Raw genomic sequence first — 121,896 nt, 5'->3', positions numbered from 1 at the left:
TATTCTGATACGTTCACACAAGTTTAGTGACTAGTTTAAGCTGTTTGAGAAAATTAAACTTATCTCTTGTCTAAATCCAGTGCGATTTTGTATTTAAGGATGATGGCTTTTATCTCAGAAGCAGGCTCCATGGGGCTATGTCTGAGCTAGGTTGGATTCCTGCTGAAAAGTTTACGAGACTGTAAGCATGTGTTCAAATTAAGAGTTCCCAACCGGGGCTTCTCGGACAGAGAAATTCAAGGAATTTGGGGAGGTTCCCATACTCTCGGAAACTGTTTATGTAACTTTAAATGTATACACTTGGTTCTATTTTCCTAGGAAGAGGTTCATAGCTTTTATCAGATTTTCAAAGGGCTTATAACCACAGAAAGTTAGGAGCCAGAGCTGTATATACTTAAATCGAGAATCCTCCACTCTAGTCCCCTTCAACACAGTGTGCTATTGAGAACAGGGTACAGAAAAGGAAAACTAATAATATTCCGCCTTGGTGTTCAGCCCTACTCTCCTCTGGGCCAGGATTATAGATGTTCCTGTGATGTATGGACAGCCATCATGTTTTAGCTCACGTTGATTTGCTATAAATGAACATCAGAGGGATCAGCAGTCGGGGGGAATCTGGCTTTTGGCTCTTTTGCTGCAGCTTCCACGCCATTCGAGGAAGAGTGGGCAGTTGTGACCAGCCAGGAACAATTGATAGTGGCCAAGGGATAGTTGGTGCAGTTTTCTGATTGTAGAGCAGAAAGTAAGTTTGATATTTTCCCAGCTGTTCCCACACCTAATTAGATGGTGTCAACTTGAGGTGGTCATTGTCAAAGGCTGCAAATGCAGTAAAGGTGGAGCTACCTTTAATTACACTCAACATGGGAAATTGTGGCTTTTCTCAAGTGGTATAAAGGGTAATGACTTGATAAAAAAATTACTTTAAATAGAAAGTTTCTCAAAATTTATTCAACTTACGAATATTAATTCTAATTCCTTTTTGGGAATAAAGTTTTATTCTAGGTGAGTGACATTTTGCCTCATTACTGGGAGGAATGTGATTTTTATTAAAACAGTATTTTCAAGTAAAATTTAGATAATATTATATAGTATTACCTTTTCAAAACATTAGTGTAGGACAGATAGGTAAATTTTCCCCTGGTGTGGGAAATGCAGTGTGTGAAGTTAACTTTTCATTATTATGGCTAATTCCAAAATATATGATCAGTACACAGTAGTTTTCATGGGGATTTAAGGAGTGTCAAATACTTTTGTACATATTTAGATATAAGGCTGGAGTATCTTTTTTTTTTGTAAACTTAAAGTAATTATAATAGTCTTTCAAGAAAGTTAGTTTGCATTTGTCTAAACAAGAAGTAAAAGGAACCTTATTTAAAATCGAGAAAATTGTTTTCTTTAATTTGAACTATTGGACTAAATGCAAGTTAATCCTTTTCATGTTATAAATATGGTAATACCTACAAGTGCTGCCATTTTTAACTTGGAGTGACCACCAACCATCTAAAATTTAGTGTATTTGCTTTTGGTTTTCTAATCATTTGTTTGACCCAAGCCCTTTTCGAAGAGAGATGGCAATGTCTATCCCTTCTTTAAAGAAGATTCCAGTGATTAAACTTAAAAATAACAATAGGTTGAGCTACTGGTGGCTTAGGCTCTTGAATAACAATAAAGGCAGCTAAAGATTCCTTCTCTCTAATGCATGAGAAATTAATTAAATGCAAACATTGCTAAATGCTAATGATTTCTCAAAATGTTTCAACTTTTAAAATGCCAATAACATTCTCCATTTTAGATATATGACTGTAATGGCAAAAATAAAAACAAATCAATTCAAGTGATTTATTTGCAAATTATAAATGAACATGACTGACTGCAGGACTCATAAAAATTGGATATGAATTCTTCTTGAGAAATTCTTGAGGATTTTATTGTAGGTGATATATTTATCCCCATGTGGAAGAGTGTGGGTTTTAAAAAATTATCACAATAGGGTTTTAAAAAGTTATCACAATAGCATTTTAAGCCACATTAAATTTTTTTAGCATTTTCATACCATTACCACTTCAAGATCTTTGATAGTGAGATGTTCAAATAAAGTTCCCACTGGGGTGTTGGATTACAGCTAGTAGAGCATAAGCTCTCTTAGCTTATAAAGCTCAGGAAGAAATTCTGACCCTTGAATATTTTTAAAAGAAATCCGTATTTTTTATTTAATCCCAATCCATGTTTTTTATCTAATGAAAATTGTTATCATGCTTTCCCCCCAGTCCTAGCTGATGTTCTTTTGGGGAATGCTACCTGCCCATTCTTTGAAACAACATATATAATGTAGCAAGTCACATGTCAACCAGGCCTTAGGTTGGAGCCAGCCCTGGAAAATATTTTTCAAGCCACCCTGTCTCCATCCTTTCATTCTGAGGTAGAACTATTGTGAGTGTGATGAGAAAACAGCAACAAGTGGGACGTTGGGTCCTATAAGGGTCTAACTGCTCTCAGATTCTGTGAATGGAATGGGTGGGGAGAATTAGTACAACCTTCAGGTATTAGCTATAGGTGCTAAAGCCTCTGACAACCTCCTTCAATGAGCTTCCTACTGTTAGAGTCTAGCCCCTGCCAACTTCTGGTAGTTGGAACCTGGCCTTGCTAGTGATAGCCACAAAGGGCTGTGAGGCTCAGCTGATCATCACTGGGTGAGGAAGTGTCAGGATCGCTGTAGATCTGAGTCAGGGCTAAACTCAGGATTTCTTTCTTCTCTTTGTAAAACCGTAGTTCTTGTCCTGCTTTCCTGGCTTCCTCCAGCTCCCTCAGAGCTATTCGTAGCTCTTGAGAGAGAATTCCTGGTGACTCCCGCTCCTTCATGATCCAGTCCAGGGCCATGTGGCTGCGCATCTTTTCATCCAGCGAATACTGGGAATAGTAGGAGATGACTTCCTGGGGGCCAAGAAACAAAGTCCAGAGTGTCAGTAAAGAGCAACAAAGGCACATGTGTTCATAGCCCTCCAATGCCTCTTTCCCTCTGCCTCCACCCCTACCCACATCCATGAGGGTTTTACCAACAAGGAAATCTCTTTGATGTTCACAAACTGAAGCTAAATCCCATGACTTACTTCTTAGAGAAAATGAAGGACTAAGCTGGTAGAGCAAAGTAAAGTTGCTCCAAGTTGAATCAAAACACTAACAGGGGAAGACTCGATAATGTTCACAAAATAGAGGTCTGACCTCACTAGAAAATGTGTTGTTCACTTAAGGAAGATGACAACCCAAATCACTCACAGAAACAACAGAAATGACTTTTAAAACATATTATGGAATGTAGGCATTACCATTATTGATATCATAATGGTACCTTCATGTACATGGTCTCTTACTTCTGTAAACAATGAAAAATTTGTCACTACCTGTCAATTTTCATGTGAAAAATTTGCTCATACATTGTAACGACATGTGTAGGTTTGATGGAGACACTTTAAGAAGATCTTGTGAAGTGGATGCATTGCTTATTTTTATTTTCAGGAACATATGGTATTTATTTATGACCTTAACAAATTAAAAACAATCATGGAAAAGTGTTTATAACGAACCCTGGATATTTCAAAGGCCTTTTATAAAATCAAAGGAAAAGAAAAAATAACCAAAGCCATTGTCAGCTACTCATTTCTTTTCCATCCTTGACATTTTGAAAGCCAGACTTTCTACGCAAGAACAACTAAAAGCTCCTGGGGCTGCAGTGCATGGAAACGCTTACATCCACCTCATCTTGCTGACGAGTAGAGGCTTTGTTCCTCGTACAAGTTCCTGTTAGCAAACTCTCAAAAATAAACTACCATCTTTCAAAGTCTAACATTGGGTAAAGGAAAGATAAATCTTGGAGGATAGTGGGTGAAAACCATTAAATACATAGGAAGGGGGTTGCCTTTGCGTTAACAAAAGGAGGAAGAGTGCTTCTCAAAGGTAGCAAAGAAATAGTGAGACTCTATCTCTGAAAAATAAAGAAGAAACTTCCAAACCAAAAAATTGGGGTGATTGAATGCTAGCTGCCCAGTTCAATAATCATTTATGTTGACCACTGGGGACTTTTGGGGGTGGTAAGAAAAAAATCCTTCTGCTATAGTCAACTTACCTCTTCTCACGGAGGGGGTTCCCAGGCAGTGCACTCTCACATTTCCTTCAGCACAGGAGAGTGGAGGGGGGCACACATTCTAAGCAGGCAGGGCAGGTACAGAGTGTATTCTGAATTTGCCTTAGAAATCAAGCCTGTCTTAATTATCCCTTTGTTTGGGCACTCAGTACAAGTATGTAAATCAGTCTTATGCCCAGCTAATGTTCTTAGTATGCATATTTGGTCAGCACCTGACTCAACTGGATTGTTATATGTATAATTTATATTTGTTCATGTGTCCTCTTACTCAATAAATAAAGTAGCAAATTTCAACAAGGAAAAGATCCAAATAAAGGAAATCTCCTAGGAAGATCACTGGTCATCTGCCCTGTCCATACAACACAAACCCATTCTGGATGGTAAAATCTCACCTGTCGGGAGCACTTTGTTTCACGAAGGGCTTTTAGGCTTCCATTCCAGTGTAATAGTTGGAAAATGGTCATCAGCTCCTACAAAAATCCCAAACACCTGTCATTAGTCTCCAAGCAGAAATGTGACAAAAAGTGCCTCAGCGAGAGCTGAACAAGGTGTAATTCTGACCCCCAACTATGTCAGGGAAATAGAATATCGTCAGAACACTTTGAGACTTTTCAAACTCTAGAGTCCCAGGCTTCTGGAGTATTCTTCCCTCTCTCCCCTGCTATATCCATATTTGCACAATAAAATGACTAAGTAATTGATAAATATCTTTTAATGTTAACAATTATCTAAATAGGCCAGTGCATCTAAGAATAATGCATAGGCATTATATCATTTTTGAAAGTGCCTGAGACTGGAAATACTTTCCTTTTTTTTAAAAAAAGTTATCTTTATTGTTGAAAGTATTACAGATGTCCCCCTATTTCTCCCATTGATCCCCTCCACCCCGCATCAACCTCACCCCCAGGACTTCCCTGTACCAATGTCCATGGGTTATGCATATAAACATATAAGTTCTTCGATTAATCTCTCCCCACCCACTCCCCCACCCCCGCCTTCCCTCTGAGATCCCTCAGTCTGTTCTATTCTCCGGTGTCTCTGGATCTCTTTTGTTCATCAGTTTATTTTGTTCATTAAATGAGACTGGACATATTTTAAATGTTCATTTTTAAAGGAATGGTTAAATGAAGTGTGATATTGAAGGGATAATCAATATACTTTGGTATATTGATTATTTTGAGCTGGAGGCACTTGAAAAACAGCAAATGCAGACAGAGGCTTTCTCTGAACTCCTCTTATCTGTCTACAGACACATCCTCCAAAAGGCACTGTACTGTCATAAATCCACTCCTGGGGAGTTTCATCAACCAGGGAAGACTGACTTGTCACAGAAGAGGAAATTGGAAGCCTACACCACACCCGGATAAATTTTGTCACAAACGATCATCCCTCCCATTTCTTCTAAGGGCCCATTTATCTTTCTTAAAAATCATTTACTTTCCCCTAAGAGGCCTATATCCCCTTTTGGCTTTCCCCTTTCCCTATTACGATGGTATTTAATCCTGAATTCTACACCCCCTCAGCAGGTACTCATTTTCCCTAGTATCTTATGGATACATGAGGTATAAGTATCAATAAACATGTTTTTCTCTTGCTAATCTGTCTTTTATTGAAAGAGTCTTAGCCGAGAACTCAGATGTGTAGAGGGAAAATGATTTTTCCTCCCCTACAATACATTCGTACTAACGACTAAAGTCATGAAGAAAGGGTGAGAGGCTCTCTAGCTTCCAACATAAAGAGTCTCTGTGATGTGTTGTTAAAGTGAAATAGAAGTGTACAACCTGTATGCTGTGCGCTACTAGTTAATACAAACAATAGGAGATCTCTGCAAATATTTGTTTGTAAATGCCTAGAAGAGTTCTGAGAAGATACACAAGATTGGGTAACATTAGCTGCCCCTAGGGAGAGAAAAGGAATGCCTGGGGGGCAGGAGCCGGAGGGAGAACTTCCTCCCACATCCTTTTGCACCTTTGGAGTTTTGAATCATGTGATAATATTACATATTAAAGAAAATTTTAAATTTAAAAAGTTAGTCCAAAAACAAATATTAAACATATAATGGGCAAACTATAAAGACTGTAAAACACTCCTAAATTTATAAATTCAGTCAAGAAAATTCCTTAAAATACACCCGGTTTCCAATGGCCAGTGCTGAGCCCAGCACTAAGCCTTCCTGTAGGCATCACCCTTTCCCTGTAGGGTACCAAGGACAAGCTAAAGGGAATAAACATACTGAAGATTTTCTTTCTCTAATGTGATTCAGACTAGCAGTCTTCCACTGAAGTTATCTGCATTTCTTTTTTTTTCTTTTTGTTCAGAGGCACATTTATTGTGGATGAATACCACAAGCCACAGCCATATAATTATCAGAAAGTAACAATACAATTAAGGAACTTTCTGGACATGAAACTAGTTATGAAAACCTTACATTTAGACAGATGTCCTACTGCTTATTCAAAAAAGCTGACTTTCACCGTCTTTACCTCATAATGAAAAAGTTTTCATTATGAAAACCAGGAGACACAAAATCATTCTGAGATTTCAGACATCTTAGAATTATTAGGTAAATTTCAAAGCTATGAGGTCATCAGAAGAGCCAATAGCACTATTTTCATGCTGAAAATTGCCATTAGAATGTAATGTGTTTCTTCTTTTCAGTTTGGGGTCCAGTGTGGGATTTTGTCCATGTTCTACTACACAGTAAGCATCCCCAAGAGCCCACAGAGACCTCAGTAAAAGCAAAACCATCTGTTTCTGTTAATTAATATACGACCTGGAAACCAGCTGAAGGACTCCCGCCCCAAACACAGAGCCCACCGTCTGCCCAGGGTCCTGGGTCCGGTGCCCAGAGAAGCTGCCCCTCGTGCCTGCTCTCCTCCGCTTCCCCCCGCCCCATCCAGGTTTCATTCTGTCACATCACTAACTAATTTGGAAAAACGAGAGTGGTTTGTCCTATAACCAAGTCTTGCCTAACCTGGCTCTCACCACTGTGCTCCTCATCAAAGAAACCCAAGTGACGGAGGAAGGTCAATCGTGCTGCCCGTCTCACTTTCAGATCTATTCACTGAATTCTTCGCAGTCATACAAACGGATAGGAACACTCTTTACGTCCTGATATGGAACAGCCTCTGTGGTGTTACAGGACGGCCAATATTTACAAATAAGACATTTCATTTCATGTTTTATCTTAACTCTCTACTTGAACGTTGTATTCTATTGTATATGTTTATTTTTTTATTAATTTGAGAGACAGAGAGAGAGGAAGGGACAGAGAGAGAAACATCGATTTGCTGTCCACTTATTTATGCATCCATTGGTTGATTCTTGTGTGTGCCCTGACTGGGGATGGAGCCCACAACCTTGACGTATCGGGACGGTGATCTAACCAGCTGAGCTACCCGGCCAGGTATATGTTTATTTTTTAAAAAAAGAAAAGAAATGCCACCTCCACTCCTCCACCTGTGCCCCTCACCCCCAGTCATGTAAAGCTGACAGCCCAGAAGATACGGTGAGATTATGCTGTGGCTCCCAGCGGCCCTGCCGGCGTTGTCCTTACCCCTCGTGGCGCCGTTTGAGAAACAGCCTATGGCGAACAGGGGTCTCACTCCGTGTTCTGCCAACTGTCGCCTCAACAGCGTATTCTTCCTCCATGGTCTACCAGGCTCTTGCTCTTGTCTGTACACAAACCCCCTTTCCGGGGAACCCCTGTCATTCCCTACAGCAGTCCCCCTAAGACTTCAGAACCCACAATTCCGCTGCGAACAGAACCAGAACCCTTTCTCATGGCCCCTGGCAATCTGCATCTCTCAAAAACTTCCCTACAGAGCCTCGAACAGGTTTTGCCTGTGGGAGGAAGATCCTCCTCCTCGCCCGCTCTGGTTTGCCTTAAATTTCTATTTCATCACCAAGCATTTATTTCCTCTGCAAGTAACACAAGCGCCTCTTCCTCAGTTCTTGCTCCTGAAACCCTCCAGGGAAGAGGAGCCTCTCTCTGCCTTCTTCCGTTATGTTCCCACCTAATTCTTGCCCTTCTCCGTGGAGAGTATTCTGAAATAGTTCCCCGTTCTCCCTGTCTTGCTCCTTTATTTCCCCTCGTGAGACCACACTCACTGTCCTCAGATCTTCCTGAAGCTGTAGAGCCCTAAGCTCAACCCCAGGGAATCTTCGTGCGCCCCCATCGATTCACTCCATTGGAATCCCGGGGACTGGCGAGGCGAGGGCTGCTGTGGGCGTCTGCAGGACTTGGCCCTAGTTTCACCAGGATTCCTCGCTGCCTGGTCTTCTGGTCTTGCTTTCTACCTGTCAAAGTCCTGTCATTTTCAGGAAGTCTGTTCAACGAGCTGTCTGTCCTGCTTCTCATGGAAGTTTTCGCGCCGTGTTGTTTGTTCTGTGGGCTGATCTAGAAACCCAAGGAGTCTGGGGACCCTGACAGTTAAACAAGAAGCTGGCCTGCTTGTTGGGTTGGGACTAGGGTGAGATGAGTGAAGCAAGATTTGTGGTGAGTTACGCAAGTTCAGGGTCTTTTATTTAAAATTCTATCATTATTTAAAATTTTGATATTTTGTTTGTCATGAATTTTTGCATGTTAATCCTGACTTTTTACAATATTGCATTATACTATTATTAGTCTTGATTACTAAATTTTTTGACGCTCCTTTAAATTTCATGCTTGCCCGGCCGGGCGTGGCTCAGCGGTTGAGCATCGACCTAGGATCCAGGCCATCGGGGTTCGATTCCCAGTCAGGGCACATGCCTGGTTGCGGGCTTGATCAATGACTCTCTCATCATTGATGTTTCTATCTCTCTCTCTCCCTCTCCTTTCCTCTCTCTGAAATCAATAAAGATATATTTAAAAAAATAAAATAAATAAAATAAATTTCATGCTTGAGGTGAATGTCTAACTTTTCTTACCCTAGTCTGGGCCCTTCTCTTGGGTCTGTCTCGGTCAAGGCCGGTCACCCAGGACCTCAAGCTTGGCTTAATGCTCCACTGTCTTGAAATTCTTAGTAGTTTTTGAACAAAGGCCCCATATTTTCATTTTGCAGTGGACCCCACAAATTATGTAACTAGCCCTGATCAGCAAAGTAAATTTAAAATCAAATGGAGAATCAAGCCTTGTGTTTTCCTTCTCTCCAGGGAAAATTGCAGTTGTAGCTTTCGGCCTGCAGCTTTCTTGGTTCATTCTGTCATTCATTCCATTTAAACCAACTACAACCAGGCTCTGTGCTCACAGTGCTTCCTGGCGTTGCCTTCCAGCTGGAACACTGGCCTTTGGGCTGCTTTGTGGGGAGAGAAAGCTCACTGCTTCTCTCTGGAACTACGGCTGGGAGACTGGCTTGGTTCTGTGATTCATCAGAAATAAGAAAAACAAACACTGTAAATGGAGAACTTGAAAAACAGGTGGGCACCATCTCCCCACCCAAGAGATTGGATTTAAAAGGAAATTTGTTTATGGGATGAGGTTTTAAAAGGCAACCTGGAGAATTTAGCAAAGATGTAAATAAACAACTCGTCCTTGGATTGCATTAGGCTGCAGAATAAATATATTAACCAGGTTCAGTCAAAGTCTGCCTCGAATCTGACCTTGACAAGACCCAGTGGCCAGTGCTGTCACCATCCCTCCCCCAAACACCAGGCAGTGTTCTCTAAGGCTAGGCTACCTCAAAACAGGCATCCCTGCTTCCCTCCCACGAAGTGAAGGTAAGCAGAGGCCTATCGGGTTTCCTCCGAGGCTGCCTCCTTGACAGCACCCCTGGAAAGCCTGCGGGCAGTCAGGAGACACCAGCCTTGTTTTTATATGGTACAGTCATCTATGGATACAAACACACATCTATTACCCACCAGGGGTACTGAACTGCTGTGTCGGCTGCAAACAGCCCAGGTCTGTGGTCAATTCCCATTATGGGCAGAAACAAGCTGATGCATTTAACCCAGGCCACCAAGGAATGTGCAGGACCCCGCAGGCAACCTAGAGCTGGTGGAAAGAAAAGGGATGTGCTCAGAGCCCTCCTCCTGGGTTGTCAGCATCCCTGCTGGGGGAAGGGATTTTGGATTTTTCCCATCCTCACATCTTCCTCTTCCTTTGTCTGTAACCCATCCTGCCCCCATCCTCCTCTATGAGAATTTATGAGGTATTTCCAGCATGATTGAAATTATTATTTCACATATTTAAATACCTTACGACATAGACCACACAAGAAACACAGCCTATACCAAGGCAATTAAAGTATTACTGAAAGGTGGTTAAGTATAGCCTTTCATAGTACTTGGATGAAATTTTAAGAATAAAAAAAAACCAAAAAAAAAAACAACAACTCTTGCCTTCCCCATCTTTGGCAGACTAACTCAATTGCATTTAAAAATCATTCTTGGCACTGAGGGCCTCCCACCAGCCTCCTTACCTTCTCTAGCTCCTGTGCTCCTCACCTCTCCCAGCCCACACCACGATGAAGGCCTTGTCCTCTCTACCTGGTCCTTCCTGACTGTGACTTTCCCCTCGATGCTCCACACATCGAGATTGACTCAGACACAGACATTTTCAGTGACTCAGAGTTGCAGACCGAATGAAAGTCAACCACTAACCCGGGGTCAACCATGGCCCTAGACCTCGCTGGTGGTGTAGAGCTGACAACTGATGTTTACTTGGAGGATGCACAGGCTTTGCAATTGCCTACTGATGTGGAATCTCACACCGCAGCTTTGTGGAAGAAGCCACTGAGGAGGCCACAGTGAGTGTCGCTGGTGATTATTTGGAAGAGCCCATGACTAGAGCACCAGATGAGCCTAGTACCTCCACGGAAAGTGACAAGTTCATCTCAGCACTTGCTTAAAATGAGGCAGATTCTCTATTGGATGTGAACTTTATTCTGCTAACCACAACTTTCTAAGGAGATTCTGAGCTTCTGAACAAGCCAATTCCATTATAAGAGTTTGAATAATTGTAAAAGACGAGTGAGCCATAGGATGCACCCAGCTGAGGGTAAACACAGTGGAGAGAATTGTCCACAGACAGAGGGAGTGCATTACTTAATCATTTCTCATTTACTATGGAGTTAATAAATATTCGTTTAAAATGAAAAAAAAATTCTTGATTTTTCTGAAAAGAGATTCTAAATCATATATGAGCTAGTAAGTACTGGGGCAGGCAACATTCATTCTATAATAAATTCTTTTGTGAGGGTTGAGAGGGGAGGAATTTTTAAAAATGAGGTTCTTCACTCAGCCAGCATGGCTCAGCGGTTAAGCATTGACCTATGATCCCGGAGATCACAGTTTGATTCCCGGTGAGGGCACATGACTGGGTTGGGGGCTAGATCCCCAGTAGGGGGTGTGCAGGAAGCAGCCGATCAGTGACTCGTCATTGATGTTTCTCTCTCTCTCTCCCTTCCGCTCTCTGAAATCAATAAAGACATATTTAAATAAATAAATAAAAATAAAATAAAATAAAAAATGAGGTCCTTCTTTGAGGAAATCATTATGCTAGATGCAGTGGATGAAAAAGGGTTACAGCTTACTAAATTTTTTTATTTAGTTAATGATTGGAGATGGCAATTTTTTTTTTTAATAGAAATGCTGGAACTGAGGGGGGCATAGTTAAATATACATTGCAGGCTCCTTCATCAATGACTTCTGAAAATTAAGAACCAAATGTTCACAACCAACACTTCAAACTGTTTGATTTGGTTTAAGGGGAACTTTGTACTGAAAAGCTGGTGAAGTGTTAGAGTCATAAGTTGGTGGTGTTCCCTAGCTATTTCTTGGCCTTAAGTCTTTTACTTCCCTTTAAGAAAGTAAACAATGTGCCTTGTTTGCAAGTTTATTTTAGCCTACTGAGGTGTGGCCAAGATGGAGCTACCATGCTGGATTTTAAGAGGGTTAAATTAAAATGACCAAAACAAATGAAAAAGTAGATCTGGGGAATAAGAGATGTTAGTGATAAGAGCTGCGCTCTCCCAGGCTTTTAGATTGTGTAGCAAAATAAACAAGTGGCAGGAAGTCAGGCACCTGAAATTCCAGCATGGTCTTCCCCATATTTGACTCCAACATGTAGTGATAGGCTCCAATGCTGGTGCTGGGGTCATCTGCATCATCCAAAGTGCCCTTGGGAAGGAAGCAGAAAAGGGAAACATTATGGACTTTCCCTCCTCTTCTTTGGGTGATCACAAATTAATGCTGTGGCCCCAGTGATCCTTCTATTGTCCTAACCCTTCAGGTGTGCATTCTCCAGTCGACTTGGGATAAAATCCTTAATCTCACCATGACTCGGAGGAAAGAGCATGTTGTAATCAATTTGAATCTGGCATTTGATTAGAATGTTAACTGATTATATACTCATTAAAAGAATAATTATCCCAAAGCAGAAATTCCTGTGTCCTTGCACAGAGTACTGTCGATGGTGGCATTAATGTTTGAGTGGTTGCCCACTGAGGCTGCCTTCATGTGTTATTGAGATCTTGAAATTATGACCTTGCTCTGATTCTAATGATAACCAGGCAAGATTATATAACTGACAGGGAAAGAATGCTCCTGTTGTATGGACCATTCATATTTTACTGCCATGATTCTTAATGGGAGCTTTTCATAATATGCTGGTGTTCGGTCTGGAGACATGGATCTTGGTTTACATTTTTTCACTTCCGGATCACTTAATCTTTAGCAAACAAGGTGGGTGGGTGATGGGTTGAAATGAAATTCGCCTTCAATTTGGTTAGGGGGAGTGGCAATATAAAAGCTAACATAAGCTCTGAGGCCTGCCCTTCAAAGTCTCCTGGTCTTGGGTTCCTGAGAAGGTGGGCAATGGCTCTGTGAGACTGAACATGCGACTGCCAGCATCAGATAGCAGCAAAATTTATAGCCTTTGAATGCAATAACATTAACACACTGCTGCTGAAATATTTATGTTGGCTTTTTAAATATCCCAGAGGAAATCCATCCAGAAGCCCTGCAAATCTTATATATTTTCTTTCCTTAGAAATTTCCATGAAAAATATGATAAATTACATTTACACTGAAGGCCCCTCCCTGCTCCTGAGTAAGTTCCACACATAGAAATCAGGCATCATTCTCCTGACTTCTCTTCCTCAAAGGCATTTGACATTTGCAGGGAGCAAAACAAAGCTTCCATTCATCCTCAGCAGATACGGAGCAGAGCCCCTCACGTCTCCAAGCCAGGTCAACCACTCTCTGCGCTTCCTTATCTCTCCTCTGGGTGACAAGAGCGTTTACGAAGGGAAAGCAAAGGAGAAAAAAGGTCACTGCTAATGTGATAATGTGCCCTTCGTTATCAACAGCTTCTCCAGAACCACCGAACCTTTACAATCTGATTAAGGGAATCAGAGAATGAAAATCTCAGATGGGGTTTACCCCTGCTGAAGACAAGCCAGGGGCCGACTAGTCCCCTTTGGTAATGCCAAGTTCTTGCCCTTAGAGGACATAAAGGAGACACCTGCCATAGTGGGGATCCAAGGCTTCCTCCATGGCTTATAGTTTGATGGTAAAGGGGATCAGGAACTCCAAATAATTCATGGGCAAATCATCTCCTGGACTGCAGAGAAAGCATCGTCTCTAAGACAAAGTTTTTTGCTCTTAAAGCACTTTGCTTTAGTTATATCCATTACAAAAATTTTCAAAGCCCTCTGAGAGAAGTAATTGATTAAGCATGACAATTCAATAGTTAACAAATATTGGGCATACAGCTTTTCCCATATCTGAGCAGTTAGCATTTCTGTAAAAACACAGATTGCAGCACCCCATGGGGGTTTGGGGAATAGGCACTTTTAATAAGCACTTTAGATAATTTGTAAGATTAGTTAAGTTTAGGGGGAAATGAGCTAGTTTATCTCTAGATTAAAGCAGTATTCAATTGCATGTGGTCTCAGGCCCTAAAAAAAAATGGTCCTCAAACAGCAAACATTCAAATAAACAAATCAAGGTGGATCAAATTGTCTACCTTGACTTAAAGCTTGATTAATTGTGACCCAGGGAGATTGATGAATATTACTGAGATGAAGAATAGGGAATCAGCTCCAATTTTGTAATTTCCAATCCAAGTGTTCTTTTTGCTAAAAATTGATGATTTAATGAGTAAAAATTAAATCTGCACAATTCTTAAAGAATGTGCTCACAGTAGCATCTCTCAAGATTCAAATGCCTCAGTACTTTAACAGCGGCCAGCTCTTCCCTTCCCTCGTGGGTACTCACGCTGGTGGAGGCAACTGCTTCCTGCACACTCTCCATAATGAATTCCTTGGTGATCCTTCGAGAGGGCAGCTCATTGAACAGGGAGTTGATTAGGGCCACTTTAGCTGCATCCCGTCTGGCCTCAGCTCTACTTAAGCAGCACTTGAGAAGGAAAAGAGAAGGGGAGTCATTAAAGGATTTAGCATTTCACCATTTTGTCCCTACCTCAATGAGTCTCTAAACATTTCTATTCATACATTTACTGTCTGTACCTCTTTCACACCCATTGCTAATTCCCTGAAGATAATACAGATTCTCTTTCAGCCCTAGATTCCATGCAAATGTCTTGGTTGGTCTTCAAATGCTTTTTGTCTTATTTCATAGTCAGTGAATAGCTACTATGCACCAGAGGCTTTGCATACTCTGCTAATAAATAATCACAAAAGTCATAACGGCTACTTCTGTGTGCCAGGTGATTACATTCATTATCAGAGCCTTCCTCAAATCTTTATTTCAGAGAAAAAAATGTAAGGAAAAAAGGAAACTGGAAAATCATCTGGGATCAGGCTGCTTGGCTTCAGATCCCAGCTCTTACTTGTTGTAAAAGCTTGGGCAAATTAGCCTGTCTGTGACTCAAGTCCCCCCTCTGTCACTGGGAATAATAGCAGTCCCTGTGGAATAGTGAGGTTTGAGGATGGCCTCAACTAGTTGTTCTAGACAAAGCAGTGAGACTACCTTACACATGGTAACATGATGAGAACATTCCAGTCTTATTCTTTTTACCTCCAGGTTAGGACAAGGGCGTTGCTGCCAAAATCTATTGTTTTTGCTTTTCCAGGATTTATCTCCCACCCTCCTCATAACAGTTCCCTGATTTTCTCCAGGACCACCCTTTCCACCGTGGTTTCAGTCCACACGGCTTGGGTGGGACACGCTCCATTTGGCCTTCCTGAAGTTAGGGGCCATATGCAGCCTATGATTAGTATCTCATTAAAAAAATTCATTTCTCCCAAATGGAATACTGCTCTCCTTCCCAGCCTGGCTTTCCCAGGGCTCACTCGAATCTGCTCACCTGATTCTTTTCTGTTCTCTCCGTCTTTTGCCTTGTCAACGACAACTCTTATTCCAGTTCTGGCTTGGCATGGGCCATGAAAGCCCAGAGGAGAGAGATGAAGCCCTATGAGAACTGCACTGTCCCAGAGCCCACTCCTGCTGAGGACCCCAGAGTGTGATGGCCTCTCTCCCTCGGCTCCTGTGAACTGTCCAGGGTCCTAGACCCTACTCCAAGACTCCTAGAGGGAAACAAGTCAGGAAGGGGAGCCTAGGCCCAGGTCCTGGTCAACAGGGTGGCCACGCACCCCTGGCTCTGCTACTCAGTGACTGTGAGACCTGGGATACCTGAACTTTGGGGCTTATTTCCTCACTGGATAAATGGGGAGGGTAGCCTCTCTGATTTTGAAGGCTCCTGATACCTAAAATGCATGATTCTCAGGATCGGTAGTGCTTGGTGACTGATGGGAAAGAACAGGGAAAATACCAGAGGTCCCACTTCATGTTGCAGTTTTGCAGCCTCAGTGGCTTGGTAACACCCCTGGGAAAAAGCCAAACCCCTACAGTTTGCTTTCAGTACATGGCTGTCTCTTCCTCATCTGCCCAACACTGACCATCCCTGCGCTGACCGAGGAACACCAAACTCACACTATTGTGTCATCCAGAAGCCTCTCCTCTCCTCTCCTCTCCTCTCCTCTCCTCTCCTCTCCTCTCCTCTCCTCTCCTCTCCTCTCCTCTCCTCTCCTCTCCTCTCCTCTCCTCTCCTCTCCTCTCCTCTCCTCTCCTCTCCTCTCCACAAATGCAGTGTGAGTCTCTTAAGGTCAGGCCCTGGCTCCCTCTGATTACCCCCTAAGACCTCCCTCCTAGAACAGTTGTGACTATTGTCATGATCCTGTACTTGAGCACATTACTTCTTCCTGCCCCTCCCCCGATCTCCAGGCCTGGGAAGGGCCCTTATATTCTTCTTGAGCACCTTCCAGAGCGCCTGCTCCCAGGGCCGTGCTGTCGAGCGCTCACACATGGTTAGCATGCAGATGGAGTAATGACAAGACTTATGAAATGGTAGGAATGTGACACCGAGGATGATGGGGAAAGAATGTGTCAGGACACTAACAGACAGAACAATTAAAAACAGCTACTTTAACTTACAACAAAGAGATTTCCAACATCCCCTTTAAAAAAAGAATTAAGCTAAAGGTCTAAAATGTATGTGAAAAGCAGTTTGGGGTTTTTCTCTTTCATGTTGAATGACAAGCAAGAAAGCTTTGGGGTAGCTTTAGGCAGCAAGCAAAATCACTCAAGGTTTAGATCTCTTCCAAGGGTAGGCACCTATATTACACTGTGAGGCATGGAGGTGGTGTCTGGGCGGAGAGGCTGGCTTTGCACTATGGACTTGGCTGGGAATTTATGGGACATTGAGTTCTGAGTCAGCAGTATTTCACTGGAGCTTGGGTACCACCTCTTTTAGGAAACCTTCCCTGATCACTCCCAAGGCTGGCTGGGAGGATCGCTGTCCATGAGTGGCACTCACCACACTGTCTCCTAATTGCCTGCAAGTGCTCTGGCCCCAGACCCCAGGCTGTGAGCAACCTAAGGCAGAGTCTGTGGCTTAGTCATCTTTGAGTCTCTGTACCTGCAATATAGTTTATTGAATGAACAACTAAACACAGCCAGGAAGTTCAAACACAAGTCACTAATGCACCAGATAAAATGCTCAAGAAACCCTCTTAAAGAGGAGGATTAAAGCTATATATTTACTATTTTTAAAAGGTCTCTTTTAAATATACCCTGTTAGTATGCATCATCCAGTAATACAGAAATACATTAATATGTGAATTTCAGAGGGATAATTGGACATTAAGTTCAAACACTGAGATTACCATTTTTGTCTGAGTATAGGATATGTATATTATTCTTTGGGAAATCAGTTCCTCATTAAAAAGCAAAGTTTTTGCAAATAGTACCTGACATCTATAGGAGCAGCTCATTTTAAAAGAATTTGCTTTACAAAACCTATAATAGAGCTATTGGGGTTTTAGAACTTAAAGAATTAGATTCGGACCTGAGCTCGCTTAAGAAACTTTATATAACTTTCTAAATGATAGCAATTTAAATCATCCTTCATTAAGAAAGTCCCAATAAACACTATTTAGATAAAAGAAGCTATCTATTTTACATAAGCCCAGCTAAGTACTAGATCAAAGGCACCACATACACTTACAAACAAATGGCACTGCCTCTGAGATCAAAGTGCTGCTGGGCTGAGGGGACTGAAAGAGCCTTTAGCCAGAGAGCATGGGAAAGGACTGGGAGACCTAACCCATATCAAGATTTTAAAGTGGACACATGTCTTTGGTTATTTTACTGTTGCAATGTACAGAATCTTTGGTTAAAATGGGGGAGAAAGTGTACCAATTAATAAGTACATAAAATAAATTCTGAGCCATCAAAGGGCTTTTCTTACTATTGTTCTTTGCATTTCTGGAAGAAAAGTGCTTCAAAATGTTTATAATGTTAACCAGCCGCTTGTTTCTAAATTTTGGAGCTACAAATTCAAGTCAGTAAAGGCTGAATATTTTTCTTTAGGGATCTTTTAATGGGACCTCTCAAACCTTAAGGGCCTGTGCTTGGGCAAGAAATTTAGCCAAAAGCAATCTACTTGGCAAATCGAAATCAGAATGTGGATTCCGCTGTAAGAACAGGCGCTGTTAGAGTTACCATCAAACAGTGGGAAACGCTGCAAGAAAATAAAATATAGTAAGTGACAGCACGTTTTATTGATGTGTCCAAACCGGTCGTCAAAGACATCAGTTGGAGAGCGAGTGAAGCGTGGGCTTATTTCAAAGCAACTTCCTGCTAGAATTTGACTTCCCAGATTGTAAGGTTTATTCTTGCTGTTTTTCAGCCAGACCCCAATCATAAATACAGATTTGTAAACCGTGCCTTATCTGCTAACCATTCTTACTTGTTAATAGAGAGAGACAACTTCTGTCCTTTGCACTTTGCGAAAGTGCAGAGCTGGAATATTTAATAGTCAAGATTTTACTGAAGTCAGCTGTGGATTTCTCAGGCATGCGGAACCACATGCTTTTCAAGTGGCTAGCAGACCCCACTCAGACATTTATCTGGACGCTCAGATGCCTTTCATTTGCTGGTAGATTATAAACCACTATAATCATTTCAAAGCCTCCTGGCTCTAATCTAAAATTAAAGCAAAAAGAAAAGAAAAAAAGAGTAAGAGCATCTGTGGCATTGCTCAGGAAAACTATACACAGGCAGTGGTAGCCAGCCTGAGAGGGCCCCCGGGATCCCTGCGTCCTGGTCCTCGCACCCTCCTGCGGCCCCTCTTGCGCTGTACCGGGGGATCTGCATAACAGTAGATCCCCCCGGACAGTGTGTGAGGGGACCGCAAGACGGAGAAGATATGATACGTCACTTGTGATATTAAGTTCTAAAAGCCATGGTGGCTTCTGTCTTGATCACATTGCGCTCTCTCGGAGCACTTGCTGTGGGAAGGTCAGCTTTCGTGCTGTGAGCAGTCCTACAGCAGGCACACGTGGTGAGGAACCAGTGCCTCTCCAGTAGCCATCGGAGGGAGACTGGAAGCTGGTCCTCCAGGCTCCATCAAGCCTCAGACGACTATAGCTCCCTGCCCACCTGACTGCAGACTCTAGGAGACCCTGAGCCAGAACCGCCCAACTGAGGGGCTTCAGGATTCCTGATCCTCAGAAACATTGTGAGACAATTATTTTGAGGCAATTGGCTACTCAGCCATTGATAACTAATACAAAGCTTTGCTCACGTCAGGTAAGTAGGAATTCTCTAGCCCACCCTCGAGGAAGAGCCCAGTAACAATAATCCTCTTTGCTGAGCTAAGCGCTTAATGTTTACTGCCATATTCAGTTATTACCACAATCCTATGAGGTTGGTTTTGCTGTCACCTTATCTTGCAGATGAGGAACAGAGGCTACGTATCCCAAGGTCACACCAAAACAAGATTCTACTCCAGGTCTGTCTGACTTGAGAGTCCACAGATTTTTAACCATGACACTACTTTGTTTGTCACAGAATTGGTCACTCCCCTTGCAATAGAGAGGAAGTCTCACAGCTTTCCCAAATCAGTACAGTATCTTACGCAAGGTTCCAACTTTGATATTCCATGGGTCATTTTGACATAAGACTCCAAGAGTATCTCTTCCCACACACCATGGTGAACTCAACTTCACTTAGAAGAAACCGTGCTCAATGAGGAGGTAAATCTGCTGACAGTTATGGTAATATCCTTTCTTCCTAATGTCCATTTGATGCTTTTCTCTGCCTGGACTTAGAAGAAAAATGCAGGGAGAAAGGCCAGCTATGACTAGACCAGAAGGTCAAATATCTTCTACAGGAAGTTTTTCATGCCATCTGGAAGTGACCCATTGATTGAATATGAGGTCAGGAGAATTTGGAATTTTACCACATAAGGTTGTTCTTTTTTAAAAAAAGTGTTTGCTAACTCTTCAAAAGCTATTTAAATTAAGCTTCTCAAGTTTCACTGGATAAAAAATTCTCAGCTCATTCTGGTCTTGTATCTTATTTTGGATGTCAGATCACCAACAAGCTACTGAGAACCCACAAGGTACATTATGAAGATCATTGGTAAGCCTAGGCCAGGATTCTGAAACAATAATTCAAACACTTTAGTGTTCATAGTAAGATCACCTAGGGAAGTTGCTAAACATGCACATTCTTGGGCCCCAATCTGACCTTAATCAGAGTCTCTGCAGATGGATCATGGGGCGGGGGGGGGGGGGGGGGTGTCTGCATTTTAACAAGCTTTCCAGGTGATTTTGAGGCAGGTGGACTAAGGACTATTCTTAGAGGAACATTGCTCTAGCTTCTTTCCCTTCTGTTCTCACTTCTACTCTGGCAGGGACAGAACCAAGTTTTGTGGGATCTGAAGTTTACACAATTTGAGGGACCTTGTTTTAAAAAAATAATATAGAATTACAAATAAAAAAATTGGCATTGTTATTTCAAAGGAGCCTGTGAAGGAAACTCTCCTCTACTCTACTCCAACACTACATTTCAATACCATGGTCGCTAAATGTTTTGGGGAAAACCTACTTCTTCTCTGACAACAGCTGGATGTCCTGCAATTTAATTCAATTCTGAAACTATCTACCTGGAGGTAGCATCAGATCCCACTGATTAATGTCTCTGTCCTATAAGACTGCCCCCATTTCAGACACCAAATGCAAGTCTAGGTTGTCACTTGTGTTTTTGATCAGCCACCTATAAATGAGAAGTTCTCATGAACCCCTCCATCATTTGCTAGAATGGCTCACAGAACTCAGGAAAACAATTTACTTACAACATTATGGATTTATTATAAAAGGTACAGCCAGAAGAAGAGATTCACAAGGTATGTGGGAAGAGGCTCAGAGCTTCCATGCCCTCTCTAGGCGCAATCCTCCCAGATATTTACCAACCTAGAAACTCTGCGAATCCATCATTTAGGATTTTTATGGAGGCTTCATAATGTAGGCACGATTGATTAAATCTTTGGCCATTGGTGATTAAGTCAATCCTCAGCCCCTCTCCCCTCCTAGGAAGTCAGAGGATAGAACTTAAAGTTCCAACTCTCTAATCCAGGGGTAGGGAATCTTTTTTCTGCAAAGGGCCATTTGGATATTTATAACATCATTCTCGGGCCATACAAAATTATCAACTTAAAAATTAGCTGTGAAAAAAGCCCCTAGATTTATTGAATTTCGAGTCCTGCCTGCAGTAGCCTTGGCAGGGCCAGACCAAATGATTCTGAGGGCTGTATATGGCCCGAGGGCCGGACATTCCCCACCCTTGCTTTAATCACAAGGTTGGTTACCTGGCCAACAGTCCCCATCTTTAAGGGCTTTCCAAAAGTCACCTTATGGACATAAACTCAAGAGTGGTAGAAAGGGGTTTTGTTACGAATAACAAAGGATTTTAGGAGCTCTGTGCCAGGAACCAGGATAAAGAACAAACAGATATTTCTTATTACAAGTCACAATATCACAATGGTAAATCCACTTCTGCTAACACAAAAAATTCTAATTTCTCGTGAGGAAATTTCTCAAGGAAAGCAGAAGTGGAGCTGGAAAAAAAAGTCTTTTATGGCAGTTCTAAAATTAGGCCCTTAGGAAGTATATAAACACTGCTGACTTAACTAAATGAAGTCTCAATGTTCTTTATCTGCTCAGCAGTTTTTATTTCTTTCATGATAATTTTCCAAAGTGTCACATTTTTCAATGAAAAACTGATCAGCCAAGATGAATTGGGCCAGTAGGCTGTCCCCAAATAGAATAGTGGCTAGTCAATGTTTTAGAATGTACTGAAGTTATCTGAAATAAAATTTTGGTAATCATGTACATGTCATAAAAATAAAAATGGCTAATAAGAAACTAGTTTTATTGTCAATTATTTCTTAAATACTCTAAAAGTATTGATAAGTGTGTTACTGTTCACAGGAAAACCTTATAGCCAGGCTAACACAATTTATACTCTGAACAATTACTTTCTTGGTGGTGCTTATTTGGGTAATATTTTTTTTCCATGCTTTGTATTAGAAAACATGTAGGATACATGTGTGGAGAAGCCATTTCTGGACCCCAAGATTTTACTGTACATACATCCCAACTATAGAACTTTCTTTAGGAAAGCACGTGAAAAGACATTGATATAAGTAACATCTCTCCATCTTAAACATTCAATAGGCTTCTGAGAGTTATTCATATTTGTATTTTAAAGATATCAAGAAAAAATAGGTCTGCAGATCCAAAACATATAAACACAAGTTAGGAATACGTTACTCAATTCTTACCAAGGGTAGCCAAGGAGTTGAGAAATGGTCACTACGAAGTGAGGTTTTTGAATAAAAACAGTAATGTAATAGCAAATGTGACAGATTGTATCTACATGGGAACTTAAAGCTGAAGATGCCCTCCCTGGGCTCAAGGGCAGGTCAGTGTTATCTGGGCAACATTCACTCCACTCAATAGCACATGGTACCCAAGGGGATCTTCTGAGTTGGGGCTTTTCAGGTGGCAAAACCAAATAAACTGACTCTGTGAGAGGTGAGAATTCTTGCTCAAATCCTTTAGGCTGTTGAGTCTGTCATTCAGGTGACTGGGAACATTTTGTTTTTGTGACTTGGAGTCCACATCTCAGCAAGTGACTTGACTTGCAGAGTTGGTGTGTATGGCCTGCTCGCTCTGGTCAGTGTCACCAACACCTCGGTTTCATCCTGACAGCAAGCCATCAGCGCAAAGAATGCCACAAACCAGGCCCCGCTGCTAATTGTCCCCCTTTCAGTTCTTTAAGACCTTGACTGCCCTGGTCTAAGCGTGAGCATTTGCATGTGTTCCAATTTATCTAATTGTGGATATATTAACATTTCCCCCCTTCCAGATGGTGATCTGAAAAGGGGCAACCCTTGAAACTCAGTCACTCAAGTTAATATCGTGTCTCTTTCTCCGTAGGTCAGGCTGGCTGCAAATAGGTTGGGAACAATTTGGAGCTCTGTGTAGGCTGGGAATGGGGGTCTTTGCTAGGTCTGGGGGAGGGGAATGGTCTGGGAGTCCAATTTTCAGAGAAAACTCACCAGTTCCTGTCAACTGAAAGAAACGTTTCATGCACATGGTGGGTCAGAATGTTATTTTTATAATATAAACCACCTGGCCTCCTCCTCATTTACCTCTGCCCCAAATGCTATTCTACACACATACCTAGACCGAGGGCCCTGGTAACTATTACAAAACCATGTTGTGTTTTGCTCCTTGAGGTTTTTTTCTTTTCCCTTTTTTCTTTTCTTTCTTTTCTTTTTTCAAGTTAAGGTGAAGACAAGATGAATTGATCAGGGCTCAAAGTTTTGGTTTATTTTTATAGTTGCTTTGATGTAAAGTGACTTGGCTGTGATCGCACTGAGCGGGCGGGGGCGGGGGCGGGGGCGGGAAAGATGGGCTCGGCTTTCCTTCCTCGCTCAGCAGCTCCCGGGACGGAGCATCTTCCTAAAACTCACCAGCCGGGGCGGGGAGGCTCCTGCGAGAGTCTGAGTCTCTGTTTACCAGGGAGCCCTTCCCCAAGCGTTCCCTTCACTCCCCTCTGCTCTTCTCTGAGGAGGCCAAGCCCCTTTATTTATTCATTTTGCTTGATCAGAAAAAACACAGATAAAAGGGCTGGGGAATCAATATAAGGCTTCGTTAAAACAATATGCACTCCCAGCTTCGTGGGCAAGTCATTGCAGTCTGATCATTAGCTGACATTGACTTTCAAATAGGAAGGGCTTATAACTCAGATTCCCATCTTTGGGTGTCACTGGGCACAAAAAAATAGAACGCTTTCCTGGGGAGAATCTACCAAGAAACGCCTCCTTGGGAAATTAAGTACATTGTGTAGCATGTCGTGCGTCTGAGTCACGGAGGCAACTCTAGAGACAGAGACAAAAGAGGTCATGGCTGATTTCAAAGAGAAGTACAGCCTCAGTGACGGGCGACAGCCTCAATCTGATGGCAGAAACGAACTCCCTATGCGGGGCGCGGAACGTTAAGGCTAGGCCTCAGTTAACAATCGGTAAAAGGAGAGCATTACAATTCCGCTAAGGCAAGTCTATGAATTAATCAAATCTTAGTCTTTCTCTCCTGGGAAAACTTAATTTTATAAACTTAGCTTATTGTGATTTAAATATACTTTTATTTCCCTGGACTTTGAGAAGAATCATTCAGTGCATGAAAGTAAAACCATGTGTTTTATGCTGATAATATAGGTGAAGTGTGCTTACTGTGTTAAGAAACGAAAACAAAATTAAACACCCCCAGTCTTCTTTTAGCCAATATACACCCTTGAAAAGTAGTTTTTCTAGATATCTTCCTAGGCAAAGACTTTGGTTTGGAAACTAAGTGGCATAAAAACTAAAGGCCCTTTAGAAACAGAGCTTTGCAAGGAACTCATCTGCTGTGAGTGTTCCTCCTCATGTCTTCCAGCTGTGCAGTCCTACTATCAACACCAAATAGTGGGTGAAAACAAACAAACAAACAAACAATCAACCAACAGCTTGCCTGTGGAAATTTTACTCAGGCATTGTACAAACAGCCTGAGAACCTGATCCCAGTGTTTAACACCTGTATGTATTATTGTGAAGCAATTTTAACAACAACAAAATGTTTGTGAAAAAGATATGATACCCCAATGAATTAGTGTCCTTCAAAAAAATTGAGCTATCACATCCATGTTTTAGCCAGGGGGATACATTTTTTATTCAACCATAACTCATATACATAAATAATCGCATGGTCTACTTCTATACCCAAGGGATTTTCTGCTTTTTATTCCAAATTAGAATAAAATTCATTAATCTAAATCACTCTAGCAGACTATATGGAAGACCATGTCACTGGCTTGAAAGTAAAACTTGAATCACAAACCTTTTAATCAAAATGTAAAATGAGATAAAACACTCAATTACGTTCCCCATTTGGATTTGGAAACAAAAACAGCTGCTGAAACAATGAGCAGCTTTCCTTCTGAGTTTATCAAGAGGGGAGCCAGAGGTTGATCTGATGACCCTTGTGTGGCTCTTATTGTAAAAAATGGAAATTACTGCCAGTTTTCATGGTAATGATATGTGGCTAGGGAAGGATTAACTGCCTAGACAAAAATGGCATAAAGAAAATACATCCAAAATGCACAAATTCCTACTTAATGCCTGTAATATTAGAAGATGGTCTCTTTTATAAAAGACACAATTAGCATTAATGTGTTTCAATAAACCTTTCTAAAAGAAAAATAATTTAGTATAAATAGATGATTTTGTTCATTGTTTAGAAGTTCAAAAACGAGTCTATTTTTACTTCTCTTTTCCTATACTACAGTAGTTTATAAAGGAATGAGTTAAAAACAGGATCATGGCTGCTTTCTTTCCAAACTCTAGTTCTCTGTTTTGGGGGGCTGTGGTGTTAAGACTAACTGAAAATTCTTTCATTAGTCTTCTTGGACACAGCTTCCCATTTACTTCAGTAGGAGGTTTCTTTGCATAAAACCAGTGGTTTGTGCCCATCAGAGCCTTTTGACTGCTTTCCTTTGATTAACCAGAAAACTAAAGTGCAGTCTGAATACTACTTTTCTAAAGAATGAATGAGCATAATCTCTTACAGCTTTCATGAAACTAGAGGGATTAATCCTGCAATCCAGTCCCATACTACACTTCAAGTATTTTCAATTACTTGGCACCATTGGAGGTGACGTCCACGGCTCAGTAAGAAGGCTACTGCTGGCATAATGGCTTCTCCATGTCTCCGCACATGGTCTTGGCATTAATAATCCATCGTGAAATGATTTGCAATGCACAAGGGTGACATTTGATTACGTGAAAGGCATTGCAGGAATGAGCATCTAGGCTCTCACAGGACAACTGCTGGCAAAAGCATGATGAAATGTTATATGTGAGAACAGCATTTAAGATGGTTTCTGAACTGACAAAGAAAAGTGCAAGGACATTGCTTTAGGGGAAATTTTCTTTCTTTTTTTCCTTCCTGGTTTTCCTTTCTCAAATCATATTTTGAAGGGCCAAATGGGTTAAGGGGCCAGATTTGGCAGTCAATCACCCAAACACATTTTCAAAACATATTTGATTCAGGAAATACTGTATCTTTTAAAGCAAGGATGTTAACAATCCTCCTGAGAACCTTAAAATATGATGATTTAAACATAAGGAAAAGGAGGCCCTAAAATGATCAGAGATTTCACCAGGACTCCTCCCTGCTGAGAAGTCCAGTTTTTTCATTTTGTTTTCTATTTTTTAAAGGCCACAAAAAGGATGTTGAATGCACTTCCTAAGGGAAGTCCTATCATTTTGGGTAGAAATTTATGAGACAATTGAAAATTCATAATTCTCAAGGTAGCAAAAACAAAAATAAGAGCATTAGAATTTCTTAGACTTATATCCTCTAGATGGATTCACAAATCTGTCAAATGCATTATGTTCTAGATAGATTATAATAAGTGTACTTATTACATCTGAACAAATATAATGCATACTTGGGTGTGAGTATGGCCTAATCTTGGTTATTCATGGTCATGGGTATAGAGTGAAAGGAAAGTTACTAATGCATAAATTAAATGCAGAGAGAATTAGAAGGTTTTTGTTTTTTTAATCTTTACCTGAGGATATATTTTTATTGATTTTTAGAGAAAGGAAGGGAAAGAGAGAAAAAGAAACATTGATCCATTGCTTTTGTACACTCCCCTTCTATGGAACAAACCTGCAGCTTAGGTATGTGCCATGACTGGGAATCTAACCTGCAATGTTTTTGGTGTACAGGACAGTGCTCCAACCAACTGAGCCACCTGGCCAAGGCTAGAATGTTCTTTAAATCAGTACTTCCAAATTAATCCATTTCCGAAACTTTAACCACAGATATGAGCTGATTTTAATGTTACTGACTTTTCCTTCCCAGCCCACTGTCTTGCAGAATTAGGTGAAATATCTTAGTTCATACATTATACTGTATATAATAGTATATGCTATGTCATATATCAATCAATGGTGATTATATACAAAAATGGAAAAATATAAACTCCATTGATTCTTGGGATTTGTCTTCATTCATTTAGCTGTTCATTCAACAAAATTTATTAAGTACTTACTATATACAGAGCACAGTGCTTAGAGTCATAGGGATATAAGAATACAGACTCTGTCCCCGAAGCACTTACATTTTATTATAGAGACAAAACACACATAAGCAGCTGTATCATAAAGTAAAAAAAACAACAAAAAAAACCCCAACATAATATAGTAGAAGGGAAACTGAGATAACTGCTTTGGGAAATCAGAAGTAGAGAAACCTAGCAGGGGAGTTCAGGGAAAATTTATGAAGAATGTGACATTCGAGTGGAGTCCTGGTGGGCGGGCAGGGTTCAGACATGAGGAGAGGGTGGCAACAGCAGTCATGAGTCGGCCACGGTGTGGGTGTGTGAGCGGCTAGGAGAGGCCAAGGCAGGAATGAGGAACAGGCAGGCGGAGTCTCTGCGTGTCAGAGAGGAATCAGGGAGATAAGGCTGGAAGGAAACGCTGGGGCCAACTGCAGTCTTTACTGACAAAATAAGACATTTAGACTATAAGAAGATACTAGGGAGCCATTAAAATAACTATAATAAGAAGTTAATAGGGAGCCATTTGTTAAACAAAAATCTTTTTATTTTGAAATAAATTTCAAATTATGGAAGAGTTTCAAAGATAATACAGAGAGTTCCCAGCAAGTAGTCAATATCATCTAAGTTTTCATGTTTTAAAAAACATAATAGTTTATGTAGTATTCTTATATTACGTTCCTATAATTACATCCCCTTTCTCATGCTTAGTGTAGTATATGTGTTGGTTTTTTCTGACTCAAAGATGCCAAAGATTTGTCTTCCTTATTTATCTTTTCAAATAAATAGTTTTTTGTTTTGTTAACCTGGTTTGCCAGTTTTTGCCCTATTTCATCAACTCCACCAAAGCTACCCTACATATATAGTCAATCTATGTTAAAAAAGCCAAACCAAACAAAACAGTGAGATCAATGTGCAAATGCTGTATGATACTCCTGTTATCATAGATATTTTAGGGATAAATATCCTCCAACAATTGAGGATACTCATTGTAATACTCTCTTATGTACTTCGCTACTTGAATTATTTCTGTTCTTTTGTTTGCTTGCCTTGAATTTTTCTCTTTTGCTTTCAGCCTTCCTCAAATGTTTGGTGAGCTTGAGTTCACTGACATTCATGGACAAAGAAAGAGATTTGTTTAGGTGGCTGTCAAGACCTTGCTCTGCGGCTGAGTAGGTCTGTTTTCCAAAGAGGTCTCCCCTGAAACGGGAAGTCTGACGGGGGCTCTGTCCGAGGGGGCGGCTTCACCTTAGACTGTTTGACGATGGCACTGTAGGCGCATCTGGGTTAGGGAATCCCTTCCTCATGACTGCCTTTCTTCCTCTTCCCTGCCCGTCATTCTTTTCTTTTAATATATCTTTATTGATTTCAGAGAGAAGGGAGTGGAAGAGAGAGAGATAGAAACATCCATGATGAGAGAGTCATTGATCGGCTGCCTCCTGCACCCCCCGACTGGGGACTGAGCCCGCAACCCGGGCATGTGCCCTGCGCGGGAATCGAACTGTGACCTCCTGGATCCTAGGTCAATGCTCGGCCGGGCCTGCACGTCATTCTTGTCTAAGTGTCTGGGGTTACATCAAGCTCTGTTCTGAGGCTTCTAAACTCACTTTCAAATCATCCTCATCAGGCAATTCACTCTCATCGGTAAGTGGTCGAAATCCACCGGTGACCATTGCTCTAGGTACTGACTGGCTGGGTCAGTAGTTTTGAATGCAGTTTTAAAATTAGCCTTAGAATTAGTGCTCCTGCCAGATTAATCTTTCTGAAACATTTGAGTATATCACTCTCCTGCTCAGAATCTTTCACGGGTGCTGATTTTATATAGAATAGAACCTGCTGTCCTTTGTAAAGCATGAAGATCACTTATGGTTTGATGAGAATGCCTGCCACAGACACAGGTAGGCTCCTGAAATTCTGAAAGTGCTTGTGGTTTTCTCTCACCCCATGCCTTTTCACACATTGTTCTCTGTGCTGAGAATGCCATCTCTCCTTTACGGACTGGCAAAGACACCCTGAACTGACGTCTCAGCTTGTGATTGCATTCCCCCTGAGCTCTTCTCTGTCTTCCCCTAGGCAGACAGGCCTGTGGGTCTATTTATTAAACTATATCCTCTCCTCACTCCACAAAATATGTGAAATAACATAAAACAGATACATGATAATAGGATAAAATAAATAAGTGAGGCATCCTAAGTTCAAAGGGAGACTAAAGGTAGAAATATAAATAATATTAGTATTACATGACATTAGTTCTGTAGACTTACACCACAAAGAGATACACTGAAAATTTGACTCTGGGCTTCCTAGTTGTCAAAGGTAAGAGGAAAACTTGAATACTTATGAGTTTCACATTGTCCACAAATTGTAAATAAGGCATTTTTGCCAGTTATTGCAAATTGAGAAGTGGTTTACTAAAAAGGCACTTATAAAGGTGACTAGTAAACTGAGAAGTTTCTTCCTTTATGCTTTCATTGAACCTCGAGTATAATTCTATGTAATTACTAGAGTATTTCTGTACATTGATTTCCTCAAGGTATGAACCATATCATATCCTCATTACTTGGCCCAATGCTTGAAACTTCCTAGTCACTCAGTGACTATTTGATACACACACTGAATAATCAGATGTTGATGGTTAATGTAGGCCAATGTTTTTGTGTGAGTAGGAGTATGACTAGAAATGAATCATCATTTACACTCATCATAAGCATAATCAATATTTAACCAACTGCAAGTCTTTATAATAATTATCAAAACAATTGTTGGAATAACTTCTATGTACCAAATAAACACACTGCATGTATAGCTCATGGCTCCTGACCAACTCCATAGGTATTATTCCTCATTTCAAAGTCAAGGAGATCAAGGAGTTAAATTAATTTCCCAAGGGTTAACAGTTATTTAGAGGCAGAACTTAGGCTTAGCACAAGTGCCTGAGCCCAGCCCTGTAAATCTTAACCTCTGCTGTTGGTTCATGCTTTGGTGTGTAGTGGATTGATTAGTGCTTGATGACAAAACTCATGAAAGTGGAGAATTTCTACTGGTGGAAGGGTCATGATGGAAGAACTCTGGCAAAGTTCCTTTGTTCTTTAAGGCATATTCCAAAATATTTTGAGGGGAAAAGGCAGCAACTATCAGGCAAATAAAATGCTATAGAATTCATTTTCCATAAAGAATTATCAGGGGATATCCTAATATAAAATACTTCTATTTTTAAAAATGGAAACACCTGACCAATTTTCCTATATATATTATGGAATGTGATACAACTTTTCTCACTGCAACCAAGAAAACTTATAATGTTACCATTATAAGGACTTACTCTATTTTAACCCAGTTAATATTCACTGACCAATTCATGGTTGCTTCTTACCTGAAAGTTGCCAAAACAGCTTCCCCCTGGAAGGGTCACATAACTCACAAAGGGGGGTCCAGGAGATGGCAGTGACTCGTACACCACCACACCTTCACTGGGGAACGCAGCCCTCTGCTGCTGCTTGCTTTCCCAAAATTCCTGTAACATTGACACAACATTCACTGAAAAAGACAAGAAACATAATCAGTTATTCAGAATGGACATACCCTAGAAAACAAAATTTTATTTGCAGGGTGCTTTCAGTTGTGAAAGGAGCAAGCGCTGTTTAACACAAATGTGTTTATTTCTTCATGACTATGGGTCAAGTGGTTCTGTACCCTAATTCTAACAATGTTGCGGTACCTGAAGTTTACTTTATAGATTAAGTTTTAATATCAAATTGAAAAATCTCACTTTTTCTTCTTTGAAATTTGCCTTAATCAACTTTGCCCCAACCTATAATTATTCATGGCCCCTGCTCCCATTTCTCATAGATTCTTAAACCTGCAAAGTGAAAGCCAAATTTGAAGATAAAGATGTAAGCAATGTAATTTTAATTGGGACTCACCTATTATAAGGTTTAAGAGGAAAAAGGCAGAAAGAAGAAAACTCTTTCATGCTTCTCTCCACCTCATTCTTAAGAATGAAAGGCAATTGTGTAATAAGCAGGAGGCTGGAAAAAGCCATAAGTGAAACTAATAACATGGAGACCTTGTTAAGGACCACGTCTGTTAGATGACTTCAGAAAACATAGTAATGGCTGTAGCCATGTGTTTTAGATTAAATGACCTGTGATAGCCTGCAGAATTTCCAGATCAAATTAGGTTGGTTTGTTTATCCTGTACTGCAAATTGAATTGTGGAAATTAACAAGGGTAATAGAATTGTAGAACTTACAGGTCACGCAGACAAAGCTCTGCCTAATGCAGGAATTCCCTGCTCAACACTACTGACAGCTGCCCATCTGGCCTGGGCACGTGGAAGGGCCTGACTTGGCAGACCTCGAGGCAGCCTGTTTCAACCGCTAATGGTTCTGACTGTGAAAAGGTCCTTTTGGGAGTGAGCTGAAGTCTGCTTTCCTGTAAGGTTCACTCATTTCTGGGGCCTCGTAGAAGCTTATCCCCGTATGCGCCAGAGAGCCTACCACATCACTTGAAGGCAGTGCAGGGCATCTGTTGTTTTTACCTGCCAGCCATTTGATTCCTTCTCCTTTTTGTGGAAATAGCACAAAGATTTTCCTTAAAGAACTACCTTTCCTTCTACCACATCTTCTTCAGGGCTGAGGTGGGAATCTGACCAAAGTCAAGTCATCTAGAGCCAATAAGTCCAGGAATTTTGTTGGAAATGTTGAAGACTAGATTCTTCTTTTTTCAACAGGGTTGCTGGGCAGATAGGAGCTAAGTGTGGTGCTGCCCAAGCAAAGGGGAAACATGTGGACAAGAAAGCCAACACAGAGAAGGGTAGAACCAAGAGATGGAGAAAGAAAGACTAAGTTCTGAAGGCAGAGACTGAGCTCCTCCTGTATCAACACATCCGCTTTTTCCTCAAACCATTTTGAACTGGTGCCTCGCACTTACGTATGAAAATATACTAATACAAACAACTTTCAGATTTCCTCAAGTTCTAGATTAGATAATTTTTGTTCTTTCAAGTATTCTTTGGGTAACATAGTGTCTATGGCTTTGACATTCTCTGGAATTTCCTGAATGTGCTTCAAAATGCTGGGTGTTGATATTTTTCAGGGAGTCAGGTGAGGCACAGAAAAATGTTTTGACTTGGAGGCAAAAACATTGCACAACCCCCTTTTTAAGTGTTTACTAGAGCACATGGCTCCTTTACCTCATCCCTAGGTCACCGATCAGCTTCACAGTGTGTAGTTCAGACAAATTTTCAAGACTCTTAAGGAACTGAAATCTTGTGTATATTTAAAAAAGGCAGTGTTTAGTTTTTTTCCTTGCCTTTTTTCTTTCCAGCTTTATTGAGCTATAATGTGGTGTTTAGCTTTACAGAAGTGGTTTGTAAAGAAACTGGAAAAATGTAAGACTATCAGAAGGTATAACTGAATTAACCAATAAAATACATATTGAAGTGATCAAAGTGAAATTGGTCATTACAGAGCTTTTTCATTCATTTAAAAATATTTGAAATAATATTTACTACCAGTTAATGTAACTCAAAATAGAATTAGAACTTTTATTTTCTAAACTGTATTTCTGTTCCTCACTCTCCCTTCCCTCCTATCTCGAAGAAAACAAGACTTTTGAGCTGGTTGATTTGTGTTTCTATTTGCATTTGACCTTGAGAATTCAGCGGAGATGTCTTGAAGATTGAAGTCTAAAACCAAAGGCAGTGAGTGGCCTTTTGCCCTGATAGTCAACAAAGCATATTAGCCACTATTTTAAGTAGGTTCATTATTGAATGATGTTCAGCTGAGAACTAGAGTAAGAAGTTGAAGACTCATGATTATTTAGGTGAAATGAACACAAGAATTTTGGCACGTAAAGCTATGTGGATTAAAGAGTTTGAAGGTATGTACTCAGTAAAATTTCTGCATGAATAAAAGTAGTAGATTTCGTATTTTTCATTCTGCAACCTTGGAAGATTTCTTTGATGGTCCTATGTATGTCATCACCTCTAAAGAGTGCAACATATGTCCATGCACACACACAATCCATCTTTCTATTTCTATCTCCTCTGGATGACTGCAAAACCAGATGAATGGAGTGCAGAAGGAAGAAGTCCAGCTTGCTATTTGGAATTCCAAAGATCAGTATATCAGAGGATACTATAATCTATTTATGAAAAACATGCTCCTCTATTTTTTTGAAGTAGCAACAACAAGGCTCATGGACAATATCAAAGAAAATGTGAGCAGAGGGTCAAGTACTGTTAAAGAAAACCACCCAAGTTTGAGGAGAGGCCTCCCCACACAGTGTAATCTCTAGCTGCAGTTGCAACTTCGATGCTCAGCAACAATCCTGCCTCATGTTCCAGAACAAACTTGGCTACCAAGTATGCGATATGCAGCCCTACACGTGCAGTGACTCATCTGCACAAGTACCCAGTTCTACCTTAATTCCTCCAGTCTCACATGAATTTGTGTTGCTTCTCCTGGGCATTGTTATAGTAGTCATTCTCTTGACCTATTTTTTAGATGTTTTGTCTTTATGCACTCCTTCTCCGCCACCATAAGTATGCTCAAGATGATGAATGAATGAATCAGTCAGTCAATCAATCAATCAATCAATCAATCAAAACATTCAATATTGGGGCTATTTCTGGCTACTATTTATTAAAATTTTCCCATTAGAACCAAGAACCAAGCTGCTAGAAAGAATATTCTACATTACAATCTCTGCTTCCTTATCTTCCATTTATTTTTAACCTACTACAATCTCAATTTCCTCCACATTATCTCACTGAAACTACTCTGGCAAATATCACCAACTTCTAATTTTCAGTCCTTATTTACTTAACTTCTAATTGCACTTGACACAACTGATCAATTTCTTCTAGAAACTCTCATATCCGTAGGCACTTCTAACAGTAGTCTTCTGATATGCTTCTCTGTATGTAATCATTTCTTCTGTCTCTCTGTGGGTTTTTCTCCTGACCCTTCATGAGATTTGCATGAGAATTCCTTCCTTGTTTTTTCTTGCTTCTCTCTGCTATATTCCTTCATTGACAGAACCTATCTCCATAACTTCATCTACTATAATATACATTGACAGTTCCAAACTCTCTCTTGTAACTCCAACTTTGTTAATAGATACTTTCATTTGGATGTCGCACAAATTCAACATATTACCAAGCTCAGCTCCTTTTCTTTTCCATAAACTTCTCTGTCTCCCTAATTAACTAGAAAGTGATTCATCTAAATCAGAAACCTGGCAGAAACCTTAAACTTAATTTCCTTTCTCTATATCTAATAAATGCCCAAGATTTGTCAATTCCATATCCTGATGTCTTCCATAGTCACCACTTCTTCTCAGTTTATACTGCCTCTGCTGCATTGGCTCATATCTCCCCAAGTATACCACAATACCCTTCTCACTCCAATCATCCTCCCATCCAACCCATCCTCTAATTGTTTGCAGGATAATCTTTCTGAATCTTGTAGTCGATCAAATCACTCACAGCTTCTTAAATTCTCCTATGAGTCCCTCATTACCTACAGGATAAATAACTCCTTGGCAAGGCATGGAAAACCCTATGTCTTGATACTCTTTCTCATTCCAAACTTCTCTCTTCAAGTCACCTTTCAGGCCCCTCACATTCCCATACTTCTTATATTACTGGCAAGACCCATATTTCCATTCTCTTCTCAGAAGGCCCTTCTTTCCACTGCCTGTTGTCTTCCCTGATGGCACCTAATCATTTTTTAAGATTCACCTCCAGCATCAGCTCCTTATAAATAAAACCAAAACCAAAAAAGTTTCTAACTCCTTGTTACAGAAATGGCAGTTTTCTGAGAAACAGTGTGTATATCACTTGGGGACTTGTTAGAAATGTAGGATCTCTGGCCACACCTAGGCTCACTGAACCAGAAGCTGCCTTCTTAAGATTTTTAGGCAACCTGATGCACATTGAAGTTTAAGAAGCCCTGCTGTAGGAAGACGTTGCTATTCTCATCTCCCCTATCATGTACCCATTATATGACAGGCACTATGCATTTTCTCACTTAATCCTTACAATGTCCCCTAGAAATGTGTGGGTTTTTTTTGTTTGTTTGTTTTTATCATCCACAACTTATAAATAAGAAATAAGACATGTTCAGGATACAATCACACAGCAACTCAAATTAGACCTGGGATTTTAAACCTAGTTCTATCTGAGTGTATAGTCTATGCTCTGTGTTTATTCTGAGACACTCCCTAATTATGATGGAATTTAAGTTGTTTTCATGTGTGTCTACCTCTACTAGAGACAGTGCTCTTCAGAGGAACAATTATATCATTTTTCCACAATGTCTTGAACATAGTAGGAGCATAAGAAATGTTAGTTGAGGCCCAGCTGGCGTGGCTTAGTGGTTGAGCATTGACCCATGATCCAGGAGATCACGGTTTGATTCCCAGTCAGGGCATATGACAGGGTTGCAGGCTCCATCCCCCAGTAGGGGGCGTGCAGGAGGCAGCCAATCAATGACTCTCATCATTGATGTTTCTGTCTCTCTCTCCCCCTCCTTTCCTCTCCTCTGAAATCAATAAAAATAAATTTTTTTTTAATAAAAGAAATGTAGTTGAATATTTGAATGTCATTGGAGGTATGGAAAATATGCTGCATTTGTGGGCTGTTGGTAGGGCAAGCATAGGAGGCTCTTCATAAGAATTATTTCACTTAGTTTTTCCCAAGTACTATTTTTATGACATTTTTTTCTTCACAAAGTCAAAGAAAGCAAAGGTTAATATTTTTTCATACAAGTGATATGACATGTTTCCAGTTTGGAGCTGTCACACTGAATGAGCATTCTGTGTGCATGTGAACAGGTATCCTGATGATCATTCTTCAGCCAACACTTTGCTCTGGTCTAAAATAATGTTATAAATATACCCACTGATTGGGTGCCTCCGAGAGGGCTGTAAGGCATCCCGCTATAATCCCTTCTTTTCAGGAAAGATGTCTAAAGGAGAGACCACAAGAGAAACAAGAGGAAATGACAAAAGACTGAGGAGAGGCTTGATACAGGCTTTCTGGGCAGAAGGACATGAGCAAAAGTCAAGGTCAAGTCTGCCTGATGGTGCCCTCCACCTCAGAGTTAGAAAGCTATAGTCTGGAATACATCTTTTTTGGGCCATGTATTATATCTCTCAAAGTTTAGTAAAGTTTATTTTGAAAAGTTTCTACTTTGTCTCAATGAACAATAAATGAGAAGGTCTTTATCCTAGGAATAACAGCATAAAATCCAGTCCCTTTTTGTGACTTCTTTTAGGGCCCTTCTAAGAACTGAACAAGACACCAGAACTTCCTCTCTCAGCTGTGTGAGGACACAGCAAGATGGTTGTGCAAGCCAGGAAGAGGGTTCTCACTAAGAATCAAATATTTTGGAAACTTGAAGTTCCTAGCCTTAAGAACTGTGAGAAATAAATTTCTGTTGTTTAAGCCACCCACACTGTGGCATTTTGTTACATCAGCCCAAGCTGACTAAATCTCTTCAGCAGTTTTAAATATTTTGTGCACCAACACCAAGACAATTTCCTATGTAATTTATAGACATTAGTGTGGCTATTTTATTTTTCACTGTGTCTTGAAATTTGTCTATGACAGAGTTTTCAGAATGGTAATTAGATCCCTAAGCAAGTCTCTTACAAGTAATGCTTTCACTTTCCCCTTCCTCAAGCTTTCTTTTTGATTATAAAGTTCAGCGTTGAGGTATTCACAGGAGACAGTTGACCAATGAAGACATCCAGCAACATGTAATACCTTGACCATTCACCCTTTGACTCACTCTAGCATGTATCCTCAATCAGCTTCAGCAAAAGCTAAATTTATCAAGTCAGACTTGGTTGGACTTCCTTCTGGCCAGAGGAATGAAACACCTTGTGATAATTCATCTTACAAAGTACAGTTTTCTGTTATTTAACTCATAGCAGACTGAGACTCTAGAGGGCAAGGACTCTGTTTCATTCTTCTCTGTAGCCTCCTTGCTAGCACAGGGTTATTCATCCAGAAGCAATTTGTTAAATTCATTTGGAATCTAAGAAAACCCTACATATCTGAGCAGTTTCAGTGCAACTCAATGAACATATAGAAGGTAAATGAAGTCACTGTGATTCATGGAGAGGTCGATACTTCCTTCTGGAATCAGGTTTCATGTATAAACCACTGTGGTGCCCACACAACATGGATGTGTTGGTGCAGCCATTCCCCAGCTGGAGATGGTGGAGTATGTGCAGAAAGATGAAGCCTCGTCAGAGTAGACAAGGGACAGCTAGTCTCTTGATAGCTGGGGCTTTACCTTCATAATAAGTAGGGCTTAGGAAAGCCCTGAATGGGGGATGATGAGTGCTTTTGTCTTGGAGTGCCATTTATGTTGACTGCCTGGAGCACTCTGTTGGAAAGGATTTGAAAGTACCCCGTGGTACCAGTGGGACAGAACACCATAATTAACCAACAATGTGGCACTGGCATCATCTATCTGGCAACACTGACCTTGAGAGTATGGAGTAAAAAATAAGTAAAAAACAGTCCTCTGTCCATAAAGATTTACAATTTGATTGCAAAAATAATATATTCATAATATAATTAGTGAACAGAACATTGCGAGTGCTACAATGTAGAACAGAGATGATTTTAAAGTAATAGTTAAAACTTAAAAATTGATGTGACAATACTTAGATCAATAGAACGAGACAAGTAGATGAGTGTGGGCTGGAAATGCCAGGAAAAATCTGTATAAAAGGAGAGCCTACTCCCAGCCACCTCAGAGATGTGAGATGTAGACCAGGATTGGAGAAGGGAGAGAAATTGTGCTCCCAAAGGAGGGAGGGTGGCATTTGACAAAAAGAGTAAGAAAATAATATGCCTCAACTGAGGAACTGTATAAGGGAGTGATAGGAAAGGGTGCCATTGGGAAGGGGGTATGATTTGACAGGGGACAGGGTAAGGGAACTTAGCTCTGTTTAATAATTGAAAATCATCCCCATTGTCCTGGTGTCCCAGCTTCACCCAGGAGGGAGAAAAGCAGGAGCCCATAACAACCCTCCCCCCCCCCCCCCATTTTTCTGTCCTTGTCAAAGTGTCATGCTGCCTGTGGTGGTTCCATCCATGAAGAGGAGGGGCCAGACTCTTGGAGAGAGTGTGGGGTTGCTCTTTTGCATCTGGGTTATCCCAAGGAGAATGTTGCTTGGGGAGGAGCTTGGGCACAAAAATCTTTAAGTTAGTAGGAGATGAAATAAGCAAGAGGAGAATGCTCCTTCAGCAGCCTGGAAAGAGCATCAGAGCATCGTCCTTTCAGAGAAGGAAATCAGTAACTGGACACTCAGAGGCTTTTATCTCAAAAGTAAAGCGATGGTCATTTTCAGAGATTGGACACAATGGAGATGCCTGTAGGGACACATGATCTATGCTTCCATGTGGGAATTCTGAGACAGAGAGGATACAAATGTCCCATGGATTATGGAGTATGTCACAGAAGAGCCCTCAAATAAAGGCACTGGTTCAAACACAGGAAAACTCACACTGCATCTTGTCTCTCCACCTTTTATCAACAGGCAGGCAGTTCATTTAGTAGTTAAAATTATGGACTCTGGAGCCAGCATGCTTGGGTTTGATTTCTGTTTCTACCACTGTCAGATAACGACCCAGCTGTTCCAGGTCTGTCTGTAGAATGCAGTACTTACATCGCAGGGTTGCTGTAAGGCTCAAAACGGAAAATGCTCAGAAGAGAGAGCTTCAACATAGTAAGCTCTAGAGTGTTAGCTATTATTTGTAGTGAGAGAAGGTGATGAAGAAATGAAAAGGTCTGGTTATATGCTTGCATATTGCATCTTTGAAGCTGACTGCTCTTGGATTGGAAATCACATCATTAAACATTCTAAAAATAGTAAGTCTGAAAAGTCTCTAATTGTATACATTGTGCTATTTAACTTATTTCCAAAATATGTGAAGAGTTCAGAGATAGAAAAGCATAAGCTCTTTTGATATCATTCACCGGTAAAGTCAAACCTTCATAACAGCCAGAAAATAAATGGATGAAATGGGACATGTCTCAAAATGTGGAAACATGGAAGTGTATCCCAATTTTTCACTTTCTAATGAATGTTAAAGGCAATAAACCTGCTCTTAGCAAAAACTGCAGAAAGTATCTAACTTATTTTAAGTTAATGTTTAATGACTGCTTATGTTGCAGGAAAGTAGAAATATTATAGTTCATTGCCCAGTTCAATTACCTAATGTAAGTCTAGTATGGGAGACAACCATTTGCCTGCAAAAAGGAATCATAAAAGTATGTTATAAATCTATCAGAAGAAAAGGACCGCTTTCTTTATGCCTTACGTGAGAAAAAATTCTAGCTGGGTAAAATATACTCTGCCCAAAACAATTAAAGACAATTTGAAAAGGCTACCATTTAAGGATAAATCATTGAGAGGATTTCTCGATGACTTACATATTTCCAAATTGATTCTTTGCCTCCAAACAGATGGATTTATGTTCTGTAATATTTTAATATAACCTTTAATTAAATTAGCCTTAGCAGATGATATTTTAAAGTTAATTAGTGCTTTCTATGCATGCAATTTAATCATGTAAAACCTGTTCCTGTCAATGTGATTTTCTAGTTTTGTTGAGAAAAAATAAGAAAAGGACCCCCAAATCATTTGGGGGTAAGCTCAAGGTGTGATGCAATTTGCCATTCATGCAAAATGGGTTGCAAAATGGGGTACCTTTGTTGTGTGTGCTGGGCTTGGTGAACTCCAGGACACTGACCACCAGAGCCAGCTGTCTAATCATTTATAACCATCCTTGGGCTCTGCCAAAGTTTGACCATGCTAATGGAATCTTGCTGACACAGCTCACATGCCGGGTACAACATGTCGGAAACTTCGGTCCCTTTTTCTTTTGTGTAGATGCTCTTTCTAAAGGCAGCCACAGCCACACAGCAGGACTGAGACAGCCTGGAGTCTTGCTTTGTTCCCAGCAGAGGCACTTTCTTTCAGGCTCCAGTCAGTGCCTAACTCCTCCAGCAGCTAGTTGTGTTGTGTCTCTTCTCCTGTTGGCTTTTTCTTTTCTTCTGGTCTGGTCCCCATCCTCTACCCTGCACACTGTCTCAAAGGAATTAAGAGCCTTTTGGTGTTTTACAAAGTTAGCCTCTCGGGAGGTTCTCCAAAATATGCAAGAAGCGTATCATTCTTTTTGGTTTAATTTTTATCTTTAGAATTTAAAGTTGCTGAACTTTTAGGGAGAGAAATTTAAATAACACTTATTTTTCCTATATTTGGAAGTACAGGGTGATTTTTTTTAAATGCAGAGGAGAGAAGAGGGCGTCACAAAGACAAATTAAGATAAAAAGTCACTAAGTACACGAATTCAGCAGCAGCAGCGGAGCCATGCTTGAGTTCCCGTGCGTGGTTTATATGTGCACCACAGGATGATGCACAGTGGATGATGTCCTACAATCCCAAAAGCTACATAAAACAAAAACCCGATGTAATCTATGTAGCCCATCAGGAAGACTGCAGCTTCTCATGTTCTATCAGGCACTGACAATGCACTATATTTAAGAGACTTTGTAGGGCTGTTGATTTTCGATAAACAACCAAGGATCAAACAAACAAACAAGTGAAAAAACCACATTGCTTTGCTGACCAGTTCTGTTTAGTTAAAACAGTCAAATCTTTGCAAATGTGGCTTTAGGTGTATAACATATCTTCCCTGGGGACAATCATTATAAAAAAGCTCTTCAAAATTCTGCCACAGCTATTGAACGAGGTTTATGCAGAAGGCACAGAGTTTGGCCCAAGAGTATGGTGCATGGCCTTTGGCGACTCACGGTTGAGGGGGGTAGATCCTGAGGGTGAATATGAGGATTGGCGACCTGAGTCACTGCACCAACGTGGTATATGAGGTGATTCAAGCGGTTCTACCAAGGCCAACCTGAGTGAGTGATCCGAGGAAGTGACCTGAGGTGGCTGTGTTTATTTCAGAGCCCCTTCTTACTCCATGCTCCCTCCTGTCTCATCTGTCAAATTAACCTCGCATGCAATTAGGCTGCGATTAAGGGGTCAGTGGATGATGACTTAGAAGGTCTCAGTACCGTTTATTTCATCATAAAGAACCGCACCTGACAATAGGAAAAATCTCCCCTCCCTTTGTGAGAGAGGAAACCAACCAATCAGCCATGAGAACAGGTCTGTTGTGCACCTGCCAGGTGCCTGGCCACATGGGGGGCACCTTGAGGGTTACATAGAAGTGCGAGCTGTGGCTTTGCCCTCCTGGCATTTCCAACCTAGGTGTGGACAAAAACATGCCAGTGAGGCTATAACTCACAATGCAGAGCCACGTGAGAGAAATAGAAACTGCACAGCGCAGGCCATAAGTGCCAAAGGAGTGGTGACTAAATGATGGGTTCCCACAGCTGCCTAACAGGATGAGATCAAAACAGGGATCAACTGATTATCATCGCAGGAGGGAAAAACCCAACCATAATTCAAACAGCATTCCACGGACACCAGAGAGGCAGTAGGGCGAACCATAGGGAGTGGAGCACTTGCCCATTTTGTCAATATTAAACTTTCAATAGGATGCTTTCTTATTTCTTTTTCTTTCTAAATAAGATCGTTTTAACTACCTTGACAGACTAAACTTACATGAGCATTGGAATGTGGAGGAAAAGAAATGAGTCTTTGGGGTTAAAACTTCAATGTGAAGTGTATTAAATAAAGAAGATTCTTTTATGAAAGGCTTCTAAAGTTGTCTTACATTTCTTAAATCAATCTGTAGCACATAATCAGTAAAACCGTATCATTTAAACAGAAAATTCATAACTTAGAAACGCACCCTTGGGCAGCTGTATCCTATTATGGGCTGTAACTTAACACATGAGTTTCAGAAGTTGTTAAAGTTGAGTTCAGGCTAACAAATCTTAACTGTTAAAAAAAAAAGAAGCCTACGGTGAGAAGAGACAGCAGACCATGAGGAGGCACCTGATTTACTCACGGGATGAGTGGCAATCACATTTTATTTTGATTTGCTAATCTTATTTATATATTAAGAAATAAATGTACTAAGACAGATGTGGCCATTAAGCGTTCAAGAAGCCACTTATTTTTTTCCATTTAAAAGCATTTTCCTCTGGGGCTGAGACTTTCAGTATTTAAACTCTGCCAAATATATATTTACTGAAAAGAGAAGAAGGGTGTCCATCCCAGTGATATCTAAACTGAAATCTGTATTTTTCTCTTTGTATAAATTCATATAAAAATAGTTGGTATTATCTCTTAGCATAAATTTTTAAAGTAAAATTGGCATTTAAATACACTTCAGTAGACCAGACGTCCACAGTTCAATTTACTGTGATTAGGATGTAATCTTTTTTCCAAAATGAGCTAGTGAGCAGCAGTTGCATTAACCATACTCTTCCGGGCATACTTTACGTGGTGGAATGCAGTGCAATGCGCGGAGAGGTTTTACTACACAATTACCTTCATCCCTTACATTCTACTTCATTCTTCTTTGTGAAATGCAAAAAGACATAAATGTACCATCAAATTTATAGATTTCAGATAACTACACTAAAAAGCATGAGATGGAGAAATACTTGACTCTCAAGGATCTCTGCTCTTTCACACTGCGCGCAGCCAGGTTCATGACTACCAAGATGGCTTTAATAGCTCTATAGCCTGTTCTAATTTCTCCAAAGGATAAAAATGTACTTTTTTGAGGTCTTCACCTATCTGATATAAATAAATCCTTTCATGCAGCAAAATGTTCCCCCAAATGGAAGAGTTAGTGCACCTCAAATATGTGAGAAATTTCCTTCTAATTGTACAATGTTTAGTAAAGGGTCCATCTTATTTTTTTCATTATACAATTTGGGGAAACATATTGGTGAAATCTAACATGTCACTTCATAAGTCCATGCCAGGAACCAACACATTCTCAAGGCTTCAATGACAACTCAGAGAGCTTTTTAACAATCTGGTTGAGAAAGTTTGTCTTGATTTAGGACTTCAGGTAGTGAATGTGGTTTCCCCCTATAGGCATGTTTACATTCACAAGTCTTGCATCTTGCCTGAATGGGTAAACTAATTCTTGCTGTGAAAAAGCTGTAATTGTCTCCCAACTTAGTATCAGGAAGTGTACCTCCAACAGATGTCAATATAATCTTTTCCCAAACGCAACATAAGGCCATAAACTCCCTGAACTAATCTAGGATCACTGTTAACTCCAATGGCTCCCTACTGCCCACACTTCAGGGTGACTCCACCTGCCTTCTCAGCCTTGTCTCCCCCCCACCCCCCCCCAAGCATTGCTCTTGTATTGCCTGATCTGTCTTCAGACAAGCTGTTCTCTCTCTTCAGAAATGCCCTTCCCCCTCACTCTCTCTCATACTCCTGTTCAGATGTGTCTATTAAGTGGGTTCCCTCCAGAAGAGTTCATTTCAATCCCCCCTCTGTGTTCCTAACAGATATTGCTGTGCCATGGTCCTTTAACACCTCTGAGAGGCAATGTCTTGCAGTGGCTAAAGGTGAGGATTTGGAAGATAGAATTTGAATCCTGGCTGTATCACTTACTAGCTGTGTGACCTAGGGCAACTCACCTTAACCTCCATGAACCTCAGCTCCCTCGCTTATAAATAGCAATAGTACCTACATTACTGTCCCTCGCTGTGAAGAGTCAATGTTCCCAGTACAGAGTTCTTGACATCCTAGCATTACCATGAATGAAAGAAGGGCCCAAAGATGGCAGATAAGCATATTATGCTCTTGTAATTTGAAGAGTTAACACTCAGTTAGGATCTGACAGTGCAGCCACCTTGAAACCATGTGGTGATTTCCTTTGAGAAAGCATGTGACAAAGTGTCAAACAGTGGCAAACAAAGAGTAAGCTCACACACAAACTCTTAAAAGACCTGGCAGGGGCAGCCTTTAGGATAGCCCATCTCTGGTTGTGACACGTGACACAGAAAAAGAAATTGGAAGTTGCACAGAGCCAAGAGAGGAAGGCAACAGGGAAATAGGCCCTAATTTCTCTGCAAGGAGATGCTGTCTGGTGGCCTGGCAATTCCCAGTGCTTCTTGGTACACAATAAGGACACCCAGGTTGTGGAGAACAGCCAAGGACAGCTTAAATGAGCAAACTTCAAATTGAGAGCCCACCTTTAAAAAATGTCTTTCCATTGTTTTTCATTTGAGATGTACAATAGGAAAAAAGAGGAAAAAAAATGTTGTTTTATTCTATGTTAATGAATGAACTACAGAAAGGGAAGAAAAGGAAAAGCAAATTACAGCAACTGCCAGATAAACACCTTGCCTAAAGCAAGTGAGGGATTTCATGAATTGCAAAATGCCACTTGGAAGGCCTCCTTGGCTGAGAAATACATTCAAATTTCATTTCTTTAAACGAATGTGACTGTCCCCATGGGCATTGTTCTCAGATCAGAAACTCTGGGTGTTTTCCTCACCAACTTGAGAAGAAAATTCAGCTTACTATTGCTTGTTTTTTATAAAATCAAAAGCCAACTGAGGGAAACAAATTAATAAAATGATCCCATATCTCCTGTATTACGTGTTTCTAAAGAATAAAGAGAAAAAAACTGCCTTTGCATTTATAGAAATTTAGAAAAACACTTCTACAGTGTTCCTTATGCTCCTTTGTTTAACTGTGCTGGGGTTTTAAAAATTCTTGGATTGGCCTTTCATCTTTCAGGAAAGTAAGGTAACAATTTTTCTGAAGCAATTGGCAGTGATGCGCTTAAGCGCTTAGCCCGCTTCTTCTGGAAGGAAGAGGTGGTGCCGGGGCGGGGAAGGGAAGCCAGGAGGGCGGGAGGAGAGGGCTGCCCAGGCCTGCCGCCCAAGGCCAGGCAGCTCTCTAGACCGGCTAGGACAGGCGTGGGTGGTGGCAGCTCAGAGGTGTGCCGGGAAAATGAGTCGCGTGCTCACCTCTGGCATGCGCTGGGTACACGGCATGGCGGGGGCCCCGCTGACTCTGATGTCCTGCCCCAGAGAGTAGTAAGGCTGTTCCCATTTATGCCACGAGCATGGTGAGTGGCTGGATGTTTCCATGTTACAAAAACTCCTGGTGCAGAAATCTGCCATTTGGCTCACTTTGATTTGGTCATTTTTCAGATTAGAAACACCTGAAGGAGAGGACCGCCGTGTACTATTCACACCTCTTAAGCAAGGCCAGCACTGCGGGAGCAGCCGTTCTGGGGTAGGCAGGCAGTGCCATCTCATCAAGCTGAGCTTCTGTGGCAATGAGCGAAACACACAAAATAGGACACTGCTTTGGTTTCCCATGTGAAAGAGCTCCTGCAGAGGTCTGGACACGGAACATAATGCATGCCTTATTTCAACCCTTCTTCTGTTTTATTCTCTATGCTACACTGTAAACGATTTCTGGGATTAATTCATTTTAAAAAGTGGGCCATGATTTCAGATTAAACTTCTTAAATTCACAGTGAAGTCAGTGAAAAATTTCCCCTTTATTTTTTTTTTACTGCTTTCACTATCCAAACCCTCAGCATAAGACCCCCTGGTCTTATACAATTTATCCAAAGCTCTGGGCAGGTCAAGGGCCCTTTACCCTTCACTAGTGAATTCAGTGCTATTGTAGGAGACAGACATTCTTTCCTCCCCTTTTCACTTAAAGAAACATATCAAACCTGAATAGACTCCAGGCTAGACTGGGGTCGGGAGTGATTTTATTAGTCCTCATATAGCTATTGGCACATGCTTGAAGACAATATGAGGAAGGAAGGAAGGAAGGAAGGAAGGAAGGAAGGAAGGAAGGAAGGAAGGAAGGAAGGAAGGAAGGAAGGAAGGAAGGAAGGGAGGGAGGGAGGGAGGGAGGGAGGGAGGGAGGGAGGGAGGGAGGGAGGGAGGGAGGGAGGGAGAAAAGAAAGAAGAAAGGAAGGAAGGAAGGAAGGAAGGAAGGAAGGAAGGAAGGAAGGAAGGAAGGAAGAAAGAAAGAAAGAAAGAAAGAAAGAAAGAAAGAAAGAAAGAAAGAAAGAAAGAAAGAAAGAAAGAAAGAAAGAAAGAAAGAAAGAAAAGAAAGCAAGCAGGCTTTTATTTTATGCCTTAGAGGGCAGATTATAATTTAGTTTCTAAGAAGAAAAACTTATAGAATAAAATGGCCTAACATTTCTTTTCCTTCATCACACATATGAGAAATATAAACTAAAAGGACATCTGGAAACTAACATTATTCAGCAATCAGAAAGGAAAAATCCAAACCATTGAAGTTTTGATGGAGACAAACATAACGAGATTTACAAAGAAGAAAGCTGTAACCTATTGAAGTTAAAAAAAAAATCCATATGCATTTTACCTTTTGGGCAGTTCCATAGCAAAGTTCTATTTCAGAAGCTCTTTGTAATATGAAACCCACTGTAGATAAGATACACCGGGAAGATAGTCTGTTTTGCAGCAGCAGGAAATCAAATTGGTTCCAGAAACAAAGTTACATGACAAATGGTTTAATAGCACTGCCAGATTTGGAAAGCTTTGATTGAATTATTTTTCATAATCATTAAAAAAAGATTTTGAAACAAGTTTTTGCCATAGCTGTTTAGATTTGTTGTAGGGGAAGGGTGTTGCAGGGGCGAGAAGATATCTAATTTCATTGGCCTTTTAACTAGTGTGTTATAATTTGTTATCAAAATTTAAGAGCTCGGTGATGATTTATTAACTTTTGTTAGGAACAGAAAATTTCAGACAAACACAATGCTTGATTTAACATAACTAAGATATGTCCTGAAGGATTAAACATGTTAGTAAATATATATTTCATTATCCTATGCAAGTTATTTTTAATTGTAATCTTAGTAGCAATCAGCCTTGCTTTATTTTTAAAAAGCATCTGGAAAAGTTCACCAAGTCTTAGGCGAGTCTAGATTTTAGTAGAGACTTCTAAACCGTTAGCAAGATGTATCACTGACAAAATAACCCGGCAACTAAGACCCGTAGGTGAGATGAAATGAAATCATTTTTCTGACTGTAGTCAGGAACAAGTTAAATATCGCTTAGACCACAGCACACGACTACAGAGATTTAGAAGAAATCACACTTAAATAGGATGTGACTAGATGTTTAGGACTATTTTCTAAAAAAGTAAAAACTTTTTCCCCTTCAGTACTTACAGTCTTTGAAGACCAGAGTTGGGTCTCTGTGAGGCAGGACTTGGGCAATGATGTGTCTCAGGGATTCCAAGGTTCTGTCCATCTTGGTCTGCCTGTGAGAGCCTGCTGCACAGGGTCCTCATGCCTGAGCTCTTGCAGTCCTGGACTGAATTTGTGCAGCTCATTGATGCACAGGATTACCAAAGAATCCCTTTTAACATCTGCCAATCAGACATTTCCCAGAATCTAAAGACCCCTCAGGGGGCCCTCCTCGCAGGCTCACTTATCTTTGTTGTGTGCTGAGCTAATTAGCTCTAAAGGCTGGCTGACAGGCAGGTTTCCATTGCTTCCTTCTGTTAAACACACCCACCTACAGGCTAGCTGGGGAAGCTCCCTGATCGTGGGAACAGCTTTCCTCTCCAACCAGATTTGGCCTGAATGGCTTGCAGCTTTCTGATTTGGATATTTCTTTTGGTTCCCCATCTTCAAATGTGCTGTTACCAGGCATATAGAATCAAGAAGGTTATTTCTCAAGGAATTTTCCTGAGTAACAAAGGAGTTTCCGGCTCAAGACTTCCAGCTCAGAAGAATCAGTATAATTTAAATTCTTATTTGGTAAAGAAATGCTATAAAGATTGTGAATGTGGCCAGGCACCAGATATGCCTCTATGTGAATTCAGGAGCATCTCTTTGGAAGCCAAATTTTTAAGGCACCCCCTCTCCTCCCCCACCCCTCCCCCTCCCAATTATAGTCACTTCTGGTGAGCAGTGGCAAGTAAAACCTCCCGGCTGCCTTTCGGCTTGCCTGGGAACATTGACTTCCCTATTCGCCCTTCAAGGCGAATTATTCCCAAGACTGACTTTAATGAATTCTGGTATCATTCATTTCCTTTCATTTCATAATAACTACTTCTATTAAAAATTGCAGGAGAAGCAAAAAAAAAAAAAAGTTTTCAAAAGAATATAGGTAGTTATTAAAAGATCTTAAGAAAACAGATTCTTTTTCTGTATATACTACTCACAACATTAATCTTTCCACAGGAGACATAAGTATAAGTCATGGGCTGCCACTGCAGTAATAAGGATTTGGACCAGGTATAAAAGAGCTGATTTTAGCGGCTGCAACCTATGTTAGTTGTTGAAGACTTGTTGAGGACTTCTTTACTTTTATTTAAAATATTTTTCCAGAGTAGACAGAAGAGGTTGCTTTCCAGTGTTCTTTCCAATTTTCAGATTCCATAATTATGTTGTATTATATGATTAACTGAAACCAGTCCTTTAAAGACTATAAAAATAAAATGTTTTCCATGTGATCAGCTTTTCAGCTAGTTGGTAGAAGGGTGGTGGGCTAAATAAAAGGAAACAGAAGGAATGGGGCTGAAATAATAATTATTATAATGACCATCACTTAGCAAATGCCCACAGTGAGTATGTGCCACACACAACAGACATGAGGCTGCCCCAGAGTGCACAGTTATTATTATAAAAAAGAACTTGAAAGATGTAGCAGTTCACATTAAGAAACTTACTTAGGGTCCCAAAGTGTACTTCTCATGAGCTGTACTAAGTAGAAAATCATCAGTATCCTTGCCATCTGGTTGATCATTTAAAAGAGAAATTGGGCGGTTTGTAGACAAAAAACAAACAAAACCCCCCAAACTGTTATATATTGATTGGACACAAAGTATAAATGAGTGCAAGTACTTTCAGTGTGGTATTGAATTGGAAGTCAAGATATTTAAGGTTCCAATTAGGGAAACATTAAAAATATGGAGTTCTCAAAGTACTAAGACTGATAATATAAAAACAAAAATTAGAAATTATTGATGCTGGGATTTCAATCAATAAATGGACTTTTTATGGGCTTAAATTTAATTCCAATAGTGCATAAAAATAGTGTAGTGTGGTGGAAGGAACATTGAATTTGGATTTGTAAGATCTAGCATTTGACTTTTGTTAGCTGTATAACTTTAAAGAAGTCACTCTATTTCTCTGGGCTCAGAGTCCAAATCTGTAAAATTAGGGGGTTGGGCTAGATGCTGTCTTTCAGATTTAACATCTATGATTCCATGGATACACTGCAAATGAACACAAATATTATCAAACATTTTCTAACTTTTTGGGAAGTCATATATTTGTTTCCTAGAAGCTGGACTGGTCATTAAACAAATCACTTCTATTCTCATAGTCAACCTCATATCCATGCATTAATATGAAAGACAACTTAATAGGGTGATTCAGAGATACTGCTAATGCTGGCTAAAATCAAAGGCAAGAATTTGCTAAGTAAACTAATCGTCAACTGCCACAAGATTTTTCTAAAGAAGGCAAATTAGAGAACTCCAAAAGAGATTTACAAAGGTAATTTCATAAAAATATCATGTTCTTTAATGTCCTATTTTAAAAAATGGAAAAAGAATTCTAGGAAGGTAGATTCTATAACATTACGGTTAATTACTATAGTTTCTTTTTTTCTCATCGGGCCCTTCCATTCAGCAGAAGTTTTCTGAAACATGTTTCCTTCCTTGTCTGCCCATGAAGACACCTCGCCTGTAAGTGCTGTCGCGAGGCAGCCTAGAAAAACTACGTTTTCTCACCATCTCTGCGATGCAGAAGGCACCTGAGACACATGGAAGAACCTGAGCAATCCTTGTGCAGTGCGTCTATTTTAGTTCCGATTCTGCACACGGTTCACAAGTTAGATTTCACTGTGACCTCGACCGTCTGTAGGAACACGCCAAAAGCAAGACCAAAGCACTGGGACAGGGTGCGTGACTCAGTGAAAACCAAACGGTGTTTTTACAGTCCTATTAGAGTGCTGCTCGGAAGTATGAGAAATGGCATCCAACTGACATATTTGGTGATGAAGTTATCACCCAGTGTGAAGGAGCAGGCTCAGTGCAACAGCACACTTACCAGCTTCCAGAGAGAAGATGAGAAATCTAGGGGTATGTTTTTGCACCATTTCATGCACAATGTGACAAAAAGTCTATGGAAACAGTAATTTTGCTGGTAAGAAAAATTCATTCCTGTCATTGCAGTAATATTTTTGTTAAAGTTCATAAAAGGTACAAAAATAACAAGGAGGCAGGGACCACTAATTGAAATCACATCCAGAATGTTAGAAAAACAATAAATGCACCAAAGAATCATCTTTAGTTAAAAACAGGAAGGAACCCCCACCATCCTCCTTGCCTCCTCACTTGACGATCCGCTCTGCCCTGGAAGAAGAGAAGGGGGTAAGTAAGCAGGAGGTAGGCCGGTAGGTGAGGCTGCAGTGAGGCTTGTGAGACTCCAGGTCCCTAAAATTTTCAGCACGGGGCATGCAGACTCCAAAGACTCCGCCTGCAGTAACAGCCTGAGCCAGCTTATCACTACTCTAAGGCATCCGGTGACTCAGGAAGGAGAGGGCCCTGAGTGAGATTTAGGAAGATTATCTTCCCTGAAATAATTTCTTCACTTACTTGCTAATGCCTAGATTCTTAAACACTGACAATTTAAGATATCATAAATAAATGAAAAGGGATTGGATTCATGCAGTTAAATAAATTAATACGGAGAGCAAGTAGTTTACAAGAGCAATGGGAAACGACTGACGGCAGCTTCTCGAAGATTCCAATGGGAGGTGGGCAGAGAGAACTGGAAGGGCCTAAATACTGGATTAGCAAATACTGGAAGGGCCTAAAAACTGGAGTGGAGTGTGAGAGTGCAGAAGGGCCGGGAAGAAACTGACTTTCCAGAGGTAATGGCTAATGACCGTTTAGTGTCAGCAAGGAAAAGACAGCAAGGAGGAATGAATGGCTGGTTAGCGTCAACTTTGTTTCCTCTCAACTTGGAAGGGACCAATGGGATGTTTGAATGAAGGTATTCTCATAGAGGGTTAGTGAGAAAGGCAACTTCAGATTAGAGACAAAACAAATTTAAAAACACAGGCAACATAAAAGAACTTAATTTCAGACATTTGCTCATTGATATTTCACTACATTTAGGAACATGAACAAAATAATTAGAAAATTGATTAATACCCCATCTACAGATTAAAGTGTACATTTCCCCCATTTTATAGAAAATTATGTAAAATGCTTTTATGAAATAATTTTCCTCTCCACCAGATAAAACCGTGAGTGAGCTGCCCTTTTTCCTTGCCAGGGCAGTCAAAGTCAACACCCTAAACCAGAAAGCGTAATGAAGGTAAACCTCTCCTTTATCTGAGCCTTCTATTCCTAGAAGGGGATCCTGAATGAGTGCTTGTCATCTTGATTGTTTTATGTAAACAATCACCCAAGTCTGTCTTGGTATTTGCTTTCCAAAGAGAAGTAAAACTGATTCTTCAAGAAGTACTTTATAACCCGGCTGACGTGGCTCAGCGATTGCGCATCGACCTAGGATCCTGGAGATTGTGGTTCGATTCCCGGTCAGGGCACATGCCCAGGTTTCAGGCTTGATCCCTAGTTGGGGGTGTGCAGGAGGCAGCCGATCAATGATGACTCTCCCATCATTGATGTTTCTATTTCTCTCTCCTTCTCTCTGAAATCAATAAAAACTAAATAAATATATATATATATTTAAAGTAATACTTTCTAGGCCAAAGATATTATTGGGGAAGGCTCAGCTAATTCACAGGTTAACGCTTTCAGGATAAACTCAGTTATTTAAAGGTGGGAGAATTTGGGTGTTCAAATTTACAAGGTTGGAGATAATGATACCAAGCCCTTGGGTATCATTAGATATGTTTGGTGAGAACTGATTACCTTAACTGTGGCTGGCTGACTTCCAGCATAATACATATTTTGAAAAAGACAGTTTAAATTTTTTTTTTTTTAGTTTTTGGAGTGGATTTTGCCAGTGGCCTTTACAATATTTTCTCTTTCATAAAAATCTAATTATTGGTTCCTCTCCCTCTTCCTGCATTTTCTCATAAACCACTCCCGTCCACCCCCTGGATCCTACTGTCCAGGACAGTCACTTATTTTGTTGGGTGTTTAGGAAAAAAGGTTACACAAGTTGTGGCTATAAGGTGATCAGATTGATCCTGAAAGAGGTATCTGAACTCTGAGTCTCTGAGACACTCAAACAAAAAGAGATGAGGCCTCCACTGTAAGTGGCATGCTGAGGAATGACACACACACCCAGTTTTACATGAGCCCATCCCAGCTACCTTTTTCTTTCTTTAGACAGTGTCATATTTCTGGGGGTATGAGTTGTACGAAATGTTTAAATATTTGCAACAATAATGAGCATATTAAAATAAAAACCTGGACTCTGAAAAAATTAATAATATTAGTTTAAAACAAGCCTAGGGAGAATGTTTATTGGTTTTAAACAAATGACTTAAACCTGAGATTAGTTGATGGAGACGTTAAATTGAAGCTAGCCAGTAATTTCACAGCTCCATATATTTTAGATGAAGCTTCCTGTAAAGACTGCATCTTTAGTGTACTCTTAATTCAATTCAGGCTACACTTATGGGTATGCTTACATTAAGATAAAAGCCTTGTGCCATCCATTTCACACTGTAAACTATAATTTCCATTTTACTTCCTATGCAGTCACCACCAGAGCACTGCACTTAGCACGCATCCTGCTGACACAGGAGAAATATGATTTCTTTTCAAAAATTGTTTAAAGAAGGAGGAATAGGAGACTGCAAAGAAAGAGGACCTATTTTTCCACAAACTGAAAATTGGAGAAAGACCAAGTTGGAGAATAATATATCCTTCTGATCCTCTCAAGGTACCTCAGTAGCTTTGAGCTCAAAGAAAGAGAACTGCCCCCCCAGCACCACCCTGTTCCTCTCCCACCAGAAATGTTCCACTCGGGGCGTTGGTCTATTGAAATGGGTTTTCTTGGGCCTGAGAGAAGATAAAAAAGGCTCATTATGAAGGGAGAGGAAGAAGATAAAAAACGCTTATTATGAGGGGGGAGGGAGAGTCCGTGGAGTGAGGAACAAACCACCACATTTTGTTTTTTAAAAAGGAAGGCAACTTTGTGAAGGACCCAGTTGTGAGGATTGTCCCCTCATCCACAGGAGCAGGAAGACAAGTCAAAGTTTGCAGACCTTAGTGACTTTGCAGACCCCCAAAGCTGACTGTGCGGGTTTTCTCACCACCCACTTTTCTGGTACTGATCGATTCCATCTTTTCCTCCCACTCACCTCCAACCTTATTTCACTCTCTGTGACTCTGGGCAGGTAATTTTATGTCCAAAGGTATTTTCTCATCTCGAAAATAAAAACAAGGTAGTGAAGGATCTCTGTAACTCTAGTTAGACATAAAAGGATTCTATTCCAGATTGTCTTGACCTTAATCCTTAGGCTGGCTGGGTGGGCAACCTTTTAGACTCTTTCCAGACCCCCTCCAGTCCATCGTCTGACATTGATAGTTTCCTTAGTTCTAGTCCCTCATCTCCCTTTAAAATCAAATCATTGCACTGCTCAAAATCTATAATCGCTTTTTCCTGATACATCGTTAAACTTCTAAAGAATTTCAAAATCATCTTTAATTTGGTCCCTTGCAGCACACCACCCATTTCCCAACTCCAGCATAACAAGCACACTCCATTCATTTCTGTCCTCTGCATTTTCGGCACGATTTCTCCTGGCAAGCTCTCTTTTTCAGTCTTCCTCCTAAACCAAGTCCTTCTTCCCTCAAACAACCCACCAAGTCACTCTGGCCTTTCAGTTATCCACGGTCCTAATTTCCTCAGCCCTAGATCGAAGATGCCAGGCTCTGCAGTCTACTACTTTGTACTGGCATGTAATTACTCTCTCTTCAGAAACAGTGGAGGCTTCCAGCAAAAATTTTATCTTAAAAAATCTGTGTACTCCCTCCCGATATCACTTTATGTAACACCAAACACATGGAATACTGATGTGTACATTTTTTTTTTCTAATGAAGGCCAAACCTCTTTTACGAACAGCAAATCATAGTAAGCAGGGTTTTTTGTTTGTTTTTTTCTTTTTTTAATTCATTTATTTCAAGTGGTTACTTTTAAAAAGTGGAAGCACATAACATTGTGACAAATGTCCCAAGTAACATAAGGCCATGTTCCTACTTACGGAATTAAGCCTACAATAATCTGATTCTAAATGTTATATAAAATTTTAATGTAATCATCACTTACATATTAAGGTAAAAGGAAACCTTGTATTTTAAATGTACCAATATTAGTCTTTGTGCTTGTGGTAGGCTTTGGAGTTATTCCCACCCTCCTGATTATCGTACAACTGTTAGCTCGTGGCTATTCTGAACTCCACCTCATCCCAGCCTTACACAGTTGCATAAGATGGTGCTAGTACTGTACTTCAAGCAAATCAAAGTCAAACTAAAATATGGCCTGACGTTCTCCAGAGAGAAGTTCTGAGAAGGGATAAATGATGATGACGAGCCTTAGCCCACCCAGAGGAGAGAATCTGTGACGTGAAGTGAACCTACACCTCAGGAGTGCTCTCCTGAGAACCTAAGAACTCACCCCTGCATCCTGTGGAAGTGGCTGATAAACCTGTAGGGCAGCAAGTTCCCCTGGGGAGTTCTTTAATTATGCAACTATGTGTTTGCCAGAAAACTTACTGAATACTTGACTAAAAGAATGATTATCTCGAGCTGCACTAACCTGGTTAGTACCTTTTAAAGGTCTTTATAGTTCTGGGGAAAGCCAGCTGTGCGGCAAGAACAAAGCAATGGCTACCAATACCACAAAATCAGCACGAGTATAAACCGCATGTCTTGTAGCAAAAGCTCATCTAATGGAACATCAGGTAGATGATGCAAGGCTACAGGCAAAGCCTCTGTGCGACTTGATAAAAACAGAACACCAGAAGGATCATAGTTGAAGTATTAGTGATCTTGAAAAGAGTGAAGATTTCTCTTAAGTCCTACTAAATGTACATTATGTATCAGGTACTGTGCTTAGCTCCTTACTAGTGTTATATTTCATTTAATCTTCACAATGCAGAGATAGGAACTTTCGTCATTTTACAAATCAAAACGTGAGGTTAGAGAGGCTAACAGCAAGTATCTGAGGTTTGGGAAGTGGTAGAACCAGGGTTTACATTTGGAACTCCCAGAGGGAAAACATGCTAAGAATCATGATACACACCTTAACTACATTTATACTTAAATTTTATTTTTGCTTATTGTTCCACTATAGGTATTTTAAAATGTGAGGGTTACATCTCGTCTGACAAGGCAAACTAATTTCTAATTGATAGCTATTCACAAGCATCTTTTAAAAATAATTGTGATTAAACCCTGAATAATTTTAAATTTGTGCATTTGACTACTTTGTACTGTGACCCACAGGAAACATTAAGCTATTAAGGAAAAGAACTGTTTGCCTTCTAAGTCCTCAAACAGTAGCAAGTTTTTATGAAGGAAGCACCCAAAAGTGGACTGAGTCAACTGAGTAAGGCTGAGTAGGATGAAGTCATGTGTTTCATTCCCAATCGCTTTTGACACTCTGAATATGATTATTCCAAAATAATCATTCTGTGGTTCTACTAAGCTGTCAATATTATTTTGTTGTTAAAATGTTTTAAAGTAGACAGAATATTAAAAAAAAATACATAAATTTAAATTCAAAGCTATGTACTTTCAATATTAGTTTAATTTTCAAGGAAATTAAATTTAACATTTTTTTACATTTATATTAAGGTGAACTTATTAATGATAGGTCTGCAAATACCAGTAAAATTAATTTTTCAAAGGTGGAAGGGAATCTGTTGTTTTATCAATCTTGGAAAAGAATGTGCTGATGTTGTCTCTGCTAGATCATCATCCCAGATGCCAGTAATTTAAGGACATCCTGTCTGGTAACTGTGGCGATATTGCCATCTAGTGGTCCTTTTCTGCCATAGGTGATGTTCCTTTTGTCTCCTGGACAATGCAGAAGGAACTTGAGTATAATCAGGTACATATACTTAAGCACCCACCTTCACATCTCACTGGATTATAAAGTCTTTGGGGGAGGAACCCTATCTTATGTATTTTCTTTATTGCCTACACTTAATAAGTATCTGTTAATGTTGAAGTGAAACATGTTTTGGATCCACCCAGCTAAGAATATTGAGTTTTTCACTCCTCCTTCCTTTACCGCCCCCATACCCATAACTTGTCTACTTCTACTCAGGCCTGCATAAAAACTGGCTGCTGTAAAAACTGTGGTGGGACTATTTCAAGTTTCTGTTCCCATGACCACATTACCAATTTAAATAGTAGAAAATAAAATTATGCATTATTGGCTTAACCTTAATGCTATAGAATAAAAAAAAGATGGCAGTGAATTCCTTCAGTGGTTAAATAAAATGTAACCAAGTTGTTAGGCAGAATTTCAGAAAGATAAACATCATTAAAATTATCACTCTAATACCTACATTTTACTGAAAGCATATAAAGTGCTTTCTGTGCATTGCTTCATCTGGTCCTCAAAACAAGCCTACAAAGTAGTTACAAATCCAATTTTGATAGTTAAAAAACCAATATGGTGAAGGAAAGAGGGAGAGAAACATGACTTGCCTAAGGCTGTTTCCACTAGTAAGTGGAAAAGCTGGGATTTGAAAGCAAGGAATCTACCTATTTTTGGTAGAGAACAAAAAACAAAAACAATATTTGTATTTTTAAAAAGACCAAATATTCCTAATAAAATTATTATGAAAAATAAATTTTAGCAAATGTACCAGTCATCAAAATTATTTGGAAAATTGGATTGCTTTAGTAGAATTACCATAATCATTCTTTAGAAAACGTGTATTGAATGAGTCAAATTTATACACGAAAGAGTTTATTTATTTCTCTGCCTTGGTCCAAAAAAGACTAAAGCTGGCTTAAAAAGGGATCACAAAATCGTTCTGAAAAATATTCAAGATCTTAAGTATATTACTCTCCCCAAAAGCTAGCTGCTTCCAAGCTTGACTTAATATTTTGCATGTTTTCTCTCCGTTGCTTGGTAAATATATTTGCTTCTCCTTTCTGCAATCGACGTCTGACAGCTGATTTTTGCTGCTTTGTCAACTGACGTTTCACCTTCTGTTTCACCAATTCCTGGAAAGATTTTGGTAATTAGTATCACTGATGATTGACCATACTGATAAGTAAACATTCAATAAAACAAAGTGACATTGCTAATATTTTTAAATTTTCTGTTAGCATGTATTCGTAAAATTCCAAATACTAACGATACTATACAAATCAGCAATATAACACTAAATTGTTATAAAATAAATCACATTCATAACAGAAAGATTATAACAAAGAATATAGTCAAGATTCTTTGAATAACAAATCACCATAGTGCCACCTAGTGTACATCAGAAAAACTTAAAGAAAAAAAAAACCCCTTAAAACTGAAACAAACAAGATAAAAACTGCTTGTTCCTCTGCTTTCTAGGTAAAAATAGGCATGTCTTTGTAGTACAAAATTATGTTTGAAAGCATGCACTACTGTTAAAAATATATCCAAAATAGATCCTTCGTAACTTCAGGTGTAGAAATGACCTGATGGCACCGTTACCCATGGAAAAGTCTTCATACAGTTTTTAGAATATGCTGAATGCTTTCTCATAGTGAATGATTGTAAATTCAAATGACTTCTATTACTTGAGGACACAGGCTTCCAGTGACTGCCAAAATGAATAAAATTTTTGAATATTCCATTCACAATAACCTTTTTTTCCCCTGAAGCACTACAGCCTGTTATTTAATTGTATATAACCTCGCATCATCCAAGTTGCCTCCGAAAAAAAGAAGACAAAAACTTTAAGGGGTGAAGCATGGGTCTCTTCTTCATATGCCCCACCCTATGCGAGGCACAAAGATGTATTTAAGGCTGTCCCCCAAAACTAGGAAGGTGGGCAACTTAGTAGGACCTACTATCCCAGAAGTTTAAGAGCTGAAAGTTTAAAATTGTAGTGACTGGCCTCCAGGACCCTTCCCTACCCCAGGAGGCCAGGCAACTATCAGTCTCCCCACCCTAGCAGGAGAGCAGAATACTGGAGACACCATCTTCTTAATCACAGCAAAGACAATAAGAGTAATACCTTTGGAATTCTAAAGAAAATTTATTTCCAAACCACGACTCTAATACTTAAACTCCCAATCAAGTGTGAAAACAAAATAAAAAGATATTTTTAGTAATAAAAAGTCTCCTCAAAATTTACTCTAATAACTACTGGAATCTAGAATGCCAATAAAGAAGTGAAGTAGGTAAGAAAAAGAGAGGGAACTAGGAAAGAAGGCACCCAACAGATTGGAGATGAAAAATCCCAGGAAAACAACAGACCATACACCACATTTAAAAGAGAAATTCAAAGAGGCCTCCCGAATATTTCCAAGAAAAAATAAATCAATTTCTTTTCCAAATATTCTGCTTGAATTTCCCCTTGGTTCTTCATTTCAATGAGACCTTAAGATAATCATATCAAGCAGCTGAAGCAAATTTCTGTAAAAATGTAGTTAAAATGATTGATTTGTTTCAAAGATTAGAGAGAAACCAAGCTAGACTAAAGAGACCTTTTTTTCTCCTTAGAAGGCAAACTTAGCTTGACCCCATTTTAAACTTTAAGTTCCTGCTGTTAGTGGTAAGGGAAATGGGATACAGTTAAGACCTAAAGACAATGTCAGTGCCATCATCTTTATATACAAAAGAGAGCATAAATTAGAATCTAAGAAAGTAGCATGAATTAGCAATATAACTTTTCTTTATATAAAATTGCCAATTTTACACAATTGTAATTAGATATAATTATGTTTTGAATCTGAGAAATCAAAGAAAGAAGGGTAAATCTCAGTAAGTATAGAAAATATCGAAGCCAAGAATGGACAGGAGGCCATAAAGTGTGATTCTTAAAAAAGACAGGTGAAATCAATAGATGTTTCAATGATTATACAGCTTTACATTTTATGTCCAGAAAACCAGGTAAATTATGAAGCCATCAGAAACTACATAAAAACCAATACATTTCTAGAATTTCACTCTTTTATTTTGGTCTGACAAGCTCTAAAGGTTTCTATTATCAAGCAAAGGTCCCTGAACTACTAAAAGTGTGCTATGTTATAAAATATAGCACTGTTATTTTTAGCTTGTTTTTGATAATTCAAATTTAATTTTGTAAATATCTCATATTACCCACCACAGGACAGACATTTTAACTTACTGACAATATAGCTGGACTTGGATATGGGAAGTTCAGGAAAAACTTTTCTTTTGAATTCATTTTTCACATAATAATTTTATTTCCTTCTTTCTAACTTCTAAACTGATGTTCCCCTTTTTGCTCATTTGAATTCATGACTAAAAACTGGTTTCAATGGTATTCAACATAATCCAGTGGTGCTTCGGTTTTCGAACGTCTTTGTTGACGAACATTTCAGGTTACTAACGCCGTAAAACCAGGAGTAAATGCTTCGGTTTTCAAATGCACCTCAGAAGTGGAACATGCCACAGGGCTTCTGCTGAGGGCAAGATCCTGAGGCCCAGCTGTCGGCTGTGGATCCTTTGATTTTTGAACATTTCAGAACTTGAATGGTCTTCCGGAATGGATTACATTCAAAAACCCAGGTACTACTGTACCTTTAAGCAGAAGGAAAAAAATCTAACCCACCAATTATGTACTTTTCTCTCTCTCCTTAAAACCTAAAAAGGGAATGGAGTCTTCCTGCTGGAATACCCCAGAGAGAAGGCAGGCAGGCAGAGAAGAGCCTCAGTAGGAGCAGGACTATCTGTGCTCATTATCCTGTCCAGAAAATGTCCCTTACAAAATTCTTTTGGACATTGCTGCTAAATGTCCAACAAATACTTGAGATACCAAAAATTAAAAAAATATCTATTTTTCTCTTTTTAAATTTAAGAACAAACTAACTAGTAAAGTTGGTGCATCTTTACACTTCAGCCACAGTACTGTTACTAGCTAGGTAACACTCAGCAAAGTCATGTAACCTACCTGGGCCTCAATTTCCTCACTGCTAAAATGTAGGGACTAGACCACATGAGAATCTACAAAGACCTACTTGGATTTAAATTTCTGTGATCTTCTCCTTCAAATTCAAGCTTACATGCTGCCCTTTCTCTGAAAGCTTTGATCATCCCAGCTAAAAGTGATCCTCTCTCTCTCCTATATTACTAAATTTGTACTTGTTATAACTTTAAACTATTAACATGCGAGGTCCAAATGGATCAGACTGTCCTATACATCATGTAATCAATCCTCACAAGCATTCCGTCTACAGTAGGGACCTAATAAACCCTTGTAAACATTGAATAAATGGTTACCGGAGGAATTGTTGAACAGCTTAAAACACTGCCTGCAGAAGTAACACTCAGAGTTCTTGTTCTATATCGAGTAATATCTTCCATATTTTCTTCATCTCTAAAATTAAAACAACACAATTTATCTAGTTAATTTTTATAATTATGCTTAATTAATTTATATTATTGCTTACATAATAAAGACACAAAATACATCAGAAATATTATATTTAAAATTTCTGTGAAGGTAAAACTAACCACAATTCAGCCAAATATATTAACAATTTTCATTTTTCAGCACTCTTATAAGTCACTACCAAAATTTCAAAATGGTAAATACTTTTGCCATCAAACTCTGTTATTACTTAGTCACAATTCATGTCTTATTCCTTCTTCTTTCCCTTAACTACACACAAATCTCACTCTTACAATCTAAATCCTTGGGACAGTTTCTTGTCATCTTTCCAAAAAAAAGCAGATGTGTGAGAGAGTATTCTACATCATCTGCTCTGCTAAGGTAGCAAAACTCCAATGATAGAAACCGTCTTATTTTACAAAGTTTTAAAGTATAAGAAACTCAGATGATATTAATTCTTAGCAGTCAATATTTTTCAGAAACATCAATTATATTTCTACTTTGAGTAATAATTTTGCCCAAAATGTGTTCAGAGAGTAAAAACAAATTATTCTGTGTTTAGACTATTTACCCTACATAGATTTTCTTCCATTACTTAAAATCCTGAGCCAGTGCCACTCTTAATATTAATTTTACTTTTTTATTATTAAAGGATAGTAAGCCCGAGTCTTCAGATACATTTATATGAAAAAGGAACAAAACTCTTGTGTTTTGCTTCAAAATGAAACTAATGATAAAGGATGTAAGTCTTAAAATGTACTGAGAAATGCCTAATAAATGTACTGATTTAATTTTAATTGTCATATTACTATTTTGAAATAAGTAATACTATATTTCATTAAGCTATAGTTGTTTGATTCTGGATAAACTATCCCAAATCTAAATTTTAGGTCACCTGCTAATCTAAGCTGAGACTGATTAATATTTGTAAGAAAAAAATTCTTGAAAGAAAAATAACATTACATTACATGAACAAATAAGAACAGAAGGTTCAAAGTAGCAGAGAAAATTCACTGTATTTCATGAAAAGAGCAAACATGAGATGTATAATTATGAAAATACACAATCATCCACCTAAAATATGACCAATTGAATAAGAGATCTGTATTAATTCTTTGAAAGTAATCAGTTTGTACTTTAAGGCAGATTGCTTAAAACTGAATCAATATGTTATCTAGGATCAGGTTGACTGTAGAGGGTAACTGGAATTTTAACAGAAGAGTTATTTGCTTTCATTTTACACATAACGGCCAGCACAGGATACAACTCCGTCACATCATCTGAAAAAATACTCATTTACCAGAATGGAAGAAAGTACAGGCCTTCAGATTAAAGTAAAAAAAAAAAAAATCAAAAAAATCAATCAACAGAAATCTATACCTGAAAGGCCTGCATTCTCTGTTTAATGAGGACAAGGCAATTAGATGAGGGCATTCATCTTCATACTCTTCAGAGCCCATGGGGATTCCTCCTTGACCTGTCTTACCATCTTGCCTGGTGTCATTTTCAGTGTTGTTTTTCTCCCCAGAAAACTCAGTTACAGAATTGTTTTCAACAACTTGCCCTTTTATTTCTTCTAAAGCTTGACTGAACTCAGTGATGTCAAAGTTGTCTGCATCAGCACTTTCCTCTGACAAATCATCTTCCTTTATTTGTTCAAGGTCTCCAGATGATCCGTAACAGCAGTCAACTGATTCGTCTACAGAGTTTCGTTCATTTTGATTTTCTGACCTACAAACCTTTGGTTTTTCTGATACCTCTTCATCAGAAAATGAGAATTCAGATCCTTCCTCTGTTTCAATGTCATCTGGACCTACTGGATGAAGCAGTTCATCATCTGCCTGCATTTCCTTTGTGTAGCCGCTGGCAGAAACCTCTACATCAAGAGTGTCCTCCCTCCTAGGAAAAGAAATGTCAAGCATTCAGAGAGGTGAAAATCCACCTGACATGGATAAATATTTATCACTCTGAAAAATTATAATTCTTAGGTGAGTTTAATAGTTTATATATTTTAAAGATTTTTCTTTGCTTGAAATGTAATACTTAAATTACTTAAGTATACAAATGTAAAAGATATATGCTGGTTGTTATTTACAAATAAAATGATTGTGCAAAGCAACAGATATTGAAAGGTTACAGATAGTTCAGTTGGTATTTATTGACTTAATAATCTAATTTTCAATAGGGACTAAAGATTACTTCTTTTAATTTATGTCAATTATCCCATGCCAAAAACAATATTTTAAGTAAGTGCATAAAATAAATGAGAAAATTTGGCCTTGAGAATGTACATATAATTAGATTCCATGAATCAATTAAAGATAGCCCAGTTCTGAATAAAGGAAAAACACAAATTCTGGCTTAATTCCTTACAAATGGATTATTCACAGAGCATCCCTACAATGAATAAACGTTCTTGAATTTATAAACAACTAGGTGTGTTCCTTCCCCAAATTTAGTAACATTCTCTAATGGATCAAAACCAGGTATTTTCTAGATTTTAAGTTTCATTTATATACCACACAACTATGATACTCAACAATGATTAATTACAATGTGTCAAAGGTCAGTCGCTTTCTGAAAATTTTTTAGATGAAAATGTTAACTTTTAGAACTAAATAAATCAGGTATTTAAAAGAGTTCTAGTTTTAAGCAATGCAGAGTACAAACCTGATATCACTAAAGGTTGGATAAAGCTCACTTTCATAGCTGAAACGTTTCATGAAGAAATCTCTAATGCATTTAACATCTCTGTCAAAATACCTGCAAAAGAATCATTTTTGATAGTCTTTGTTGTTCATTTTTTTCTGAGTCAATGACAATATCCTTAGTATTTGTTGTTATGATACTTCTTACATGAAAGAGAAAAGGATGTTACTCTAAAGAAAACACAAAAAAGAAAAAAACCTTTTGACAGTGTGTTTGAAGTACTAAAAGTAAAAGCAGAGGAACATGAAATATAAGCTGTTAAAGGCATATAGCGCCTATGGTTAGAAAACTCAAAGTTTTCCCGTAATGCAATAAGATGAATATGAATCTCAGAAAAAAAGACTATGGGCCTATAATTGCGGGGCAGCAGGTTTCCACCTTCCCTCATAGTCTCCAGTCCGTCTGGTTATATTTCTCATCAGCTACATCCAGTTGAACCCCTTGTCAACTGGGAAAGCTGAAGATAAAAATAGATTAGTAAGTCATAAAAAGAAGTTTGAGAACTACTGAATTATGTTCACATACCTTTAATATCTATTAGCTGACTTATAGTAATTTCCAAAGAGGTAAATAATGCTGTGGCTTATAAATAATAATCCAAAGACATGTATGTTAACAATCTGGACTGACAGTAAAAGGATCTCTGAATATCTGGTTGCTTTTTAGGACACCATAAAAGCAGCAAGAGCAGATTAAATTCTCTAGGTTTCCAAATGAGGGAGAATTTTAACTACATTATTATTTTAGAGAAAGATGAAGTTTAGAAACAGGAAGACAATGTCACTATTCTTTGCTTTTAGGGCACTCTAAGGAAAAAAAACCTCAATAAATTATTTTAAAATCATATTTTTATGTATGCTTATGTCTTACCTACTAGACAATGACTTCTTCAAAAGTAGAGACAGGTCTTATTTATATCTAAATCTTTAGTGGCTTAACAGAATTCCTTCACCCAATTACTTGCCCATAAAAGTTCAAGTTAAATCACAAAGTCTTCAAGGATAATGCAGCCTTAACTTGGAATGTCATATCTATTATATTTCTGTCTCTAATTCTCCTGGTTCCCAGATGTTCCTGTATTGTGTTACTATGTTGCACCACTTTAATAAAAATGGTACTTAGTCATCATCCAAAGATATATTAACCACCCAAGTACGAGGCATTAATCTATCAGTATTATTTTGTTAAAAATACTCAAGTTTATTTTAAAATGACATTTCGTTCTCTAGAAAAAACATAGATATTTTCTAATAAAAATCAGGAATAAGAGCTTCACTGAACACAAACTGGTTCGAGCTCAAACTTTGCTCATATTATGTAAGTGTTAACAGTTATCTTTGGGAAAAAGGAGAAGCTTCTCATATTATAACTTATAACGGAGAAAAAATACTCACCCTTAATTTGATTTTGATTATGGTCAATTGTATCGGAGAATACAAATAAAGAAGAATAATCTGTTATATTTCACAATTTGGCTGGTTTAAGTGGTTAAGTAATGTGAGGAATAAGATTATATCATGGTATACAAAGCATTTCTCCCCTGTGTCAGGGATAAGGTTTTACTGGAATTCTTTTCTAACAATAAAATAAAAGCTAAAAATGACATGAGAGATATTAATGGTCCAGCAATTGAGTCCAGTCCAAATCCGTAACTTTTACTACGGCCACCAAGATTATTGAATTATGCTTGGTGAGGCCCTCTTGGAGGCAACCATGGAGCAGAAGAGAGGAAAGGCAGAGAGGATGGGGTTCCTTCCATGTCTCTACTTCTGAGCAAGCTTTTGTTTTAAAAATTGGGCTTCCACCTAAATATTTGCTTAAATAAAGGGTTCCATGGCTAAAAACATTTGACTTTTAAAAGCCTGTCAGCCCGGCTGGGCATGGCTCAGCGGTTGAGCATTGACCTAGGATCCAGGAGATCGCGCTTCGATTCCTGGTCAGGGCACATGCTGGGTTGTGAGCTCCATCCCCAGTCAGGGGCGTGCAGGAGGCAGCCGATCAATGACGACTCTCTCATCATTGATGTTTCTCTCTTTCTCCCTTTCCCTTTCCTTTCTCTGAAATCAATAAAATTTAAAAAAAAAAAAAAAAAGCCTGTCAGGTTATACGAATAATTCAACCTGTTTTGACGGTTTATAAACGCAGTAGTTTCTTCGGATTTCCGATACACAGGATAAGCTTAAAGAACAGGTTTTAAAGACTAGATAAAAACACACTCCCCCTTTATAAACCATCTGTGGAATAAGAAAGATTCTTTAAAGGGGAAATACTTAGTAGTTTGATATCACTTAATTTAAAAAAATATCCAAAATTTTAGACCACTGACATCAGCCACTTCCAAATAGTTACTGACCCAAATTACAGTATTACAAAGTAGAAAATTATGAATAAAAATGATTGCATCACACATAAGCACACTCACATTCACAACCAATTTTAGCTCATACCATTCAGCATTGGGATGAGAAGTTGAAACCATTTGTGGAAAATCAATCATGGTGATGTGGTCATCTTTATCCAAAATGAGATTGAATTCATTGAAATCTCCATGAATCAGCCCATGATTTGCAAGTTTGACAATTAGTTCCATGGCTTCATCATATACTGATGCAGGATCTTCAACATGGTGTATCTGACATCTGCAAGTATTTTAAGTATGAAAATAAGTTATTTGTACTCATTTACGATTTTAATGGAAGTGCGTATATATATTATTTCCATTTTTTGTCTCCTGAGCAGTTTTCCCTCCATTCCCATCAGCATTCAGACATAACAGCATCCATATATTATTAAAAAAAATAAGCCACACCTTGCCTCAATTCTGTATCTTCTTTCCACTGTCACATCTTTTCTTTGATCTTTATAGCCAAACTCCTCTACATGTGCTTTCTCCAAATCTTTCCCTCCCACTCTAAGAAACCATTTTGGACAGGTTTTCTTCATCCACCTTTTCCCAATAAAATAGCCCTGTCAAGACTCCCAATGACTTCCACGTTCCTAAACCCAATGGTCAATTCCCGGTCTTCACCATACTTGGTTGGGCAGGTAACTTCTTCCCCGTCCTTAAAACACTTTCTTCACTCGACTCCTGGTATTCCAACTCTTTAGTTTGTCCTCTTTCTACACTCATCATTCCTTCCTAGTCTTTTCTGCTAATTTTTTATTTTCCCCCTGACCTTTAAATGTTGGAGTTCCTCAAAGGTTAATCCTAGAGCATCTTAGCTTATTTAAAATCATTCCTGGTGATCTAATTCAAGCTCACAGCTCTAAACACCATATATAGGGTGTCCCAAAAAAGTATATATGAAGGTAGTGTTTCTTAAAATACATTTCATTTTCAACATTGAGCTACCAGCTGTTAAAATGTGTATACATTTTTTGGGGACACCCTGTATGTACTGACTTCAGTCTAGACTCCTCTGAACTCTTATGTATCTCAAATTTACCATGTCCCAAACTGTAACTCTGACTCTGTCCCACCCTCTAACTTCACACTGTTCTTGTTTTCCCAGCTCACCTATAAATGTCAGCTTTATCCCCCCGATTAACTCTTCAGGTCCAAAACCTGTTGTTACCTTTGACTCGAACCTTCCTTCACATCAATATCCAATCCCAAACAAATCATGTTGGCTCTTCCAGAAAAACATTTCCAGAATCTGACCACTTTTCGTCACCTTGACATCTACCACTTTGATCTAAACTACCAAGTCTCTTGACTGGATCATTACAATAATCTCCTAAACTGTCTTCCTAATTCTCTCCTTATCTCCTTTCAGGCTATTCTCAACATAGCTGTCAGTGATCCTATCAAAACATTAGTCAGGTCATGTCTCTTCTCAGTTCAAAACCCTCCAATGGCTTCTTATCTCAATAAAAATTAAAAAGTCCTTGTGCAAATATCACTATAAAGGCAATCACATTACAATATATAAAAGTATCAAATCACATATTGTATACCTTAATTTGCATAATGTGTATTAAATATATTTAAAAAAAATTTTAAAGGCACTACAATGACTTACAAACCCTAAGTCATCTGGTCCCCTGCTGCCTCTCTGATCTCATCATTTATAATTTCTCCCTTACTCATTCAGCGCAGCCATGACGACATCCTCGCTGTTCCCTGAACATCTGGCATACGTCCATCCACAGCTGGAATCTTCCTAGATATCTTTATGGTTTCCCTTCATTTCTTCCAGGATTCTTATCAGTGAGACTTCCCCTGACCCCTCCATGTAAAACAGCAGCCTCCTATACCCACCGCAGTCCTTCTTGTCTCCCTTATCCTGCTTTGTTTTTATCCACGGTATTTACTACCATCTGATATATATAGGGTGAGGCAAAAGTAGGCTTACAGTTGTGAGTACCTGAAACAGAATTTATTCTTGTATTAATTATTTTCCACACGAACTGTAGACCTACTTTTGCCCCACCCTATATTTCCTTATTTAGCTATTTACTGCGTGTGTCCTTCCATCAAAATGTAAGCTCTGTGAGGGCAGAGATCTGGTTTACTGCTGAGCCTGGAACAGTACTTGGCATATAGTAGATTGTTAACAAATATTTGTTGAATGAATCATAGAGATTACAAAATATACACTGTTAGAATGAAACTGCATTTTCAATTTACCTCAGTCTATTGCTGTATTTCTAACCTCACAGAAACAATATTCTACTTAATTAATTTTTTTTTTTTCTTTAAAAAACTGAACTTTACATTTATTATGACCCATGGTTTCAATAATAAAAAATACTTACAGAGGATAGCCATTTATGAGTTCCATGACCACTGCATGGCGATTATAATCAATTGGCTTTGGAACTGGAAATTTCCTCTCATACAATGCCTAAAACATAGCAAACAGGTATAAACTAATGAAGAGATCATTAGTTTTTAAGGAACAATACAAGTAAATATATCTGCCCACAACCAGAAGAAAAACACACAAGCCTTTACAAAGTTACAGTTAACACATGATTATTTATATATAGCTAGTCACAGCATAGAATGAGCTGTACATTTAAAAAAATTAAACCAATTTATTTAATTCATTTTACGAAACACTCATTTATTGAACATTTATTAAATATTATACACTGTGCAAGGGTTACAAAAGTGAGTGTGAAAAAGTCTCTGCCTTTAGGATATATCCTCTACACTTTTGTAAGTTTCTGCCATTGGAGTGTGCCTAAAAAAATGAAATAAAAAATGACTTAGGAAGTGCTCTGTGTTCTGACATATTAGGATATTAAACATTCCAATAGATTAGGCATTTTAGTCTACAGAGCACTGCCCTTTTCTTCAGACCAAATATACGATATAAATCTATTACTTGGCAAATATACACACTGTAGTAGTCTGAGTCAAATGTTACTTCATATTATCCATAGATCCATCTTTTCCCCTATGCTTAACTTTTTCTATGCTTTGCTTACAAAGTCCTGTTATTACTTCTTTCAGAATGTTAGATTTATGACCCCTGCCATTTGAAATGCTACCATTTCTAAGCAGGCCTTTGTCATTTATACCCAAGCACTCCAATAGTGGTTCTAGCTCTTGCCACCATACCTAACCTTTAAGTTGTGTACCAACAGCAAACTAAGATGCTTATGCCAATGCTCAATTTAAAAATTTACAATGGCTACTTGACTTGGGGTGGTCAACACACGATACAGTGTACAGATAATGTATTGTGGAATTGTACATCTAAAATCTGTACGATTTTGTTGACAATGTCACCCCAATAAATTAAAAAAACACACCTGCAATGGCTATAAATACTGACTTTAGTCTGAACAAGTTTTTCTAGTTTTCAAAACTCTCTTTAATCCACTTAACCAGTCCTACTTTTCCCAAAACTCTCTCCAATGAGCATTCTGCAGTGAAGTCAGGATAGTCACCTCAGTGGCTATTACCTCAACACCCATAGTCATGTCTTTGCCCAAAGTTGTTTCTCTGCAAAGTGCACCATTTTACTGCCTACTCTTTATAGCCAAATCATATGCATGCTTCATAACTTTACCCAAATCCCACTCACTTTATGAAACCTCCATCATCAACTATTCTACTCTACAGAAGTTTCTCTAAACACATATAACTTGGTTTTTAAATTTTTCTTTGCTTTATGTGTGCTCATGTTATTTTCCCAACTTTAAGACACAGACCGCATTGGTTATTCTTTTGGCATCTACCCCTACACCCCACCCTACCCCTCAGACTTAATACAGTGGTAGACACATAGTTGATACTCAACAGGGTTGATTTTAAAAGACTGTCTGCTCTCTACTTCCTATCTTCTTTGGACAGCAAATGACGAATTCCACTCCCCGAAAACTCCCCAAGCAAGTGTTTACTTGGCTTAAAAAATTTTTTTTCAATCCAAGTGATTTTGCGCATGCCCTGGCAGCTCAACAGCACATACTAACTCAGTGGTCCAGCCCGTGTACCAAAGCTTAACCCTTAAGCTGTAGCTCACTTTCACCTTATTCTCTGCTAGGAAAATATGAATGTATTTCAAAAAGCCTGTTAAGCACAAATGAGTTCTACTGCTATACCTTCATATAAAAACCTTGAGAATATAATTAATATAGATTTGGGAAAATGTGTAATGATTCCTACCAAACTGTCTACTGATTATTGTAGGATACAAATCATTAGTATAAGACAAGAAATACATAACATGTATGGTATCAGTACCATTTATACTATGTTGAGAATTTTCCCCCATGGCCACTAAAAATTTAAGCACATGAATTAAAATAACATACTTAAAGAACACCAAACTGAAACTTCCAAGAAACACTGGTCATACACTGTATGACTTTTTATAATTTAATTTTTTTTAACTGAAGATAAGTTATAATAAATCCTACTGAAGAATAAAAATGTAATGTTACTTTCTGCTTAATTTATTATTATTTTTTAAAATATATCTTTATTGATCTCAGAGAGAGGAAAGGAGAGGGAGAGAGAGAAACATCAATGATGAGAGAGTCATTGATCGAGCCCGCAACCCGGACATGTGCCCTGACAGGGAATCGAACCCTGATCGCCTGGATCCTAGGTTGATGCTCAACCGCTGAGCCACACCCGGCCGGCACCGCTGAGCCACACCCGGCCGGGCACTTTCTGCTTTATTTAATGTTATTGAAGACATGTTATCAATTAGAGATAGACATATGTAGTTTAAATATACACTCACACATATACATTTGTGAGGCAATCACATCATTAGTGTACTTTAAGCTTTTCTATCTTAATATTGTTAATAATATGTTGCCTTTATACATTTATAAAAATTAAAAATTCCTTTACATAGAAGGAAATCATCACGAAAACAAGAGAAGCAAATCAATAATGAGTTAAAAGTGATTGTAAGGACTGGGACTGGAAGTAGGAAGACAGATATGGGGGCAACAAACTGATGCTTGTCACTACAGCCTTTCAGCTGTAAGTATTACTTGGTTAAAAAATGAAAAATTATTTTTAAAATACCTTCATATAGGCAAATTCTTTCATGGCAGAGAGACGAGATAAATAAAGCCAAGACACGTTATGCCTGTGTTTATGGTAATCACGCTTGTTTTTCAGATTTCGAAAGGAGGTTCTTCCCAGTCTGTGAAGCTTTAATGCAAATTGCTGGCCTTCTCCATTTGCAACAATATAAATATCTAGAGCCAAGATTTTAAAAATATCATTATTACATTTTATGCTAATAAGCTGAAACAATTCTAATCTTTTAACACTGATTTTATTTGTATCAAATTTTATCTTTCCTAGACACCAGAAATACGTATCAGTCAGAAAATTATTTAATTACAATCCAAAATAAGATGACACGTATTAATATCTAATACAAAATAAAAAAGGGAAGCATTGTGTCAAAGGTTATTGCTTCCAAAGGTGCTCAATGCTCAATTCAATTTAGTGGAAAAAATCTAATTGTTCCTTAGTGTCCTATAGGTACAAGAAGCGATTTAATAATATCTTTCTTTTCAAAAACGAGTTCATTTCTGCAATTGCTTCAATGAATAATACTTAGTTGTCAGAATATAATTCTATAATCAGAATGGAGCAGATCTTTCCTTGAGTATTCCAACCATCAAAACAAGTTGTTGTTTATAATACTAACATATTGAACATGTCTTAATTATCATGGGAAACTTTATTACTTTAATTATCAAGAAACAGCCTCTTTCTTACATTGGTGGGATCATAAATTGGTGCAAACATTTTGGAGGGAAATGTGGTAATATCAAACTTTTACCAGCACATTATTTTTAAGAATGTATTTATAAACTTATTTGCACAAAGACATGTATAAGAGTGTTCACCACATTATTTACAAAAAAAGATTGAAGTAACTTGAATGTCCATAACAACTGGGACTGGTAAAGTCAATTATGGAGCATCCATAAAATGTAACACCCAGTAACTATGAGAAAGACAAATCTGTTAACGTGAAATATCAGAAAAAAGATCAAGGTGCAGAATAATAAGTACTGTTTGCTCTTACCTGAGATTAAAAAGATATGTGACTGTATACATATGTATCCTTAGTACATTATGTATTTCTATTTACACAGAATATTTCTAGAAGGATATGTAGGCTATCAATAAACTTTGGGAAATAATAACAGGAGACTGAGGTGAGAGGTGAGATTTCCTTTTCATTGTACTCTCTTTTGTACTATTTATCATTTTGTATGCAATGAAGTTCTTTAAAAAAAAAAAAGCCATTAATGAAAAACACCGGACATAAATTAAGAGAGTATAGCTCAAAAGGTGTTTCATTTTCTCATTTTATATATTTTGCGGACACACGCACAGTGCAGTATTTAGCGCTCTGATATTACTTATTAAATATACCCTATAAACTGCATATTAATACAGAAGACATACAAACTATCTGAAGTATATAGCAACCTCTTTTGGGGTAGGCTTCCTAATAATTCCTTTTCTCCCAACTTTAATTCTCCTTCCTCAGTTTAGATAAACAATGCAACTATACAAGATAAACTACACTGGAAAGAAAAGCAGTGTATAAGAGGGCAGGGTATGAAGAAAATCATTCCCTGTTCTTCATTTCTACTCGTCTTCCACACAAAAATACATAAGCATTGGTTCAACGCTATTTAGAATGCTTTTCTGTGTTCTATACATGCCTAACTTTGCCTTGTTATCAGATTGTTATGAAGAAAAGATGTGTTTGTGGTTTTTAGATATTCACTGTCTCCTAGTACTTCCTTGTATTACATATTTTAGCTATTACAAATATCCAATTTATCAGATGTAAGAGCAAATGAAATATTTGCTAAAGATTTCAGTTATTAGAGGAAAACTAATTCTTGGTATACTCAATTTTCAGTGATAGACTTATGACAAAATAATAATCTACTATGCTAAAGGTAATTTCATAATCTGTATTATTTCTAAACACCTTTTCCATTTACTGTTTAGTTGGAAAAAATAAACTAAAAGACGAATGCTTTCTCAAAGCGAATATAAACTAAAGCAAAGAAAATCATTCAATAGTACTGTTAGCACTTACCAGATTCTTTGCCAACACCCATCTGGTTTCCAACAGACTCAACTACTTGTCTAGAAGAAAGTGTTTTCAAAGCTAGGTAGTCATAGCCTGCATTTGTCAACCGATAACCCTGGACAGCTAGACAAAAGCAAATGAGAAAGACTGTATTTTAGTTACATTGTACCACCAAGTCACATCAGTTCAAGTCATGAGAATTTAGACACGGGAAGTCTTAGCTGGAAAAAGATTAGCCACCTAGTTTTACTAATTTAGCATTTCTTCCTATAATTTGTGTTTCTTCTCTAGAGCAGTGTTACTTAAAGTGTGACCCACAGACTGACACCAGTCTATGTTGCTAGTCTGTAACAAGATACAGAAACTGAAATGAATGGTTAAGTTAAAAAATTTTTGTATCAATTTCACCAAGTTATTTTATGTCTTCAACTCTAATAAGGAATTTATGCCTTTATTTTTCAGTTTACTTCATTTTTCTAGTAATGACTTTTTGTTATTTTATAAAAGTATGGATCCATGATAGGCTGAAAAAAAGAAACTCAATTCTCACCACAAATAGTTTGAGAAGTAATGTTCTAAAGACTTGTGGCAGACTGTATTTCCAAAGATGGCAGCATCAATATTTGTATCCTACTTGCTCTTACGTAATTGAGATCTGCTAATACCTCTATCAGGAGGTGCAGGCTATTTTTCCGCCCTCTTTGATATGGGTGAGCCCTGTAACTGCTCTAACCAGTAGAACACCGCAGAAGTATGCAGTGTCAGTTCTGGGGCTAGTGCTTTCCTGGTCTGGAAACTTCCACTTCCTGCCCTTTGGAAAGTTTGGTCTGGGGGAAGCCAGTTACAATGAAAAATCACAAATGGTACCTCAAATACTCACTTTTGGTACGTTCCCAAGCTATGAGTTTATGTTTCACTAATTCTCTTAAAACTTTATTACAGCCACCATGTTTAAGGCTGGCTATAGAAGCAACCAAACTGCAGGGAACGATTTCATGGTTCTTCATGCCCATTTCAACCTGAAATTAAAGGAATCATTATGTAATCATAAATAACACATAGCTACTATCAAACTTTGCTAAGAAATTAAATTCTCCTTCAAACTTCTCTGACCATGCAGCTCCCCAACCAATTCTGAGACATTATTACTACCTTCTCTGGACATATTTTTAACCACAATTTGATATATAATCACTGATATTCATATTCTATCTCTCTATTAAATGATATGCACTTCAAGGGTAAAGAATGTGAGTGTTTAACATAGTAACTGACATGTGGTAAATACTAAATTGACATCCAAATATTTGTCTTTAAAAATTAGATATGCTAGGTATTTATTAAGAAAATATTAATGAGAAAGTATCATATGTAGGTATTGTAAAGGATAAAACAATATGTACAAATACTCTCCACCCCTGGAGAATATATTATCTACATATGGAAATAAGAATGTATACATCTAATTCTATTAGAAGGTAAGAAATGATAAGGGATCAGTTTCAAGGAAGTAGCAGCACTTGAGACTAACTTTGGGATACAGAAAAAGCAGACAAGGGAATACCAGGGAAAGACAAGAAAAAAAGATTTGGATATGGCACATAGGCAAGAAAGTACAGAGCACAGGAACCGCTATTACAGTGGTAGCTCAGATGGGATGGGGTGCAGAGTTCATGAAAAGAAGGCTGGAAAATGCCTTTTAGTAAGATATGGAAGGCCTTGAATACACACAAAGGAGTTTTAGATTTTATACAGAGGAAAGTAGGAAACCCTTGAGGATGTTTAGGTAAGGAGACGTACGAACCATTGTTTTAATTTAAGAACATTAATCTAGCAGAAAACATGCAAAAATTGGAGGTGGTATATTGGAGAATTAAGATGACAGTCTAAGCCAGAGGAAACAGAAGCTGCAACAGGGAAGAGGCAGTGGTGATAGACGGAAAGAACTCAAGAAGTGGGAGGGTAAAGGAAACGAATCAAAGCTGAAGTGATGAGGAAGAGCAGGTTTTAAAATGATAATTATGATTATTTTCATGGAGTTTGGGAAAGAAGGGGGTAGACTTAAAGCCAGCACTCAGGCTCCGTGCCCTACGCGTGGCTTCCATCCCGTTACCCTTTCCATCCCCACAGCCCTTACTGTCTGACGTTACCCTTGTTGTTTATTTACACGCTTAACTGACGAGCTGTCTCCCTTGTCTTGTCTGCACCCCGTTGAATTCTCTAAAGTTGTCACTAACAACCCGACAAACGTGCTGACTGACTGAGTCGTAAGGATGCTCTGTGACCGAGTCTGTGGGGAACTCAACGCTATGAACTCTCAGGAGCCTTAAACTTAAACCCTCCTCGGCTGTCCGGAAGCCCTGGGGGAGAATAACTTCCGGGGCCACCGAGATGCGCGTGGCTCTGCAGCAGGAGAAGGGGAGCAGAAAGGATGGAAATAGTTAGAAGAGGGGCCTTTGCTGTCTGTATTTGGGATCCGCCTCTCTGGTCCTCTTTTCCCCATTCCCAACCTGGGCCGCTTCCAGGGCCCTCTGCTCCCAGCAAACTTCCAGGAACAGGGCGCACGGTGGGAAAGGGCGGGGACAGGGGCAAAAGGCGAGCTCCTTACCGCGGTCAGGACCCTGAAGTCATCCCGGCTCAAGTACCGCAACTTGGCCACATTCACCTTCCCCATGGCGACCCCACACCGAGCCCGGAAGCCTCTTCCGGGACAACCACCGGAGGACGTGAGGCACGTCGGCCCTGCGGCGTCCCACGTGCGCACAGAAGGGGAGGGCGGCTCGCGCATGCGCCGCTCATTATTTCAGGTCCTTGTTAATGAATACAAGTACGATTCTTACTGACACGGGAAAGTAAAACGTCGCCGGGCGTTCTGAGGCACGTAGTATGAAAAAACGGAGAACTTTGCAAAGTGTTGTTTTTTCATGTATGTGAGTTGGCGGACTGCACGCGTTCGACGTTTTATTTTTCATATCTGCCAGGACCAACTGCTTAAAGGACTGCTGAGAGTAGAGGGTTAACGTTTATCAAGTTTTATCCCCCAAAACCAACTCTTTGTAGGCGGAGCGAGTTCCAACAGAGGACGAACAAGAACCTGAGCGGGACTGCGGACGATCAAGGGCTTTAAAGATAAACGGGTAGCAATGACACCGGCAGCCCCTCTCCTGGCTGGGCCCGCGGGGCACCGGGGGCTGGTGGAGGAGAAGTCTCCGGAGCCGGCTCAGGGCAGTAAACACTTCATTTTCCGGACTTTGGATTTAAGGGACAAAATTTTCGGACTATAGGTCATATGTGAAAATTAACACCCTGTTAATTTTAAAATGCTTTAAACCAAGATTTGCATATAATTAAATTAACAGGTTATTTTTTTTGTTATTAATTCAGTTATTTTTAACAAATGTTAGTGAATAGGCCGTATGTTGGAACAAACACTGTCATTTTCACTGACATAAATATTACATATCTACAACTATAGTGTATGTATTTCAACCTAAGAGTCGCCTCTCCTAAACAATGCTCTGGAATGATCAGCGCGTGATCACCCTGCGTGGCCTTGGTGTGTGATTCTGTTGTCAGGGAGCATGTGGCTTGACTTTCTGCAGGAGTTCTAACACCTGGGGCCAGTGTTCAGCATGTGCCACGCCCCAGCCGTGTGCATTTGCTTACTTCAGGTGACTGGGGAGTGTGTGCATTTACCAGGCCTATTCAGTATAAATTCAAAATTACACTAATACATATAAAACTTTTTTGTGAAAATAAACTTTTCATACATAAGTAAAAACAAGTAACTAATTTGTTAAAATTTTTAACAGGCATTCAGAAAACCTACTTTATTATATAACAGACTTTTGGCTTTGATGGACACCCCCTCGCTGGAATTAGTTTATAATATCGAGGTTTTACTGTACTGGTTTTAAGTTGGTTCTCCAGACTCCAGAGCGCACCTGCGCATGGTGGGGGTGAGCTTAGTGTGAGGTGTGGAGGGCGGAGATGTCTTTGCTTCTCCTGCACATTTCCAGAATTTTCTACTGCATTTTGATGGTTGCCAGCGGACCTAGGTGGTTTGGATATTCAGTGCATTTTAAGGGGTTTAGGAAAGAGCAACCCACACTGGCCCTGGTCCTCCTGTGGACCTCTACAGAAATGGTCACCCGAGCAGCCCTGAACAATTTGTACCAGGACAAAAAGGAAAGAAGATATGTAATCTACTTATACTGTCCCCACAACAGCAATGAGGATCACAGAATTTATATAATAGTATTTGTGTTTATATCCTATTTCATGAGTTATATTTTACAGCTTTAAAAGGCAATTATTTTGATACCCCTCATGTTAGGTGTAGGCGCTACATATGGTCACAAGGATTGTGCGGTCATCTTCAGCCTTGATCTCATTTCAGCCACTGGTGTTTAGCCTCTCTCAGGGTCCAGTCTCAAAACTTTCAGTGTAAATGTTGGAATTCGGTATTTAGAGTTGCTTTTTTTTTTTTTTCTCATGTGGGGTTCTACTAACCGATGTGCTAGGTTTCCTTCTCTCCAAGGTCCTACTGAGCATTTCATAAAACATGTACTGGAGTTACAAGTCAGGCAGTTGAATCTGCTCAGCCTTTCCAGTGAGAATAGTAGTACTCTGAAATCATTGAATGCAGGAAGCAGAACAACCCCGTAACCCCATTATACTACAACCTTGGTTTCTTTTTTACCTAAATGCAGTAAATCTTAGCTATGCTCAACTAAGTGGAAACCTCCACTGGAATGGAGGGTTGTGTTATTTTTTTCCTATACTTCATATAAGAAGACATGAAAATGAAAAGTTTTAAAGAAACCACATTACTGACTTCTGGAGCAATGGAGAGTGAGAAACACAAATCATTTGGACATTTATTCCCAATGCAACATTGCTAATCTATTAGGGCACAAACCTTTCTTTGCTTCTTAGCTCTGCTCCAGACAACCTCCACTAATTGATTGGATTTGGCTAGAGCTGCTGTCCTGGTACTGGAGTAGTTTCTGGAGTTAATCACAGAGAGCCCAAATCTCTTATATTTTCAGCATTAATATTTTAAAAATAAAAAATCAGCTTAATCAGACAGTTACGGATCTCAAGAGGTTCATCTCTTTGGGTGTTCTAGTCAGGAAGGAGGTGTGGTTGTTGTTAGTTTCATTTACTTGCACCAAGGAGCCAGGGAGAGAGTCACATTCCAAGCTCTGTTTCTGGGAAGGGAGACTTAGCCATTGCGTACATACTCCATTTGGTTAATTATATGTTGATTTCTTCTTTGCAATGAGCTTCTGGAGTTGGGGTTCCTGTAAAGCTCATCCTCTTTACACCCGCCTCTGCAAAATACTGTGCTACACTTTAATATTTAACAAGAATAGCATTTGGTAAGAACTGCCCAGACCTTGAGACCCTTACCCTGTCTAACAAGACCTCTGAAGAGTGAAAGTGACTCAAGCACTTTTCAGTATTCCGTTTGACTCTGTCATAGCACGCTTGGCAAGGACTAGAACAACCAATGCACAGTACTCTCATCGTCTCACGTATGATTTATCAGACAAATGTGCCGGGAGTTTTGCTCAGTCCTGGGGAACCTCATTTCCAACCTGTAAGCCTTGTGGTGGAAGGGATGAATAAAAGTTAAAGAACAGTACAACATAAGTAGGCGAAGGGTTTGCCACATTATTTCCTCCTCCCAGACCCCCATTCCCATCACTTATACACACACACACTCCTTATCCTCACAAACCCAGAGGATCTTGACTATACATTAAAATTTCTTAGATTAAACTTCAAACTTCTTAGGTTAGCATTCAAGATCTTTAACAACCTGCATCATTACTTATTTTCAAGCAGCAGATGCGCCTGCATAATTGAACGACTTAGTTTTTTGCTTGTACAGTGTCCTTGATTTCCTGTCTCAGGGCCTTTTTCTTTCATCTGCTCACCTTCCCGCCTCCTTTCCTTCTTCCTTCTTTCCAATAACCACGTATGTAAATCCTACCTCTGTTCTTCAAATGCTATGTACCCCATAAAGCTTGCCTTTATTAACCCTGTATTAGTTTCCTAGGGATGCTGTAACAAATAATTACAAACTTGGTGGCTTTAAACAATAGAAATGTATTCTTTTACAGTTCTCAATCATGCTTTCTCTGGAGGCTCTAAGGGAGAACCTGTTTCTTGCTCCTGCCAGCATGTAGGGGCTGCTGGCATTTGTTGACTCGTAGTTGCACCAGTTCCATCTCTGCCCTCATAGTTACATTGCCTCCTCCATTTATCTGTTTCTCCATCTGTCTCAGTCTTATAAAAATACATGTAATTGCATTTAGGGCCCATCCAGATCCTTAATCACATCTAGAAAAAATGTTTTCCATAGAGAGAAAATTCATAGATTTTAGGGATCAGAACTTATCTCTATCTTTTGGTGGATGGGGAACATTATCCAACCTATCATAATCTCAAAAAGGAAGTAAGCTCTCTCTCTAGGTTTCTGTTGCCCTTTATCTTTAATGATTCTGACCACTTTTAAAAATCACCTACTGGCTCATCAATTATGGAAAACTGTGAACAAGGAGATTGAATAAAAACATTTAGAGTCAAGAAAAATAAAAATGATATATTCATGTTTAAGATATTATACTAGTTAAAACTCAGAAAAATTGTGATAGTTTTTACTGCACATGGCCTATTGTGCCATTTGGGTACTGGAGGTATCATTGGTGCAAAAATACACAGTATGGAATTTATAGATGTGTGGAATTTATGGCAAGTTCCAATTAGAGTCAAAATCCAGATCTGAAGAGTTCTGGAACATGGCAGACTACGCAGCAGAGAATTATATACCTTTTATTTTTTATTTATTTAATTAATTAATTTATTTATTTTTAAATTTTATTTTTGTTTAAAATATTACAGATGTCCCTTTTTTCCCCCCAATGACCCGTTCCACCCCCATCCCTAGTCCCTCTCCCCACCATTGTCCATGTCCTTGGGTTGTGCATATATGCATATAAATTCTTTGGTTACTCTCTCCCCCTCCACCCACCTGCCCTCCTCCATCCCTCTGACATTGGTCAGTCTGATCTATGCTTCCATGTCATTGAATCTATTCTGTTCATCAGTTTATTAAGTTCTTTAGATTACATCTATAAGCGAGATCATGTGATGTTTGTCTTTCTCTGCCTAGTTTATTTCATTTAGCATAATTTTCTCCAGGTCCATCCATACTGTCCCAAAGGGTACGAGATTCTTCTTCTTTACAGCTGCATAGTATTGCATGGTGTAAATGTCCCACAGCTTTTTTATCCACTCATCTACTGATGGGCACTTGGGCTGTTTCCAGATCTTAGCTATTGCAAACTGTGCTGCTATGAACATCGGGGTACATATATTCTTTCCGATTAATGTTTCAGGATTCTTAGGATACATTCCTAGGAGTGGAATCACTGGGTCAAAAGGCAGCTCCATTTATAATTTTTTGAGGAACCTCCATACTGTTTTCCATAGTGGTTGCACCAGTCTGCATTCCCACCAGCAGTGTACTAGGGTTCCCCTTTCTCCACACCCTCGCCAGCACTTGTTTGTTGATTTGTTGATGGCAGCCATTCTGACAGGTGTGAAGTGATACCTCATTGTGATTTTAATTTGCATCTCTCTGATGATCAGCGACGTTGAGTATTTTCTCATGTGTCTCTTGGCCATCCGTATGTCCTCTTTGGAGAAGCGTCTATTCAAGTCCTTTGCCCATTTCTTAATTGGGTTGTTTGTCTTCCTCTTGCTGAGTACTATGAGTTCTTTGTACACTTTGGAAATTAGCCCCTTATCAGATACATCCTTGGAAAATATGTTTTCCCAGACTGTGAGGTTCCTTTGTATTTTGAGGCTGTTTTCTTTTGCTGTGCAGAAGCCTTTTAGTTTGATGTAGTCCTGTATGTTTATTTTTTCTTTTGTTTCTCTTGCCCTAGGAGATGTATCAGTGAAAAGTCCACTACGTGGGATGTCTGTGGCCTTACTGCCTATGTTTTCTTCCAGGGTTTTTATGGTTTCGTGGCTTACATTTAAGTCTTTTATCCATTTTGAGTTTATTTTTGTGTATGGTGAAAGTTGGTGGTTTAGTTTCATTTATTTGCATGTATCTGTCCAATTTTCCCAGCACCACTTATTGAAGAGACTGTCTTTACTCCATTGGATATTCTTGCCTCCTTTGTCAAATATTAACTGACCATAATGGTGTGGGTCTATTTCTGGGGTCTCTGTTCTGTTCCATTGATCTATATGCCTGTTGTTGTACCAATACCAGGCCGTTTTGATTACAGTGGCTTTGTAATACAGTTTGAAGTCCAGTAATGTGATCCCTCCCACTCTGTTCTTTTTTCTCAAGATGGCTGCAGCTATTCAGGGTCATTTTTGGTTCCATATAAATTTTTGAAATGTTTGTTCTAGGTCTGTGAAATATGCTGTTGGTATTTTAATAGGAATTGCATTGAATTTATAAATTGCTTTGGGTGGTATGGACATTTTAATGGTATGAATTCTTCCAATCCATGAGCATGGTATATTCTTCCACTTGTTTAAATCTTCCTCTATTTCTTTTTTCTGTGTCCAGTAGTTTTCCGAGTACAGGTCTTTTACATCCTTGGTTAAGTTTATTCCTAGGTATCTTATTTTTTTAGTTGCAATGGTAAATGGTATTGCTTTTTTAGTTTCTCTCTCTGAAAGTTCATTGTTGGTGTATAAGAATGCCATTGATTTCCGGATGTTAATTTTGTATCTAGCTACCTTGCCAAATTTGTTTATCAAATCTAGTAGTACTTTGATGGAGTCTTTAGGGTTTTCTATGTACAATATCATGTCATATGCAAATAATGACAGTTTTACTTCCTCCTTTCCAATTTGGATGCCTTTTATGTTTTCTTCCTGTCTGATGGCTATGGCGACGACTTCCAGTACTATGTTGAATAAGAGTGGTGAAAGTGGACATCCCTGTCTTGTTTCAGTTTTTAATGGAAATGGTTTTAGTTTTTGCCCATTGAGTATGATGTTGGCTGTAGGTCTGTCATATATGGCCTTTATTATGTTGAGGTATGATCCCTCTATTCCCACTTTGCTGAGAGTTTTTATCAGAAATGGGTGCTGGATTTTGTCGAATTCTTTTTCTGCATCTATTGATATGATCATATGATTTTTGTCCTTCATTTTGTTTACGTGATGTATCACATTTATTGATTTGCGGATGTTGTACCAGCCTTGCATCTCTGGAATAAATCCCACTTGGTCATGATGTATGATCTTTTTAATGTATTGCTGGATCCGGTTTGCTAGTATTTTAGTGAGGATTTTGGCATCTATGTTCATCAGGGATATTGGCCTGTAATTTTCTTTCTTTGTAGTATCTTTATCTGGTTTTGGGATTAGGATGATGCTGGCCTCATAAAAAGAGTTTAGGAGTTTTCCCTCCTCTTGAATTTTCTGGAATAGTTTGAATAGAAAATGTGTTAATTCTTCTTTGAATGTTTGGTAAAACTCGCCTGTAAATCCATCTGGTCCAGGACTTTTGTTTGCTGGGAGTTTTTTTATTACTGTTTCAATTTCATTAGCTGTTATCTGCCTATTCAGGTTTTCTGCCTCTTCTTGATTCAGCTTTGGAAGGTTGCATGCTTCTAGGAATTTATCCATTTCCTCCGTGTTGTCCAATTTGTTGGCATATAGTTGCTCATAATATTTGCTTACAATCCTTTGTATTTCTGTTGGGTCAGTTGTTATATCGCCTCTTTCATTTCTGATTTTATTTATTTGGATCCTCTCTCTTTGTTTCTTAGTGAATCTGGCTAAAGGTGCATCAATCTTATTTATGTTTTCAAAGAACCAGCTCTTGGTTTCATTGATTTTTTGTATTGTATTTTTAGTCTCTATGTCATTAATTTCTGCTCTGATTTTTATTATTTCCTTTCTTCTACTTCCTCAGGGCTTTTCTTGCTGTTCTCGTTCTAGTTCTTTCAGTTGTTGTGTTAGATGGTTCATTAGATCTTTTTCTTGTTTCTTGAGATAGACCTGTAATGCTATGAATTTTCCTCTCAGGACTGCTTTCACCGTGTCCCATAGGTTTTGGGTTATTGTCCATTCATTTCTGTTACTTTCCATGAAGTGTTTGATTTCTTCCTTGATCTTATTGGTAACCCACTCATTGTTTAATAACATGCTATTTAGCCTCCATGTGTTCAAATATTTTTGAGTTTTTTTATAGTGGTTGATTTCTAGTTTCATGGCATTGTGATCTGAGAAGATGCTTGATATGACTTCAATCTTCTTATATTTGTAGAGACTTGCCTTGTGCTCTAACATGTGGTCTATTTTTGAGAATGTTCCATGTGCACTTGAGAAGAATGTGTATTCTGCTGCTTTGGGGTGAAATGTTCTGTAAATGTCAATTAAATCCATTAGGTCTAGTGAGTCATTTAACGTCTGAGTTTCCCTGTTGGTTTTTTGTCTTGATGATTGGTCCATTGCTGAGAGTGGGGTGTTAAAGTCCCCCACTATGATTGTGTTGCTGTCCATCTCCCCTTTAAAGTCCCCCAAGAAATTTTTTATATATTTAGGTGCTCCTATATTGGGTGCATAAATGTTTATAAGGGTTATTTCTTCCTGTTGAATTGATCCCTATAGTAATATGTAGTGGCCATCTTTGTCTCTTGTTATGGACTTTATTTTGAAGTCTGTTTTGTCAGAAATAAGAATTGCTACTCCAGCTTTCTTTTCCTTTCCATTTGCATGGAATATTTTACTCCATCCCTTCACTTTTAGCCTGTGTGAGTCTTTTGCTCTCAGGTGGGTCTCTTGTAGACAGCATATATTTGGATCCTGTTTTCTTATCCATTCAGCTACCTATGTCTTTTGATTGGACCATTTTTTCCATTTACATTTAAGGTTACTATTGATATCAACTTATTTAATGCCATTTCCCCTCTTTATGCTGATGTACCTTTCTCTCACTATTCCTTGTTTTTCTTAAAGCAGTCCTTTTAGCATTTCTTGCACTGCTGGTTTGGTGGTACTGAACTCCTTTAGCCCGCCCCCCTTTTTTTTTGTATGGGAAGCTCTTTATTTCGCCTTCAATTTTAAATGATAGCCTTGCTGGATAAAGCAATCTTGGTTGCATGTTCTTGCTTTTCATTACTTGGAGAACTTCATGCCACTCCCTTCTGGCCTGAAGAGTCTCTGTTGAGAAATCAGCTGTCAGCCTTATGGGGGTTCCCTTATAGGTCACTGCTTGTCTATCTCTTGCAGCCCTTAATATTTTATCTTTGTCCTTGACATTTGCCATTTTAATTATGATGTGTCTTGGGTCTCTTTGGGTCCCTCTTGTTTAGAACCCTCTGTGCTTCCTGAACTTGTGTGGCTTTCTCCTTCGCCAGCCTAGGGAAGTTTTCTATCATTATTTCCTCCACCAAGTTCTCTATCCCTTGCTCTCTTTCCTCCCCCTTTGGCACTCCTATAATGTGAACGTTGTTTTGCTTCATGTTGTCCCAAAACTCCCTTAGACTGTCCTCATGCTTTTTAATTGTTTTTTCTTTTTGCTGCTCTGATTGTGTGATTTTTTTCTACCTTGTCTTCTAAGTCACTTATTCTATCCTCTGCTTCATTGAGCCTGCTTTTAATTTCTTCCAGTGCATTCTTGATCTCAGATACAGCATTCTTTATCTCTGAGTTCTGTTTATGGTATGTATCTTTTTTTTCATGTTTTCACTAAGGTCCTCAATCTTATCATCTAGTGTCTCCCTAAGTTCCTTGAACATCTTCATCATCCACACTCTGAACTCCGTTTCTGATAACTTGCTTAACTCCATCTCATCAAAGTTTTTTTCTGGCGATTTTTCCTTTTCTTTAATTTGGGGGTTGTTTCTTTGTCTCCCCATTTTGGTAGGTCTTAGTGTTTGTATCTATATATTAGGTATATTTGCTGTCTCCCAGTCTTGTGGGATGGGATTTTGTCTTTTGGGTCCAATGGAGCCCAGAGGTGTGTTTTCCTTATACTTCTGAGCTCTTTGCTCTAGGCGTGTCCCTCTTGTTGGTGTCCCTTTTGTGGTTTCTTTATGTTCTCCTGTTGTGGTTGGGTCTAGATTGTCATTGATCAGTCCTTGGGAGGACCCTCTTCTCAGGTTGGCTAACTGTGTCTCAGCCACAACCTCATCATGTAAGCTGTTGTACAGGTGCTGGCAAGGCAGGACAATACATAACTAAACTTCCAGGAAACAAGAGGTATCTTACAAAATATCTTGACAGTCACAGTGAAAACAACCCACGTGAAAATAGAACTGGGAGAGTGAAGGGAGAACACACACCCACACAAAAAATGCTTAAAAAAAGAAAGAAAAGAAACGCTTAGAGAGAGAGATGTATATTGTTAATACTGGTGAAAATTTAGAAACTAATAATAAACTAAAATGTAAAAAATAGAGAAGCTACTGGGAGATAACAGAGGCAGAGAAAAGATTCTGAAAGAAGGGCCAGTAAAAAATTAAGGGAGAGAATAGGAATAGGATAATAGTTGAAAATGAGAAAACAAAAATACAATAAAGAGATTAAGAGAAACTAATAATCGAACAAAAAGATGGGAAGACAGAAGGGAGGATAATGAAAGAATGAAAGAAAAGTAGAAAAAGGAAAAAGAAAAAGAAAAAAAGTTATGCCAATGGATCGAGAGGGGGAGAGAGAGATATAGCCCAGGCAGAGAGGGAGTCTGGTAAGAGATTTGGTGGGAACTATAGAGGAAAACTGTAAACTTGGTTATAATGATAAAGTCCCAGTCGTTAAGCAGGGATATCAATAAAGTCTTGATAGTTGAAGCAAGGATAAAACAAAACAAAGCAAATAACCAAAACAAAACTAAAAACAAGCTAAGCAAGACAAAATTCTTTTATAACAAAGAGAAAAAAAATTTAGTTAAAAAATGTTAAAAAAAATTAAAAAAAATTTTTTTAATAAAATTTAAAAAAGAAGAAAAAACAAAATTTCTCCCCTTTCTCTTCTTCCTAAGGAAAAAAGAGAAAAAATAAACAAACCCACAAACAAAAAACAAACAAAAAAACCCCAAATCCAAACAAAACAAAAAAACAGAAGAAAAAAGGGTAGTCAATCAGGTGAGTTTCTTTTGGGCAACTTATGTTGTCTGAGGGTCACTGTTTTGTGTGCTGGTTTCAGTTCTCCTGGGAGGTGCTTGTTTATCGGCCAATGTGAGGAGCCGTCTAGGTTTGGCTCTGGTGTCCTTAGGTAGATGGTTGACCTGAGGCTCTCCGTGGACCACCTCCTCTTGTCAACTATTTTGCAAACTTGTAGTTGCCTGGTCTTACTCCAGAGTCTTCTGTAGAGTCTTTAGGGTGCAGAATGGCTAGTGTAGCCCAGGGTATCACTCCCATTAGAGGTGTTGCTGTCAGGCTCTCACTGTGCGGGAGTTGGTCTCTGCTCCACCGCCAGGTCCTCAGTCCCTACCCTGTCCTCTGATTCTAGTTCCCCAGGCTCTGTTCTGCTGCAGCTTCAGATTGATTTTAGCCTGTTGCCTTTTCTGTTTGGGCCGTTTCAGCAGCCTGGGCTCAGTGGGTTCGATTAAAAACACATTCTGGTGAGCCCTTTGCCTGCCCAGCCCCCAGCAGGGGTTTCAGCGTTTCCTCCAGCTCCCAAACAACAGTCTCTGAGAGTCTTATTCTTGTAATGTCCTCCTGTGACCTGCTCGCAGGACTGTGCCCTGTGGGGTGCCTGGGGCTTCAGTGAGCTGGACCCTCCCCTTTCCTGTTGGGGGCAGTGCCCCTGGCTGCAGGAGAGGCCGGCGGGCTCCGCCCCTCCCTGCTCAGCTCTGGTTGACTGATTGCACCAGGCCCGCCCCTCAGACCGTCTATTGTGCAGCCCCCAATCCCAGCCTCCGCTGGTCTGTCCTCGAAGTGCACGCCGGGAAGGTGGGAGTCAGTTCCGTGATCAGACTCACAAAAGCACAAAGCAACAGGCAGGCAGAGAGTCCGCCCTGCAAGGTCCCACTGCCCGTGCACCAAGGCCGCCTGCGGGAGGGGACCCAAAGTCAGCTCCACGCAGCTCCCCACACCGCTGGTCTCAGCAAATCTGGGGCGGCGCCACCACAGTGCACCTTAGGGCTGGTCACAGATCCCACCCTCTCAGCACCAGGAGCTCAGGCGGGAGGGCTCCTCCCCTCCCCTGCACCACGCAGATTCAGCGCTTTCTAGGGCTCAGCACAGTGCCCCACAGGGGGGCAGGGGGTCCCCGTGTGCAGCTGCTCAGTGCAGTCCTCTGGTCCCTCACCACTTGGGTGCCACAGGCCTTGGGACAGCCTTCCCTATGTTTGGCAGCCTGAGCCCTAGACGCTGGTTGCAGCCGCCACTAGAAGCTTTGTTTTGCTAGGAAGGCGCCATCCGCCATTAGAGGCTTTGTTTCCCAGGAAGGCGCCGCCCGCCATTAGAGGCTTTGTTTCCTAGGAAGGCGCCATCCGCCATTAGAGGCTTTGTTTCCTAGGAAGGCGCCGACCCCTCCGCGACTCACCGCTCCCCTGGGCCCTCTGCCCTGTGCACGGGGCGCTCCTTCCCCTCTTGTCGCTCCAGGTGTGGGATCCTCGCTTTTGGAGGCCACCGGCACTCCCGAGGGGAGGGAGCTTTGCAGCCTCCAGGCCTCAGGCTCGGAGCCCAGCACAGGCTTCAGGGGGACTCCCCCTTCCTACGCCCCCCTCTTACCGGACTCCGTGATGTGTCTTCAGTGCTTCCCACTTGCACTCCGTCCACTCAGGTATGTTTCTCTGGTTTTTCCAAGCTGGTTCTGTAGGATTTTAGGAGTAAATTGAGTCCGTGGCTGGGAGCGGGGGCGCTCTGCTGCTTCTCACAGCACCGCCATCTTCCCTCCTCTCCTATATACCTTTTAAAAAAACAGCTTCTGGCATGCTGAAGAGCCCTGAGAGAGAGGGAGTGCCTGACATTGAGGTACCGAGTGACATTGTAGCCACAACTGTCCTTCATGAACTTTCTTTTGTTGGATCAGTCATGTTATGAAGTTGGGTAAGCACAGGAACAACCCGTTAAGGTGAAAGTGGTACATTCAGGATTGACCACACAGGACCAGAGGGCACAAACAGCTGCATGCGCAGGTAGCCTGGACTCCCGTGTCACCCACTACTGTTGTTCAGATACCCCTCCCTCAGCTGATACCTCTATGGTTGATCTCTTGTGATCAGCTAGTGAAGGAAAACCCCCACATTTGGTTCAGTGATGAGTCATTTTGATATTTTGGTTGATCTATTGCCCCAGGTGGGTAGAAGAAAGAAGTGATCAGAGGATATCCTCCCAAACGCAGAGCCTTGGGAAGTGCACCTGATCCCCCACTTTGTGTAGCAAGAGAAACACCCAAGGTTAGAATATACATGGATTTACAGGCAGGGGTGAATAGCTTGGCTGGTTGGTCAAGGGCCTGGAAGGAAAAAATTTGTTACATTGGGGACAAGGAATTCTGAGAAAGAGGCATGAGAATAGGTATAAGAGAGTGGACAAGAAGTGTGAGGACCTTTGGACTGCATACTTATATCTAACACAGAAAAGGCACTTTAACCAGGTAGACGAAAACTTTGTCTGGTTGACAACAGCAAACCTCTGTCATTGCAACCTGCCACCCCAATGAAGGCACAGTTGGTATGCAAATGAATTAGAGACGGAAGCAGGGATGGAGGAGGCTATGCATGGGCCTGACAACATGGAGGCTCCAAATTACTGAGGCTAAAACAGCTACTTCTGCTCCTGAACACTCAATGTGCCTCCAGTAGACACCAATGCTGAGTTCCCATCTTTTAAAGAGACTAATAAGTCAATTGGTGTCAAATTGACTACAATGAGCCCTTTCTACCATAGAAGGGCCAGAGCCAGATTGACAGTAATAAACATATGTTATAGGGTTTGCTTTTCCTGTCTGCAGAGCCTCAACTGGCACCGGTATTGTAAGGCTTACAGCATATTTGCTCTAAATTTATGGGACTGCACTTTACTTCAAAGGACATAGAGCAATATGCATATGACCCTGGAATCCCTACTCATATCACATACCATGCCAATCAGAAACCGTTGGTATGATAGAATGATGGGAATGTTTATTGAAGGAAAGGCTATTGGAGGCAAGGCTGAAGTGTCAGCTCAGAAGTAATACCCTGAGTTTGGGTTGCCATCTTCTAAGAGATCAATAACTTTTATGTGATCCCCAATAGGAAGAATACATGGGTCCAAAAATCAAGGGATGGAAATAGTATTGGCTTTGCCTGTTGTCATTCTCAATAAACCACTTACAGAATTTACATCTCAGCAACTCGTGGCTCTGAGGGTTTAGAAGTTTTGCTTTTCAAAGGGGAATATTTTCACCCAGGGACATGGTCAGAGTCCACTTGAACAATAAGCTGTGGCTGCTAACTGTTCTTAGATTACTCATTTCAAGGAGACATGGCATGAAAGGGCATAGAGACTTTGGAATGAGAATCTGGATTATGCCAGACAAGTAATGGAGATTAGCAGGCATGCCAGCTGAGGGTAAGAGATATCTAGAATGGATAGTAAATTCAGGTAATAGTGAGTATTATTTATAGACCAAGATTAGCTGCAGTGCTGGGGGCTATAGTTTTTTCCACTTACCTTCCTCCTCTAAGATTTCCTAAAGGTGCTGCTTCCAGAACTTGAAGAAGTAGATCCAAGCAGCACAAGGGTTGGACTGTGGTGGACACTGTGTTGTTTCACCCAGCTATTTCCCTTCAGGAATGAAGGACTTCCCCTAGCTACTGGGAGTGCTGCCAGCAGAAAGTGCCCAGCTGTTAGCCTCTGCTTGATTGCATAGGCTGAATGGAGACACCTCACCCAAGGTCCACTTCCTTTCTGGGTTTTCCCAAGTCCAATGTCTGATTGACATGGAGGGCTAATGGCTCAACCTTTTTGCCCCAACTCAGCATAATGCTGAAGGATCATCCTATCTTCAGAACTCTCTATAGAGTCAACTGAGGCTTCTTTGGTGCTGCATCACAGTTCAACCCCTTTGCTTAATCCTGCTTATTTTCCTACTCTCCTCCAGGGGTTGACCAAAAGAGGACTCCCTATTAATATGTCCTCATAATACAAGATCTGCTTCCTGGGAAGTTTAACCTTCATCAGTGTTTTTATGGGCTCTCAGTTTAGTGTTAATGGGATCCTGCCATACAAATGGGATAGGCAGGATAAAACCTCCAAGTGAGAAGGGGGTCAGAAGCTTAATTTTGCCACCTGTTTTTTTACCTTGGGCAGCATCTTAACTTCTTTCATTCATATGAGTTTTTATTTGGAATGTTTACAACACATTTTGGTAGACAAAACTCAGTTCCTTTTCTCAAGGAGCTTATAGGTCCAATAGATCAGATCTTGGGCTCATCATTTATGTCATGAAAGGTTGGACTTTAATTGGTGTTTCTAAACCTTTTAATGTAAGCCCCCACCTCAGGTCCTATAATCACCATTCCACTCTGGTTGAGAATCCCTCTCTTCTGTGTATTCCTAGGAACCAAGAATATTTGGTTAAGATTTGTTTTATGAAACTGAAAAGGGGAAAGGAGAATGCTAAGACACCGCAACTACCACTAGTGAGAGAGGAGTAACAAAAATAAGAGATCGAAATGACTAAAACTTAGAAGCTTAGAAAAAAGGCCTCCACAGGCCTGAGGCCCAGACCTCTGAGGAAGAGGCACTGACATGTTGGTGCTGATAGTTTTGGGGTAGAAGGACATGATAAGACTGTTTTGGCAAATGTTGGAAAAACTGCAAATTAGATTCAACTTTTATTATAGAAGGACAATACTGTTGCTAAGCTGAAAAAGTATTGGGACAATGCTAACAAAAATGACACACTCAGGAAGCCTTGAGGGAACAAATGGGAAGCAGATAGAAAGAAGAGGTTGATATCCCTCCTCCTAGAATTCTTTTTAGGAAGGGTCCGACAAGGAGGCAGCTGGCAAAGTAGAAATGTGATTTACAAGGTCTCAGCCCTAGCATTGGAAAGTAGATGGAGTGTGAAAGTCTGGGTTTAGAGCTAGGAGACAAAAGCTGAATGGCTGGCACAATCTCTAAGGTAGTTTTGAGCTTTAAGATGCAGATTGGTGCAGACACTATGGAAAATGGTATGGAGGTTCCTAAAAAATTTAAAATGGAACTGCCTTTTGAGGCAGCAATTCCACTTAGGGGTATATATCCGAAGAAACCCAAAAACTAATTTGAAGGAATATAAGCACCCCTATGTCCATAGCAGCATTATTTACAATAGCCAAGCTATGGAGACAACCCAGGTGCCCATCAATAGATGAATGGATATATAATGGAATATTACTCGGCTATAAAAAAGAACAAAATTTTACCATTTGCAGCAGCATGGATGAACCTGGAGGATACTATGATAAGTGAAATAAGTCAGTCAAACAAAGACAAAAACCATAAGATTTCACTTATATGTGGACTCCAAAGACCAATATAAATGAATAGAACAAAACAAAATAGAAACAGGCTCATAGATACAGAGAGCAGACTGATGGTTGCTAGAGGGGAGAGAGAGTGGGGGACAGGGTGAAAATGTGAAAGGATAGAGAAGTACAGATTGGTAGTTACAAAATAGTTTGGGGGTGTAAAGTACAGCATAAGAAATGTTGTCAATAATATTATAATAATGATGTATGATGCCATGTGAGTAGTTGAAGTATTGGGGGGAGACACTTTGTAAAGTATATGATTGTCTAACTAATATGCTGTACAGCTGAAACTAATACAAAATAATATTGAATGTAAACTGTAGTTGAAAATAATTTTTAAAAATTTTAAAAAAGATTCTATTTGTCTGCCTGTTAGACCTAAACAGGGAAATAAGTAAGAATCTTTATGGTTTGCCTATTTTGAATTTTTTCTTTTTATGTACCTTAATTCAGAGAATAAATAACTTGTTTGAGATTTTTGTCTTCTACTTCATTGTCTTACTTCAATTAATTAATATATTTATTTTCCTCCTGTGCTTGATTTTTTATTGATATATTTGTTGTTGACAAGACAAAAATAACTATTATTCTGGTACTGATTTTTATTGAGTAAAGGCTTTTGAGTTACCTAAAATAATATGTGTAATTGTCTTGGTTGCAAATTAGAACATTTGATAAATTATTTCAAGTTACTCTTTCAAATGCTGGAATTTTAAATGTTTCCACACATTAAATTTTACAAACTTTTATTATTTTTTTCTTTGAATAATAAATCTGGGCCTTAAAAATATTATCCAGACTATGTAGTATTTAACTGGACATCTATTAGAATTGCTTTTTTTAGTCTAAGCTACTGCCTGACTTCCAAACTTGGTTAAATATTTTTATTATGCCCTTTTTAACATGGCTTAATATGCTACTCTTTAACATGAAAATATTATTTGCTCATAAGGAGTAGCCATGAAAGTAGACATTATATAAAATATGGTATTAAACTTTCAGTAGGAAATGGTCAAATAGAGAATATTAAAAATGAGGTATTCAAAAGTGGAATGGTGGTTTACTTAACTGAAGAGTACCTTAAAATGTCTGTTGACATAAATTAACAACCATGGACACATGTAGTTACTTAGTCACTTATGTATATCAGTTGAAACATTATTATAAAGAATAATCTATAAAAAAACTTTTATTTTCTATATAAAAATGTATGTGATGGTCCAAAAATATAAATTCTCTAAGATTCAAATTGTGAAAGTACATTCTAGTTAAGCTTAAATGGCAGTAATTGTGCCAGAACCCCAAATCCAGTGAATTCTTTTCCATAGGTAAGTTTATAAATACCTCAACATACTTGCTGAAAGTCCAACCTGAACAGAGCAGTTTATATTCTGGGTTCTTTCATCTTACTTTGGGGAAACCACTATTCTTGAGACATGGTCAAATGCTTCTGCTTTTATTACTGCAGGTGCTCCTTTCCAAACAGATCTCCCAAGAATATGATTGTTCAGTTCTCCTAGAATTCTCAGCTTTGTTAAGCTGCCATCTATAGTCAGAGGACATCTGGAAGTGTTGGAATTAGCTTTTTAAAAAGTGCTGGGTTTTACACTATTCACTAATACCGTGAAACTCCAAATTCATTTATTAATCTCCTGGGGAGTTTGTGTCAAGGAAGAGCTTTTGGGTTGCTAAACACATTGTCATTCTGGGAGGGTGGCACGTCTGGAGGGGGCATGGAAGCTCTGCACCAGCACTCTTTCCTCATGCCTTACATGATGTATCTCTTCCATTTGATTGTTTCTGAATTGTATCCTTATTATAAACCAGAAAATGTAAGTAAAGGGGTTTCCTGAGTCCTGTGGGCCATTCTAGTGAATTATTGAACTTGATGGGGGTTGTGGGATCCCCTGAATTTGTAGTTGACTAGGCAGAAGTGTGGATATCCTGTGCACCCCATTTGCAGCTGGCATCTGAAGTAGAGGCAGTCTTGTGGGATTAAGCTCTTACTTTGTGGAGTCTGTACTAACTCTGGGAGTTAGTGTCAGAGTTATTTTGAATTGTTGGACACCCAATGGTGTTGGAGAATTGGTTGTTGGTTGTTGGTGTGGAAAAAACTCCACATAGTTGGTGTCAGAAGAACAAAACCATACAGGTTTCTTTTTGCAATGATGAAAATATTCTGGAATTAGATAGCAATGATGGTTATACAACTATGAGAATACATATACTAAGAGACACTGAATTGTGTACTTGAAAAAGTTATTTTATTTTGAGGATGCCAGAGCCAACCTGAAAGAACCAATAGCCAAAGCTGGAATAATTCGAACAACTAAGTAAAAAGTGGTAGCATTGGATCATAACCCAAAGAATAAAATCAATACGATCACTAGTCCATACTCACCTAAATAAATAACTGAATAAATAAATAAATGAGGCAAGGAGGGACAAATGTTCTTTACAAAAGAATTCCAAATAATAAATGTAAAAGGAATAAGGGAAATAGAAAATCACAATTAGCACACCACAGTAATAATTGCTGTGGGCAAATCTGATGAATGCTAAAATTAGTGGGCAAGTTTAAGGAGAAACAGGAGATATTTGCATAGCGTGAAAGTATCTCTCCCAAGATATTTATTAATTACTGTGATGATTTGACATGTGTTCACAAATGTTTTGATACTCTTCCTATAACAGAGTGAAATGCTTGGTCTCTCTGACTCTCTCTTGTCCAAGCCTGCTCTGTTCTCATGGCCTTCACGCTAGTAGCTTCTGCTTAGTCTTGTATACAGATATGCTAATCACTAGAGGAATTCTGCTTGCAGCTTGAGGAGACAAGGGAAGTACTTATTGTTTATCAAAGAGTTGCAGCAGCCTTGTGACCAGGCTCACATCAACTAGCAAAGTCTTCCTTCAAACCATGCTGGAGCACAAATGTCTGTGATGGTCAGTCAGTCTCTTCTTGCTCCTTCCATTTTCCGCTTCCCTTGACATAAAAGAAACCTGAACACTATACTTTCTTAGGATAGATTTGAGGATTAGGTCTCCCATCTTCTTGTTTTGTGCCTTCTTGGTCAATAAATCTTTCCTTACTCCAAACTCTGACATTTTGAGTTTTGGCCTTTTGAAGCATTGCGCATAGGGGTTTTGGACCAGTCACACTCCCTCTAGGACAGGGGTGGGAACTTTTTTTCTGCCAAGGGCCATTTGGATAGTTATAACATCATTTGAAGGTCATACAAAATTGTCAACTTAAAAATTAGCTATGAAAAGAGGTACTAGAATTATTGAATTTCAAGTCCTGCCTGGAGCTGCCTTTGCAGGGCCAGACCAAATGATTTTGCAGCCTCTTATCTGCCAGACATTCCTCACTGCTGCTCTAGAAGTTAGAACTTAATTCTCTCCTGTTGAGGTGGTCTGGACTTTAGTGACTCACTACTAATGAATAGAGTATGGAACGGGAAAATAGTAATTTCATAGTAAGAAACCTGGCTGACTTTACCTTAACCAAGTGGTTAAGGTTATGATCACTAGAGAAGTCCTGTGGATATCATGTACCTGGTGATATGATGCAATGATAAGGGTACTTCACCTCTATAGTTTCCCTCTCAAAATTTTCTAACCCTGCTTAATCATAAAAAACCCTCAAGCAAGCCCAAATTGAGGAACATTTTACAAAATACCACACTAGTACTCTTCAAAAGTGTCAAGGTCATGAAAAACAAGGAAAGACTGAGGAACTTAGAGATATTGGAGGAGACTAAGTAGACATCAAGACTGTGTCACAGTATCCTGGTTTGGATGCTAGAACAGAAAAGGGCATTTCTGAAAAAACTGATGAAATCTGAAATTATTTAATAATGTTGCACCAGTTTTAGTTTCTTAGTTTTCATGAATGTATCATGTTTATGTAAGGTGCTAAGATGCTAAGATAGGGAGATTAAAGGAGGCTTTACCATTTTTATAATACTTCTGTAAATCTAAAATTATTTCAAAATAAAAAGTTTTAAATATAACTTACTATAACTTGCATTCTCTGTTATTTCTTCTTTTGGGTAAAATATGATCTTCCTCCCTCATAAATAATTTACTTAAAAATAATACATCATTGGCCCTGAATTCTGTGGGCTATTTATTATTCTTATTTAAAAGAAAGAGCCTTTGCAGTCCCCATCAATATGGCATTATATTTTAAAACCTGTAACAATATACTTTTCCCCCCCATAATTTCAGAATATCATATTGTTTGGATGAAAAATCTGAAAGTTATAGAGTTCCTAATCCATTTAATAATTTGAATGTATAGTAATTAAATTCAAGTGTCATATTTCAATTTGTTTTCATTTACAATATAATGTATATTATTTTGTCTTTCAATAATGATAAAACTCAAACTAACATTATGCTATGAGGATTAATATTTACTTATATTTTATATTCTAACAATTTTTAAAAAGTTCTTGAGTTAGGTTACAGTAAAGTGCAGCATAGTTATTTAAAGCTGTGTTGTAGAAAAATATTTAAAGGCACAGAAAGGTAATTTTTACAGTAAAAAAGTTAGACAAAGTTTCTACAATATTTTCAGTTTTTTAAAAGAGAAAAAAATATGTAGCCTGGAAGAACATATACCAGAATATTAACAGGAGTAATCATCTTTATGTTGTGGTATCTAAATTTTTTTTCTTTTCTGCATTTTCAAAAGTATGTACAAAAAATGTTATTACTTTCACAGTGAGAAAAACTTAATAAATATTAAAATATTCATCTATACATATAATAAGACAGTTAAAGAGAAATTGGAAATAGCACAGAGAAAAGAAAGTCAGTATATATTTTTTCTCCTGAATCAATAAATCTAAAATTTAAATGATTTGTCCTGAGGCTTGTAAAAGAGCTACGACTTGTTCATGCTTACTGTTTTAATTTCTACATGGACATTCAAACACAGATGCAAATTTTATATGCACCTCCATTAGCACAATGAATTTATGCCCTATATTTAGGGCAGTGAATTTTCAATTCTCAAGTTATACTTTGAATATTTAATATATGGCTGGCCATTATATTATACAATAACACTTCATTTAGCCAATATCAGGAGTACGATAATTTTTAAAATAACTGAAACTTCAATCTGTAAGTATCAAAGCTTTTGTTTGATTTGGAATGAAAATATTTGTGCAACGCTTGACTTCTTTGGCTTAAATCCTATTTGAATCTCAAATTTGAACTACACTCTAATGCACTGACCCATTGTTGAGTATGTTGTATTATTATGCATTAAAACTGAATGTCTTCAGATTCTATAGAAATACTAGCTCTTACTTCTCACTGACTATTGTATTCACATATTTACCATAATATGCTTTACTTAATTGTTGGGGTCTACATGTAACTTTGCTTGTCCTGTCATGTAAAGTTCTTGGATTTTTGACAGGCTTTTAAGACTCTTTTTTCTAAAACCAACTTCTAGTACAAGATCAGAGATGGCAGAGGTCTGACCCGAGTTAAGTGTGGACATTATTATTGTATTTTTATAGCTAACTTAATTTTTTTAAGTTTATTTCTAGGTGTCTTATTTTTTTAGTTGCAATGGTAAATGGGATTTTTTTTAGTTTCTCTTTCTGAGAGTTCATTATTGGTATATAAAAATACCATCGATTTCTGGGTGTTAATTTGGTATCCTGCTACCTTGCTGAATTCATTTATTAAATCTAGCAGTTTTTTGGTGGAGTCTTTAGGATTTTCTATGTACAATATCATGTCATCTGCAAATAATGACAGTTTTGTTTCCTCCTTTCCAATTTGGATGCCTTTTATGTTTTCTTCTTGTCTGATAGCTGTGGCTAGGACTTCCAGTACTATGTTGAATAGGAGTGGTGAAAGTGGACAGCCCTGTCTTGTCCCTGTTCTTAGGGGAAATGGTTTTAGTTTTTGCCCATTGAGCATGATGTTGGCTGTAGGTTTGTCATATATGGCCTTTATTATGTTGATGGATGATCCCTCTATTCCCACTTTGCTGAGGGTTTTTATCAAAAATTGTGTTGGATTTTATCAAATGCTTTTTCTGCATCTATGATCATGTAATTTTTGTCTTTCAATTTGTTTATGTGATGTATCACATGTATTGATTTGTGAATGTTGTACCAGCCTTGCATCCCTGGAATGAATCCCACTTGGTCATGGTGTATGATCTTTTTAATGTACTGCTGGATCCAATTTGCTAATATTTTGTTGAGGATTTTAGCATCTATGTTCATCAGGAATATTGGCCTGTAATTCTCTTTCTTTGTAGTGTCTTTATCTGGTTTTGGAATTAGGCTAATGCTGGCCTCGTAAAGAGTTTGTAAGTGCTCCTTTCTCTTGAATTTTTTGAAATAGTTTGAGGAGGATAGGTATTAATTCTTCTTTGAATATTTGGTAAAACTCTCCTGTGAAACCATCCAGGGCAGGGCTTTTGTGTGCTGGGAGCCCTTTGATTACTGCTTCAACTTCATCAGAAGTTATCAGCCTATTTAGACTTTCTGACTCTTCCTGATTGAGTTTTGAAAGGTTGTATTTTTCTAGGAATTCATCCATTTTATCCAGGTTGTCCAGCTTGGTGGCATATAGTAGTTCATAGTATTTTCTTACAATCCTTTGTATTTCTGTTGGGTCAGTTGTTATTTCACCTCTTTTGTTTCTGATTCTGTTTATTTGGGTCCTCTCTCTTTGTTTCTTGATGAGTCTGGCTAAAGGTTCATCAATCTTGTTTATCTTTTCAAAGAATCAGCTCTTGGTTTCATTGATCTTTTGTATTTCTTTTTAGTCTCTATGTCATTTATTTCTGCTCTGATATTTATTATTTCTTTCCTTCTACTTACTCTGGGCTTTTCTTGTTGTTCTCTTTCTAAGTTTTTAAGTTGTAGGGTTAGAGAGTCTATTAGAAGTTTTTCTTGTTTTTTGAGATAGGCTTGTAGTGCTATGAACTTCCCTCTCAGGACTGCTTTCATCATGTCCCATAGATTTGGAGTTGTTGTGTGTTCATCTTCATTTGTTTTCAGGAAGTTTTTTATTTCTTTCTTAATCTCTTTGGTAACTCATTCATTGTTTAAAAACATGCTTTTCAGCCTCCATGTGTTTAAATATCTTTTAGTGTTTTTATTGTAGTTGATTTCTAATTTCATGCCACAGTGATCCGAGAAGATGCTTGATATGATTTCAGTCTTCTTGAACTTGTAGAGACTTGTTTTGTGTCCTAACATGTGGTCTATCTTTGAGAATGTCCCGTGTGCACTTGAGAAGAATGTATATTCTGCAGCTTTGGGGTAGAATGTTCTGTAAATGTCAATTAAATCCATCTAATCTAGTGTGTCATTTAGGGTCACTGTTTCCTTGTTGATTTTTTGTCTGGAAGACCTATCCAGTGAAGTCAGTGGGGTGTTAATTTCCCCTAGTATGACTATATTGCTGTCGATCTCTCCCTTAAAGTGCTCTAGAAGTTTTTTTTATAAATTTAGGTGCTCCTATGTTGGGTGCATATATGTTTATCAGGGTTATATCCTCTTGCTGGATTGATCCCTTTAGTATTATGTAATGACCTTTCTTGTCTCTCGTTATGGTCTTCGTTTTGAAGTCTATTTTGTCTGATATGAATATTGCTACCTCAGCTTTTTTTTCATTTCCATTTGCATGGAAAATTTTTTTCCATCCCTTCACTCTCATCCTGTGTGAGTCTTTTGTTCTGAGGTGGGCCTCTTGTAGACAGCATATATTTGGGTCATGTTTTCTTATCCATTTAGCCACCCTAAATCTTTTTATTGGGGCATTTAATCCATTTACATTTAAGGTTATTTTTGAAAGATAGTTATCTCCTGCCATTTTGTTTCTTTATACCTATTTTCTCATTCTTTTTATTTCTACTTCTAATTATAGCAGTCCCTTTAACATTTCCTGTAATGCTGGTTTTGTAGTGATAAAGTCTTTCAACTTTTTTTTGTCTGGGAAGCTATTTATTTCACCATCTATTTTGAATGATAGCCTTGCTGGGTAGAGTAGTCTTGGTTTCAGATTCTTGTTTTGCATTACCTTGAATACTTCATGCCATTCCCTTCTGGCCTAGAGAGTTTTTGATGAGAAGTTAGATGACAGCCTTATGGGGACTCCTTTGTAGGTAACAGATTGCTTTTCTCTAGCTTCCTTTAAGATTCTCTTTGTCTTGGATTCTTGGCATTTTAATTATGATGTGTTTGTGTGTGGGCCTCTTTAGATTCTTCTTGCTTGGGACTCTCAGTGCCTTCAGAACTTGTGTGCCTTTTTCCTTGACTAGGTTAGGGAAGTTTTCTGCCATTATTTCATCAAACAGGTTCTCTAAACCCTTCTTACTTTCGGCCTTCTCTGGTACTCCTATAATACGAATATTGAATCATTTTATGCTGTCCCACAGCTCCCTTAGACTGTCATTTTTTTAATTGTTTTTTGTTTTGGGGTCTCTGATTGTGTGATTTTTTTCTACCCGGACTTTTAATTCACTGATCTGATCTTCAGCTTCCTCTAATCTGCTGTTTATTCCTTCCAATGTGTTCTTTATTTCTACTATGTCATTCTTCATTTCTGACTGGCCATTTTTCATAGTTTCCGTATCTTTTTTCATGCTGTCGAGCATTCTTACAATCAGTATTCTGAACTCTATATCTGAGAGATTGCTTATCTCCATTTCATTTGACTCTTTTTCTGGAGACTTCTCTTGTTCTTCCATTTGGGGCTTGTTTTTTGGTCTCCCCATTTTGGCTACTTTTTTGGGTTTATTTTTAATTGTTAGGTAGATCTGCTAGGACTCTCAGTCTTTTTGGAGGGTCTCTGGTACAGGCCAATGTCAGATGCAGTTTGTGACTGGCCCTGAGTATCCTGTTTGGGATATCAACAACCCCAGGCTTGAGGTCTCCACTGCTGGAGGTGGGTGCTTTTGGACAGGACCAAGATGCACACCAAAGTCTGCTTTTCTAAGGCCCGGGTCCCTAAGTAGATCAGGCAAAGACTCAAAACACCCTGAGGTCTGCCTCTGCCTACAGGCTGATTAATCTGATTCTCTTAATGAGCCTCAGGCTGTAGAAGCTCCACAGGGTGAGGTGGCTGGTTGTTACCTCTTAACAAGCCTCAGGCTGTAGAAACTCCTCTGGGCAGGGTGAGAGGCTCTCCAGCAGGGTAGGGCAATAGCTTCCCCCCTCAGGCAAAAGCAGAAAATTTGCCTCCTGAGAAACATGTCCCCCACAGTCTGGGGGAATGACTCAGCACAGGAATCCAGATGGACTTCCCCTGATGTCTCTCCAGAGCCCACAACCCCAGACTCTCCTCACACAGCTCCAGTCCAGTCCAGTCTCCCTCCACCGGAGCCCAAGGTGAGTGGCTGCACACGAAACATGTGTTGGCTCCTTAAGAAGGTGCCTGGAGTAAATTGGGGATCAATGAAGGGTTTGAAGCAAGATGTAATGTGATCTGATTTGCATTTGCAAAAGAGCATAGGGGCTGCTGTTTGGAGACTGGACACAAGAGAAGCCAGAGCACATATTCTTTTCTTTGGACTCTATGAGTTGAGCATCTTTGATTTAAACGAGTAGTTTTACATTCTTTCCATGAGTACACAGTTGGAATTTTAGCTTCTTTTATTTTGACAGAGTTGTAGCATAGTTGAAAGTCACACAGTTTTTGTGTTGTTGGTATTTTTGAACAAACTTATCTGTGATGTGCCACTCACATTTGGTAGAGAATAGGCAGAATGCCAAGGAGCAGGCCACTCTTTCAGGTGGCTCTGCAGCATGATGCACCCTGCTTCTGGCCTCCTGTAATAACAGGTAATGCCTGTCTTTTCAATAGAAGCTTTGCTTCCTCTACAGGTTTTATTACTTTAGCTCCCAGAGAAGAAATGACAACTCCGTGGCATAGGTGCTACCATTTCCCTATTCCCCACACATTTTGGATTGTTTTCCCTCTCCGTGGAGGGCTAGAATCCTCATAAGGACACTCCAGGTAGCTATCAAATTATCAGAGTTGGCAAGAGCATTGGGACTTATTAACATCCCTGATAAAGACACTTGGTTTATCACTGGCATCTATGTGATACCGTCTCACTGCTGCTTTACTCTACATACAGGACCTAACTATTGGATCTGTATTGACTGTAGCTAGCATAAACGCTTTTGCTTTTATCATTTTTTAGTGTGCAGCCCTTGGCTCACTTCTTATAGCTACAAAGGGCTTGCTCTCCTTCTTGTCTAGATGTGGGATAGCTGCTCTGGTCTCTCCCATTCTTTCCTCACTTTACCTAATTAATCTCATACTATTGTTGCCCACTTTCCCAGTTGATGAAATCCAGTTTATCCTGAATATCTTTCTTCAGGAGTAAATATATAGGTAAAAAATGAAATATTAATTGGTAAAATAATATGAGATTTACTTTTAAATACCCCAGAAAACCCATTAAACAAAAAGGTGGTAGAACCAAAGATGAAAATGACAAGATTAAAAGTGGCAAAATGTTGATACTTGTGAAGAAAGCTGGGTGATGGCTACATTATGCTATTCTATTTCTGTGTATGTATAGATTTTCCATAATAAAAAGTGAAAAGAAAGTTATATGGAGGATTCAAAGATATGAACTTTCATATAGTAGAAGTTCTGGAGAGGTGGGGCAGAGATGTGCAAAGCAACTGGGTAATGGCCAAAAGGAAGGTACCCTGTGTTTTCTCAAGATATTATGTCAATCATGTTGTCTTCTAATATAGCTCCCTTTCCTGAGGGATTTTTTATGGAGATCACTATCCTTCCTTCTACTTGACCAGCTTTCCTGGTTGTAGCTGATTGACTTAGGGAGGGTGTCTTAGACAAAGGCATCTATCTGTATAGCAGGGTGTCTCAACTTGGGTGCTATTGACATTTTGGGTTGGATAATTCTTTTATGTGGTTGCTGTCCTGTACATGGAGGATGTTTAGCAGCATTCATGACCTCTAGATGCCAGTAGCACTGCCTCCCCTCCTCTTCAGTTGTTATGAGCAAAAATGTCTCCAGACATTGCCAGATGTCCCTGGGGCACAATCACCCTTAGTTGTGAAACACTGAAATACAGGGATGTGAATTTTTAGCTTGAATCCATTTTTGTTGATGCTGGCTGACTTGATTTGGGTATTTAGATGCTGTAATTTTTTCATGGTAACTTAAAAGGCTGATTGTATTATAAGTATATAATTTAAAAGTAAAAAATTTCAGGTCTCCTTATATGTTTGTTATAATAATACAAATTTGTTTTAAGGTAAAAACCAGGCCCCCTGTTTTTTCATCTTTATCATATGCAATCTTGATTTTTTTCTTTTTTTGCATAAAATGTTCTTAGGATTATTATTTCCCCAAGTCCTGCATAAGATATTTTATTTTACAAAATCTTCATACATTATTCTTTTCATCATTCCCATCATTCTTTTCCCAAATTTGTTTTTTAGATACAATTATGTAGTGCTAATTTTTATTTTTTTAATTAATAAGAATTTTACAGTGTCTTTGGAAATGTAGCCTTTACTTGGATAAGAGAGCCTGAAAATTTATTTGATAAATTTTGTGGTTCTGGGCACAGTGTAAATGAAACATTTTCAGGTGCTACAGTATATAAATAAATGAATATTTTCCCTGGCTCAGTTTTGTACCATAACTAGCCAACAACTCTTGTATTAACTTCTTCAACTGAATGGAAGCACACTAGTACATACTTCTGATTTAATAAAATCCTCAAAATAGGTTTTTGTGCTAATATATTTATAACATGCAGGTGTTTGACACAGAAACATAAATTACATGTACATAAAATTGGTTCAGGGAAATACTGAAATGGGGAGGATATTAAAATATATATTTGAACATTTATTTTATAATTCAGCTTGAACATTTTTCAGAACTGTTAGAGAGTTTATAGCTCTATTATATGATTCATTTTTCTGTTAAATGTTTCTAATCTTATATGTTTTTTATCATTTCTCTATACTTCTAGAAGTGATTTTATTTAGTCTGATTGTGTAATTTCTTCTTTTTGGAGAATACACCGTGATCTGACTACTGAAAAATCCATGTAATTATTCCCAAGAACCTTATTTATCAGCTCTTTTTATCATGTTTTCCTATAGAAATGTGTATAGTTCATGGTTATCTTGCTTCACATGAAACACAAGTCTGCTGGTGTACTTAGAATGACAGTCATATTTGTATGTTATGCTAAAAAATATTGGTCACATTTTTAAGTGATTTTGGAAGGGCAATACTATTAAATGCATTATTTTAAAAAATATATTTATTTGGGTGAAGGGAAATCTCTTAAATTAAAAATTTATTTGCCTCTTAAAAAATGTTTTTTCAAAATATGTTTATTGAGTGCACACTAAATGATAATATTCTTTTTGATCTTTTTTTTTTCTTTTCATTATTTCTTACTAATTACCTGAAAGGGATTTGTCAAATAAGAAAGAGTTATATCTGTTTCTAAAAATATCTTGAAATCTGAAACGTCAGATTGAACCAAGAATAGACATGCCCCTCATTTTTAGGTTATTTGTACATTGGTCTGTTCAAGCTATTTGTAATAAATTAATTTATTAATAATTTGATTTTGAATATGCTTAGTTTTTATCTATTATTTAATTTATCTTCATTAAAACTTTTTAAGGTCAATATTTCCATTCTTACTAGATTGTGAACTTAGTACTATATGTAGATGAATTCTGAGTAATAGGGAAACTTAAATACTCAGAAACCTAAGCATATACGTTCTTTTTTACAGGCAAAAGGAAAGAAACCATTATTTGTACAGTTGATCCTGGAAAATATATGGAGTTTGTATGATGCTGTCTTTTATTTATTTATTTATTTATTTATTTATTTATTTATTTATTTATTTATTTATTTATTAATATATCTTTATTGATTTCAGAGAGAGGAAAGGAGGGGGAGAGAGAGAGATAGAAACATCAATGATGAGAGAGTCATTGATTGGCTGCAGCCCACAACCCGGGCATGTGCCCTGACCGGGAATCAAACCCCGATCTCCTGGATCCTAGGTCGATGCTCAACCGCTGAGCCACACCCGGCCGGGCAGATGCTGTCTTTTAAATGCCGTCTTTTAAAGGTTAATCATGAAATTGCAGCACTTAATAATAATTGGAATTTTTCATTTCAATGTACTATCCCAAGTTGCAATACACTAAGTGATATCCTTAGTTTTAGAATAACTTGATGGTTTTTATTTTATTTTATAAATATCCCATTTATTTTTCTGAAAGATAAGTAGCAGGAAGAAAAACTAAGACATTTATTATCAGTTCTTGAGTAGCTTAGATCTTTGATCACTTCTCTCTCTTTCCTTATGTTTATATAATCATGATCCTTTCAAAGTTTCATTTGATTTAGAGAATATTGTTTTTAAAAAGACTTTTACATCTCTTAATAATAGAATATAGATCTCAAAGCTGGACTATTTTGAGCCAGTTTTGGATTTGGCCTTTGACATCATTCAAGTATACACAATTCTAATTGGATGTTCTAATAGAATATTTATATCTTTGCCCTTTTAGTATAGTTTAAGATAGGAAGCCCTTCTAGTTTCATGTTTCTTAAGAACCACATGAAATAATAAGGAAAACCCATAGAAGGGGGCATGAAGGTTTCTTTGCATGTGCACCAAGGTTGATCAGTCTGGAAAAGTTAAGGGTTAAGAAAAAATATAATTAAATATCTCAGTGGTTTTGAGAAGTTGTATTAATGTGAATGGTTGCATCCTGAATTCCTAAATATTAGTGCAGGGGGTATAAAGAACTATAGGGTGGAGACTTTAAATAGCCAGTTTGTGTGCTGAATCTGGCCTACCGATGTATTTTGTTTGGCTTGCATGGCTGTTTTTAAAAGTTGAATTAATGGCAAGTATTAACAGTTGAGAATATTCACCCCCAAATTCAGATTTCTAACTTCTGGAAAATTGGAATATCTGACCATAGTTAACCTGCTTCCCATATAGCAACATTTAGCTGAGTTGGGTGGTGGCTCCTTTTTGGGCCATACTCCAGTTTGCCATGCTTCCCACCACTCCCTCTTCTCCTTGCACACTGACATGTAGTGTCAATTACTACTTATAATTGTACATGCAGTGTTGCTTTTTATTATATTTGGTCTGTAGTCATGAGTTTGTACCCCTTACCATACAGGGAACATTCTCCATGGAAAGCCCTTCAATAACCCTCTGCCCAATATTCAGTGTTAGGTCCTCTCTTTCTAGTGCTTCCATAGTACCTAGTTCATCCCTCCCTTTAATACTTACCATTTCTTTGATGGTAAGTGTTAATTTGATAACTTGCCAGATATGAACTTTTAAAAAATTTAAATTAAATTAAGTTTTAATTTATTTTTATTGTTGAAAGTATTACAGATTTCCCCCTTTTTCCCCCTTTGAACCTTCCACCCTGCAAACCTCCCCACCCCCTGGCCTTGACTACACTATTGTCAATGTTCATGGGTTATGTGTGTATGCATATACATTCTTCATTTTAATGTAAGAATCTTGTATTATGTTGTATCCTCAAGGAATTCAATAGTGCTTGACACCTAAAAAGTAATGAATTTAGGCTTGTTTATTGATAAATGAGGTGAACTTTATTATTTCCTAAAAAACATAGATTCTAGGATACAAGCAAATTTACAGGAGTAGTCAGTTCCTTATGAGGCCCTAATATTTGTCATTAAAACTCATTAAGATGGGTCCTCCGATGATTGCTGCAGAACAAGGTCAGAGCTAGGGAGAGAGGCAAGATAGTCTTCTTGGGTGAGAGTTTAAGGAGGCACTTTTTCTCAGGGTCTGGCAACTGCTTCCTTAAATTTTATGCCATAGGAGTTTCTCTTGCCTCACCATACTCCCAGTCTGGCTTCCAAATGATATATGTAAATGAACTTTTGGCTTAAAAATAAAATATTGATCCTAATTGGAGGCACTATAGAAAGAGGGCTCTAGATTGTTTTCAAAGGAAACATTACCAGAGGAAAGGTATTTTATTATTATTATTTCTGAATTTATACTTTTGACTTCTGTAAAGATTTTTCTTTTCATTGTTGGTTTTAAGCAAATTGATTATTATGCGCTTGGGTTTAGTTTCTTCATGTTTTTCTGCCTGAGATTTGTTGAGCTTCTTGGATCTGTGAGTGTATAGTTTTCATCAAATTTGGAAAAAGCTCTGCCTTTATTTCTTCAAGATTTTTGTTTGTCCTCTCCTTTTTCTCTTTTTCTTTAAAGGCTCTAATTACACATATATTAAATTACTTGAAGTTGCCTCTCAGATCACTGATATCTATTAATTTTTTTTCCAGTCTTTTGTTCTCTTTGTAAAGTTTCATTTTGTATAAATTCTATTGCTGTGTCTTCAGGTTCACTAACCTTTTCTTCTGCAGTATCTAATGTGCTATATTAGTTCTACCCAGTGTATTTTTCATTAGATATTTGTAGTTTTTGCATCTAGAAGTTTGATTTGGGTATCAAAAAATGTCCTTTATATCTAAACATAACATGCTCAATTTTTCCTGTAGTTTTTGTTTTTTTAATTTTATTCTTTGATTATTGTTTACATTCAATATTATTTTGTATTAGTTTCAGGTATACAGCATAGTGGTTCCTGTTTTTTGGTTTTTTTTTTTACTATATGGAATATAGTAATGTTAATCCTTTTAATGTTCTTGTCTATTAAATCTATCATCTATGTTCTTTCTGGGTTGGTTCTGAAATCGATTTTTCTCCCCTTTCTGGCTTGTACTTTTCTGCTTCTTTGCCTGACTAGTAATATATATATATATATATATATATATATATATATATATTTAAATATTTTTTATTGATTTCAGAGAGAGAGGAAGGGAGAGGGAGAGATAGAAACATCAATGATGAGAGAGCCATTGATTGGCTGCCTCCTGCATTCCCCCCACTGGGGATGGAGCCTGCAACCCGGGCATGCGTCCTGACCGGGAATCGAACCAGGAATCGAACTGGGATCAACCACTCAGCCACACCCAGCCAGGCCTGACTAATAATATTTGATTAGATGACAAACATTGTGATTTTAGTTTGTTGAGTGTTATATTTTTCTGTATTTGTAAAAATACTCTTTAGCTTTGTTCTGGGACTCAATTAAGTTTCTTATAAGTAGCTGCATCTTTTCTTGGTGACGTGAACATTTAAGGTGGTGATTAGAAAGAAAGGAGACATGAGGGAATAAAGCCATGGAACAAGAATTGTCTTGGAAGTCAAGAGATAGTTTTAAGAAGTAAAGAAATGCTGCTCATTGTTCAAGTGGGATAAAGACCGAGAATAAGCTACTGAATGAATAAGGTTGTTTGCTTGATATAGAGAATATTCTATATGCTTGTGAGCAGAATCAGTATAAAGAGTTGAGGAAAGAGTGAGCAGATGGAGTGGGGCAGAGAGATTAGTCTTCTCCTTCTCTTGGATTTTTTTTTTCTTATCCCCCCGGCCTTAACAAATAGATTAACAGCCTTATGATGGAATGTACTCTATTTTAAAAAGCATATGTATATTTCTATTCATTATTCAGAGGATAAAATACTTTCACTTTATAAGGTTGACTGGTACCTATCAACCTTTATTTAATTGGGTATATTTTTAGAGGTTGGAAGAAAAGATGTCTTTACCTTTAGCTTTCAAACTATAGAGGAAAATTCTAAATAAATTTTTCATTGTTACTGATTTGGTGTTATTGTGAGCAGTTTTCTAGTTCAGGTTCAAAATAATAACCTCAGTTCCTTTCTATGTAACACACTGTTACAACTAAATATATAGCATCAGCCTTCACTGTTAGCAGTAAATGGGGATTGGTGACAGCCAAAGAAGATTGAAACATTCCTTTATAGCTTTCCTCAATACACAGTAAAACAAAATCTATCTGTAAACAGAAAACAAGAAAACAAAAACACATCTTGTTTTCTGTTTACAGATAGATAAAAGTAATACGAATGAAATTAAAAACATTTTAGAGGAATTTATTAGATGGGGCTTTCTTTTGGTAAGGAAACAGTACAGAAGAATTGAGTATTGTGTAACCACGTAATAGGTGTTTTATTGAGAACTTGTTAGTAATAAATAAGTTGTGGAATTAAATCTTAGATGGATTCACCAGTGGTAGAAATAGTCCTGAAAACATCATTAACAGGTTTGGCTTCTATCTTTCTTCTAATACTAGCTATGTGACCTTAAACAAGTTGTTTAAATTCTCTTATCTTTAGTTTCTTTATTGTAAACTATGGTAAACTTTGACCTCCCAGTCTCATAGGCGGTACATGCAGAGCAAATTATAAGTGTGAAATATCATTAAGTACTAGATGTAGTTACATATTTAAAGCATTAAATATTACCAGTTATCACTGAAACTCACTGAGTTCTTATTGTCTTATTAACTTATTTTATCCTGAATAACATTCTGTTACCGATTTTTCTCCCTTAAAAGTGTAGGACAGAGTAATTTTAAGAAAACAGTTCTACTTGAGGGAACTATGGGCAATGCAGAGCTGTTCTTTCATTTAATATTATTGATGAACCTATAGGGACTAATTTGAGGATTTGGCTACATTCTCTAGATCCTTGTGATCAGCCACTTACAAAATAGAATAATAGTCTCTATACTGCACACACTTGTTGAGTATAAGTGGAATAGAAATGTTGATTGTCTTTGCTTTGTTGCTGTGTACTTTCTGTGAAGAAGGGATAAGTAAGTGGTGAAATTAGAGTCCTTTCTTGGCAAATACTTTGTTCTTGTGCTACATTTTGTAACAGAGGATATTCACTTTATACTATTTATTTTATGATGTGTACTTTCTAAAGTCCATTCTTTCCTAGTACTTTGTAGTATTGCAAAGAATATTTACTAGCAATGCCAATGATAAATTTACATATTATATTAAATTGAGAATTTAGTGTTACAGAAGAACTAGGTTCACAGAATTTTTTTATAAGGATATGTTTAGACTAGAGAACAACATTGGGATAACATTTATAGAGCAGCTCTTGTATATGCTGATTTATAATAAATAAAAAAGGTAGATACTGTTATGGATAATATGAATGGTCTATTTTGTATTTAGAACATTCCTGGGAAAAAGATCCATAATCTTTACCAAGAAAACGAAGTTATTCTATTGTTCTGGCAGCAAAGTGTGTGTGACTCTCATTTTATTTTTTATTTTTAATTTTTTTTTACTTGATAAGGGCAGAAGTGTCAGGAAAGCTTTTACAAGCCTATCTTGGAAGTCAGGAATAGCAGAATTTCACAAGTCAAATCAGATAGACACCATAATGTCAATATTGGTGTACTGATAAATGTGAGTTGTGAAACTTGGCTTCAGTAGCCAGATGCTGTAGAACCTTGCAATTCAAAATTAAGTTAGTAATGAAAACTAAATGAACAAAAAATTTCCACTTTAAAAAACCAGTCCTGCCCAACTTGCATAGTTTTTGAGAAAAATAACTTTGGGTAGTTTTGGCAACTGCTGATTAAATATTTGAATCTGGTTTTGTGCGCATAGAGCATATTTTATTCATTGCATTAACCACACGGTAAATAAATGAATACCACAGTCATTTACTTTGCTTAGAATAACTAAAAGGTTCAGAATTAAGTGTACCATAAGTATGTAGAAATGGGAAAGCAGTGAGGAATACTGTGCACAAAACACAGCATTCTTGTATCTGACCATTACATTTTTTTTTTTGAAATTTAACAGAATAATACTAATTTATTTCTTTCATAATTATATACAATGTTTTGGTTTCAAATATAATTTAGACTCATTCTTTCATTTCCTTGAGCTATTTGTTCATGCAGTTCTTTAATTCCTCAGTCAAAACTTGTGCTTAATTGTCCTTGTTGAAAAGAACATTTAAAAATAATATTGAGATATACTTTAAATGGCCGCCAGTGACTTCAGATCTTTTCCTTCTGACATAAGCTAGTATAGCTATTATTACAAGTTTGGAGGTAAATAGGCAAATTGCAATTTTAACTTATATAAATATAATATACAGCTTGAGCTTTAATCAAATGACACCTATCTCAGGGTTGTTTTTCCTTTTTTGAATGTTTTTTACATTTTTTGAATGGGAACAGATTGAAGGAAATAAGTGTGCATTTGATAGACATCTAGGCATAGATAGCTTCTTTTAGTCTTCCACTAACTTTTTGGAGGCATTTCAGGGTAGTTGGGGCCTACAAACAGACTGCCTGGTTTAAATCTCAGCTCTGCCACTCATTAGCTGGTGAATTTTAGGCAGATCTGTGCCTCTTTTCTGCGTCTATACAATGACAATAATGATCATGCTCTTAAGATTGGTTAATTTAGAAAAAAGTGCTTTTATAGTGTGTGACAGTAAATACACAGTATATGTTTTTATTATCATAATGGTACAAGAATAATATTTAATTTGGGGATCTTTGATTCTCAACAAGAGATAGTACCAGGCTTCATTTCTCTCCAGAAAGCTTTGAGTAGTTTTGGAACTTCAGTATCTGTTCTGTACATGGTTTCACCTGTCATGCAATCAGACACACATAAACTATTTGATCATACTTAGGGGAACTTTTAAAAAGCATGATCACATTATGAATATGACTTATTAATCACATTTATAATATTATTATATCTTCTAAGCTTGCATGAAATAAAATCATGGGTAGGATTTGGATTGAGAGCTGGGTTGTGACACTAATTATCAAGTAATTTTAAACATCTCTGCTTAGAAGTTTTTTTTTGTGTTTTTTTTTTTTTTTGTAGAAGTTTCTGGGATAAAATTTTGTTCTTTCCTAATTCTATGTCTATGCTAAATGTATTTCTGCTTAGTTATATCACATTTTCTTAAGTGAGAGAGTTGTTAAATTCTGTTATATGAAGACAAATTATTTGGCAGTGGACAAAGATGAGGTGACCGGGTGGGGGGGAAGAAAGGATTTAAGGCCTACCCAGTGGGTTTAGAGGAGAGAAAAGGAGAGGCTGGAGGTAAAGCAGGGATGGAATTTGGCTCAACTGGATGGGCAAGGGAGTTAGAAGGGCTTCTGAAATGCCTGCTGATCACAAGCTCATGGTAGTAAGCAACCTCTGCGAGTGTCAGAAAAAATGGAAGAGATGTTCTGAACTTGTTCAACAGTTTCATCTCTTCTGTGGTGGTACTGGCACATGAGGCAACTGCCTTGTGGAGAGGGGATGAAAACAAACCAGGACTGTGGGAAGCCTGGCCAATTTGGATTCCACAATTAAATGAATACACGTAGTTTGTGTCCTAAAATTCCTCATGCCCTGGTCAGAGAACCTTTGCATTTAAAACAAGTGGCTGAGAATTTTACAATATGGTTGAATCTCAAGATGCAAAAACAACTGTGGCTTCCACATCTATTCTAAATAGTAGTTTAATCCTTTGCTTGTGGGAAAACAACAGAGGAAAACCAGAAAATTTTTTGGCAATTTCCATTAATAATTCATTGAAACCTCTCATCCTGCTATTTTGTGACATACTTATAGTTCTGTAAATATACCATGGCACTATGGAGTGAGACTGGAAGGAAAAGGGACATGTCTAATTACGAAAGTCAGTGTGAGATGGCTGGCAGGTATACGTCAAGGAAGAAAAATGCCGTATCATGCGAAGTAATGTTCAGCATCATATTATGTCCTTAGACCCACATGGTAAAATGCTCTTCTATTCTGTATTTTTTGCAAGAGTATTCTACAGTGTAGAATCTGTGCTAAGAACGTGTGATGCCCTACCCTGTTTTTGCTTCAGGATTGTGTTTGTACTTGGTATGAGCTCTCATTTTAGGATCTAGCTTGAGTCAACCTGACCCTTGCTGCTGCCACTCCCAGAAAGAGAAAATTGAAGGAAATGGATTTATACAATCCAAGAAGAGAATTTAGAGACCACCACCTACTCCAACAGTTCTCAGGCTGCGTTTTATTCTCTACTTCCCTTTTCTCTTTTCTTCCTACCTCCTTTGCTCCTTCCTAAAGCCTGGAACCATTTAAGTTTATATGGGATCCTAGCAGAAAGACAAGAGAAAGGCTGCTCTGGTGAAAGCATGATTGAGGCAGTGCCCATAACTCTTCCTGGTTGTGGTTCTGGGAACAGAGACCCAGATGTTTAAATGACTTGCTTTGGTTTCTGGTTTTGGTTCCCGGAACAATGTGAGCATGCTGAAACCTCTTCTGGAAATGGGAAATTTTGACACAAATTGCCACAACTAGCCGTTGACATTTTAAATTCTCCTTTATTTTTTTTTTTTTTACTTGCTTTTAAACCTTCTAAATGTTAAGTTGGAATATGGTAGCAAAATTATATGGGCCAATTTTGTACCCACTTTCCTTTTTAATTTAATGTAAGATCATATGTATTGTACACATGGTTCTAGTGCTGTGTAGTACTCAGGAAAAAGTCTTTTAGATTTCAATCTACATATTTTAAGAAAACTAAAAGCTTTACATTTTCTGAGACAAATCTTTATTGCACAAGTGCAGTGCAAATGTAGGCTTGTAAATTAATACACCAAACTCTTGAAAAATCCTAAATTAATTTTAAAAATTTTAGTATTTTCTATACTGACGCTATTTTCTATTTATTCTATGCCCTACAGAACATAAACCTAAGGTTAGTAGGACAGTATCTGTACAGCAACATTACATAATCGTGAAATAGCTGCCTGTCCTAAAAAGCCCTTGTTCCTCTAGAGGGCAGTGCTTCCCTTTTACATCACAAATCCAGAGAGATTTAACAGCTTTTCTTAGGAGACTAGAAATGGTTCATTCTGCTCCTTCTTTCTCTCTCTTTTTAAAAATATATTGCATAGCTAAGACATTTATCAAGACATGCTTTTAAGCAGAAAATATCCAAGATAATTAGAACTTCCATAAACTAATATTTGATTTGGATTTTAAGGGAAGATTTCTTTGGCTTTCCTTCTTTATTTTCTAAGAAAGCATGAAAGAGCTTGACCTATGTTCTAAATTTAGTTATAATTGAGTTCTCTGTTTTTGAAAGATAAACTTCATTTTCCTCTTAAAAACATTTTAATTTAAGGTTCCAGATCTGTCACTTAACTTGCTAAAAAAAATAAAATAAAAAAAAACAAAAGCAAAGATTCAGATTTTTTTCAGTTGCAAGAAGCAAGATACTTCTTTTCATCTTTCCATAGAATAAGTTCTAGACTAGTAAACTTTTATCTGGACGTATTTTCTTTTGTCTTTGTCTAGTCTTTTTGGTCTAGAGATGGAAATTGGTGGAAAATATATAATAAAATGCTTTAAATTTATTGTTTTTAAATTATGATCTGATCAAACAATTCAGGGAAATAGATACTGTGCCTTCCATAATATTCCTATCATGAGATATATTTTAAGAGTATCAACTTATTATTGGCTTTGCTTAAAATTTTTTCCTTTTAGAAATTATGTTAATAAAGTAGAACTCACCCTGGCCGGTTTGGCTCAGTGGTTGGAGCATTGGCCCGCGGACTGAAGGGTCCTGGGTTCGATTCCGGCCTAGGGCATGGCACATGCCTCGATTGCGGGCTCGGTCCTGGTCAGTCGGGCCTGTGCCAGAGGCAGCCAATCGATGTCTCTCTCTCTCTTCCACTCTGTCTGAAAAGCAATGGAAAAAATATCCTCAGGTGAGGATAAAAAAAAAGAAAAAAGGTAGAACTCATTTTGTTTAAAGGTTTTGTTTCTGACTAGTGAGAATGTAAACCATACCTTTTTCAATTGCCATTATAATCCTTTTGACAGAAACATATTGGAGATTGTTGCACATGAAAAAAGTAATATTTGTCCTGTGTAAAGATGATCACAATTGGTTTGTATTGCTAAAATTGGTGTTCAGTGCCTCTCATAATAGCAGTCGTACTAGCAGAAGTAAATAGACTCTCACAGAAAATGTGATATTGCAAGCATAATAGTCCCTCTTTAATAATTTAAAGTACCTTTGAAATGTGTGTATTTTAAATGTGTGTGTGTATTGAAAGCTCTGTGGATTTTTATCTATTTGTTTACTTTCTTTTTATGTTTCAAGGTTTTTTCTTTTACCTGTGGACATTTATTTTTGCAGAATATAGTTGTGATAATAGACCTCACTGATCTTAAGCTTTTCCTAGCTGAGCTAATCTTCCCTTGAGGGTTTCTTACAAATTAGTATCTTAGTAGGTTAGAGTTCACTCAAATGCAGAATAGCAAAAAGCATTTCCATTTCTATAAACATTTAAAAGTAATTTTGGGAATTCTACCAAACATTCAAAGAAGATTTAATACCTATCCTTCTCAAATTCTTCTAAAAAATTGAAGAAGAGGCAATACTTCCTAACACATTTTATGAGGCCAGCATTACCCTGATACCAAAACCTGGCAAGGATAACATAAAAAAAGGAAACTATAGACCAATATCTCTGATGAATATAGATGCAAAAATCCTAAACAAAATACTAGCAAATAGAATACAACAATCCTTTCAAAAGATGATACATCACGATCAAGTGGGGCTCATTCCAGGGTCCCAAGGATGGTTCAACATATATAAATTGATCAGTGTGATACACCACATTAACAAAATAAAGGATAAAAATTGTGTGATCACATCAATAGATGCAGAAAAAGCATTTGACAAGATACAACATCCGTTTATGATGAAGAGACTCAATAAAATGTGTATTGAAGGAAAGTACCTCAACATAATAAAGGCCATATGTGATAAACCCTCGGCTAATATCACACTCAATAGTGAAAAACTGAAAACTTTTCCTCTAAGATCAGGAATAAGGAACAATTATTGATGTAGGAACTAGAAAGAGCCAATAGTTTTCTTTTTTATTTTTTTATTGCAAGGAGGGATATATATATAGGAAGATTTAATTTAAAGGAGGAGTCTAAGGTGAATTGATTTGAAGTGGCACGACTGAGGGGGGAGCACCTGCAGCAAAGATCCCTGAGGTAATAGCTGTGACTGAAGACATGGAAAGGAAGGGCAGAGGAGCAGAAGGGACATCTAACGTGTGTCTTTCAGATCTGGGAAATTGCACAACGAGATAAAAGCTCAAAACCAAGAGAAAAACATGTTAAATATTTATTCAGGGAACAAGGGGTCATTGGCCAAGTAAAGGGATTAAATAATGAGATGGACATTGGATTAGTTTGCTAGAGCTGCCATAGTGTAGTGCTGCGGACTGAGTGTCTTAAACAACCAAAATTTATTTCCTCACAGTTCTGGAGGCTAGAAGTATGAGATGAAGGTGTTGGCAAAGTTGGTTACTTCTGAGGGCCTCTCTCTTTGGCCATCTTCTTCCATTGTCTTCCTTCTGTGTGTGTCATTGTCCTAATCTCTTCTTCATATAAGGTCACCAGCCATAATGGACTAGGACCCATCCATATGACTTCATTTTACCTTGATCATCTCTTTAAAGGCAGTGCTCCTAATGCAGTCAAATTCTGAGGTTCTAGGGGTGAGGATTTAGCATATGAATTTTCAGGGTGAAGGAATACAATTCAGCCCAGAATAGATATGTTTACTTCAAGTGGGTTATGAACTTATCCTAATGTGGTAGCTATGTGAACACAAGGAAACAGTCTAGCCAATAAAAAGAATTATTATGACAGGTCATTTAGAATGCAGGATAGAGGCATTAAAAAAACAAAACACTTTTGTTTTTATTTAAACCCTTGAAAAAAAGGAAAACCCCTGTTTTGACTAGAAAGATGTATTTGAACCTGTTACTTTTGAGGGAATGGAAGGACTGGAAGATGTCCTATGGGTAAATGGTATTGGAGGCTTGTGGAAATGGATCTAGGACAGGACTACACTCAGAGCCTCACGAGGAATGCTATACCTTTGTTTTTTCTAGTTTCACAGTGAATATTCAGGAATGTGCTAGGTTTGTTTAACACCAGCCACTAGCCTGAGTGAGCAAGTAAGCATGGAGAACAGTCAGGTGAGGCAATGAGTGATGAGGCTGGCAAGGCTGAACCGTTCACCTTTGTAAAATCTTTCCTTGTACTATTTATTTTTATGGGGACTTGGGAGAAAGGGAAACCTATTCCTATGTCTCAATATATGTTGTGTTGTTTCTTGCTTTGTGTAACTACCTCTGTAAGTTTCCTTGCTCTTTGCTAGTTAAAATATTTTAACTTTGTCTATTGGTATATTTTTAATCAACATCTTATAACCCCATGGGTCACTCATGATAGGCTTGATGATAGGCCAGAATAGGAATCATTCATCCAACGGGCACTCAATGAGTGTCAAAATGGTATACCTGTTCCAAGAAAACACACACTCTAATAGGTAAAATGATAAGAACATACGTGTTGTCATTGCAAACAAAAGAACAATAGAGAAAACTTAGCTCCATGGGATGACTTCAGTAAGGAGGAGTGGTGTGGAATATTTCAGATCAGTTTGCAAAAGTAGGAGAGTGTCTAGGATTGTGGAGTGTCACCTAAACTAAGTAGAAATCACTGTCCTATGTGCTCAGTGAACAACTATGAAAACCTCTACCAGAGTGGAGCTTATGTTCTACTAGGGGAGACAAATAATCAAAAATATAATAATATTAGATTAATGTAATGTGATTGTATTAATTAATATATAATTTATTTTAATTTTTTTTTAAAATATATCTTTATTGATTTCAGAGAGAGGAAAGGAGAGAGAGATAGAAACATCAATGATAAGAGAGTCATTGATTGGCTGCCTAGCCCACAACCCGGGCATGTGCCCTGACCGGGAATCGAACCCCGATCGCCTGGATCCTAGGTCGATGCTCAACCGCAGAGCCATGCCTGGCCGGGCTTATTTTAATTTTTTATATAGAGATAATAAATAAGAAAACAATGTAGTCTGCCAGAAGGTGATAAATGCTATCAACTTCTTTGGTCATAAATAAGTGCTTTATATTTTCCAGATATAACTGAGATTTAGAAGACTATGTTGGCAAACAAAATATGGTATAAAGTTTTAACAGCCAAGTTTATAACCATGAGCAATAAAAACCTTGTGATGCTTTTCAGTGTTTATATTTACTCCCTATAAGCAATTGGTTTTCCAATTCAGTAACTTTCTTCCACATAAAGTAGCTTGCATCTCTTAGGCTGTATTTTTAAATCACCAAGTCATTTGCCCAACTTTCTACTTAATTTGCCCAACTTGTGTTCCATAAGGTCTTTGAATATTGAGGCCTACTGGAAGACTCAGGGTGCTTTTGCACATTCACCAAGGTATAATTCTCTCTTTACCTGATAAGAGATGAGGCAGATAAAGTGCCTTTGTTTTTCCTGGGGTCATAGTACAACAGAGCCTTACTATTCTTTCCCAAGAGAAAATGATTACCCATGGCAAAAAGGGAATGAAAAGGAAATGAGGATAGTTCTATGCAAGTCATATTTTCTCCTCTCTTCCTGGAGCCTATATAGTCATGCTATTTCAAAATATTTCTATTAGAGAAAACAAATAATCTGATTCTCAGTATCCTGATTGGAAAAACAAATGCACCATTTGCAATGCCTCAATTCCATAAAGTTGAAATTCTTGGGGACAGATGTATTTCAGGATTCAGAATTTTTTCCCTTTTACAAGGTAACACAGTACCTATACTAGATGTTTTGCAATTTTCTTCACTTAAAATTTTTAATCCCAGCCCTGGTTGGTTGACATTCAGTTGGTTGAGCGTATTCCCATGCACTGAGAGGTCACTGGTTCCATTCCGATCAGGGCACATGCCCAGGTTTCGGGCCCGATCCCCAGCAGGAGGCTGTCAATAGATATTTCTCTTTCCCTCTACCTTCCTCTCTCTCTAAAAATCAATAAAAACTTTTTTTTTCTAATCCCAGTTCTTGGATTTCAAGATGACTTTTGGTGATTTACTAACTTTACTTACTTGAGGTTTATAATTCTTAAGATGAATCTTTTAGAAACACAATTAACATTTTAATACTAAGCCAAGAGTTTTTAAACCTTCTAAACAAATACTGTAAGACAAATCAGCATTACTAGAATGTATAAAGCATTAGTATTGTCATATACAGTATATTTATTTTAGTTTATCCTAGAAGGCTTAGCTATTTTAGATATAACAAGTTGAGTGGATGAAGTAGGAAAACACATGATTAATTTAATGGTTATCTCCTTAGTTTATTAAAGAATGCATGCACATTGTTTTGATGAACAATTAAAAATGAATATTATTCCCCAAGTTCAGTTACATGAAATAAAAATCAAAGTACTCTTACTCTTTAGAGTTTGTGTAGTTAAAAGTAAAAAATGTATGTAAGCAACTTTTGGGAGCAGTAATACCTTTTTAGATTAGAAGACCAGAGGATATATTCTAATTTATTGAGTGTTCAGGCACTTGGTGTGGATGTCATATTTGATAATTCTAACCATTGAATGTTACTGTTTGCTAATGAACTTTCAGCCTTTAAACTGAGATTTGTCTCCGATCTTCAAAGAAGTTCCCAGATGTTGATTTATGTAGAAGTAGGTATCTAGGCAAACGTTTTCAGAAAATAGATTTCATCCACTAAGTCTTCTATTTTCTTTAAAGTAACTCAGTCACATTATGTGGCCTATCAAATTGTTTCATCGTAATTCAGGGACAAAGAGGAATGCTGCTCTGGAGGATGCTGGCATATACCAAGGATTCTCTCATTCTTCTCCAAGTGTACAGGTCATTGTTTGGTCACCTGTGTCTGTCAATTTAACATGTTTAAGGCAGTTCTCAGCACCCCCATTCTTCTCTAAAACTTACATGGAAGCTTCAAACATTGTCTAGCTCATTATTTCCCAAAGAAGGTTAAGCCCTTTACTGTGAGACGGGAGTCCTTCGCTACTTAGAGCCCTTGCTGTGGGCTTCCCGCTGTGACCCAGGGCTCACTGCTCTCCAGAGCCCGCAGCCCTCTGGAGGCCTGCCCGCTCTTTCCTACATGACAGTGTTTAGCTTCCTAAAACTCTAACTCTTCTCTAACAGGCCCTAAGAAGGATTGGATGAGACAGTTACCAGTTCACCAGGATTTTGCTTCATACTACTGCTTGTCCTCTTCAACTTTAGTGAAGTTGAGTCTACACCAGAATAATGAAAGCAGTGCTTACGAATGTGGGAAAAAGTAAAATCCCCCACTCTTTAAAAAATGAATGTGTCAGTATGTTTGTTAATAGTATTTAACTTCATGTTAGGCTAAAAAATCTTGTTTTTTAAAACTTAATTAATAAGGATAACTCAAGATTGGTTTAAACTATTAAAATGATATTATATAACTACAATACTTCCCTTGATTTTATCTTTGCTTCAGGAAATACATAATTTCTGGTTCCTTTTCCAGTTGATAGGGTTTTACCAGCTGCTCTATAGACTGAATCATGGATACAAAGATTGAATGGCCTGGTAAGATTCATGCCTTTGAGTTGCCAAAGAATAGGGAGTGAGGCTTTCAGAGTCATATTTATAGGAGTGCTCCCTTGTCTTCTGTTTCATCATTGCTTCCCGCCTCCCCCCCACCCCCATTTTCAGCTTTCGTTGGTATTTGCTTTCATTATGGGTTAGCTTTTTGAAGAAAATCTCTACGCTGGATATAGACCTTAATCTTGTGTTTGACTAGTTCATTCACAGGTTAATTTTAAATATATCTTTATTGATTTCAGAGAGAGGAAAGGAGAGGGAGAGAGAGATAGAAACATCAATGATGAGAGAGTCGTTGATCGAGCCCGCAACCCGGGCATGTGCCCTGACCGCAAATCGAACCCCAATCGCCTGGATCCTAGGTCGGCACTCAATCCCTGAGCCATGCCCGGCTGGGACAGGTTAATTTTAGACACAAGACTAGCTCTACAAGCTTAGTGCATTTTTCTTTTGAAAGAAAGTACATTATAAAAGTTTTTAAAAGATTACATTTCACTTATTCTTGGGAAGTTTGCTATGTAAGGTTATTTCATAATTTAATGAATGTATTGAGATTTTATTATACTTATTCTATAAATACATTGACATATTAATTTTGGAATTTATGATATCTTTGGTTTTAGTATCCCATCCACTCAAATAAAAATTAAGTGAAGGAAGAAAGGAGATAAAATTTCAAAGTAAAAAAAGAGTTAAGTGAGAAAAGCAAAAAGCCAAGAAACTATAGAAAATAGTTCATAAAAAATTCTAAAATTATGAAAAAAAAAAGTAGCATGCTTTAAGGTTAGATTAAGAATTTTTAAATTTCTTTGTAATGTTGATACTTCTTGAAAGATAGCTGTATTAAAGATTCAGTGACTTTTCAAAGTATAAAATTAACTCTAAACTATCAGATGGATTAAAACTATTATTAAATATTTGTCTCTTTGGAAAAAGGAAAAATCATTAGGTTTCCTTACTGGGTGGGCTCTAAGTGTCTACATTTCTCTCTCTGTAGTACGAGATTCTAAGTTTTGCCAAAAATATACACTTGGTATATATACACCTTTATACTTGGGGAGGTGGTAGGGGTGAGAGGGGCTTCTTTTTAATTATTTTTTATTTTATTTTAAACAAATAGATGTTCATTCTAGAAATTTTATAAGAAAAGAAAAGGAAAAAACTTCACCAATAATACCTCGAGACAACCAATAAATATTGATTAATTTTCAAGCTTAGACAGTTGTTTTTGTTCTTTTAATAGTTAATTCATACTTCTAGCTCATTTAACCATTAGGGTTTTGATATTTTAAAAATTCTATTTGTATGAGATATGCATATATATATATTAATTTACTTATATGGGCAAATCTATTAATATTTTAATTTCTTCATTGATTTTATGGTGACAAAGCCCATGCTGTGATTTATATTTAGTATGTTCTTTTTGAATGTTAGTAATTAGTTTTTAAATTTTTTATTGCTTTTGATTTATTTTAAATTATATAAGTAATGCATGAATATAGTCTTGGAAAAGATTCAGACAATACTTGTGTAAGTTTCCTTTTTTCCAGTTTCCTGTGCCAGTTTCCTATTGAATTTTAACCATGGTCACCAGTTTTGTGTGTATCTTTCCTGACATTTTCTCTCTTTTTTTTTGTTAATCCTCACTGGGGGATATTTTTTTCCATTGACTTATTTATTTATTTACTTAGAGAGAGTGGAAGGGAGGAAGGAAGGGGGAGAGAGAAAAAGAGAGAGATCAATGTGAGAGAGACACTTCAATTGGTCAACTCCCACACCCATCCTGACTGGGGCTGAGGACTGAACCTGCATCTCAGGTACATGGCCTCACCTGGGAATTGAACCAGCAGCCCTTCAGTGTACAGGCCGATGCTCTAACCACTTCACCACACTGGTCATGACATTTTTCTGACATTTTCTTTGCATTAACATATGTATTAGGCTTTCGAGTGGGACTTCCCTTGTTACTCTGGACTAGGGAACAAAACTAAAGACAGCCAGAATTTCATATTCTATAAGGAGCTGGAATGTGCCAATCCCTAGGGCTCAAACCAGATCCAAAATTCCCAACCACATACAGCCTCTCCTTCTACTATAGGCCCCCTGCAGTGTGTATAAGGG

General features: G+C 38.3%; 2 protein-coding genes across 2 annotated transcripts; both read right to left on the bottom strand.

The window, feature by feature from the left end:
* Positions 1 to 2,181: 2,181 nt before the first annotated feature.
* Positions 2,182 to 47,541, bottom strand: LIX1 (limb and CNS expressed 1). Its single transcript, XM_081131484.1, has 6 exons — positions 47,189 to 47,541; positions 30,411 to 30,574; positions 14,339 to 14,479; positions 12,143 to 12,238; positions 4,531 to 4,608; positions 2,182 to 2,931 (listed from the first exon to the last, which is right to left on the bottom strand). Exons 1-6 carry the CDS (start codon positions 47,268 to 47,270, stop codon positions 2,644 to 2,646), a joined length of 849 nt encoding a protein of 282 aa, XP_080987610.1. The 5' UTR covers positions 47,271 to 47,541; the 3' UTR covers positions 2,182 to 2,643.
* A 9,387-nt stretch (positions 47,542 to 56,928) lies between these two features.
* RIOK2 (RIO kinase 2) lies at positions 56,929 to 75,563 on the bottom strand. The gene is made up of 10 exons (XM_081133164.1): positions 75,406 to 75,563; positions 73,678 to 73,816; positions 72,804 to 72,920; positions 70,748 to 70,923; positions 68,011 to 68,099; positions 65,700 to 65,891; positions 63,214 to 63,306; positions 61,924 to 62,442; positions 60,432 to 60,528; positions 56,929 to 57,205 (listed from the first exon to the last, which is right to left on the bottom strand). Exons 1-10 carry the CDS (start codon positions 75,469 to 75,471, stop codon positions 57,041 to 57,043), a joined length of 1,653 nt encoding a protein of 550 aa, XP_080989290.1. The 5' UTR covers positions 75,472 to 75,563; the 3' UTR covers positions 56,929 to 57,040.
* Positions 75,564 to 121,896: the final 46,333 nt, after the last annotated feature.

The sequence above is a fragment of the Miniopterus schreibersii genome (genome assembly GCF_964146895.1).
Source record: "Miniopterus schreibersii genome assembly, chromosome: 3".
NCBI classification, from domain to species: Eukaryota; Metazoa; Chordata; class Mammalia; order Chiroptera; family Miniopteridae; genus Miniopterus; species Miniopterus schreibersii.
The sequence above is the reverse complement of the archived record's forward strand: the minus strand, read 5'-3'. Positions and strand labels throughout refer to the sequence as shown.

Excerpts from the sequence above, each read along its gene's own strand:
- LIX1 (XM_081131484.1), bottom strand. The coding sequence starts at position 47,270 with ATGGACAGAACCTTGGAATCCCTGAGACACATCATTGCCCAAGTCCTG. Across the intron at positions 4,609-12,142 it reads AGACCATGCTGGAATTTCAG|GAGCTGATGACCATTTTCCA; the intron begins GTGCCTGACTTC and ends GGATTTTTGTAG. Across the intron at positions 2,932-4,530 it reads AAACAAAGTGCTCCCGACAG|GAAGTCATCTCCTACTATTC; the intron begins GTGAGATTTTAC and ends CTTGGCCCCCAG.
- RIOK2 (XM_081133164.1), bottom strand. The coding sequence starts at position 75,471 with ATGGGGAAGGTGAATGTGGCCAAGTTGCGGTACTTGAGCCGGGATGAC. Across the intron at positions 72,921-73,677 it reads AGCTTGGGAACGTACCAAAA|CTGTCCAGGGTTATCGGTTG; the intron begins GTGAGTATTTGA and ends GCTTTTGTCTAG. Across the intron at positions 57,206-60,431 it reads GCTGTTCAACAATTCCTCCG|GAATTGGTGAAACAGAAGGT; the intron begins GTAACCATTTAT and ends AAATCTTTCCAG.